This window comes from Leucoraja erinacea, chromosome 26, assembly GCF_028641065.1.
Source record: "Leucoraja erinacea ecotype New England chromosome 26, Leri_hhj_1, whole genome shotgun sequence".
In the NCBI taxonomy this organism is placed as follows: Eukaryota; Metazoa; Chordata; class Chondrichthyes; order Rajiformes; family Rajidae; genus Leucoraja; species Leucoraja erinaceus.
This window is the reverse complement of record NC_073402.1, coordinates 19,514,526-19,636,421: the sequence shown is the minus strand read 5'-3', so window position 1 is coordinate 19,636,421 and position 121,896 is coordinate 19,514,526. Positions and strand designations below refer to the sequence as shown.

Here is a 121,896-nt window from a genome sequence, read left to right as displayed (position 1 = left end):
TCGGTTGGATGCTCATGTTTCCTCTCACATGCCAAGAAGATGTGCCACAACAAGTTACCCCTCACTGTAGGCAAGAGACAAAATAACCAAAGAGTAATTAATGTGAGATCACCTGCCTTTCTCACATACAGGTGACAAGTTACTCAATATGGGCCTAGTGCCAGCTCAGGCCTTTTAGTTTAGTTTAGAGATACCCTGCAGAAACGGGCCCTGCAGCCCACCGAGTCCACACTGACATACACACACGAGGGACAATTTACAATTATATCAAGCCAATTAACCTACAAATCTTTATGTCTTTGGAGCGTGGGAGGAAACCGGAGATCCCGACGAAAACCCAGGTAGGTCAAGGGGAGAGCTCTGTACAAACTCAGTACAGACAGCACCCATAGTCAGGATAAAACCCGGGTCCCTGGCGCTGTAAGGCAGCAACGCCACCGCTGCGCCACCGTGCAGCACCTCTGCATGCAGCCCTGCATCTGCACATAACTGAGCATGGGATGTAATAAGCTACACCAGTGCAGGATTTCACACGTTTTCTCATTAACTTCCATAACAAATACCCATTGATGCCAATGATGAATTAAATATCCTCTGCTCATTACAGCATCGTTGATATCATATTCTTCAGCAACATACTTGTACTGATGGCTGATTTGTGTTGGTGATGAATGTTCTTGCACATCCTCACACATGGTTCCAGGGCAGTTAGGTATTTCTTTTCTGCACAGACAAATGATAAGGTAAGTAAACATGGTGGTTTGGATATTGCATTGTATTGCTGCCAAAGGATCGTTATGTCCTGACATGATGGCCTGTGGCTGCAATCTATTATAACATTCCTTGGCAAGTTGTTGCCATCTCTACGTTACAAGCCCCGACTTTTACAGGTTCATCCTTATTCCATAGGTGCACATCCTCCAAATGATTCCCTCTTTTAAGACTGAGCAGTCTGGATCTTTGGCTCCACCATCTGTTGCACTTTGCAACTTTTTGATCCGTGCCAACTACGCATTTAAAGATAAAAGCAGAGTGTAGGAAACTTGAAACAAGGCAACTAGGTAATTTCTGACTTAAATATCCTACTACTTCCATTTATATTTTATTACTCATTAAAACCTCACTAAAGTTTCTCTTGTATAAATGCAATGTTTCTTGATTGACTTTTATCTATATCTTCTTTTCTGTTTGGCTTGTATATCTTTTTAACCTTCCTGAAGTCAGATAACCACTTTTGGATCTACCAACAGAACCACTAACTCGCTATTTCTACCAGTGGGCTACTGATGGTCAACAATCAGAAACATTCTCATAATGCTCTGCTGCATTCGTGACCAAAGGCTTGGTCGCAACAGGTTTATGAGCGTCTCAAATAGAGTGTAGCTAGAAAGCATGTATAAAAACTTTGACATTTACATTGGTGTCGTTTGTTCCTTGGAGTTAACATCAAGGCTGCTTTATTTTTCTCATGACCAGTCCTTCGCACCAACAATTAAACATTGCTCTTCATTTTCAGCCCAGTTCCTGCCTTGAAATCTTGAGCAAAAACATCAAATCTGATCTTTTGATTCAAGTAGAAACAATTAAAAAAAAAGTCATACAGGCACTACATAAGCTCAAACACAAAATCTGCCCATTTCGACAATGTGCTAAATGTTTCTGCATTCAGCAATGATATTGTCAAATTCAGAGCAACTAATGTTCTATATGGACACACGAGACTGCAGATGCTGGAAACTTGAGCACAAAAACAAACTGCCCAAGCAGTAACATTTTATGCCACTGATTTCAATAAGTAGATCAAGTCTGATTTCCACACGATGGAAAAAAACGGCATTTCATTTCTTGCTTTAAAACAATGATGTTTTAATTTAGAATAGTATTTGAAGATGAATTACAACACTGTTAAAAATACATTTAACTTTTAATACAATTCCTCCTATACCATGATCTAACATGCACTGCCAGTGATTCCTCCTTCATTCCTGAAGCACGCAAAACACTCGTGCTAGAGCAGACTCAGTATACTCATCACAAGGATAAAGTGGATTTTTATTCCAGTTATTAATAACATGGTGAGACAGTAATAATATCAGGCAGGAAGACCTTGCATCTAGCGCACTTGTCCACAGTATTCCCTCGTACGTTTCTAACAGCCATCAATTCTGTTGGTGTCTGGGTTTTTGGCCATAGTGTCTGATAGATGCAAACAGCGCTTTTTTTCTGCACAAATAAAGGTGCTGGCACACAAGATAAATAAACATATATATTACGTGGCCGTAAAACAAAATAACGACATTTAACTATTTTGGGGGTTGCCGGAACGCCGTGCTGGTGCATGCCGTCACAAAACAAAAGTACTGGATGCACGATATACCATGTCAATCTGGTGCATAAATCAAATTCACATTACCTTTGCACTTGGTAGCACTTACACACTAACACAGGCGATTATTTACTCCTTCATCGAAAACGCGGCAGACTTGCCTTTCCCACGAGAGTGACATCTATTATTACTTTACAACAGAATCCAGTCTCATCAGACCTGTTTTGTTTGGATGACAATTTTTTGTGGATTTGGAATTGGGTATGTCCTTCATTCCACTACTTCCACCAACTGTTTACCTTCTTCCCAGTGAAATGGAATCAGGGAGATGGACCTCATTATTGGATAAGACGTGAGCTGAAGGGAGATTTGGTGATTTTCCATAATTTAGGCAACAACTCATTGCCATTTTTATATAATCATCGGCCACTGACAATTCTTCAACTGATCAAACCTTGTGTTGGGAATCTACCAGATTTAGAAATCTTAGACTGGGGAATATATATAAGTTGGTAAATCAGCGGTGCTCGATTCCAAGTATTTTTTTATAAAACCAAAATTATGTTCAGGGCACACTCTGTATACACATCAACAGCTCCACTGTGTACGTGAGGGCCACTTAAAACATTTCACCTCAGTTTGCACCTCCCCTTGCAAACAAATCTGTAATGTCTTCCTGCTTACTAAGCGTAAACTATACTTTGCACAGTGATCAGAGGTTCACTTGGTGAATCTGCAAGTGAAATAATCCATTAGGTTCATTTGCAGATCACTATAGATCATTCTGGGAATTGGAATTGTTGGTTTGTACAACAATATGCAATAACTAGAGCAGCTACAATGCACTCAAAGCGTGATTGCAAGCTCCCATATGTGGCACCTTTACATTCGCAATGTCAAACTGATGTTCAGGTTATGAGTCAATAACAGACATGTGCATTATTCTGAACCATAGTGGAGAGCCTTACGCACAATGTCCTGTCGCCTTATGAGTGTTGGCATGCCTGATTGTTGAAGTGTCCATTGCACAGAAAACACAATACAAAAGTAACAATGCAGTGACTAAAAGCTCCCCCGAAGACAGCGTGGGTAAACTATGCTGTCCATGTTAGTCAATCACCCTCTTATGGCAGGAAGATCAATTCATGATGAGATGGAGGTCAGACAAAGGGTTGGCAATCCAGCTGGAATGAAAGCTCGTTCCTTTACTTCGGATGATCAGTGCGATACAATCATGTCCCATTAGAACTGAGATGCACTGCTTGGGTCACACTGTAGTAACCGTACAATGGAGGGGTCACTCTTGGCACCTTTAATGAATTCTTCAAGGGACAATTTACCTGGAAGAAATGTGTAAAAACGTGTATTAAGGAACAATCTGTTTTGAAAAAATAACAGGCTGTTTTCATAAAAAATCAATTCATGAAAATTGAATCATTTCATTATCAGTTATCAGGCAACCGAGCCATCCTACAGCAGTCCTGAACCACTGTCCACCTCATCAGGGACCCTCGGACTATCTTTGATCGGATTGTACTGGCTTTACCTTGCACTAAACGCTATTCCCTTATCATCTTGTGAATGGCTCGATTGTAATCATATATTGTCTGACTGGTTAGCACGCAACAAAACCTTTACACTCTACCTTGGAACATGTGACAATAAATTAAAACTGAACTGAACTGGAATATTTTACTTAAGCGGGAAAAAAACAAAAATATCGTATATCAATTTTTGTCCTTAGTATCGTTAGACAATTGGGTAGCTGAGGAATTGAATAAAGAATGATATTAGGAGAACATTTATTTTGGTAAAATGGGAAAGGCATGTGGTGAAATTTACTAAGGCATGTAATTCGAGGATGAAGTCCATGTAGATTCATATATTTATGTGGTTATAGTTCGGGCATTTCCCTCCCTCTGTCCACTGACTTGTATTCACAAATAAAAGGTTCCCAGAGATCGATTCTTCAAAATGATTTAAAGTCATCTCTTGTATATCCCTTATGGGAAATATCAACAAGAATCTCCACCAATTATGAGGTATGCGCTATGCAGGATGTGCATTAAATAAACATGGGTCTTCAACAGGTGAGCAATGCAACATCAATGGCTAAAACAACTTGGTATGATTTAATGACAAACATGACATGTTGAATTGGCACATACCTAAATGTATGACAGGTATGATTTACATGGGCATTTTTTGTGTGTTTTGTGGAATTCCTTTCCGGTTTTGTGTGTAAAAAAAAACTCCCAGAGAATAATATGGATATTCTTCTGTCAAAACTTTAAGCTTTAAATATTAGAAATTAAATATTTTTCCTTTGGAAAAAAAGCAACATAAAGGAATGCAGAGCAAAGGAAATAGATCGTAATTGAACTGATATTTTATTAATACTTGAATGTTTTCTACAACGTCATGGGTTTGACTTTTTTCTGTCATGGACAGTCAACACACTAGTTAGTGGTTTGCCACAAGGTCCTTTTTGTGCTTCTTTAAGGACTATCAGATTGTCACAGAAAGGTTAACAATTTTGGTTGAAAAGCCCATAAAGAAAATTACTGTTTAAGAAGGTACTGCAGATGCTGGAAAATCGAAGGTGCACAAAAAAGCTGGAGAAACTCAGCGAGTGCAGCAGCATTTATGGGGCTGAAGAAGGGTTTCGGCCCGAAACGTTGCCCATTTCCTTCGCTGCATAGATGCTGCTGCACCCGCTGAGTTTCTCCAGCTTTTTTGTGTACCTTAAAAACTTAATGTGACTGGAGTAAAAGATGAAGTAAAAATAAATGTTGACATTATTCATAATTATTAATAATAACTAATAGTTTCATTTTTTAATAAATCCATGTTTATTTAATGAATGAATTATTAATAATAATTGATCATTATTAATAATGTTCTTCAAAACTAGAAAGAATTTTTGTGCTGAGTTTTCCTCATCTTTCAATTCCCCCACTAATCCGTGAAGAGAAGTAATAACCTTGGGTATATCGTGTCTCCTTGTAACAGAGACGTGGATAATTTTAGCTTATCAAGTCTATGATGGTTCACACAGCAAATCTATTTTTTCTCACCTCATATTCCCTTTCACCTCCCCGAGAATCTTCATCCTCCCATAGGAGCAATTTACAATGGCTATAACTTTCCAACCCGCATATAATTGGCATGTGGGTAGAAACTGAAGCACCTGGGAGGATCCCACATGGTCACAGAGAAAACCTGCAAACTCCACACAGACAGCCCCGAAGGTTGGAATTTAATATGGGGCAGTGCCCTAACGGCTGCACGGATGTACCCTTTCTGCACTCATTGGAGTCTACATTTGACATCTAATTATAAATTCATGTTATAGGAACAGACTTAGGCCATTTGGCCCATTAATGGCTATTCATTCATGGCTGATCTATCTTTCCCTCTCAACCCCATTCTCCTGCCTTCTCCCCATAACCCCTGACACCCTTACGAATCAAGAATCTGTCAATCCGCGCCTTAAAAATACCCAATGTCTTGGCCTCCACAGCCGTCTGTGGTAACGAATTCCACAGATTCAATATAAAACCAATTTGCTTTATGGTTCAAAGTATTTTATGGAGTCAAGCACCACTGTTCATTTATCGAGCTTCGGCACAGGGACATAAAGGCATAAACTGGGGCCAACGCCATGTTCTTCATGGCAGGCAGTGGGACCTCTGCTGTAAAAAGTACTGAAGGTAGAAATGATTGTGGAATATGCAAGGGAATAGTTTGGCTGTTACCATCGTTATTCGAGTCCATCTGTCGAAAGATTTTATCTGTTCTTTTCTCTGGTGTTGCTTCATCGTCAGGCATCTTCATCACAGTCGATACCATCTTGTAGATAGCCTGTCAAAATAAGAACGTCCAATAAATGGGTCAATATTCATTGTCCAGTACATAGCTGACATCTCTCCTCACTGAGCTCTCTCATATGTTTATTAATATAAGATCAATGTGATGAAGATGCTCCAGGTGCTGGAAGCCTGAACTAAAATGAAAAATCTGAAAATATTCGGGTCTGGCAGCTTTCTTGTGGAACAAAACATATCACATCAACGGCCTTTCATCAGCATGGAAAGAATAGAGGTAAGTATGTTTTATGATGCAGAGAAAGAGGGGGGGGGGGGGGGGGAAGGGAAGGAAAGATCAATTTATTGTCACATGTACCTGGGCACAGTGAAATGCATTGTTTTTTACAACCCAGTAGAATCATACAACAGTCTTCACCAAGGCAGTACACAAGAGTCACCATGTTTTCTGCGCAAAGTTACAGAAAAATAATTGAACAGTTTTATCTTATGAATCAAGCTTGGTGCCGCACGTGCCCACAACAGGCTTCCACCGGGACTCCCCTACATTCCCTACAGATGGTCAGTGATAGTGTGGAGTTGACAAAGGGATGTTGATGGAAGGAATAATAATTTTGTAAATAATTATGAGAAATGGCTCTGCAGGCAGTGTAAATGGGAGCAGCAGAATCATGATCTGAATGCCTTGAACTTGATATTGAGTCTCCATTGTCACTAATTGGCAGTTGAGTTGGCTGAGCTTCCTTGGAACTGTGTAGGAGGCCATTCGTAGAGGTGGAAGATACAGTTGATATGTAGAATTACAGTAACAAACGTTTAAATACTTGAGTTCATGCTTTGCATTCTGCGGGAGTTCTGCAGAATTCTCACCTATAGTCAAAGAGTCGTGTTCCCGATGCGCAGGTGTAAATGCAGTCAATGGTGAACACGTACAGACCCCGTACAGCCGTGATAGGCATTGCTACAAGTGTTGTGAGGTTGAAGGGAATTGAATATTGCAACAACTGCAGAGTAATTGAATGTCATGATCAACCAGAGCAATGAAATAGTCTCCATAACTGGGCATTTAAAGGTTCTAAATTGCAATTTCATAATGTGGCACTGCTATTCCCAGGCACAATGAAGAAAATTGGGTAATCCATCCTTAAATGAAGACATCATTGCTCCAAATGACTGAGAATGAATTTTAAATGTAGGACTTGTATTATATGATAATTTTTCACTCAGTGAGACTTGCTGGAGGAATATTTTACTTTCACTACTTGGCACATTGTTGTAAAAAAGAAAAAAAATCCCTTCATCTAATTTACTGCTGAGATGACATTTAAAAGAGATAAAAGAAACACACACAAAATAAAGTCCAGAAGCAACCACAAACAAAAATGCAATAAAATTTTGAAAATCCACGCACTTGGTGTTTTGGTGGCATTGAACTGACAGATTTTCCAATCTATTGGATGTCACTCCTGATAATAGCCAAGCACAGTTTTAATTCACTTTTTCAAATGTTAGACAGCGGCACCATTAATGTACCTGTGCATCCGGTGAGTTGAAAAAGAACAGGAAATATAAAGCATGATGGACCCTGCCCATGGCTGCACACACTTTTCCATGTTCCTGACCACTGGGGTACCAGACTCTGACCTCACATCTGGCTCTCAGTCTAAAACCCAGGTCTGGCTGCGGACCCAACTCACACTCAAACCCATGGCTCACATCTGTACGAATGAGTGAGTGAACTGGATGCCAAATCCCACAAGTTCTGAAATGATCCGATTGCAGATTCTCGGAGTTTTACTGGGGCAGGTGATACTTTTGAATTGGTTCGGAAAGCCGATCTAATGAGGTGCCAAATAAATCTCTTTCTGGTTACTCAACTCCATTATTTTTAGAAGGTAGACACAAAGTGTTGGAGTGACTCAGCGGGTCTGTCAGCATCTCTGGAGAAAAAGGTTGGGTCAGGACCCTTCTTCAGACACTTATTTTTAGATTGTATTTTGAAGTTCCAACCTCTCATCTGTACAACTGTTCTGGGCAAACAGTGCCAACCATGCTATTCGTAGGTTGATGTTATCATTTGGGTGGGCTGTCGTTAACATGTAACCTGTACTAACAAGGTGAAGTGGACTGTGGCTGGAACAGTAATGCAGGCAGTGACCTTATACAGGAAGCAATGAATAATGGCATGACGTGACAGAGTGGATAGCAAAGGTTTTCAGAAGCTGCGCTAGATCGCAGAGATGGTAAGGTTGAAAGCTGTCATGTATTTCCAGGGAGCCTGGAGACCTATCAGTAACAGTAAAGCTAAAGGATAAATGGGGTTAGCAGGGGTCAATGTTGAAAACTTGGCTTCTGTGTTGCAAAGTTCAATGGCAGAGAATGCAGCTCTGGAGGTTATATCCTATTTAAATGCATTTCCAGCTTCAGACATTACCCAGTTCACAGCATCACACATATGCCATCAATTTCCAGCAGAAATGCGAACATCCCATTTACACATTTCACTTCGATGTAAGCCACACATCCAAATTTCCTGACGTGCACATCGCCAGGACAAGCTCAAACACAAGGAAGGAAAATAAATTAGTGTTAGCAAAGAAATCCAGCTAAAGCCAACAGTGAACAACAAATCCCAAGGACCCGATGAGCTACAGATGTCTGAGCCTCTGCCGACAGTTGGTTCTCTGGTTGTCATCTTCCAATATTCTATGCATTCTACAGTTCTTGCATATCAGACTTTTGCAAATGTGATGTGTCACTTCGTCAAAGGAGTGCGAGATAAAACCGGGAACTCTGGAATTGTCAGCCTGACATTGGCTGTTTGGAAAAAGCTGGTGTCTAAAATAATTGAGATGACATTAAGATACTTTGAAAACAATATGATTGAGCAGACTTAGCGATTCAGAGTTATAGAGCATGGAAACAGGCCCTTCGGCATAATTCGTCCATGTTGGATGAGATGCATATCTATGCTAATCCTATTTGCTTGCATTTGGTCCTTATCCCTCTCAATCTTTCCTCTCCATGTATCTGTCCAAATGTATTTTAAGTATCGTCTATCACCTCCTTTGTTAGCTCATTCCATGCACCCACCACATTTGGAGATAGATTCTTGATTAGTACAGGTGTCAGACGTTATGGGGAGAAGGCAGGAGAATGGGGTTAGGAGGGAGAGATAGATCAGCCATGATTGAATGGCGGAGTAGACGATGGGCCGAATGGCCTAATTCTACATCACTTATGATCACCCTCCGGTCCTTGTTAACTCAACGTGTATTTATGAAATCCTGTTTGACAAATCCACTGGAATTCTTTGCAAATGTATCTAAAGACTAACCCATCGATATGATGCATTTGCATTTTCAGGAGGTTTTTTCAATTTCATCGCACATGGGAGGATGCTGAACAAATTTGGAACACATGAAATTGGGGGCAATGTACTAAAACCACTTGAGAGCCAAGGAACAGATAGAAAACAAAGGAGTCCTTCTCTGGTTGGGAGACCAGGAAGACTATTGAACCTCAGGGATCGATGCTTAAGTCTGGGTTTATTCACAATCTGTTTCAATGATTCGGCTGAGGGAATCAATTGTAACATTTCCAACTTAATAATGATACAAAACTAAGTTGGAAAGTGTGCAGTGGTGAGAAGTGGCTACAAAGAGATATAGACAAACCAATTGAATGGACAACTACAAAGCTAACAGAGTACAGCGTGGGGAAACAGTTCTGCAGAAAGAAAGAGAAACTTTGAAAGGCTTTTAAATGGTGAAAGATTGGAAAGTGTTGATCTTCAATTGAGTCTGGGTGTTTAACTGCACAGTCACTAAACACTAAAGTCGGGGGTGGGGGGGTGGTGAGTGCATGGAGGCAACACACAAAGGCAGAGGGAAGGTACCCTGACCACATGAATGGTGGATGTTAATTAACACAATTGTTGCCCTTACCCCTATGGCATCCTATGATATTCATGTCACAAGAGCAGACATGTGCAGTATAACTAGAATGGGTTATTCTTATGGAGGTACAGGCACAATATGTAAAACTCCATTTGGGTTTAAACACAACATCAAGATCAGCAGCCAAATAAATAGGACTTCTGATTAGGACAAAAATAGGGCAAAGGTCTGAAGATGGTACTCGACCCGAAACGCCATCCATTCCTTCTCTCCAGAGATGCTGCCTGTCCTACTGAGTTACTCCAGCATCTTGTGCCATACAAACCAGCACCATCTGCAGTTCCTTCCTACACAGGACAAAATTCATCCTGTATTTATCTCAACCACATAAAGATGGGAACAATTATACCGCCATAGGCAATGGTTTCCCATATGCTACCAAATGCTACAGAAATCTGGTTCAGTGAATAATCTACTTGAAATAACGGATATTTTCCCAGTTTTTCCATAATAAATAGAAATAAGGAAGTTACTGAGAATTCTCTTTACCCATGGAATTCTCACGAGGTCTCGTTAAACTGTTGTACATCAACGTTCATCACAACCGTAGCAGACTTAACTTAAAAGCCTGTGCATTGGCATTCATTCAATACACCAGTGTCTTATATTGCCTTACATTGCACCTCAGACTGATATACTTTTATCCTATTAATCCTGATCCTATTAATTTTTATTGATATTCTCTTGATCTAACTTTCCTAAATAGCATTAATTTATCTCTTCTGATTAGACATTGAACATCCATCAAGCAAGAGAAAGAGTTAAAACTTCATTTAGATGACTGTTCATTGAGCTAATGAATGGCCCTGAAACAAACGTCAACTCTATTACTCTTTCCGCAGATGCTTCCTGACCAGCTGGATGTTTCCAGCATTTTCCAGTGTTTATTTTGGATTTTCAACATCTGCATTTGTTTTTTCGATTTTCCTCAAATTTGATGAAGGGACATTATTCCATATTCTTTGACGATTGACTATGCCTAACTCCTAGGATTGTGGAGCATTAGTTTTGAAGAAGAGATATGGAAAAGTTTAGATCTTTGCTCAGGTGGGCCACTGGCAGTGGGATGGGGAGATGGTTGTGATCAGCTGAGGTGCGTGTTACCATGAAGGATGATAAGCCCTGGGTCCTGTGACGGCAGAGTCTAGCAATCTGGGGTGAGGTGGGAAATCCAACTATCAGTAGGCGTTCCCATGCCAATCTCCATAGCAACAAACATGCCTGGGAACCAACAAAAGCCATCCGTTGTGAAGGATTGCTTCTGTAAGTCTGGTCCATGTGGTCCAGGGAACGCACATGTGCAAAACAATTTCATTGAAGTCGCATCAACATGTGTGATGATCACTAACCTACTCAGCCATTCAGACTCAATGTGATAGTAATTTAGTTTAGAGATAGAGTGTGGAAACAGGACCTTCGGCCCACTGAGTCCATGCTGACCAATGAAAACCCCTACACTAGTTCTATCCTCGACACTCGGGACAATTTACAGAAGCCAATTAACCTGCACGTCTTTGGAATGTGGGTGGAAGCCGGAGTGATCGGTTGGAAAACCCACACGGTCACAGGGAGAAAGCGCAAACTCCATCCAGACAGCATCCGTAGTTGGGATTAAACTCGGGTCTCTGTCGCTGTAAGGCAGCAACTCTACCATTGGGCCACTGGGCCGCCCCTGCAATATGCGGAGTCCAGGCATTGATTTGGTGATGACTTCATTTACTGATCATGCTTTACTTAAATTACTAGGTGATACAATCACAATCACTGTGATGTGGGAGAATATTCTTTGCACAGCATTTAGTCACATTGCAGAAAATATCACCACTAACCATCAGAGGGCACTTTAGACACAGTTAACAAGTGTCATTCCTTCATTCAGCTGCTGCACAAAGTGACTTACATCATTCAGTCAGTGTCAAACTGAAACCCATGGGTCGGCCTGTCAGATTATAACTTCAGAACCAATATCACAGCAACCCCTCCCGGCAAGTGAAAGCATAGACCAAATGCATGGATTTGTTGAACAATTCACAGGAAACTGTCAATTACATCTGCAACATTCAATTAACGCACGACATAACAGTGACAGTATTTCTAAAGAAGTACTCCTAAAGAAGTCTGAAGAAGGATCTCAACCCGAAACATCACCTATTCCTTTTCTCCAGTGATGCTGCCTGACCAACGGAGTCACTCCAGCATTTTGTGTTTATCGACAGTATTTCTAAAATTCAGTTTGAAAATTCACATTAATTGAAGCAAATGCAACCTAAGTAAATGCCACGAATTCCAAAAGGGATCTCGTTCTGTAATGTAATTAAAAAAAAGCAACTGCAGATGCTGGCTTACACCAAAGATAGACACAAAATGCTGGAGTAACTCGGCACATTCGGTCAGGCAGCATCTCTGGAGAAAATGAACAGGTCATGTTTTGGGTCAGGACCCTTCTTCACACTGGTTGTAGTGGGTCGGAGGGTTGGATTTGAAGCAAGAGGACAAGAACAGGACAAATCAGGGCTAGTAACACCCTGCCTGAGGTCATCTGCCGCTGGTCCTAATTTGTCCTGATCACTTACTATTTAGGTTAAAATTAGGTGGTATTCCAATTGAGACTCGAGTCATAAGGTGCTCACTTCGAACTGGCTGATTACCAATGAAAGCAGAAATTATTTAAGCAACAGTCAAGAAGACTATAGCCCTGGCTCTTCCAACATCAACATGTTAAATTATGGTCACACAGTTAATCTTCCCAGTCTGAGAAGACATTAGCCTTAGACCTTATGGACTGGGAAATAAATCCTCCAGGATTTCTACTGCCAACCAGCAATCCCTGCCTTGAGATGCCGGCCAGTATGAGGATGAGCCACGACCTGGCTGCTTCGAGTGATTTGCCCACTAACATTCACAGTCGCTTTTCAGTGTACAACGACAGCCATTTGGAGAATGTGAATTTTCTTGTACCCAATGTCAACTGACAGTGCTGTGAAGAGAGGCTGAGAGTGGGAATGAACATAACATTTGTGTTTCTCAAGAAAATATATTCTGTGTTTTTTTTAAAAAACGTTTTGGCCTGTAACATACAGTAAGATTCAGTTATCTAGATAGTTCAATACTAAGCTCACTGGCTATTGATTCTCACACTTCCTGCAACCTACCAGGGCTCCTGGTCTTGTGTTCCCACTGATACACTTTTTTTTTGTCCTCTTTAACATACCAGAGCCCCGATTCCTGCACTTCCTTTAACACACCGAACACTGGTTCCTGCACACTGTTGAACACTCTCCTGTCCACATGCTCCCTTTAACGCACATTAGGGATTCTGAGTCACACATACCTTTCATGCATCAGTGTCCCAGTTCTAACGTTCTCTTCAAACGTTACAAGGCATTCTACGCCCAAACCTCCAGACTCAGAAACAGCTTTATTCCAAGAGCTATAGCGGCTCTGAACCGGCCCTGTTGAGTGGCCCCTCACCCCCCTGGACTGTCTCCCTCGGATGGTCTCCACAAACAGCTTATTTATTTATTTTACTTTTCTTTTTCATCGGTTGGAAGCTGCATACTAAATCTCGTTGCACTGACGTGCAATGACAATAAAATATATTATTATTATTATTAAACTCAAAAGGACCCTGTTTCCTGCCCTCCCTTGATGGTTTCTGGATTATTTTGAATATTTATTTATATCCTTGCACTGTATCTAAAAAAAAAAACTGATAGTATGTTGGAGTACTGCACAACTTTTATCCAATAGTCCAGAAAATGAAAATCTTGAAACGGCCATATTAAGGAGGCATCTGCACACCAAAGCAGCGTACAGAGGCCAAACTGGATCTGCAACAGGTACCCAAATACTGTAAGCCTAATCCTGGAGCACAGCCACAGACTGTAAACTGCTTAAGGGAAGTCACACATATGGAGGCTTTGAATGACCCAGCCTGAAGGGGTGCATTCTTTCCCCACCTGGTGGAAGACGGGGATATCCTTGGATTTACATTAAATGTAAAATTTCTGCTGGAACATCATTCTTGAACTTCCGAGACCCCTGTATTTCCAAGCTTGCGCCGCCCGGCCTTCCCCCACCCCAGCTAATGTGGGAAACGTCGCATCTGGGATCCTATTATGGACACCTTACCGGATCAAATGTGCGGTACACTCTTCAACCTTCTCCCAACATTCGCGGAGCTGGGGCGCCCTGCAACGGATTTGGAGTTCGCAGCCCGCTACGGTGCCGGGGGCTAAACGCCCCTCCGACGGAGCCCCCATCCGCAGTTGGGAACGGAGAGGTTAAGATTAAAGGAGTTTCTTCCAGAGGCAATTCGGACTGTAAATGATTCCCCGCCTTTCTACCACGCTAAAAATCTTCCATTCGGAAATCCGAAAATGTCCGAAATCCGACAAGTGTCTGGGGTGCACTACTACTCTAGTCCAGAAAATGATCTTTTCCTTCGAAGTTATTACAGAGGTTATTATCTGTAAACAGAATAAGTAATGTGCACAGTGTTATGATTGAGGTTTATAGATTTGTTTGGTGCATTTTTTGTCCTGTTTGTCTTTTTGCATTAAAATTTCCGTGAGCATTGCCACTTTCATTTCACTGCACATCTCGTATGTGTATGTGACAAATAAACTTGACTTGACTTGACTTGAACTTGGTCTTCAGTGGGTGGACCATGATTGCAAATCAAGACACAAGGAACTCCAGATGCTGGAATCTTGCTTAGAGCACAACGTGCTGGAGTAACTCAGTGGGTCAGGCACCATTTCTAGAGTACATGGATAGGTAACATTTCGGGTGGGGACCGTTCTTTAATGCAAATCCTTCATTGCTACAGCGAAAATGCGGAAAGTTTTGAAACTAAGATGGATACTGACACATAAACATTCAGCAGGGTAAGAAACAAAATGCTGGAGTAACTCAGCGGGTCAGGCAGCATCCCTGGAGAGCATGGATAGGTGACATTTTGGGTTGAGACCCTTCTTCGGACATTCAACAGGATTAAATCAGTTTTTGAAATGTTCTACAAACAAAGCAGAGAGTTAAGGGCCTGTCCCACGATGAGAGTTCACCCAAGAGCTCTCCAGAGTAAAAAAAAAAAAATCAAACTCGTGGTACCTCATCACAAGTATTTTTTTTACTCTTGGAAATGTTTTACACATGTCGAAAAAACTTCACGGGTTTCCGCGTTTCCCGAGTACCTGCCGTTAGCATTACGAGCCGCTACGAGACATCCATGAGCTCCGACGTACCCGCTACATACATTCTACATACTTACCACGAGTTTGATTTTTTTTTTTTTAAACTTAGGAGAGCTCTTGGGTGAACTTGCATCGTGGGACAGGGGCTTAAAGGTGCTGCATGTGAATGGCTGGTTCGATCCTGCAAGGCTTCGCTTGGCCAGCATCCAAACAAATCAACGATCAGCAGTGCCTTTGCACGTTCTGCCGCACTATATCGTTCGAGAAGATGGATCAGCCCAGCTGGCCTTTGCTAATGCCATTTCAAGTGGATACAAATTATCACCATCGCAGAGTTGCAAGCACTCCCAAGTCATTAGAGACAGATGAGTGCCCATTCAATCCTAGCAGGATTCCGACTGAGCCCGGAGTTTATCCATATAAATCCCAGGAGGCAGAACTGCTAATCCCAGCGTAATGTGTGCATGCAGCAAACATCATTTCTTCTCATTTTACCAAATACATTCAACCATCGCAGGATTGCCAGAAGTACCCGAGCAAAGGTTTATAAAGTCTCCTAAAGTACCTTCTGATGAATTTCATGCAATCTTCCGGGATAGACAATCTGAAGTAGTTTCATTAATTTGCACTCATGACACAGGAATATTTTGAATCAGGTTCAAAGTGATGACGGTCATACCTTAAAGGGCCTGTCCCACGAACATGCGACTGCATGCGGCAAGCGAAACCTAACGTGGTCGCTTGAGCCGTACGGCCTCGCGGTGCCGGTCCCACTTCGATCGCCGGAGCCGTATCGAGTTGTGCGGAGCTGGTCCCGACATCGCACGGGGCTCCGAACAACTGACACTGTTCAAAAATTCCGCAAGGCAACGGCCTGCCGGCCCGCAGCCGCATTGAGGCCGTACGCACCGCCTCGACGGGCGTACACACCGTCTTGATGCCATACGCACCATCTCCAATATACGCAGCGTCTTGACGGCGTACACCTAGCGCGCACTTCCCGCGGACTTAACTCAAACTTCACGTCAACTCGAATGTGATCACTCGACCTCCGCGCAGCCTCGCTTCCGGTTTGGTTGCGCTCGGCGCATGCTTTCGCAAGCTGGTGGGACCGGCCCTGTACGGGGATCACTCAACCTCCGCCCGGCCCATGCGTGGCCCCCGCTTCCGGTTTGGTCGCGCTTGCCGCATGAAGTCGCATGCTCATGGGACAGGCCCTTAAGTAGTAAGTTTCCTCAGTGTTAAGAGAAGCACCAAGAGTAAGTGTTTCGCTGGTGCATCCACAGTAATTTAACATCGGTCAGCACAGTTGTACTATCAATCATTTGACCATTTCCATTTAGAAATGAAAGATTATCCACATGCCAGCACCTTCCATGTAAGCGACGGGGAGAAATGCTGCCAAATTGAGCTTTAATCATGCACATCCATAAAATTCCTGATGATACACACACATTTCTTGCCAAGCTAATTATAAAGATCCATATGCGAGTGGCGTTTCCTTTCAAATGCACAAATGTACTTCAAATGAGCGAATGAATCAATTCAATTGCCACAAAGTTGAAAATTATAATGAAAAGATGAATACTTCCTGATATTCTGCAATGCAAGCCAGCTTCATTCCTAAAGGGTGATTATGCACTTGCCAACTAACCTAGACCTATGTCTGGCCATGACGTGCAAGTCCAACAAAGAATGAACTACAAATAACTGACAGCCAGTAATTCTCAACTCTTAGTCGGTTTGATTTGGCCCTTTCGTTTCAAGTGCTGTCCAGTTGGTGCGAGGGGAACAAACATTTTAAAATCAGCAGACTTGAGCCCCAACTTGAGCCCCAACTTAGTCCAAGGTGTCTCGTTGCGATGAGGCTCCATCTATCTCCATATGTATTCAGCAAAATCAGCAAGTCCCTTTTGTACTCTGGCCCATGTTGAATAGCGTTAATTTAGATTTGTTGTATATCTCAAATTACAACGGACATACCTTGTTCTGTGCAAATTGGTTCCTTTACCACAACAATGGCTCCATCTAGAAGAATGGCTGCCACACAGCACCAGAGAGGACGGATTGATCCTGACGTCGTGTATTGACTGTGTGGAGTTTGCATGCTCTCCCTGTAACCGCGTGGGTTTTCTCTGGGTGCTCTGGTTTTCTCCCACATCCAAAAGGTTTGAGATTTTGTAGATTCTATATATTTCTATATAGCTTCTATATATTTAAAAAATGTATTTATTTGGCCTCTGCAAATTGCCCCTACTATGTGGGGAGTGGATGAGAAAGTGGGATATAACTGGTGCGAACAGGTGACTGATGGTCAGTGTGGACTCAGTGGGTCGAACAGCCTATTTCTATGCTGTATCTCCAAAAACTAAAACGTGATAATTATCTGTAAAGATTATGAAACATCTTCAGATATAAATGGCATTGTATATCAGTTTATGATGGCTCCAACATTATCCCACACTACCTAACTCAATGCCCCTCAAGGTTGCTATTGGGACTAAAACAAATAATATATTCTACTACGTTACACAATTATTAATCCACACAGCAATGTGGCATTTAGGGATTTGGGTAAAGTGTAGCCCAAATTAACTGGCAATGAAGCAGGTATGTACAAGACAAATGCCAGTGACTTACTGTTGCAAATCCAGCAACCATTGAGCCCAAAGACATCACGAAACACAAAGATCCAAGCTCCCATCGCAAATTTCTGAAGCGATGGAAGACAGCCTGGAAATATTTCTTATCACAAATCTCTCCGGGAAAAATGTCAATCAATTTCCAGGTCACATCTTTTAAATGGAGATAAACATAAGCACATGTTGATTTATAGGAGGCTGCTGGTATTTAGTTTGAAGAAGTGAATGTGCAAATACAGCAACCGATTAGACACATCATAAATTAGTCTTAAGTGCATGGAGGTTTGATGAAGGAGGTCTTGCTGCAATTGTACAGGGAATTTGATGAAACCACATCTGGGATAATATTTGCAGTTTGGGACGTAGTACCACAGAAGGAGATACTTTCATTTGCCGATGCAACATTGCAATGCTAAGTTACACTTCAGGAATAAAGGGTCAATATGGGACTAGTTGCAGATGAAGATATTTTTGGCATCTTATAATTGTACGGACTGTTAATGCATCTCCAAGGATACAAGATTCTCTTTAAATCAGAAATAAAAGCTGCACTTACTGAAGTACAATACGTTAAAGAAATTAGATAGAGGATTCAAAGTCACAATGTTAGAAGCAGAAAAGTGCAAGGACAGAAATAAAAAATCTGAAAAAGGGACTCGACCCAAAACATCACCTATTCCTTTTCTCCATAGATGCTGCCTGACCCGCTGAGTTACTCCAGCTTTTTGTGTCTATCTTCAGAACAAAAGCAGGCTTGGTTGGAGCTTTCCCAGAGTGGAAAGACCAACATTAAACCAAGTACACCATTCTGTCTTGGAGCTCCTTATGCGGAGGTTGCAGGTAGTGGAAGGTAAGACTAAGGTAAGACCTTCCACTACCTGCAACCCCCGGCAACCACCTTCAACAAGCATCGCAACCTGCTTCGACTAAAAAATTACCGATTTTTAAAACGGCAACCTATTTTTAGTCGCGGCCGGTTTTGAATTTTTTGAAATAATCGCCGGAACATAGAAGAAGCGGAAGAAGCGGGAGACTGACAAAAACCTTCGAGAACCTCCAGGAACGGCACGGAAACCTTGTGTGGGGCGCAAAGTCTCCAGAGGTTTACATTCAGGTTTCCTAAGTGGGACAGGGGCAACTGGGGATGAACTTGAAGGATAATTTCAGATGTGATACAATGTGAGCACAATAATTTTGTCCTTCCATTAAGAGTTTGAACAGAAATTTACGTCAGTTCAATAAAAATCCAGCAAAATATAGATATTTGCAAAATATGTGACAAATCAATAAGTAATAAGTAGCAAAATTAGAGGAAATATATTAGAGAGAAATTTCCAAGTTAAACGGTTATGCAAATTCAATTACATGTAATCATTTCAAATAACTGCTCCACTGCGTACATTATTCAGCTTAAACTGAAAATGTACATTTTTCTTATTTCTTACAGCTTGCTGTAATAAAAATCACTAAAATATATTATTGAACAGTTTAATGGCTTATTCTCCAGTGAATTGAATAAGATTGATAGTCCGCTCCTTTGAGACGCAATGCACCCTTTCTCTGGCAATCAATTCCTTTCAAGCATTGCACTTGAATAAGAATTGCTTCATGTTTGACCATTTTTTAATGAAAGAAAATATGAGAGAGGAGAATATGTGGCAAGGTGCCTCTGAGGCTTGTACATAGCTCAATGCATGATAATAACAAGAATAGCAGGAAAAGACACAATGTGCAGGAATAATTCAGCGGGTCAGGCAGCATCTCTGGACAACATGGATAGGTGACGTTTCGGGTTCAGATTCAGATTCAATTTTAATCGTCATTGTCAGTGTACAGTACAGAGACAACGGGTTGTGACTCTTCTTCAGACTGATTGCGTTTGGGGAAAGGGGGAGGAAGCTAGAGTGCTTTTTCCTCACCACAATCAGTTTGAAGAAGAGACCCAGCCCGAACCATATCCTACCCATGTTCTCCAGAGATACTGCAGTTCCTGTTTATTCCTCTTAAGAATAGCAGGAGTTGTCCACTCAGCCCTTATGCCTACTCTACCTACTCTGTCTTTCAAAGTTATAGATGATCGTAGAGTTCCCTGCCACTTTCCTGCTTTTTGCCACTAACCCTTACCCTCCATCCTTTGAAAGTATATGGTTCTTTCTTAAAAATACTCAGCAACTGAGTCTTTGCAATCCTCTTGTGAATTGAATTCCAAAGATTCTGGACAATCTAGCCAGAGGAAATAACAACTCCACATATAATTTTAGGCAACATCTGTGGAGGAAATTACAAACTGATCTTTCTTTCCTTGGACTCGTTCATTGCCAGAGTGAGGCCACATGCAGACTGAAGGAACAGCACCTCTTGGGCAGCTTATGACCCAACAGTGCAAACATCAAATTCTCCAATTTCAAGGAACATCTCCCTACTGCTTCTCTCTTTCCTGTGCTTCCCCTTCACCCCAGCACACGCTGATTACGCCCACAATCTCCCACCTAAACCTGCTCCTTTGGCCTCCTTTGCACACCCATCTTCCATCCCAGAGACGCGTTTCATTTTTATCCTTTTTTTCCTCTACCTCTCATCCCCTTTTTCTTATATCCCTCCTTCTGGCTTTACATTTTATCTCCTTATTTGACAATCTTTGTCTCTTTTTCGATACAATATGATATGATAGAACTTTATTTATCCCGGGAGGAAAATTGGTCTAATTTTCACTCCATTTTTTAATTTCTGGCTTTTGTCACAAACTCCACCCATTTCAGCCAATAAAACTCTGAAGAAGCATCACCTATTCCTTCTCTCCAGGGATACTGCCCATCCCGCTGAGTTACTCCAGCTTTTTGTGTCTATCTTCAGTTTAGACCAGCATCTGCAGCTCCTTCTTATACCCCTGATCTGTATCCATTTGTCGCTTGCCAGGCTTTGAGTCCCCACCTCTCTTTTCTAGCATTCTCCCCCCTACTACAATCAGTCTGAAGGTGGGTCCAGATCACAAATGTTATCTGTCTATTCCCTCCACAGATGTTTCCTGACACACTGAGTTCCTGCAGCAAAATCTCGTGTTTCGCTCAAGAATCCAACATCTGCAGTTCCTTGTGTCTCCGCTTAGTTCAGCTCCTTGGGAATTTTCTTGCCCAATTCCCAAAGAGTAGGTCAAATCTTGCCCCCTCCCTTGTAGGGCCTCTACATATTGCCTGGGGAAACATTCCTGAACACACTTGCTAAATTCCACCCCATCCAAGCTCTTGGCACTATGGTCGTCCCAGTCTATATTGGGAAAGTTAAAATCTGCAATGACAACCCTATTAGTCCTGTAGCTGCCTGCAATCTCTTGAAACATTTGTTCCTCTAATTCCCGTTCACTATTTGGGGGCCTATCATACAATCTCAAGAAGGTGATCATCTAGGCAGGGATAGAGGCCTTTCAGCCCATCAAGTCTACACCGCCCATCAAGTGTCCATTAATACTCATCCCATATTCATCTTATTCCAGTATGTTACTACATTAGTATACCTTCTGGCTACTATCCTTTTGCAACATGTTAATGTGTTGAATATGAGGATAAAATTCATCTGCAGTGCTCACTGTGACAGGACAGGCAATGGAGACAAGTGAGTTTGAGGATTGAAGGATAATTGAATGATAAAAAAATGGCTAAGAATGAAAAATATAAATATGCAAAGGCATGTTCACAAGTTATAGGAGGAGAATTAGGCTATTCGGCCCATCGAGTCTACTCTGCCATTCAATCATGGCTGATCTATGCCTCCTCATCCCATTTGCCTGCCTTCTCCCCATAACCCCTGATACCCAATCTAATCAAGAATTTGTCTATCTCTGCCTTAAAAATATCCACTGACTTGGCCTCCACAGCTCTCTGTGGCAATGAGTTCCACAGATTGAACAGATTGAGAACGTTTTAAAAACCAGGACAGGATAATATAAATGTCCATAAACTAAAAGGATCAAGATAAAAAAAACTGGCAAGAATATATAAAGAGACAGTCAGAGCTCCGTACAAGTATAATGTGGAAGCAGTTGCTAAGGAATGCATTGATCACTCAGACAAGACAGAAAAACTGATAATAGAAAATAAGCAATGGGCAGATATTTTGAACACATATTTTGTATCCTGTTGAGACAAGATGGCACTAAAAGCATCCCAATAAAAGTAATGAAAATATAGGGACAGAGAGGAAAGAGGAACTTTGTCACACCAATGAAAGATAAACTAAGCAAAACTAGTTGGACTGCAGGTTGACAAGACTGCTAGATCATAGGGCGACCTGTGGTGCAGCAGAAGAGTTGCTGCCTTACAGTGAATGCACTGTAAATTGTCCCTAGTGGGTGTAGGATAGTGTTGATTCACGATAGCGGGGATCGCTGGTCGGTGTGGACCTGGTGAGCCAAAGGCCCTGTTTCCGCGCTGTATCTCTAAACTAAATATTAAATACATCATATGTTCTTAAAAAAGTGGCTGCCTAGGATAATGGATGCATTGGTTGCGAAGTCCACTATGTTTTAGATAAGTCCACCATATTGGAACACCGCAATTTCAAGAGGAGGGATTCAGAAAGCTGGAAACTGTATGTCAGGTGGTATAACATTTGTCACTGGAAAAAGGCTGGCATCCACTCTGATGGAAGTCGAAGCTGGTCATTAACAAAAACATAGTAGAAAGAAACAGTGAACATGGTTGTATACAAAGAAAAGTATGATGCTTTCCTGATGTTCTTTAAGGAAGTAAAAAGAGTGCCGGTAGATATACATGTATACAAAGGGACTGCAGATGCTGTTTCAGAACAAAGATAAGACACAAAGTCTGTCTGAAGCAGGGTTCTGACCCAAAGAGTTACCCATCCTTTTTCTCCTTTTTCTCCTGAGATGCTGTCTGATCCACTGAGTTACTCCAGTATTGTGTGCAATACAGTACAGCTTTCATGTACAAGATCTATGTAGCGCAATGCAGTTGAAAAAAAGACTGGATTCCTTCAGAATCTCTGAAATGCGTGGAGAAGAATAACAGAACACGGATTTATTCTTCAACTCCCCCTCCCATTCCCAATCTCACCTTTATGTCCTGGGCCTCCTCCATTGTCACAGTGAGGTCCAGCGCAAATTGGAGGAACAGCGCCTCATATTTCGCTTGGGTAGCTTACACCCCAGCGGTGTAAACATTGACTTCTCAAACTTCAAGTAGCCCTTGCTTTCCCTCCCTCTCCATCCCCCTCCCCATTCCTAGTTCTCCCACTAGTCCAACTGTCTCCGGCTACATTCTACCTCTGTCCCGCCCACTCCCCTGTCATTAGTCTGAAGAAGGGTCTCGACCCGAAACGTTGCCCAGTCCTTCTCTCCAGAGATGCTACCTGACCCGCTGAGTTACACCAGCATTTTGTGTCCACCTTCGATTTAAACCAGCATCTGCAGTTCTTTTCTACACACATTTATTATTAAACTGTTATGTCAGTCAGCTTTGAATGAAGATTGCCGGTGACATGCAACTTCTGAGAAGAAGCTTATTTACAGATTTCCTCATCGCAGTGGCCTTCAACACAGTTTGGCTGGCAGCAGCAGTGCTAGCCTTAATACCTGCAGCAGTTACTATTGCACTGATTTTTGTATTTATTATTGTATTCATAATTACTGTGTTTGTACTGTGTAAGCTTCATGTAAACATAAATAGGGTACACAGTCAGAACCTTTTCCCTGGGGTAGAAATGCCAAAAATTACAGGGCATAGCTTTAAAGCCCTGTCCCACGGTACGAGTTAATTCCAAGAGCTCTCCCGAGTTTGCCCTGATTCGATCTCGGAGATTTACGGTAATGACCAGTCGTTGGTACTCGGGGCTCTCGTGGACATTTTGTAACAAGTGCTTACTTGTCGTTAGCGAGTCTTCCCGAGTACCTGCTGTTAGCGTTACGAGCCGCGAAGAGACGTCCCCGAGCTCCGACGTACCCGCTACGTTCATTCTCCGTGCTTACCACGTGTTTGGGTTTTTTTAAACTCGGGGGAGGTCTTGGAATGAACTTGTACCGTGGGACAGGGCTATTAAGGTGAGAGGCAAAGTTTAAGGGAGATGTGCAGAGCAAGTTATTTATTATATAGTGGTCGGTGCCAGGAATGCATTGCCAGGGCTGATGCAGATATGATAGTGGCATTTTTAATATGTTTTTAGATCGGTACAGGGGTCTTGTTTTTTTTTTAAACAGTATCTCCTAGTTCCAGACATTCCATTAAGAGGAAACATGCTCTCTACATTCACCATGTCAAGAATCCTTGTAGAAATATGGAACAAAATCCCCCTTTTAAAATAACTGATTTATTTAATAATTCAATAGGAAAATCATTGCCAATTTCTAAATCATCCCTGTTTAGAAAAGGGACTTAAGAATGAGCAGCCTGGCCCTGGACTCGATTGAGCATTGTAATCCTTCCTGTTTAAAGAACATCAGCACATAATCAAAGATTCACACAATGTGGAAGGAGGCCATTCAGTAGGTATGTTGCAAAACCTACCTGAATCGTCGTTGAGAATCTGCCCCAGCCCTTGTGCGCGATTTTGCCGCTGTTTAGAGGGGGCGGGTTTAAAACGCAATTTTTACTAGGCTGTTGCAATCGAAAATGTTCAGCCTAGTAAATCATTAACGAAAAATCGCTGAAAGACCCCGTCGCAAAAGGTATTATTAGTTTTTATGGCCTTGTATAATAGTTATAGTAGTTTAAAAATCACTCTCTAAACCCGCGACCTCTCGCAGCCCCAGGGTTTTATAAAGCAAACAATTAAAGGTATGTACCTTATTTTTACATTAAAAGGGGCTTCTCAAGAACCCTGTATATAAAGTTTTCTATAGCGAGTAGTTCATTTTGGGCTCTTTATATCCCGCAGTATTTTTCTGGGCATTTGAGGGCACAAATCTACCGCAATGTGAACGTTCTAAACCAGCGCGTTCACAGGAACCCACTAGAAAGCTGATTTAAAATGGACTTTAATTTACTGCAATTGAACACTAAATTCCTTCCATTTGGCCTATAAATTAATGTAAATGAGATTTTAAAATCATGTTTTATTGTGAATTATTTATGAATATTATTTGGATACTTGGGCTATTTAAAAACGTTAATCATTTATTAAGAAATGGATAGTAGTTTAGATCTAGTAATTGAAGTTTGAAATTAGCTACACTTGGGTAACTAACTAATTATATGCTTTAATTTCAGGTCATCCAAGTTAGATTATTTTATGTTTGTTTCAGAATGGTTCAATCTATGATAACTGAAAATTTCATTCAGTTCTCTTAATTTTTAAGAAGGTTATGGGCTTTTGACTGCCCACGATCACAGCTTTTTTGTTATGTCCATAGAAAATCAATAGGGAACAAGATGCTAATTTCCGAGTATGAAAATGGCCATAACTTTTTAAATACTTGAGATATGAAAGTGAATTAGGTGTCAAATTAAACTTCTTTTTATGCTTAATCTGATGGGATAAATTGCAGACTTGATTTTTTAAATCTCAAAATTTTGTAACATTGCTACATTCAGCCCATCGTATCCATGCCAGGCTTCAGAGAAGAAGAGAAAACATGGCTCTTTTCAAATCTTTCATCAATGCCCTTGGGTATTTTGGATCAGCCAGACCAATGAATCACTTCTAGTTCCTAGCTGATTACACTCATCACTTTGGCACTTGGTAAATTTATTTTCTGTTTTCCTCGGCAGTTTACAGTTTACAAATAAACAGATTATTTCCGATCAAGAGAGATAAATGCACTGACCTGATGCCTGTGTGCTGCATTGATATTTTGGATAGATTAAAAAGAGCTTACTTTCTCCAGGCTGTGATAAATCCAATGAATCACTTGCCCTTTGTCAGTCTCCAAGGCAGACACTCATTGCTTTTCATTGCCAAATACAAACAAACCTTATTAAATGGGAAATTAAATTTAATTCACAGTATTGAATTGATATGATGACTCCCATCATCAAATATAAATATTTTGTTTAAAAATTAGATATTAAAATTGATGGGTGACTGTGATATAGAAGGTAGCTAGCTGCTGCCTCAAAACTCCAGTGAACTGGGTTCTTGCCTAACCTTTGTCAATGTGGTTTGTTCTTTCTCCCTGTGACTGTATGCCCCCTCCCCCCTCCTCCACCATTCCACCACCCCCTCATCCCCAAATGCTCTGATTTCTCTGCATCCCAAAGACGTGTTGTTTGGTGGATTGACTGGCTACTTGTAATGACCTCGAGTATGGGAGGTAGGAGACTGGGTGTAGTTGACAGGCATGAGAGAGCAAACAGGATACAAGCAACACTCCACAAGCTGGCAGAATTTGAAAGCATATAAGATTGCCCTGCATTCAGTATGTGTCAAACTGCTCAAAGCAAGTTGGTCCCTGCTCCTTCTTAGGAAAATGTGATTCCCAAAGTGTGCAAACCAAGGTCCTACAAATGGGCAAAACACAAAGTGCTGGAGGAACTCAGAGGACCAGGCAGGCATGTCTATCCCCACCACAGCTGGCGACTGACTCGCTGAGTTCCTCCAGCACTTTGTATCCTTTTCAAGATTCCAGCATCTGCAGTTCCTCGCTTCTCTTCCGTCTTACAAAATGGGAATGAGGTGGGGAACAATGAATCTCCTTTGATGGTGTTCATCGACAAGACCAAGTTATGAAATGGGAAAAGATTGACTGCTGAAGCTTACCGAATGAAATCCCATAGCCTTCCATCCCATAGCCTGCGTACAATGAGAAATGGAATCACTCTGAAAATTGAATTGGTATATTCAGTGCGCAAGAGGAAATCCAAAGCCCAACACCCACACCCTTCAGCAATGTAGCAGTGAGATTAATATTTAAACATCGTGTCAGAATCTTACTTCAATTCACAGGAGGAGGCACACCACCGACAGCGCTGCTTAATGTGGATATAGTACGTTGCAATGAGACAACCGTTTTTTAAGTCAAATTATTTTTGAGCTGTGACACATGTGGGAGTTCAGTCTTTTTCTTTTCTACTTCTCTATTATGGTAAACGTATCAATAGCCATGGAGATACTTGCTCCGTGGAGAGTGTTTATTATGAAAAACGAGAGAAGTATGAACTGAAACAAGACTATATAATCCACGGGGTATGTGTCTGCAGATAATATTTCCTGTTAAAGATGACACATGGGAGATCTGATGGTTTGAGATTATAAATATCATAAGTAAAACACTACATTTTTTTCAAAGTAGGAACTGCCAGCTTTACAACTGTCGTGGGACTTGTAACGTAACTTCAGAAATAATATCCCAAGTGAGAAAGGCTGCTTACTGTTTTTCACGTACTAGGGAGAGTTGAAATACCCACAATGACAACTTGTGTGTCAATGGCTTGGAGCAATCTAATACCACAGTACTTGATCTGATTGATTCCTCATTAGTTTTCATGTTGGCTTTGAACTTCTTTGCACTTTTCTATATTGCACCTTTATTATTTGCACTTTAATAACATACCTCAAAATGTTACTACAGTCTGGCACACTGTGAATATTTTAAATAATGTATATTGCCTATCTTATTGGTATATTGTCTGTCTGTGTTATAAATATTACTTGCACATTTGGAGTATGGGGAAACGCAATTTCAATCCAATTTATTTGAATTGACAATAAAGTTTACTTTGAACTTTGAACTTTGAAAAAGGCTGCAACGATACTTATTAAAAATACAATTTGACTTAACTGTTCTTTAATCATGAATAATATCGACTCATTCTCCTATGTGTTGGCTTGGATCACTAGGACGTGAAAGATGCATCTGAAATGGAGGGCTTGTTTATGGTCTCCTTGTTACATTGCTTAGACCAAGAGCTAATTAAGGGAAATTCTTGACAGACGTTTTGGCTCAAAGTTCTCCAAGGTAAATGTAAGGACCTTTAACTGAAATTGTTTGTTCTCAACAGTTCTTCAAACAGCTCCACATCAATATTGAAATATTCTATTCAGAGGGCTCTTTGTTGCCAGATGTCACAGTCCCTCAAGAATCTGTGGTTGTGCTGCAATTAAATGCCTCCATGTATAAACTACTGAAGACGATGGGAAAGGAAGCCTGCTATCCAAGTTTGGAGGTGGCATAAACCATTGTTGGAAGTTCAGCAATGAAGAATTCTCAATGCATGGAGAAAAACCTGTCACATTGATTGTAGTTTGGTAAGAAGAGAGATAATGCAACATTAGAGTTGCTGCCCTATAGCCCTGTCCCACGGTACGAGTTCATTCCAAGAGCTCTCCCGAGTTTGCCCCGATTCCAACTCGGAGATTTACGGTAATGGCCACTCGTCGGTACTCGGGGCTCTCGCGGACATTTTTTTAACATGGTGAAAATTCTTCACGAGGCTTCCCGTACTTACCTGCCATTAGCAAGTCTTCCCGAGTACCTGCTGTTAGCTTTACGAGCCTCTAAGTGGCGTCCCCGAGCTCCGACGTACCCGCTACGTTCATTCTCGGTGCTTACCACGAGTTTGTTTTTTTTTAAACTCGGGAGAGCTCTTTGAATGAACTCGTACCGTGAGACAGGGCTATTACAGTGCCAGAGACCCAGATTCAATCCAGACTTCGGGAGCTGTCTGTACAGAGTTTGTACGTTCTCCCAGTGACCTGTGTGGGTTTTCTCCATTATCTCCCGTTTCCTCCCACACTACAAAGACATAGAGGTTTGTAGGTCAATTGACTTGGTATAATTGTAAATTGTATCTAGTGTGTGTAGGATGGTGTGAAAGTGCGGGGATCGCTGTTCGGCGTGGATTTGGTGGGCCGAAGGGCCTGATGCTGCACTGTATCACTAGGCCTAAAACTAAAAGCATATAGCAGAACAAATGTGTGAGAAGGAACTACAGATGCTGGCTTATCCTGAAGATAGTTACAAAATGCTGGAGTAATTCAGCGGGTCAGGCAGCATCTACGGAGAAAAGGAATAGGTGACGTTTCGAGTTGAGACCGTTCGTCAGACTAAGAGTTAGGGGGGGAACCCTTAATGTTAGTCTGATGAAGAGTCTCGACCCTATTCCCTTTCTCCAGGGATGCTGCCTGAGCCGCTGCACTCTGATGAGTTTTGTACATCATATCTTAGGATAGACCTATTGAACCTGAAAGGGGTGCACGGCAAACATATCAGAATCCCAGACGAAGAGATAAATTACAAGACAATGTACAAACCAGGATTCTATTCACTGGCGCTGTACAGCACCAAAGTAGGCCCATTGACTTAATTCATCCATGCTAACCAAGATGCCCCATCTATGCTAGTTCCATTTGCCCATATTTGGCCTATGGATGATAACATTTTTCAAGAGACGAAGGAACCGACATGGATAAAGAGATATGTATTCCATGAACAAGAGATTCTTGGACTTGGAGTCACTATCTAAAACTTTAGGAGTGTAGTTAGCAGATAATCAAGCATTGGTTAGAAGACCATAGAGCTCCACAGCACAGAAACAGGATCTAGGAGTACAGGTGCATGGTTCCTTGAAGATCAAGTCGCAGGTAGACAAGATGGTCAAAAAGGCTTTTGACAAAATGGCCTTTATCAGTCAGAGTATTGAGTATAGAAGTTGGGAGGTCATGTTGCAGTTGTACAAGATGTTGGTGAGACCGCATTTAGAATATTGTGTTCAGTTGGAGTGGAGGAGGTTGAAGGGTAAGGGTGTCTTATAGAGGTGTACAAAATCATGAGAGGAATAGATGGGGTAAATGCACAGAGTCTCTTGCCCAGTGTAGGGGAATCGAGGAGCAGAGGACTTAGGTTCAAGGTGAAGGGGAAAAGATTTAATAGGAATCCGAGGGGTAACTTTTTAACACAAAGGGTGGTGGGTGCATGGAACAAGCTGCCAGAGGAGGTAGTTGAGGCTGGGACTATCCCATCGTTTAAGAAACAGTTAGACAGGTACATGGATAGGACAGGTTTGGAAGGATATGGACAAAATGCAGGCAGGTGGGACAAGTGTAGCTGGGACATGTTGGCTGGTGTGGGCAAGTTTGGCTGAACACACTGTATTACTCTACGACTCTATGACTCTATACATGTGGAACACTTCCTCAACCAGGTCAATTTGAGACCTAAAACACTGAAGAAGAGTTCAGTGTCAAGGCCAGTGGTTAAGGAATAATAATTAGGGTTTCTTTAGCTGGGAACTCCTCAACACCTCAAGAGAACTCAGCATTGTTTCTTGGGTGGCAGATGTGGATTGACACACGTTGATGAGGACAGCGCAATTAACTCGATTTAAATAAGATACATTCACATTAGTGGGTAGATAGACGTACACAGAGCATCAACATAACTTCAAAGGAAGCAAATCAATACACTCTTCATCATGCTTTTGTGATGAGCATTTATGAAATGGATAAATGAAAACAGGCTGCAAAGCACTCATGAGGACGACAATCCTACTCTGGTGGATAAAACAAAGAACTCAACCACCATAGACAAGGCCCACTTTAAATACAAGGATTACCATCTTTTAAATAGAGCAGAAAAAAAGGACTTTCTCAAGCTATGATTTGCAAACTAAGGTCAGGCTCCCATTTAAATGCTTATTTAATGAGAAGATTAAAACTTAAAAACCTACTCTCCTTCCCATCACTTAACAAAAAAATGAAACATCATGCAAAAGACCGTCTCCTAAAATATGGAGAGAAACATGTTGAGAAGAACCATCCTCAGTCTTTTTTTTTTGGATCATCTGTAAAGAGAGATCCACTTTCACCACCTCCACCCCTAAAATTAACAGCGTGGAACATGAGAAAGAGTTGTAGCCGTACCTGGACAATCTCTAGCATTTCATCGCGACTGATGTATCCATTCCCGTCCAGGTCGTACATGCTGAATGCCCACTTCAACTTCTGCTCCAGCTTGCCGCGCGAGGTGACACTCAGCGCAATAATAAATTCTCGAAAATCAATCGTTCCGTCGGCATTGGTGTCGAAGGTGCGGAACACGTGCTCTGCGAACTTGGACGCGTCGCCGTAAGGGAAGAAATTTGCGTATATTTTCTTAAATTCTTCGACAGTCAGATTTCCACTTGGACAGTCCTTCAGGAAGCCTTTGTACCACTCCTGGAGCTCGTGGTCAGTAAACTCGGTGTTCTCTCGAAGATCATGAAGGACTTCAGGACGCAGTTTACTATTTTGCTTCCCCATTTTGGCTCGGTGTGTCTCACCTGATGAAAAAGGGGAAAAGGAAACATATTTAGCACGACAGGCTTCCATTTGTCTACTTGCACCAAGAAGGCATTACCACTGAAAGCCTTGGCCTAGGCAGCACAGTGGCGCAGCTGGTAGAGCTACTGCCTCACAGCGCTGGAGACCCGGGTTCGATTCTGGCCTCGGGTACTTTCTGTTTGAAGTTTGTACATTCTCCCTGTGACAATGCAGGCTTCCTCCCACATCCCACAGGTGGGCAAGTTTGTAGGTTAAGTGGCCTCAATAAAATTGTCCCTGGTGAGAAGAGAGTGCATGAGAAAGTGGATTAACATAGAATGGACTCAGACGGTCGAATGGCCTATTTCCGTACTGTATCTCTAAACGAAACCAAAATTATGCAGGTACTTCCACAATGTATAGCATGTACTATCACAATATTTAAGAAACATTTAAACAGATACAGGGATAGAATCGATTTAGAGGGGCATGAGCCAAACGCAGGCAGGTGGGCTAGTGTAGAGGGGGCATGTTGCTCGGTGTAGGCAACTTGTGCCTTCAGATTCTATCCAGTTATCTCCCTCACCAGGCTGCAGTTTCCCCGATTTATCCCTCTTGCCCTTTCTGAAGAACGGATCAACAAAGCCTGCAATGTGTACATTTGCAGAAAGTATTTCACTGTGCCGTTGCACGTGTGGCAAATATAGCACCGTTGAAATACTCAGCAGGCCTGGCAGCATCGGTACAAGGGAAACGGTTCATATCTCAGCCTGATGACCTCTCGTCAGAACCAGTAAAGCTGGAAATCGGAACATGTTTCGTGTTGTCGAGAAAGGGGAAAGTGAAGGAAATTTGAAATTCGAAACCCTGGCCTCATTTTTCCTCTTCAAAGTGTTGCGACATTATGCACTGCCAAGGCAGCCTTCAGATGGATTACCCAGCCATTTGACTGTTTCCCAGTCCCCAGTATCAGCCAGAGAAGGGGTTGGCTGGATTCCACTATGGTGATGAATAATGAAATTCTATTGGGGAATCATATTTCTACTGCATTTATTTGGCTTTATATGTTAAAACTACAGATTGTTTGTACTTTCCCCTCCAGCACAATGCCTGCTCATGTGGTTTTAAACAGTGTTTTAATGTACAGATGATAGATGATGTTCGCAGGTTGTTTCTTCTTCTTATCGCTTTAGATACAGTTCATAGGACAAACTAATTTAATAGCATGTAGTCAGATCGGCCTTCTGGATTTATGCACACATAAATGATTTGGATGAAACCAATGGACTTGCTCCTTCTATGATTAATTCATGGATTAACAATTCATTACTGGAGCAGGAGTGGATTAATTCGTTTTTCGGTCTTTTTCCATAGTGATTAGAAGGAAGATTTGCCGGATTTCTACAGTGCATGTGATTACTTTGCATCATGTTGATAGCAATACCCTGCGTCCTACTCATATCTAACAATTACACAGATTTATCAAGGGGATTAGTCTGGGCTCCATGCCTGCATGTCAGGGAAAATGTAGATGGATGTGAAGATTAAATGTGAATTGAATAATCCTTCAGCCACAAAATGTTTTAGATACAACCGAGGTTTACTTTTCGAATTCAACCTTCCTTTTACATTCATGCAGAACTACAACACGTACAAAGAGTCGAAAATCTATAAACAATTTCAGAAACATTTTGTGAAGTTACACCGAAGATAGTCACAAAGCGCTAAAGTAACTCGGCGGGTCTGGCAGCGTCTCTGGAGGAAAGGAATAGGTGACACTTTGGGTCAGGATCCTTCTTCCATCTTCGGTGTAAGGCAGCATCTGCAGTTCCTTCCTACTTACTAGGTTACACCTAAGTTCAAAAACGTTGCCATGTTGGAGTATTTAATATTCATCCCAAATTTCAAACATTATTGCAACAAATTCTAATGTAGTTACGCATTGTTTCTTGGCATCATCAGCCCATATTTTAATTTCTTATGAAATATGAATTGAGTCAAATCCCAGTTCAATATACAAGTCATTAATATAGTGAAATGTATCCTTTCCAACAGTGAACCAGTCACCTCAAACTTTTTACATTAACATCTCATTTCAGAATCCAGGATTTGAGTACGATTAACAAAACATTAAGCAACATCATTTGGCAAATCTATCTTTGCATGAAGTAAAGCAGTTGATCTTTTCTGCAGGATTATCGTTCATGGTAAATAGCGCAAAGCTGAGGTTTATGTTACAGTTGTATAGATAGACATATGATATTTTTTGCAAATGGTGACTTGTACATTGTATTTTATGATTAGATTAAATTGCACAAAAACTATGGGGCAAATATTATGGTCTGAGGAAGATTGCAGGAAAGATTTTCTGGAATTGTTCCAGGGATGAGATATTTCCGATAGATGGCTCATATTGAGAATCTGAGATGTTCCTTCTATAACATAGAAGGTGATGTTATATTAAAGATAGACAAAAAATGCTGGAGTAACTCAGCAGGTCAGGCAGCATCTCTGGAGTAAAAGAATAGGTGACATTTCATATTGGTGCATTTGACCATGACAGGCTTGGATGGTTTAAATAGAGGGAAGCTGTTTAATTTATTCACGGACCTGTGGATCCCAATATACTGTAACATTTGGATCAATGGAGGTGAAGCGGATGCAAGGAAACATTCATTATATAGAGCACTTGTGATTTGGAACTCTGCCTCCAATTCAGTTTTGGCGACGTCGATGGGGCCTAGGCGGCTGCGAAGCCTCACGGGTCGACCCACGGTCGGCGGTCAATGAGAGCATGGGGGAAACTGCCGTGAGGGAGGGGGATAAGGGGAGAGGGGAAGAACAATGGAAGGACTCGGCATACTTTGTACTAAGCGCCGTAGGTGGCTGTTCGGTTATTTGCATACCTTGGGTACACAAGCAAAGAATTTCACTGTGCCTTGTCACATGTGACAATAAAGTATTCCATTCCAGTTTCTACCACCCCCAGTATCTGCAAAAGTGCGTTAGATTAACCTTAGGGAGAAAATTATTTTCAGGGCTGCGTGGAATGTAACTGACAGGACGGCTCCATTGGGGACTTTGCTTGTTCCCATGCCACAACAGTCTGGTGATTCTGTGCTGACAAATATCCAAATATCCATTATCTATGCCTCTTCAACCAAAGCAAAGGTTTTTGGCTGCGGCACAGATGAGACTATCAGACTCCCCAACGCAAACATATCGTGACTGCTGTTTAAATAGTACAGTTGCTGCTAATGACTCAAGGAAACTTTAGCAGAACTAAACAGAAGAATTACTGTATCATTTATTTTATTTCAGTTTAGAGATGCAGGGTGGGAACAGGCCCTTCGGCCCACCGAGCCCGCGCCGACCAGCGATCCCCGCAAACTAACACTATCCTACACACACTAGGGTCAATTTATAATTTTAACAAAATTAATTAACCTACATACCTGTGTGTCTTTGGAGTGAGAGAGGAAACCGGAGCACACAGAGAAAACCCACACAGGTCACGGGGAGGAGGCACAAACTCTGTACAGACAACACAGGTAGTAAGGATCAAACCCGGGTCTCTGGCGCTGCAAGGCAACAACTCTACTGCTGTGCCACTGTGCCCCCTTTGTCTGAGCAACACAAAGATACACTATAAACTTCAAATGTCCCAACCAGGTATCACAACCTGAATACCCTGCGGTAGTAATCATTTAAAAAAATACTGCTATCACAGTTTTAAAATCTTTTTTTACTGATTAAGTGATTATTTTGTTTTTGAGATTTAAAATCCGCCAGGATCTTATGATCGTAGAATTAACAAATCCGTTTTTCATAAAACAAAAAATACGAAAGACTTAAAAGCGACAGACACAAAGTGCTGGAGTAATGCCCCTGTGCCACTTAGGAAACCTGAACGGAAACCTCTGGAGACTTTGCGCCCCACCCAAGGTTTCCGTGCAGTTCCCAGAGGTTCCCGGAGGTTTTTGTCAGTCTCCCTAATGATCGAAAGTGGTTTCCGCTTCTTCTATGTTCCGGCGATTATTTCCAAAAAATTCAAAATCGGCCGCAACTAAAAATAGGTTGCCGTTTTAAAAATCGGTAATTTTTTAGTCCAAGCCGGTTGGGATGCTAGTTGAAGGTGACCATTAGGGAGACTGACAAAAACCTCCGGGAACCGCACGGAAACTTTGGGTGGGGTGCAAAGTCTCCAGAGGTTTCTGTTCAGGTTTCCTAAGTGGGACAGGGGCATTACTCCAGCACTTTGTGTCTATCGCTTTTAAGTCTTTCGTATTTTTTGTTTTATGAAAAATGGATTTGTTAATTCTACGATCATAAGATCGTGGCGGATTTTAAATCTCAGGGGCGTATATCTCAGCGGATCAGGCAGCATCCCTGGAGAACATGGATAGGTTTCGGGTCAGCACCCTTCTTCAGACTGCAGACCCGAAACGTCACCTATGAATGTTCTCTGGGGATGTTGCCTAACCTGTTGTGTTACTCCCTCCAACATTTTGCATATACACTGTATCTATGGTATAAACCAGCATCTGCAGTTCCTGGTTATCAAAACCTAAAATAGATTGCGTGCACACGTTATAGAAAAGGAATTCCTTGAAATAAAGTTTATTTTTCATGAGGGCTGCAGCATTATCGTGAGTTCAGTATGTTCATTGTATTCAGCCAACAGAGGTCAGGAATCAGTGAAAGTAGACGTGTGGTAAAACAATGATACCTCCAACTGCCTTAACTAAACTAATACAATATGCAAAAGTAGTAATTATGCCAAATGTGCAATGGAACACAGGCTTACATTGTTCAATAGCAATTAACATTCCAAATATATTCTAACAGCTGAAGGAAAAAAAATAATTGCACAAAGGTTTGAGAAATTATTTGGTACAATTATCAATAGTTTACAACCTCATGCAATTTTGTTTTAATTAAATCAATTAAAAAGAGATAAGCCAATCCACAATAGCACAAAGAAACGTTCAATAAAATCGTTGTCTTCTTCTTTGGGAATTAATGCTTTAAGATTTCAACGCACAGCAAATCATCTACAAAAATATGTTCAATATATTTTTGTTTAATTGCCATTGTGGGAATAGGAAAACAGGCAGAAGGCAAAATGGAAAAATAAACCAAAATGGCAGAAACAGAAAGGTCCGTTCAGAAAGGAGCAAGATTTGTGTGACACAGTGGCATAGATAATTGAGCCACTGCCTCACAGAGCCAGAGATCCCAGTTAATTAACTATACCTTAGGTGCTGTTTATGTGGAGTATGTACATTCTACCTTTAACGATGTGGGCTTCCTACTGGTGTTCCAGTTTCCTCCCACCTCCCAAAGACGTGCGGGTCAGTAGATTAATTGGCCACTGCAAATTCACAGGAGGATTAGATCATAAGACATAGGAGAAAATTGGACCATTCGGCTCATCGATTCTGCACCGCTATTCGATCACGGCTGAAATTGTCCCGAGTGTGTACACATGTGATGGCATCTTGGGGACGGATAAAATAGAGAGAGAATTAGATGAATGTAGGAATAGTGTCACTTGGTGGTTTCTGGTTGGTGTGAACTTGGTGGGCCAAGGGGGCTGTGTTCAAGCTGTATGACTTCATGACTCTCGAGGAGAGAAGGGAAGCTTATGTGGGTGGGTGTTTGGCAGAAATGGCTGAATGTAGAAACAGGGGACTTGAGTGAAACAAGACGAGGTCAGTGCAAAAGCACAAGGAGGAAGAAACTGGTGTAAGTTGGGATGTCTTCATCTTCCCTAAAGCATTTGGAATAGATTGCTTCTGAAACTATTGTAAGCAGTGAAAAAATTGCAAATGATTCATACCCACTTCACTATCCATATTCTCGTGCTCTGCAGTTACTCACCTTGGCTGGTCTGATAGCACGTTTTAAACCTACAACATTAACCACCAAGAAGAAGGGCAGCTGGTACATGCAAACCCCACCATCTAAATATTCCTTGCCAAATCACAGATTATCCAGACTTGGAAAAAGATTGCTGTCCCTTCATTGCTGCATGTTCTAAATCCTAGAGTTTCTTACCTAAGTGTATGCATTGCGAGATAATTTTAACAAAAAGGCTTGCACCTGGTCAAGATAGACACAAAGTGCTGGGGCAACTCAACGAGTCAGATCTCTGAGAGACGTCTCAGTCTGGGAGTGAGAGATGCTGCCTGACTCAGCACTTTGTGTCTATCTTTGGTATAAATCAGCATCTGCGGCTCCTTCCTACACATTGCATGTGCTCGAGTTAGCCGCAAGCCACCAGTGTCTCAAGGGTGTGGGGGCGGGAGATGGGAACTCCAGAAATTAATACTTAAACGACAGCTTCATTTCAAGTGAGCTCCTTCCTGGAGAGAAAATTAACCTTTGTATATGTCCAACTTGATAGAAGAGATGCACAACTCATTCATCCTACCTGCAACATATGCAAACTGCCTTTATTGGAACTAAATCTTTCCACTATTGTCACCATGGTTTAAATAGGATGTAAATGTTAAGATGATACGATGAATAATGTCCAGAATGTCCGGGGTTTGGCCAGCATTCAATTTAACCCTTTAAATAGAATACTGCAGATTTGTTTATTGCCCATTAGTAGAATAATCCACATATCAGTACCCAAATTAAGAAATGATTATAGATAAGTGGGTCATTAAAAGGTAAACTAATTTCTCAAGAGTCAGGAGTTGAGTGATTAATTGTCTTAAGTACCGATCACAGAGCAACAAAATTATTACTTGTGCTAGCATAATGAGTAAACGCAATACTCTGAGGCAACATAATAAACAACAAGAAGAAATCAATACATTAATAAGCACAATACTACTACAAAAAATCCTGAAGCTGTTGGTGCAACTAAAGACAGTCCATTGTTCATAGATTAGTTGGTGCTTTGGTGTTCAAGCGTCTGATGGTTGCTAGGAAGAAGATATACTTGAACCTGGAGGTCATGGTTTTCAGACTCCTATACCTTGATGGGCGGAGTGAATTGAGAGTGTGGTCAGTGTAGTGCTCCTTTGATCATACTGGCTGCCTTTATGATGCTGCGTTTCTTATTGATCTCATCAATTGTGGGGATCATGTACCCTTGATGAACTGGGCAGTGTCCACCATTTTTTGTAATCTCCTTAATTCCCGGGCATTCGAGCACTCACAAAGAATGGCTCCAGTGTAAAGCATACAAGCATTCAGTCTGGGCTCCTGTAGGAAAATTAATATTGGCACTAACTTTCAGATTCGAGGGGTTCCAGTGTTATACATTTCGGAGGCGTGTACATGTGCAAAACAGTTGGAAATCTGGCAAAGAACTTCTACAAGGCCAAATGTCAAGCTTCAAAAGGAAGAAAACACATTTTCTTTCAAATAAAATTAAATGTTATCACCTCATTATTGGATCCAATTGACCCTGCACAGCTACTCCTTGTTATGGCTAAATAAATGGTGCTCAATTTGCATATTAGCTTAGAAGTTGATTAATATAAAACTACAGAATTGTCATGATTCTTGGCAATTGATTTCTAGACCATGTAGTTACTGCAGACATATCCATCGCAGCAGGTGCTTCAACCAGAATTCTTGATGAAATTCTTTAAAGCTGCTTCACAGAGAGAGAAAAAAACATGATTGCTTGGAGGCAATGGTTGGAATTGAGTGAAGGATGCCCATAACATCAGTTACAATGGGTCACAATGCTGAATTATTTTGCAGCAGTCAGACCAGGAAAAAGCCCAAAGCATTGAACAAAAGAGGTTGTAGAAGCACCTCACGCCTCTGTTGAATAGTGCTATCACTCCTCGTACTGTGTCACGAACAAATACTCCCTGGGGTTAAATCCACTCTTGCACATTGCCAAAGTGTTGTGGTTCTTTGATCATGCTGGCTGCCTTTTTGAGTGCATTTCCTATAGATCTCATCCATGGTGGACACTTCTCTAATGAAAGGAATAGTTTCCTCACTTGCAGTAGCTTCTGTAAGCGATCCAGTGTAACCAAATGAAAATGTGTTCACATCAAATTGAGCTATAGGGAGAGGTTGAGCAGGCTAGGACTTGATTCCTTGAAGCACATGAGGATGAGTGGCAATCTTATACAGGTGTACAAATTCATGATATGAATAGATCGGGTAGACGTACAGAGTAAGGGAATCGAGAACCAGAGGACATAGGTTTAAGGTGGGGGAGGAAAGATTTAATGGGAACCTGAAGGGTAACTTTTTTAAACTCAAAGGGTGGTGGGTGTCTGGCACAAGCTGTCGGAAGAGGTAGTTGAGGCAGGTACTATCACAATATTTAAGAAACATTTAGATGGGTACGTGGATAGGACAGGTTTACAAGGATATTGGCCAAACGCAGGCAGGCGGGACCAGTGTAGATGGGGCATGTTTGGCAGTGTGGGGAAGTTGGGCTGAGGGGCCTGTTTCCACACTGTATGACTCCATGAGTTGTATTAAGGACGAGTCAGTCCATCCAGTTTTTGAAACCTTGCCGCATGTGTTCTGGACTATACTCCCTAAGTGGTGAAGATGATAAATCTCATGGTGATGCTAATGGTAGTTTCTATAAACTTCCTGGTGGTGGTCACTGTGGTGGTGAGCTGCAGGGCAAAGAGAGCTGATAAAAATAAGGATCCTAAGCAATATGGACATGGGAGAGGGGTTGGAAAGTGGGTGAGGGTGAAAGAGATAGTTTTTTTCAACACTAGAGCATCAAAGGATACAGGGAGAAGGCAGGAGAATGGGGTTGAGAGCAATGTATGGTCGAATGGGGGAGCAGACTCCAAGGGGCCGAATGGCCTGACTCTGCTCCTATGTCTTATGATCTTATGAAGATCCTACTACTTTTCATTCGAACTTGGAAACACATGCAAAGCCGGAATTACAAAAGGCTTCACTTTTTAATGTACTTAATTTACAAATTAAACAAAGCGGCTTCAGGTAATAAAAGACAAATCTTTGGAAAACAGAACAATTATTTGGAAAACAAATTGTGATTTCTTGGTGCTCACAGATTAATTAGTACTTAGCTTTAAATTGAGATTTCTTCCAAACATTTATATGCATTTAAATGTCTTGTATTTTTTCAACAGCTATGAGTTGTTCTCTCTGAATTTTATTTCAAAAGCTAAGACGATGAGAATAGAAACATTATTTTATGAAAATGTGACTGTCATTTGCATTTATAAAAAGATTTTCCAGAATTTTAACACTTCTTTCCCTGTTTTTTAATCAGTTTTCAAGTGAAGCCAATAATGGTGTCAATAATGGTGTCAATAATAGTGTCAAAAATCAACCCATTATTATAAATATTTCATGAGAATTTGTCACGGGCTGGCCAGAACATGAAGAATGGTTATGACCAGAAACACTGCCTATTAATGTCCTCCAGAGATGCTGTCTGAATCGTTGACGTACTCTAGCACTTTGAGTTTTACTCAAGATTCCAGTGTCTGCAGTTCCTTGTGTCTCCTTTTGGCCATATCAGAATTGGCAAAAATGACGAGAAATTAAGTTTTGGACCAAATGCCATGTTAACTTCACGATGATCTGAAATTCAACAAAGATCAGCTAAACCTCCAAGTTCGAATGAAAAGTAGTAGCATCTTCATGAGATCATAAGACCTAGGAGCAGAGTCAGGCCTTTTGGCCCCTTTGAGCCTGCTCCACCATTTGATCATACATTGCTCTCAACCCCATTCTCCTGCCTTCTCCCTGTATCCTTTGATGCTCTAGTGTTGAAAAAAACTATCTCTCACTCTCACCCACTTTGCAACCTCAACTTCCTACATACTCAATTCTCTGCACATCTTCTCTTTACAAAAAACAATTTACCTGTCCGAAATCTCACTTCTACCTTATGGTAGGTCTTTAGACTTTAGAGATACAGCGTGGAAACAGACCCTTCGGCCCACCGAGTCCACGCCAACCAGTGATCACCCGTACACTAGCACTATCTTACACATTAGGGCCAATTTACAGAAGCGAATTAACCTACAAACTTGTACATCCTATGTGGGAGGAAATTGGAGCACCCAAAGAAAACCCACGTGGTCACGGAGAATGTACAAACTCTGTACAGACAGCAACCATAGTCAGGATGGAACCCGGGTCCCTGGCGCCGTTAAGGCAGCAAATCTACTGCCATGCCACTATGCCGTCCAGTGTTGTTCTCCGTCTCTGGAAAGTAGTCAAAGGTGGCTCATGCCCTGACATCATAGACTTTTGTTTGCATGTCTGATTCAGATCACTCAGGATTCGGTGTTTCCTAATTGGAAAATGTAAGGGTCAGTGTCTGAAACTCTAGTTGGCTTAATGGCATTTTAACTGCAGATCCTGGCATTGAGAACCCTTTGATTTACTAGGCTGCAGAGACAACCATGTAAGATGAGCTGGTCATCCATATCAATGTGAAGCACAGTTTATTTCATATACAGATTCACAGAACTGCAAGGTATTAATTAACCAGTGTGCAGAAGGAAAATTTAATTTTAGATTTAAGGACCAGAAAATAGAAGCCATCTTAAACATGGTAAATACTGTAGCTACTTATTAAAAATACAAATTTACAAATCTAATTGTCTCATTCCAAATAGATTAGTCAACAGTCTGAATCACATTTAGTCCGTTTGCAGTTTGGATGGATTTCTTAGTGATCACCCCATTATCTGCATCGCAGAACTAACACTTCCATATTTATGTTAAAACATTTGCAGTTCAATTTTAAAATAACCGTGGCAGAATTTAAGAATTGACTAATGTGCAGCTTGTGTCCAGTTGAACCCCACATTTCACACTCTCATCGCCAACATCAACCTCGGCAAGGCCACCAGCAAAATCAAGCATCAGTCGTAACCCGGTCATTCCCTCTTCTCCCCTCTCCCACCAGGCAAGAGGCGCAGAAGTGTGAAAATACACACCTCCAGATTCAGGGACAGTTTCTTTCCAGCCGTTGTCAGGCAACTGAACCATCCTCTCACCAGCTAGATAGCGCTCCTGGTCGACTGTCTACCTCATTGAGAACCCTCGGACTATCTTTAAGTGGACTTTACCTTGCACTAAACTTTAGTGTTTTTTTCCGTACATCAAATACACTGTGGGCAGCTCGACTGTGGTCATGTATAATCTTTCTGCTGACAGGTTAGCACGCCGCAAAAAAGCTTCTCACTACCTCAGTACATTCACATTTATTAACAGTAATACTGTTAGTTATTAACAGTAAATAAACTAAACTGTTATTTAGTTTCATGGGGAAACACTGACAAATAGCAGCAAATCTGTTTTTTCGCTACAGATTACGTAAGCTATGATATCAATGTTAGAGTGGGAACATCCAAGTCCCTACAATGCATTTCAATGGCACGCTGTTGATGAAGTATGCACAGTGTAAAATCAGTAAATTGATAAATGACTCCATTTGCAAAGCTGAAAACTTGAGAAAGGTCAAGTCACAACTCTGAGAGAGGAGACAATTTCATTACATCACGCTGCTGGGCAGAATACTTACAATATTTCTCCAAATTGGAAAATAAATCAATTTGACTGAGCATTTTTAAAACCCTCCATTATGCAAAAACTCTATCATTATTTCCAATCGATTCATCACTGTAATTCCAGTTTGTGCTTACTTTAATACAAGAGCCTGATTGCATTGCATGAGAAATATAGATTGTGATTTGAATGTGTTGGTGTTGTAGAGAATGAGGCCACATGCAAACTGAAGAACACTTAATTTTCCGCTTGGGCAGCTTACAACCAAACGCTATGAATGTTCAATTCTCCAATTTGAGCTAACTGCTTAATAACCCCCCCCCCCCCCACCCACCTTTCTTCCCACAAATAACACTTATTTCCCCCCTTCTATCCTGTGCCCCATTAGACTCGCACATATTTCTCCCTCTCCCTCCACCTACATTCCTACTCTAGTTTCACAATTTGCAATTCTTCAAACCTTTTGTCTTACACATTCTGTCTTTTCATCTCAGGTCTTTAAAAAAAACCCTCACTTGTATCAACCAATATATAAACTGCCAGACCATGGCCTGCTGATGCTCTCTTCCAGCTTTCATAATCACCCCCTCTGTCCCCACCCACCCCCCCCCCCCCCCCCCCCCCCCCGCGCACTACAATTAGACTGAAGGGTCCCGACCCAAAACGTTAATTGCCTATGTTCCCCAGAGATGCTGCCTGATCTGCAGAGTGACTCCAGCATTTCGTGTCTCCTCCTGCATTAGCTAAGAGTCGGCCATTCTAAATTAATTTTCAAGAGGATGACCCCATTAACATTAGCAGGATTTAAACCTTTGCTCAAGAGATGGAAACTTAATATTTGAGCCAATTGTAGCATTCAGTCCATTAAAATTTGGAGTTCTTCAAAATGGTTATTGCCCATTGCTCTGAAATTTCTATAGCCAGGCCTCACAGCTGATAGTTATTCCAATATATATTTATCTATACAGGTGCACAACCTTTTATCCGACAGCCTTGGGACCAGACACTTTTCGCAATTTGGAATTTGTCGGTCTTCGGAATGGAAATTCTTTAGCGTAGATTTTAATGGCTGGCTCGGTGGTAGAGTGCCCGGCTCATATCCGCAAGGTCGCAAGTTTGCGCCTTGATCCCGGCAGTTCCTCGGTCGCGAGTTTGAGTCTTCAATGTAGTTTTTTCTTGCAGAATAAATGTCTGTATGAAATGCAGTGTGTTGAATGAATTCCTGAATTTGTAAATGTGACCACAGCATTGAATCACCTCCCGCACTCATGTCACCCTAGCGGGGCTACATGCCCTAAGGCGGCCTAAGGCGACATTTTCACACTCTTATATCCGTGTGCAGCAGAGGCGCCAAACGTGAGCTTTGGTGTGCAGACGACATCCTTGAAAAAATGTCCGGTTTCTGCCAGGTAGGCGATATACCCTCCCGCGCAATATACCCTCCACTTCTCTTTTATGAAGGTGATTTAGTTCCCCTTTCTTCCAGGACCGACCTGAGGTTCCGCTGTCACCTCTGCGGGCCACCCTCGGTGAACGCCCACTCAACTTTGTCTTGGGATTCCTACTCTCCCACGCAATGTACCGTCACCTTCTCTTTTATGAATGGGGATTTAGTTCCCCTTTCGTCGAGGACCGACCGGAGGTTCCGCTGTCACCTCTGCGGGCCGCCCTCGGTGAACGTCCTGTCTCCCTGTCCCTGGGATAGCAGGGGGCGATCAAACAGCACAATACCCCCCTCCCCCTCCCCCCCACGCCCAACTCCAGAGGAATCCGCTCCCCGATGGGCCGCTACGGCGACAAGTGGCAGTTCGCCCACAGCCCGAGCTGTGCGACCCCAAGAACAAGACGCACCTTGCGCACCATCAGTTTCTGCCCCTACAGGGAGCGTGTTCCTCTGGAGTTGGAGCGGGGCTGGGCTGGAGTTGCTGATCTAGGATCTCCGTGCTTGCAGTGGGCCTGGGGGTCGGTGTCCCAATGAGGGGGCACAGCTCGGGCTGTGGGCGAACTGCCACTTGTCACCGTAGCGGCCCATCGGGGAGCGGCTTCTGGTGGTCCCGATGTCTCCCGCTAGTTTGCAGTTTTCCTCTGGAGTTGGAACGGGGCTGGGCTGCTGCTGGCTGTGGGTCTCTGGGATCTCCGTGCTTGCAGTGGGCCTGGGGGTCGGTGTCCCGTTGGTCCTGACGTCTCCGGTGACTGGCATTGCCGACGTGAAGACAGTGCAAAGCCCCCACGCCGGTGCAATGGGCGGGGATCTGGAGAGGGGAGGGAAGGGGTCACACATATGGCCGGGAAGCAGAGGGGTGTAGGTGGGGTGAAACTGAAGGGAGCGACAATCTGCTGCTCCCTGCTCGCTGAGTTAAAAAGTTCCCACGCAAGACTTACGATACACTGTGTATCGTGAGTCTACCGTGGGAACTTTTTAACTCAGCGGGCAGACAGCAGCATATTGTCAATTATTAACCATCCCGCGCAATATACGCTCACCTTATCTTTTATGAATGGGGATTTAGTTCCCCTTTCTTCGAGGACCGACCGGAGGTTCCGCTGTCACCTCTGCGGGCCGCCCTCGGTGAAAGTTTTCAAGGACCTTTTTTCAAGGACTGAAAAAATGTCCGCTATTCGGAGGTTTTCGTTATTTGGATCTTCGGATAAAAGGTTGTGCACCTGTATCTACATACATACATATACATATACATACATACATGTACACACACACATACATATATCTAATATATGTGGCTAAAGATGAGTCTCTCCATTTAGAGTTCTCTGCCATAGAAGGTAGTTGAGGCCAGTTCATTGGCTATATTTAAGAGGGAGTTAGATGTGGCCCTTGTGGCTAAATGGATCAGGAGGTATGGAGAGAAGGCAGGAATGGGATACTGAGTTGGATGATCAGCCATGATCATATCGAATGGCGGTGCAGGCTCGAAGGGCCGAATGGCCTACTCCTGCACCTATTTTCTATGTTTCTATGTAGATGCATCAAGGATCTAATGTGAAGCAAGTTCACATTGGCTATGCATTTTGACAAATAGACCAAATATACATAATTCGAGACCAGTGGTTAATGCAATCTAAAAAGAGCTCAAAGGAAAAGTTATTTAAAACTGCGGGAATTGAATATTCCAATTAAAAAAATTAAAATGATCTGAGTTGACCGGACTAATCAGAAACATTTGTTTAACTGCAGCAATTAATTAACCTGAAAAATGCACCTCTGCAGAACAGACCCCAAATCAGCAGTTTTTTAGAAAGGTACAATTAGCCTGTTATCCTGGTAAAAGGCAATTCCATTAGCCTGTTATCCTGGTTCATCCCTCACGGCTGTCGAATAGATGATACCTTTCATTGTGATGGAGAATTTCAGAGCAATTAATTTATGAGTGAAACTGGTAATGCTTAATAGCTCTCCTTACCATATCAGTAGAGGAACCTTGTACAATTATTTGAGGAGGAATTCTCTAAAAAAAGACATATAGTGCTGGCATAATTCAGTGGATCTGGCAGCATTTCTGGAGAACATGGATAGGTGACAATTCAGGTTGAGACCCTTCTTCAGACTGATACAAAAGGGTAGACACAAAATGCTGGAGTAACTCAGCGGGTCAGCCAGCATCTCTGGAGAGAAGGAATGGGTGATGTTTCGGGTCGCGACCCTTCTTCAGATTCTTCTTCTTCTTGCGTATGGCGTGCACAACCTAAAGTTGTAGGACAACTTGTTCTATTTGATCTTATTTCATTGTGCACGGCAGGTTCATTGCATTCATTGAAACAGGGTGGGCCACGTGAAGGTTGCAATCTTCCACCCCTTCTTCAGACTGATGTCAGGGGGGTGGGCGGGACAGAGATAGAATGTAGTTGGAGACCGTAAGACTGGTGGGAAAACTGGGAAGTGGGAGGGGATGGAGAGAAAGGGAAAGTAAGGGCTATTTGAAGTTAGAGAAGTCAATGTTCATACTGCTGGGGTATAAGCATCCCAAGCGTAATACGAGGTGCAGTTCCTCCAATTTGCGCTGGGCCAATTTTACTCTGACAATGGAGGTAGCCCAGGGCAGAAAGGTCAGATTGGGAATGGGAGGGGGAGTTAAAGTGCTGAGCAACTGGGAGATCAGGGAGGTTTTAAGGCAAACTGAGCGGAGGTGTTCGGCGAAACGATCATCGAGCCTCCGCTCTGTCTCACCGATGTACAGGAGTTGACACATGGAACAGCGGATACAGTAGATGAGGTTGGAGGAGGTGCAAGTGAACTCTGCCTCACCTGAAAGGTATGTTGGGGTCCTTGGATGGAGACGAGGGGGGAGGTAAAGAGACAAGTGTTGCATCTCCTGCGGCTGCAGGGGAATGTACCTGGGGAGGGGTGGTTTGGGTGGGAAGGGACGAGTTGACCAGGGAGTTGCGGAGGGAACGGTTTCTGCGGAAAACAGAAAGGGGTGGAGATGCGAAGTTCCCAGTTCTCCCACCAGTCTTACTGTCTCCGACTACATTCTATCTCTCTCCCAGCCACTCCCCTGACATCAGTCTGAAGAAGAGTCTCGACTCGAAATGTCACCCATTCCTCCTCCCCAGAGATGCTGCCTGCCCCGCTGAGTTACTCCAGCATTTTGTGTCTACCTTCGATTTAAACCAGCATCTGCAGTTCTTTCCTGATACAAAAGGGTCCTGACCTGAGACATTACAGAGTGATGGAGGGGAGATGTTTCATCACAAATATCTCAGTAGGGTAGATACCAATGTCTACCAGCTGAAGACTACAGCAAAAGCAGATAAAACAATACTGTATCCATTCAGGAGTAAATGAATAAATGATGTAACTGAATGGCTGAACATAGTTGAGAGACCGAGTGGTCACTGGCCCCACCCACCACTGTGAAATATTAATATCAAAACTTCATCATCTCTACTTGTTGGTCTCCTGGGACAGTGAGATGCCCGTCAGGGAATTTTGCCGACTGGCTCGTTCGGAGTACATGCTGACGGATACACAAAAATTTGATGCAGCAAACGCCAACGCTCTGTGGGGATGAACCACATCTAGGGTCCTTCCACTGCTGAGCATTGAGGTGCAGCGTCGGGTGGGGACGAGGGAAGGGTTATCACCCCATAAGTGGCAAGGGTGTTTTGTTTAAAGATAGGTGTTAACACTACTGAGTATGTGACAGTCCGAAGAAGGGGTTCCGACCCAAAACGTCATCTGTTCCTTTTCTCCAGAGAAGCTGCCTGACCCGCTGAGTTGCTCCAGCACTTTGTGTCTATCTTGAGAATGACCCTTTAGAATATATTGACAATGAGAATATGTGAAGAGTTTTTGCACTGTTCTCGGTTTGTATATATGTTTTATTCGAGTCAGAGTGATACAGTGTGGAAACAGGCCCTTTGGCCCAACTTGCCCACATTGGCCAGCATGTCCCAGCTACACTGGTCCCACCTGCCAGCATTTGGTCCATGTTCCTCCAAATTATTCTGAATAATGTTGAATTTTGAAAAAAAAAAAAAAATTCTATCTTCGGATGCCTCAGCAACAATTGTCGCTAGAAGGTCAGAAATGATCAAAGAGCTTGATCGTTTTTGCCTGCTATCAGAAATTCCTTTATTATTTTGTGTTGTGGGAAAAGTAAATACAGAGTTATTCACTTGCAAATTCTCAGCTGTCTGCCACGGTTTGTGGACACCAAAGCCCTTTGGGCTTTTACAATTTTGTACTCTATGTTCCTTTTCTGAAATGGTTGGCATCCACTGGGAAAATAAAATCAGTGGGATTTTCTGCTGTAAGGGAAACCAGGGCCAACTCAAAAGGACAATACCAATTAACTAGACGAATCGCAGCATTCTGTTCAATAAGGCCCATTGACTCGACTTAACCAGATCATAGCATCCAAAAACTCTTCATGAACTATAAACCATGACAGTCCAGTTACAGTATTCCTGGCTGATGACTTCACAAATTGCGAGGAAAAATCAAAGCTCGCAATTTTAATCAGACAATTTCAATGCTGGATTTGGGCAGACGTTGGTACTGCGATCATTTTCAGTACCTTAAATAAAATATAGATGGCAGAATCACATTCAGGTTAGAAAGGACATTTGGCTGAAAGTGAAAGGCACCTCTGCACATGTGATCACTTACCACTGCATTTGATCATAATTCCAAGGATTCTTTTTTCAGTTGTTTACAACAATCAAAAGACATTTGTACAGGTACATGGACAAGCAAGGTTCAGAGGGATATGGGCCAAACGTGGGCAGTTGGGACGTGTAGATGGAGGAATCTTGGTTGGCATGGGCAAGTTGGGCCTGTTTCCATGCTGTATCACTCTATGATTTATCCTCTTTGGAAGCACACCACATTTGTGGAGAATTTCCTTGATAATTTAGAGATGGTTTAGAAACATAGATGGAAACAGGTCCTTCGGCCCATTGAGTCTACACCAACCATTGATCACTTATTTCCCTTAGTTCTATGTAATTCCACTTTCTCATCCACTCCCTGCACACGAGGGGCAATTTACAGAGGCCAATTAACGTACAAACCTCTACATGTTTCGGATGTGGAAGGAAACCAGAGTGCTAGAAGAAAACCCACGCAGTTACAGGAAAAACGTGCAAACTCCACACAGACAGCACCTGAGGTCAGAATCTAAGCCGGGTCTCTGGCGCCGTGAGAAAACAGTTCTACCAGTTCTGCCACTGTGCTGCCCTGAAATGTGCCTTTTACAAACTCAAACTTATTCACCACCCACCGTGACTCATCACTGCCTATGTCAATATGTCACTACTGGCTGCATGTCAATAATCTGGTTCATTCTGCTGCCTTGAAGCTTTGAGTAGGGGAGTGAATAAAAGTAAAGGGCCAAACATGTCACTCAATCAGAAAAGCATACACAGGAGATCAAAATGGAGGAAGCACAATTTAAAAAATCTCTTCAGTGACCAAGTCGCATTAATGAATTGGACACCAGACTGTGTTGAAAAAGCGAACAGTGAATCTACAAGAAATTCTCAACCAGTGTTATTATGGCAGAACCTTGTCCATGAAGGGATGAGCAGTAAAGGACTGGACCGACATATTTTTTCTTTTTAATGTTTTATTTCACATGAAGTTGCAGTATTAGAGATTTAGTTTAGAGATACAGCGTGGAGATAGGCTTTGGCCAACTGAGTCCGTGCGAACCAGCGATCCTGGCACACTAACATTGTCCTACACACTAGGGGCAATTTACGATTATACCAAGCTAATTAGCCCACAAACCTGTACTTCTTTGGGGGTGGGAGGAAACCGGAGCTCCCGGAGAAAACCCAAGCAGGTCACGGGGAGAACGTACAAACTCTGCAGAGACAGCACCCGTAGCCAGGATCGAACCCGGATCCCTGCCGCTGTAAGACAGCAACTACCACTGCGCCATCGTAGGTTAACTGGCCTCTGTAAATCTACCAATTCACGTTCGATTTTTACAAGGCAATAATTAGAAAGAGTCCTTTGATGTGTTTAGATACTGTGGGAAGGCAGAGCCACTTGTCCAGCCACGTACAGGAGCACTTGGATGGATGCGATCTATAAACAGAAAATTCCAAGGCATCATCAGACAAGAGAGAAATGTTATTAATCTTGAAAAATGGTATTAACTACAATTTTTAATCTGATTTAAAAGTTCTGATATTTTGACCATTAGAATAAAGGGATTAATTCACTGAAGGTCAAATGTATTGCAATGAGCTTCGCAAAACTAGAGACAATTTCAATGCTGATACTTTAAATTTCATGCTCTCTCATGGACGCCTGCTTTCCATATTCATGAGGCACCAAGTGGACCTCATCAGAAGGTGGCATAATTAATGAGGCCGGGAGAAAGCAGTGGCGGGGGAGTGCTGAACATTGAAAACACGACTCATCGGAGAATTAAAAGATAACACACGATCCTGATCTAAAGCCAACGGCATGGCAATTGCCAGCTTGCCACCTTCAGCGAACAATTTTGGAATTTATGAGGAATGAAATCATTCAAGAGCACCTAGGGAGGGTCGCACTATTAATAATAATCCTTAAAACAGGTGTAGTTGCATTGAACAAATCTATTCCAATTTATAGATGGGGTGACACGGTGGCACGGCAGTCGAGTTGCTGCCTTGCAGTGCCAGTGAGCCGGGTTTGATCCTGACCACAGGTGCTGTCTGTGGGGGAGTTTGTATGTTCTCCCGATAACCGTGAGGGCTTGCCCTGGATATTCCGGTTTCCTCAAACACTCTAAAGACGTACAGGTTTGTAGGTTAATTGGCTATGGTATAGATTGTAAATTATCCCTGGTGTGTAGCATAGAGCTAGTGTACGGTGATCGTTGGTCAGCGCTGACTCAGCGAGCAGAATGGCCGGTTTCCACACTGTATCGCTAAACTAAACTAATTGCTGGTGGATTTGAATAAGGAGTTAAATGGGGAGTTAAGACTTTTTCTTCGCACCTTCTCTTTGAAAAACATTTATAAATTCTTGATTCTTGGAATAAATTTAACGCTGCTAATTAAATTTTCAGTTGTTTGGATAATAGAACTCGACAGGCATCGAGACTAAAATTCTGTTGCTACATTAGAGCTGGCCAACAGACAGCATAGGTGGCATGATCAGTGTGGCAATCCATCTGACTCTAATTAGGCCATTATAATTAATGCAATCCTCAAAGGAATCCATTTTTATATTCGAGCTCATGGTTTATTAAACACATCAGAAAATTGTACTGCATGTAAATTTTTTTTAAAGTCATAAATCTGCTTACGTTTTAAATCGTACAGCAAAGATATTTTCATGGGATTTGCTATGCTACTTCCAGGTGCAGGTTTGTAGGTTAATTGGCTTCTGTACATTATAAATTGCTGGTATGTTATAATGTACACTGGTGTTAGTGCACGGGCGTGATCGCTGGTCGGCGCGGAATCAGTGGGCCAAAGGGTCGGTTTCCGTACTGTATCTCTAAAGTCTACTGTATCCGCTGTTCCAGGTTTGGACTCCTATATATCGACGAGACCAAGTGCAGGCTCGGCAATCTTTTCGCTGAACACCTCCGCTCAGTCCGCCTAAACCTACCTGATCTCCCGGTTGCTAAACACCTTAACTCCCCTTACCATTCCCACACTGACAATGATCTATTCTAACTTTTCCTTAATCACCATCCCCTTTGTCATATTTTCACACTTTCTTATCTATGTATCTCCTGCTCTCTTGACGTCAGTCTGAAGAAGGGTCTCGACCTGAAGCGTCGCCCATTCCTTCTCTCCAGAGAAGCTGTCTGTCCCACTGAGTTAAGGGCCTGTCCAACTTGGGCGTCATTTGCGCATCATATACGCAACATCATCGTGACGTGCACGTGATGCGCGCATGGCGAGCATTACGCATGCATGGTGCATGGCGACATAGGCAGCGGTACGCTGTCGCACCCAGGATTTTGGGATTCATAAAATCTTCGCACGCCACCTGCGAGACGCACAAATGACGTAGAAGTGGGACAGGCCCTTTACTCCAGCATTTGTCGATCTCTAAAGGTCCAAAGTACCCTTTGTAAGGCTTGAGCTTTGTGTGGTATTCCAGGTTGCTAAGTGGAACAAAGTGGTTGATGTGTTTAAAAATAAAAGCAATTTTTTAAGAACCTATTTACCTCTCAATCTCCATGCTCAAAATTTGCCGGTTTCAAGGCTGTATTAACAACAAAAATCCCCCATGAATGCATTAACAAATTATAGCTTGTTTATAGAGTTCACCTTCACAGGAAACATTAAACCATCGCTCTGTTCATATGTGCACCAGTTTCAAGACGAACACAGTCATTTCTGCATGGAGTGTAGCTACGGTGGATTCTTAGAGTTAAACCCAAGAATAAAACCATGCAGGGAAGCAGCAGGGAGAAGAGAAAACAGCAGAACCATTTTCCTGGAGTAATAGATTCTGCTGTCCTTAAATGAATGTATACTCACAATTTTTTATTGGTTCTGATGCGGTAAATGTCAGTGACATTATGATTGCTGGATGCAGTTCACAGTCCAACAAGCATTATTTTTCAGAGCAGAAATACAATATATCCTTCCAAAAAGAAAAGTATGGGTTGAATGCTTTTTTTCCCACAGTGCAGTTGAGTTTATATTTGAGCAACCTTGGTTGATAGTGGATATCAGAGTGGGAGAGCATTAAAGTGTCACAAGACCAAACCATTCTGATTCCTGTTGTCCAGTTATTGTTTGGGGCTGGGAGTTTGACATTAGACATGTTGGGACTTTGGGTAGAATATTGAAAGATCCGGGGCAGTGATGATGAGGATTGGGCATAAAAATATGTTTGGGGTCAGGAAGAGCCTTGGATCATTGGTGGACAGAACAGGCAAGGTTGGACAACAGGTTATTGGGGAAGACATTGTGTGCTAGAGGCTTGTGGGGTGCAGGCTAGTGTGCAGTTAAACAATAAACATGGGACTTCTCTGGCATGGGTTCTAATCCAGAGGTGCGGTATGAAGCCCACCTCATTCCAAGATTGCCATTTCTTTTGTACATGGGAGACCATGTCTTATGACAGAAAATGCTGGAGTAACTCAGCGGGTCTAGAGAACATGTGTCTCCCTTTGTTAAACCAGCATTTGCAGTTCCTTGTTGCATCCTATTTGATTGAGTTTTGTGAAGAGGTAATCAAACAGGTTGACAAGGGCAAGGCCATAGGCACTCTCTATATGGACTTATGCAAGGCCTTTGATAAGGTTGCATAGGATAGGCTGCTGTGGAAGGTTAGATCGCATGGGAACCAGGTGAAGCTAGCCAACTGTATATAGAAGATAGACGCAACATGCTGGTGCAACTCAGTGGGTCAGACAGCATCCCTGGAGTGTAGGAAGGAACCAGATGCTGGTATAAACTGAAGATAGACACAAAATGCTGGAGTAACTCACATAGAAGAATTAACTTCATGGAAGGAAGCAGAGGGTAGTACGGGGGGAGGGTGTATTTTAGACTGGAGGCCAGTGATGAGTGGTGCGTCTCAGTGATTGTCACTGGGCCCATTGCTTTTTGGTTTATATCGACAATTTGGATGAGATGTTGAAGGCATGATTATCAAGATTGTAGGTGACAGTAAAGTGGGAGATATCGGAGTTGCACACTGCCGACACCCCAAATACCCAAACTAATCCGCACATCACACTTAAAGGATATATATGCGCCATTACTGCACTTTCACACCCCTCCCCCAACAGGTTCAGCAGTTCACCACATGCAGTGGTGCAAGAAATTGTGTTTATTCTCAGCATCTTATTCCACCTGCGCATCTGTGCTAAAACTGCTGCTTCTCTTATTCATCATCGGGATGCCTTCAACATTGCATCAGAACAAATTTGAAAAGCCTGCCAGGGCCTTTGCTAGAAACAAGGAACTGCAGGTAGTGATTTACACACAAGGACAGAAAGTGCTGCAGACCAGGTCTGGCAACATCTCTGGAGAACATGGACAGGTGACGTTTCGGGATGGGACCCTTCTTCAGACAAACTGTGGTGTGGTGGTGGTGGTGATGGGGGGGGGGGGGAAGAGTAAAGACAAAGTGTGGCAGGTTATCCTTTGCTATTTGTACCAACGTGGCATGGTGGCTCAGCAGTAGAATGACTGCCTTACAGCGCCAGAGGCCTGGGTTTGATCCTGACCACAGGTGCTATCTGTACGGAGTTTATACCTTCTCCCCAGGACCTGCATGGGTTTTCTTCGAGATCTTTGGTTTTCTCCCACACTTCAACGACATCCAGGCTTGTAGGTTAATTGACTTGGTATAAATGTAAATTGTCCCTAGTGTGTGTAGGATAGTGTTAATGTGTGGGGACCCCTGGTCAATGCGGACTTGGTGGGCCGAAGGGCCCGTTTCCGTGCTGCATCTCTAAACTCAAATAACGCTAATTAGTTTAGCGTTTCCAATTTCTACTTGCAATGTCCAGTGTTGACATGCTGTTTGCCATCCATATATGATGGCACCATGACTCTCTCAAGAGCAATCATAAAATCAATGTTCAGTTTGGAGACGTCTCCCAAGGCACCAGCTTATGTGATCAACTGACCAATAACTCAAAATAGATTTTCTAAATTGTGAATGCTTTCTGACATGATTGGAGATGCCATCAACTCATTCATGTGAGGAATTCTTATTATTACTGATTTGTGAAAGGGCAGAGAAATTGGATTAAGTTCAAGTAAATTAGAAATATGCAACTGCTCAATAACTAATATTTTTATGCCTCTTGCTAGTGGCTACAAGGAAAATGACACCTTATATATGACGCAGAGAGGTGTATCAAATTAAACTATTCCAATTTATGATTACTGGGATAATCATTAAAATGCTGTTTGGGCACCTTTGAATGAGATCGAGGCCATGGCCATCACTTGCTCATCCATTGCTGGACGACTTGTTTATGGTGCTAATCCTACTCAGCAAAAGCTGCCAGAACCACCGCCACCACCAATGTCACAGCATGGATCTCTGAAAAGGAATGTACAGTTGCTCCCCGACTTAAGGGTTACATCCTACAGACCCTTGCGCAAGTCAGATGTTACGCTAGTCAGAAATGCAAGTACTACTTCGCACGTGTCACTACAAATTGCAGGGTACGGTCTTCATATCATTGTGGCTTCCGACCAGGGGTCTGGATCATAGGTGTTCCCGCTCCCTACTTACCTCCCCCTTTTTGCCCCCACTCTCCCCTGTGCCCCTCCTGTACTCACCCCTATTTTCCCCTCCCCCACCCACTCCACCAGCATTCCTTTCACTAGCTTGGCATCTCCTTAAGTAAGGCCTTTTATGGAGAGCGATTAGCCCAAGATCTCAACACCCAACACGTGCAAGGATATCAGCCACGACCTGATACGTCTGAAGAAGGGTCTTCACCCGAAACATCGTCTATTCCTTCTCTTCATAGATGCTGCCTCACCCGCTGAGTTTCTCCAACATTGTCTACCAGCCACTACCTGTCGTCACTTCTCACACTCAGTGAAAGTGAATGGGCAGGAATGGGTATCACCAATGGCTCACACACAGCGATAGGGCTGCCACCTTGCAATGCCAGAGACCCAGGTTCGATCCTGACTACGGGTGTTGTCTGTACGGAGTTTGTACGTTCTCCCTGTGACCGTGTGGGTTTTCCCCGGGTGCTCCGGTTTCCTCCCACATTCCAAAGGCGTACAGGTTTGTAGGTTAATTGACTATGGTAAAGATTGTAAATTGACCCTAGCGTGTGAAGGATAGAGTACGTGGTGATCGCTGGTCAGCGCGGGCACAGTGGGCCGAAGGGCCTGTTTCAACACTGTTTCACTAAACTAATAAACAAAAACAATTTTATCTCCCCCTCCCATGACTGAAATTCCCTGAACCATTAGTTTTTAATAATTTGCATTCTTATTTCAGGAATAACCAACCACATTTTATCTGCCATTTCAAGTTGTTAATGAACACCAAGTGCATCTTCATGCATGATAGAGGGAAATTGTTTTTGAAAGTGAAGCTTCAACAGCAATAGTGCAAACTATTTTGCTTCTGAGAAAGACTCCATCTACTTAGAAAACAGAATTGTGGTAAAGTGGCAATAAAATGTGCCCCCTATTGTCCTCTAGACTGTACCTTGTAATGAAGCACAATCTAACCCGAGCATAACAAAAATAATGAACTGAAAATACAATGGGGCAGATGTACCAAGAGCATCAGATCGATCATTTTAATAAAACTACTTTACAAGCCAGAACATTTATACCTTGATGGGTTCTTCCGTAATAAGGCAAACGAAAATGTAACAAGATTTGGTGGCCGATTGGGAAAGGGGGAGATGCAGCGAGACCTGGGTGTCATGGTAAACCAGTCACTGAAGGTAGGCATGCAGGTGCAGCAGGCAGTAAAGAAAGCAAATGGTATGTTAGTTTTCATTGCAAAAGGATTTGAGTATAGGAGCAGGGAGGTTCTACTGCAGTTGTACAGGGTTTTGGTGAGACCACACCTGGAGTATTGCATACAGTTTTGGTCTCCAAATCTGAGGAAGGACATTATTGCCATAGAGGGAATGCAGAGACGGTTCACCAGACTGATTCCTGGGATGTCAGGACTGTCTTATGAAGAAAGACTGGATAGACTTGGTTTATACTCTCTAGAATTTAGGAGATTGAGAGGGGATCTTATAGAAACCTACAAAATTCTTAAGGGGTTGGACGGGCTAGATGCAGGAAGATTGTTCCCGATGTTAGGGAAGTCCAGGACAAGGGGTCACAGCTTAAGGATAAGGGGGAAATCCTTTAAAACCGAGATGAGAAGAACCTTTTTCACACAGAGAGTGGTGAATCTCTGGAACTCTCTGCCACAGAGGGTAGTTGAGGCCAGTTCATTGGCTATATTTAAGAGGGAGTTAAATGTGGCCCTTGTGGCTAAGGGGATCAGGGGGTATGGAGAGAAGGCAGGTACGGGATACTGAGTTGGATGATCAGCCATGATCATATTGAATGGCGGTGCAGGCTCGAAGGGCCGAATGGCCTACTCCTGCACCTAATTTCTATGTTTCTATGTCTATGTATTTTGATAGAAACATACTAACTGATTTTATATTTATGTTGTTCTTCTTTTGTTAAACAAGGTATCACAACTTAATTTCAGGAATGCAGTAATTTATCCCTATATTTGCCACTACTTTGAGCACGAAACTCTCCCTGAACAGGCAACTTTTGGTCAATTAAGGAGACATTGTTTCCAGTTTCTCCGAATAGGAATAACGGGAAGGCAGAGTTTCCTAGTATTCAGGGAGAAGATTGTCGGCACCGTGTGCTGGAGTCATTCAGCAGGTCAGGCAGCATCCCTGGGGAAAAAGAATGGGTGACATTGTGGGTCGGGACCCTTCAGAAAAAATAATCCACAAGAACTATCCTGGCAGACCCATTGTTCCTGCCTGCTCCTGCCTCACTGAGCATAAAGTGTATGAAGAAGGGGTGAGACCTGAAACATCACACATCCTTTTTCTCCAGGGATGCTGCCTGACTTGCTCAGTTACTCCATCAGTTTGTGTCTATCTTTCCCCATAATGTGGGAATTGCCTCAACACAGATTTGACGACAAAAGCAGTTCAATGTCTCTCGCTTTAGAGAAAACTGACGCGAGTCAAAGATATCCCTACAACTGAAAGCTAGCTTGACAACTACCAACTTATGTTGTGGCACACACTTGTCACACTTCATTCCGAGAAAAAGAAAGATCACTAATCAAACGTTTAAACAACGATGGAAGCTTTCAACAACAGGAAACCAAAAATGAAAGATTAAAGCATTACCAGAAGAAGTCTCAGACCTTCAGCCGACAACATCCGAAGGCATCCAAAACTATAAACATGCATGAATATTACAGGAATCTTTCTTCTATTGACTTCAAAAGTATAAAAGTTGTGCAAAGCTAACCATGAACTGGCAATCTGAAAATGTTAACCCCATGGTTTCCACTTGCTTGCATCAGAATGTGCCAACGCAGGCAAATTGGTAGTGGGCCATTTGGTCAGCATGGATGAGGGGCCAAAGGCCCCGTTTCCATGCTGTTTGATCATATTTGCATACAGTTTTCTTATCCTCCACATCCTCACGTCATGAGTACCTCACACATGTCTAACAGCCCATCCCCAGAATTATGCACCCGAGTGGTTTTTGTGTGACCAAATGTTTGAGGCAAGGAAGGAAGATTAATGAAAATTTGTAAATTAATTAAGTCTGGTACTCTCAAAGGTTGTGTTGGATGTCTCAGACTAAGTGGTAGCCGAGTTGAGGCCTTGATGTACCTCACCCTGCACCTCCAAGCTGGAGCACGCAGGCTCATTCAAACTTTTGCAATCAGGTATGTGCAGGTGGGTTAGACCCAGCTCAACTTGGTCACGTCTGGATTCAAATTTTTATACCGAAGCCCAGTTTCTTCACAGCCCCACCACTGACCGGAACATTGCACAAATAATTTGGGAATTGTTGCCCATTGAAACAAGACATTTCACACGTGGTATTCTTAAAACAATACAATACAGTACTGATTATTTGTCATTTGAACCTCACATGAGGTTCAAACAAAATTTGGTTTCTGCAGTCACACAAGAAAAGAACCAAGACACACACCAACACAATTTACTCAAACATCCATCACAGTGAATCTCCTCCTCACTGTGATGGAAGGCAAAGTCTTGTCTCTCCCCTGCTCTCCAATCTTCTCCCAAAGTCAAAGTCAAAGCCCCCGGCGGGCGCTAGCAAGTCCCACGGCCATTTAAAGCCGCGCCGGGCAATGTAAGGCCCCGCTCCAGGTCATCCTCAACCCCGCAATTCGGGCGGGAGAAGTCGGCGTTGCCGGTGCCCCGCAAAGCGGTCACCCACCGGGGACCCGCGAGCTCCCGGTGTCACCATCCACCGTTGTCGGGTCGCTGCCCCGCGCCACCGCAGCTCACCACACTCCGAAGCTGGCCAGCTCCACGATGGTAGGTCCGCAGCTCCACCGGCTCCGTGACTTGAGCCCCCAGGTCGTTCCGGTTGGAAGCCGCTCCACGGTGCTAGGCCCCAACGGCAACGAAGACCCGACAGGGAAAAGGTCGGGTCCCCGTGCAGGGAAGAGATTTAAATGTTTCCCCCACCCACCCCCCACACACACAGTCAAAAACCCACTCCAATCTATACCCTCAACAGGACAATAAAATAAAAAAAGACAGACGGACTGCAGAGGCCGCTGCGACGTCGGTCGCGCCGCCCACCCTGACGTATAGCCCTCCGCTCACTATTTAAACAATTTAAATAGAATAATAATTTTAACGTTAAACACTCTATGCAAAATTTTTTTGGCCACAGTGGCGACAATTTTTGCTATCATAGGTTGACGTGGGTGCTGTCATAGGTTGTCGACATTTTTAGATTTGATTCAACTTTATTGCCATTGCACAAATACGAGTACAGGTACAACGAAATGCAGTTTAGCATCTAATCAGAGTGTAAAGTAATAAAATACTGGTTAAAACAATATATACATATACACATATACACACATATATATATATACATGTATCATAGGTGAATCCCATTAAATCTAGTCCGTGGACTCTAAAGAGTTGCCCAAGTGGGACAGGCCCTTAAGACAATGCAGGGGATTAATTTCAATTCCTCTCTGCACACCAAAGGGGGTGCAAAAGACACGGAGAAGTATTCAGCAGCCTAGATCAAACAAGCTGGCATTTAGCCCTGGACATATTATTAGCATTAAAATCATTAAACATCAAGTAGGAAGGGAAATTCCTTACCACCTATTCAGTGAGGCTGCAAACTTTATTTCATCCTACTTAATAAAGTAATTCTTCAGATAGTTTTTCTACAAACGTCTCTGGCCAAAAAGGATCAAACCTAAGAGGCAAAGCTTACAACGAGTATTAAATCTCAGATAGCATCATGGAGACATACTGCATGAAGCAGGCCCTTCAGCCCCTCTTGCCAGTGCAGACCAACCTGCCCCATCTACCTTTGTTTGGCCCATATCCCTCTAAACCCGTCCTATCCATGTACCAAATGTCTCAAAGATTATATAGTACCTGTCGCAACTACCTTCAGGGTTGGGGAAGGACGCTGAGGGACAAATACTCATCTAGTGTCACCATGTACAGGGAAGGCTGAACAGAAAACAGGTTAATGAATGAAAGAAAACTTTATTGTCACAGGTGAGAAGTCACAGTGACATCTTCACTTGCATACGTTGCCACGGTATGCAATAGTGGTCCATAAAGGATGCTTACAAAGGGGGCAAACAGGCAGCTGGTAGTTGGTTGAATAAATGCTCATGTAATGATCATTCACGGAGGAGACACTAATTATGATGACCAATGGGCTGATTAAGTACATTACAATTCTGGATTTTAGCATGAAACAAATGGGATAAACTTTGTTGATCAGATTTTTTCCCTTGAATTCAGAATTCTATGCAGCAGGACTGAGGGAAAGGCTTTACTAATTATGATGATAAATAAAGAAAACACCTAATGCAAGGAAATAATATTCTACAACTGACCCACAATAATGAAGTACCAGGGTATACATCACAGCGAGTTTAATACCTCTGTGAAACAAATGATCCTTTGGGAACGCAAGCCAAGACTGGGCACGTCGGTGTTATATTTTGTCCTAGCAGGATACACATAACTGAAAGATTGTACATCGAATGGGAGTTCTATATTTCGTTGTTGGAAACGCCTTGAAATGTTACCCGTTGAAATTCCTTACTACAATCAAAATAACAGGGATTTGGTATGTATTTATCTGAAAAGCAGACTTTAAAAATCAACTATTAAAAATATCTAAGAAATCCTAATGATAATTATTACAACAGCCTTCTCAGGTGGATATGAAAACAAAGCTATATGAAAGGTTATAATTTGGGCAATAAATACAGCCAAATGAATCTCTAATTTGAACAGACAGCACACAATTTATATTAGAGGGGTTGAATGCAATTTATGCAGAAGATAGCTATCATCTTGTTTTGTTTAACAATGCTTTGAAACTATCACTTAAGATGAAATAACTATATATATACATCAGTGTCACTTACAATGCCTCTCGGAGAGCACTTCTACATACGCCAGCTTGAAAATAATAAATACCACTACACATTTTTTATTTCAATTAGATTCATACAGAGAATTTGAAATGAGCTGCGGTAATATCCTTTACTGTGCTAAGCCCAATTCATTTCATCCACAGTCAAAACATTATTTTATTATTGAGGCATAAATCAAATAAACATCTTCATTTACACATCTAATCCACAGTTCAAACAGACTGCTCCAGCAGGAGGTGGAAATTGATTAATCTTCTAAAGGATATGAAATAGTTGATCTCTCATTCAAATGTTGTGTGGAAGAAACTGCGCTGAAATAAATAATTGGACTAGAATTGCACCCTGCAGGCTAAATGCATGGCACTATGCATAGGGCTCTTGCAAATGCATTTGTTAATGCCTTCAGTGAATGTTTATGGAATGTCTGGATCTGTGATGCTGAAAATACTCTCCAGGCCATGCAGCATCTGTGAAGACAGATTGTTTCAGGCTAAGGAGTTGTCATTGTATGTGGAGCATAGCTGTACATCTTTAATTTCATTGAATAATCACCCAAATACTGACCATGATTAAATTAATGGAACGCGTACTATATCCAGTCATCAATGAATACCATGAAACATTGCATTATTATTATTATTAGCTTGAAAAATACTTAAAACATGTGTGGGAGAATTTGCTATGTTGGATTTACAAAGTCAGGTTATCCATAATACAGTATATTGTACTCTTGAAGCCTTTTTCTTTTCACCTAGTTTGGTGCAATGAACCACTCCATGTCACACTGGAAAAGTGCCATTTACTGAAAGGTGCCAGACAAAGATTTGAATGGTGTCGGATAACTCGTGGCTGGGGAATCTTTTCAAAAAACATTGATATACAAAGATAAAGCCACTTGTTTTTATAAAAAAAGCATAAACAACATTTTCATATATGAAGTCCATTCTTCAATGTCACCTCAGCTATTTTCATTTGATTTCAGAGCAAGAGATCCTACTGACTGACAGCTCTCCAAATTTTGGCTAAATGTATTGAATCTATATAGATTTAGAATTATTCTATGATCATTTTACCCATGTGGCATGCAAGGCTTTTACACCAGAAACTGCCAATGTCCCTTAGAAATCTGAACTAAAAAATAAATAAAATGAGAGAATGCTTTCAGCACTCATGACGGCAGATAAATGCTTTACAAAGCTCTGGTATTTTATTATAGACTGTTTGTTCTGAGCATTGTTTGTTTTAGGAATCCGTGGACCAAATAATGATTTGGAGCAGGCTAAAGAACATGATGGTGGAGCGGAACAGATATTTTCACACAATGTCAGAGTGAATGCATTTCTGCCAAATTCAACAGCCCGACAGGTTTTTAAAGTGTTTTCCACAAATTTCTAGTCTGAAAACCAAACAGCCAGAGGGTTAGATATTGATCGTTGGGAAACAGCCAGAGGGCCAGGTGAATATACTGGTGGTGGAAGTGTTCTGGGAAATAATACCGTAAGGCATTGGAGCAGAATTAGACTATGCAGCCCATCAAGTCTGCTCCACTCTTCGATCATGGCTGATCTACTTTTCCCTCTCAAACTGCCTTCTTCCCATAACCTTTAATAATCAATCTCTGCTTTAAAAACACCTACTGACTTGCCCAGCACATCTGCCTGTGACAATGAATTCCACAGATTCACCACCCACTGGCTAAATAAATTCCTGCTCATTGCCATTCTGAAGGAACATCCTTTTATCCTGAGTCTGTGCCTCTGGCCCTAGATTTGTCCATTACTGGAAACATCCGCTCAACGCCCACACTAGTTTAGTTTAGTTTGTTGTCACTTGTACCGAGGTACAGTGGAAAGCTTTTGTTGCGTGCTAGTCAGTTAGCAGAAAGAAAATACATGATTACAATCGAGGCATTCACAGTGTACAGATACATAATAAATGGTGTCATGTTTAGTGCAAGATAAGGTCCAGTATTTCTCTTATTTATATTCTCTTATTATCAGGTTGTTATATTTCGCTTGGGTAGCTTACACCCCAGTGGTATGAACGTTGACTCTTCTAACTTCACATAAGCCTTGTTTGCCCTCTCACTCCATCCCTCCCCCTGTTCAGTCTGAAGAAGGGTCTCGACTCAAAACGTCTCCCATTCCTTCTCTCCAGAGATGCTGTCTCACCCACCGAGTTACTCCAGCATTTTGTGTCTACCTTTGATTTAAACCAGCATCTGCAGTTCTTTCTTACACATTTTAAATGTCCCCATGTGGTGTTCCATATGTGACTGATGCTCCTCGTGTGTTAGTCACATCTTGTAGTCTGGTCATAGTTTAGAGATACAGCGCAGAAACAGGCCCTTCAGCCCATCCCGACCGTGACCCCTCCACACACTAACACTATCCTCCACACACTAAGGACAATTTACAATTATACCACGCTAATCATCCTACAAACCTGTACATCTTTGGAGTGTGTGAGGAAACCGGAGCTCCCGGAGAAAACCTGCGCAGATCACGAGGAGAACATATAAAATATGCATAGACAGCACCTGTAGATTGAACCCAGGTCTCTGGCGCAGTAAGGCAGCAACTCTACTGCTGCGCCACCATGCTGTCATAGGAAATCATTCATTTAAAATACATATCTGCCTGCATGAAAATGCTGATTACATTTCAAAATCATCAATTGGCTGTGAAGCACTTTTGGAAGCCTGCAGGTTGTGGACAGCATATCCTTGCTGTTTGTTTTTTTTTAAAGTTACTAACGTTTTAAAAGACATGGATTAAAAAAAGTCAACTTGAAGCTGAAAAACCAAGCCGCCACAAATACTGTACATCTTAATGGTTTCAAAAATAAAGATGATTTAAGGCTATGAGACATGTAGGATGATTATATTCTGCAGAGGATTTTTTTTAAAGCCTGAAGCGAGGTAACTGGGAAAAATGTGTAGGAAGGAACTGCAGATAGACACAAAAAACTGGAGCAACTCAGCAGTTTAGGCAGCATCTCTGGAGAAAAGGAATAGCTGACATTTTGGGTCGAGACCCTTCCTCAGACTGATAGTCAGGGGAAAGGGTCTTGACCCAAAACATCAACTATCCCTTTTCACCAGAGATGCTGCCTGACCCACTGAGTTACTCCAGTTTTTTGTGTCTAACTTGGAGAACTGTCCCCTCGTGCTTTAGTATTGACACCCATGATCCCCCTACCCTTGTTCATAGACATCCAGATGCAGAAGCAGAGATATTAACATAGTCAACCTAGAGTTGAAATACTCCTAAAGTCCAACAACCACGTTGACAGGGTAGTGAAGAAGGCATCTGACATGCTTGCCTTTATCGGTCAGGACCCTGAATACAGGTGTTCAAACTTCATGTTGAACTGTACACATCATTGGCGAGACCACACTTGGAGAATTATGCACAGTTCTGATTGCCCAGCTTTAGAAAGGATGTCATTAAGGTGGAAAAAGTGCAGAAAAGATTCAGAACAATGTTAGCGGAACTAGAGGGCTTTATACATATGCAAAGGCTGCGACTTTTTCCATGGAGCGTAGGAAGCTGAGGACTGTATTGAGGTACATAAAATCATGGGGAGTGTAGATAAGGTAGGTCACTGTTTTTACCCCATGATAAGATATGAATCTAAAACCAGGGAGCATAGATTTAATGAGAGAGGGGAAAAGATTGAAACAGGTCGCGAAAGGGCAACTTATTCACACAATAGGGTGGTGGCTATATGGAACGAGCAGCCAGGATCAGCAGCAGAGGTAGGTTCAATTAAAATGGTTAAAAGGCATTTGGACAGGAAAGGTTTAGATAGATTATGGGCCAAATGTAGACAAATGGATCTAGTTCAGATAGACATTTTCATCGGAAGGGACGTCGGGCTGAAGGTCCTATTCCCGTGTTGCTTCACTCTATGACTTACCTCCAGCTTTCTCCAATTCTGGTCTTTTATGCATCTTCTGATTGACTTTACACCACTGGTTGTTGTTCCTTAGCCAAGGCTCCAAGTACTGGAATCCCCTCACTTATTCTTCTCTACTTTAATCAGTATCTCTCCATCTCCCTTAAACACCTGTTGCAATGTCCTGTGTGCCAATTTTCTCTGATTACATCCCTATGAAGGATCCACCATGTTAGAGATGATTATTGCCAATGATTACTCAGTGTCAAGTTGGATACAAATGGTCACAATAACTGCTCCATCGTGCAGCAGCCTATTATCACTTGGTATGCACACCCACAATTAACAAGCAGTATAATAGCATCTTATTAAATGGTGGGCTCTATAGACTACTCTTGCTTCCATTTCTTGAGTTTTTAAACATAGAATGTAGAATATAGAACATACAGCATTAGACCAGGCTCTCTGACCAAAAAATGGTTGTGCCGAATATGATGCCAAATTAAACTAATCCCCTCTGCCTGTATGTGATTCACACCCCGTCCATTCCCCGCATATGTGTCTCTAAACTAAATAGCCATGTGCCTATCCAAAAGCCACTTAAATGCCACTATCGTATTTGCCTCCCCCACCACCCATGGCAGCGTAAAGGGTCTGTCCCACTGACGGGACCTTTCAGCGACTGTCTTCGACCTTCAAGCTCGAGGGCACTTACCTGAAAAACCTGGAGCTGGATTGACCGTGAGCGATGAAACCGCGAGCTGGATCGACCGACCGCACATACACACACTGCAAAGGCGGGGGCCAGGGAAAGCGGGGGAGCGCTGTCTGAAATTCACACCCGCGATGAACAGAAAGGTAAAAGACGGCTCCACAGTGTACAGTAAGTCCTTTAGAGAGCGCAGAGGGGGAGGAGAAGGTGGAGGAGACACTTTTAAGAAGTCAGACAACTTATAATAAAGTTTAGCAGGCATTTAACATTACCGGTCGGTTTTCCTTGGTCCTGAAAACTCCAATGAGCCAATTAAAATGCCCGGTCAGCGAGGGAGATTGCCTGCGGCTGCCCTCGACTGCCTGTAACTACATAGCGACCCCATTCAACTGCACTACGAGTTCAATTGAACCATGCTGACCAATTTTTACTTGCGGAAAAATTTTCAACATGCTGAAAATTTTACTGCTACCTAGCTGAGGCCGCGAGTAGGCGGGAATTTCCCTTCATGCTCAAGGGGAGTTCCAGTGACCTCATAGGACCTCGTAGGACCACGTGTTGACCATGCTGTGAGTTTGAGTTGAGGGCAAACTCTTCTAAACTCGCAGATTAGGTCGCCGCAGTGCCTTAATCCAAGCTCCCACCATTCTCTGCGTAAATAAGGTAAATATACCACAGTTTAAGAATAAGGGGCAAGTCATTTAGAATGGAGATGAGGAAACACTTTTTCTCACAGAGTGTTGTGTGTCTGTGGAATTGTGTGTCTGTCGAATGGCCTACCCCAGCACCTATTTTCTATGTTTCTATGTATTTGAACTTACTTACATTCATGGGCCGAATTATACCAGTTTTCACCTGCTGTAGGATTAGATAGAACTAGAAATGCCAATGTAAAAGATGGAAGAGAATCCAAGCGACATCCATGCTTAGCGGAAGGCACTCCACAATAGGCAGCTGCCATTCAGTGCCACAGCAATTGAAGAACGTTTTACTATCTAGCTCACTGCAAGAGATGAAGGAACCACGGCAGCAGAAGGTAACAATGGGGACCGAATGGACAGGGAGGGGGCAAATCAATAAATAGCAAAGATACCATCTGCATTATCTGTCTTCAGGCAATTAAAAAAAATGACAAGGCTGATTATTAAAACAAAAATGAATATCATCTACAATCATCAACTGATGTACAGGACAGTTTATACAGCGAGATCACGCAACATTATTACAGATGTAGGTTCAATTACAGTGTTTCAAACCAACCGATTTGATTACAATGATGAGTATCCCAGAGAAGTGGAACTTGCTATCGGCTGCATTTGGAGTCAGAGTCAAATTCATTCAGCAGTTACAGGCCTTTTGTCCTTATTAGTCATAGCTGTCGAAGTGCCCATCTAAACAAGTCCCATTTGCCCGTGTTTGACCTATATACTTGATGGAGAATTCAGATGGAGCCACACATGTGAGCACTGTCAGGCTGATTTGATAAATGCCTGTCGAGTGGAACGGCATTGTTTTGGTGTGGAGCCAACATACCTTCAAACCCATTCGGCTGGCTTCAGGATTTCCCGTGTTGGCTTTGAATGAATGAATGAATGGCTTTGTTTGAACTTCAATGGATAATCCCTGAAAATCACAGCAATATCAATTTTCAGATAATGATTTTGAAGGACAAAAATATAAACGATTTTTCTGAGAACCCTGTCATTTACTCCTCCTAGCCTTCGCCTCCTCTGTCCGTCGAGCAATTGCGGCCATGCCCATTTTAAAAGAGGAGAATGTTGGCAAATTTGGCTTTAGATTACTCATGGCTAGTCATTATTTGCACACTGAAAGATAACCACCAGTGTTAATGGGAAAATAGCTCAGAAACACAGTCATAAAGTCTTTAGCTCATACAGTGAGATGCGGGCAAGAAGCCAGAACTGTAAAAACTGGTATTTGTAACAAAGCAAAAGGGGACTGGGGTCTGGTTCATGCGCTGCTGCGTCTCTTCAAAATTAAAATGACCGAGGAATACGATCAGGTTTAATGGAAAACAACGAAGCACATTCTGTAAATGGACAAGCAGATTCTCTGATAAGACTGTCATCAGCACTCAGCTGTACAATGAAACTAGAATTAAACAGGGATGTCTAAATTAAAGGAAAATTTGTGGTTGGCAGCTGCCTAATTTGACTTCACAAGATCGACAGAATGGAAGAAAATATATGGGGTCCACAAAATGACACCGACTCCCCCCTCCCCTCCACCCACCCAACATTCATTCTTAAAGCAGGTCTTCAAATGTGCTTGGCATTTGTTCTGAAAACTAGCTATTGTCTCCAATTAGATTCTTTGCCCAATTACAACTGCAACTTTAAGCTCTAAAGTGATACAATTTTAACAAAGGATGGCTGCAGGTTGATAGATAAAAAAAAGTATGTTTCTAAATGGTAAACTAAAAATTATGTTTATGGTGTGCATGGTGGCGGCACAGTGGCACAGCGGCAGAGTTACTGCCTTACAGCGTCAAAGACCTGGGTTCGATCCTGACTACGGGTGCTGTCTGTATGGAGTTTGTACCTTCTTCCTTGACCTGTATGGAAAACCGGGAGCTCCGGTTTCCTCCCACACTCCAAAGACGTACAGGTTTGGAGGTTCATTGGCTTGGTAAAATTGTAAATTGCCCCCAGTGTGTGCAGGATAGCGTTAGTGTGCAGGGATTGCTGGTCGCCATGGACTTAGTGGGCGGAAGTCCCGTCTCCACACTGTATCTCTATAACTAAAGTGGGACCATATGCACTCATATTTGTCTTGGCTCAATCAAAATCTGACTCAATGCTGGCATACTATTGTGCCCATCCCTGCTGCTCTGTAAATCATGGTCTCTCATCAACTAGCTCAGTGTGCCACAGCTAATGTTGAGCAACAACATGGCCATTGAGTTACAGCAACATGGCCTTTGTGCTTCCGCAACCCAGACAATACCCATAAACGATGTTTCAACCCAAAAATGATTTGGGCCTTTTGACTGTCATCCTGAATGGGCGCTTGAGGCAAACTGCTAACTTGGTGTACTTTCTAGACCCATGTTAAAAGTCTTGACACTATTATTAGTGATCAATAATCAAAACCATTCAGTGAACAGAGGGAATTAGGGAAAATAAGAGGAATGTTCCTTTTCAATAGTTACATTTACTTTAGTTAAAAAGCTACTTTGGTTAAAGCAAACACTAGTCCAGGGTGAAAAGTATACTATGCATGTAAAGCAAAATTAGCATTAATGTACATTTGCACACTGATGAAAGTACCTGGTGTATATTGTATTAAAACCATTGAGTGAGCCATATTATAGACATAAAATGCTGGAGTAACTCAGCGGGTCAGACAGCATCTCTGGAGAAAAGGAATAGGTGACGTTTTGGATCGAGACCCTTCCTTCTTCAGACTGAGAGTCAGGGAAAAGGGAAATGAGAGAGATATACGGTGATGGAGGGGCATATAGAACAAATGAATGAAAGATATGCAAAAAAGTAACGACGATAAAGGAAACAGGCTATTGTTTGCTGTTAGCCATATTGTTCTTCTGGAAACACACCTGCAGGTGGTGCTATGGGTCACCCATGTGACACGTTTCCTCCCAGGTGACTCGGCAGGTAATGCCTTACCTGTGAACCTGGCCAATGGAGTGGTGCAGTAATGGCCCAAAACAATTTTTCTTATTAAAATCTGGACAAAGTTCTGAAGGAAGTCTTCCTTTCAATACCTTCCCTTGATTTTTGTCCCAATGCCATTATTTCTTTTCTATCTTTTCCCCACAATGCCCCCTCCCCTCCCACTCCCCCAACACTTCTCTTGATGTTTGTACTCCCATCTCAGTTACTCAACCCTTCCTCTTCATTCTTTAAACCTCATTCTTCCCTATAATCTCCCTTCCACAAATCACCCCCCTCCTTATTACTCTCCACTCTGAAACTCCAATTCACAGTTTATTTCCCTTTCCAATCCTACTCTCCCTTCTCCCTTCACTTCTTCTAATTGCCAACCATTCCAATTTGTTTCATAGATTCACAGAGTCATACAGTGTCGAAACAGGCCCTTCAGCCCAAGTTGCCCACACCGGCCAACATGTCCCAGCTACATTAGTCCCACCTGCCTGTGTTTGCCCCATAACCCTCCAAACCCGTCTTGACCTGCAGCTGCCTGTAATCTCCTGGCATATTTCATTCTTCTAATTTCCGTAGACTATTTGGGGGTCAGTAGTACACCCCCAACAAAGGGGTTTCCTTTCCGTCCCATTCACACACTGCCCTGACCTACTCCACTCCTATTTGTTTGCCTGCACTGCCTTAATTCAACCCACCCCTATCCCCAGATTTCAACTTGGTTTCCACAATGTGCATACAACACAGTGCATGTATAATATCATGTCACTGCTTTGCCAAATGAATATGTCTGGGACAGGTTTGCCATCTGACTGTCGCTTAATGAATCATCCCATCCTCAACTTGATATCAGCATGTGTTCAAGTTTGTTGCTGCAATCATTGGATCAGACTCAAGCACTCAAACTACTGCATCTTGTAACTAATCAGCAGTAAATAATCTACCAAAACACTGGTGCAGCGTGGAACACTTAAAGTTCTCCTTTTTCAGAGAAGGTGCAGAGAATTGGTGGAAATGCGTCAGCCTCGATAACAATCAGCACGGGAGCACCTCAAAGCTGCGTGCTCAGCCCCCTGCTGTACTCACTCTATACTCATGACTGCGTACCCAGTCAAAGTGCAAACACCATCATCAAGTTCGCTGGCGACACCACTGTTGTGGGACTTATCACTGATGGGGACGAGTCAGAGTATAGAAGAGAGATCGACCGACTGACCAAATGGTGCCAGCACAATAACATGGCCCTCAACACCAGCAAAACCAAGGAACTGATTGTGGATCCTTTAGAAGGGGTAAGATGGGGACCCCCCAGTCCCATTTATATCAACGGGTCGATGGTGGAAAGTCAAGAGCTTCAAATTCCTGGGCGTGCACATCTCCGAAGATCGCTCCTGGTCCGAGAACACTGATGCAATTATCAAGAAAGCTCATCAGCGCCTCTACTTCCCAAGAAGATTACAGAGTCGGTTTGTCAAGGAGGATGCTCTCTACCTTCTACAGGTACATAGTGAGAGCATGCTGACTGGTTGCATCGTGGCTTGGTTCGGCAATTTGTGTGCCCGGGTGCGGAAAAGACTACAAAAAGTAGTAAACACTGCCCAGTCCATCATCATCGGCTCTGACCTCCCTACCATTGAGGGGATCTATCGCAGTCGCTGCCTCAAAAAGGCTGGCAGCATCATCAAGGACCCATATCATCCTGGCCACACACTCATCTCCCCACTATCTTCAGGTAGAAGGTACAGAAGCCTGAAGACTGCAACGTCCAGCTCCAGGTCCCCACAGCCATCAGGCTATTAAACTCAACTCAAATAAAACTCTGAACATTAATAGCCCATTATCTGCTTATTTGCACTATATCTGTTTATTTATTCATGTGTGTATATATATTTATATAATGGTATATGGACACACTGATCTGTCCTGTATTCATGCCTACCATATTCTGTTGTGCTGAAGCAAAGCAAGAATTTCATTATCCTATCTGGGACACATGACAATAAACTCTCCTGAATCTCAGTTCCTGTGTGTGCGATGTGCTTATGCACTGAAGCGGATAAGTGCATTGGCACCGAATGGCAGACAGAGATATCCTACCATTGAACCCGTTTGAGATAACACAAGAGACTGCAGATGCTGGAATCTAGAGTAAAAAAAAACAAACTATGGAGGGACTCAGCAGAGTCTGCAGGTCAGGCAGCATCTGTGGAGGGAAATGGACAAATGACATTCGAGGCAGCACTCTCCTTCAGATTTGACAAGGTCTTCAGTCTGAGGAAGGATCCTGGCCTGAAAGGATCTACAACTGTTGCCTGACCTACTGAGTTACTCTGGTAGATTTCTTTTGAGGATCCAGTTAGAAGTGAAATGATTCACTGCTTGGGTACAATATGAGTGGCCAAAATGAATCCAACCCAAGTAAGAAACTGAGTTTTTTGGCTACTCATCCTACCCAAGCTCAACATATAATTAATAAAAAGTAATGAAAAGAAACTGCAGATGCTGGTTTTGTACCAAAGATAGACACACAATGCTGGAGTAATTCAGCGCGTCAGGCAGCATCTTTTAACTCAGTGGGCAGACAACATTGATACTGCCCGGCCTGCTGAGATACTCCAGCATTTTACGTCTACCAACTTGTATGCAATTGGTTGAGTTAGCCAGATTCTTGCCTGAATGAGTGGAAATGTGACCCAGGAATCTCATCGACAGGTTGCTTTATGAACTTTAGACATGTTGGGGCCAATGTCCACCCTCGATATCCAGGGACATGGTGACTACAATGTGCCACAATCAGCAACTCAAACACTGATTTGATAACATTTCCCTCCCCAAGACGTCAACCTTTGATAAAGCTGTGAGTAACAGTGGCGACACACCAGGTTTCCCCAAGACTAAAACTGACCTGCTCCTGTATTATCATTTATTCAATCATTATGCCAATATATTTTATTGACACAATGAATGTGAATCAATTTGGTAGTAAAACTTTCACAGGGAATGTGATGGGTTGTAAGATGGCTCATCATCGCCTTCAAAGAACAAGCCAATTATGGGTAATGAAAGCAGTCATATCCCAAAGACAAGCATAACATTTGTATTCTACTTTCTTCAGTCTTTGCCAGAGCAAAATGCATGGACTCTGCGACAGTTTATTCTACTTAATCCTACACCCATGACATACGTATGTGAATTAGGCGAAAATATTACTCATGGATTGGTGGAATAACAGATTGTTGCAATGCATTTAGATAGAGCGCTAGGGGCTAGCAGAATCAAGGGATATGGGGAGAAGGCAGGCACGGGCTACTGATTGTAGATGATCAGCCATGATCACAATGAATGGCGGTGCTGGCTCGAAGGGCCGAATGGCCTCCTACTGCACCTATTTTTCTGTTTCTGTTCATAATATCAAGCAGTTTTCTGTTTAAATGCAGAGAAGCAAACAGGCACTAGTCCAACTGGTCCAGAACGCAGCCGCCCGACTCATCACCCACACCAAATCCTGGCATCACATCACTCCAGTCCTCAAACAACTTCACTGGCTTCCCATCTCCCACCGGATCACCTCCAAAATCCTGATCCTCACCTACAAAGCCCTCCACCATCTGGTCCCCCCATATCTCACTGACCTCCTCTCCCCCTACCAACCCTCACGGTCCTTCAGATCCACATCAGCCGGTCTCCTCTCCATCCACGTCCAACCTCCGCAGTTTTGGGGATAGAGCCTTCTCCAGGGCAGCTCCCAGGCTCTGGAACTCCCTCCCCCAACTGATCCTCAATTCCGTGTCCCTCACCATCTTCCAGTCCCGCCTCAAGACCCATCTCTTCACCTCCGCCTATCCTTAGCCCCACGTCCCCCTCCCTTTTCATCTGTGCATTAATTGCCTCATATTGTGTTTTGAATTGTATTCTGTCTTTACTTTGTGTACTAGTCATGTCTCTACTATTTATTTCCTTCCCCTTACATGTTTTTCCTCTACCAGCTAAATTTTTGTAAGGTGTCCTTGAGACTCTTGAAAGGCGCCCATAAATAAAATTTATTATTATTATTATTATTATTATTATTATAAGACAACTGGGATTTATAACACAGTTCATTATAGCTGTCACTGACTCTTCAGCAGTTAGATCAGGCTCCTGGAATACAATTTCACCATCAATGCTCACATAGTGAACAATCATAGACAAGATTTCTTCTAGCCCTTAGCAACAGAACGTCAGAATAATTTTGCACAGAATTCCAACTCATTTTCCAAGTGCTAATTAATATGAACCATCCAATCTGAACAAAGCTATGTTCGACCCATATGGCACGTAGTAATGAAATTCATGTCAACAATTTCAAATTATGAACTGAATTGTTGGGGTCACTCATTTCTTTCTAACAGCTGTCAAACATTATTATTTTATACCAAGTGTTTAACTTAACTGGCTAAACTGGTGTCCCAAGGCCTTTCGGAGAACGGATCTAGAATTTTAATCCAGTGTATTTCATTAGTGTTCACCACTTCACGTCTTTGCTACAAACTGGCAGAAATTAGTACAAGCCTTAGTCAGCCACAGGTGTCAGTTAACCCCTTGTGTTTTAAGGCTGCCACTAGGACAGCACGGTGGCGCAGTGGTTGAGTTGTTGCCATACAGCGCTTAAAGCATCGGAGACCACGGGTCCTGTCTGTTTGGTGTTTGTACATTCTCCCTGTGACCTGCGTGGGTTTTCTCAGATCTTTGGTTTCCTCCCGCACTCCAAAGACGTACAGGGATATAGGTTAATAGGCTTGGTATAAGTTATAGTGTCCCCAGTGTGTGTAGGATTGTGTTAATGTGCGGGGATCACTGGTTGGTGCGGACTAGGTGGGCCAAAGATCCTGTTTCCGCGCTGTTTCTCGAAACTAAGTTAAAACGCATTCAGCCTTAAAACACATGTAGATTAAAGAGGATGATATATATATATTGAGAGAAACTGGAAAAAAAAGGGATGCCATCTCAGGGCTACACTTGGTGTCAATATTCCACATTGTGCTCAATGAGCCATAAGAAGGGAACCAAGCAGGCCTTAGCTATGGGTCATAGGGCTACTAAGTTGTGCTCAATGAGCCATAAGACCAAAGTTATTACTTGAAGGGGGGGGGGGGGGGGGGGGGGGGGGGGAAGGAGACAAAAGGCAGGTTTAAGCAAATGGTTAGCTCGAGAGAAAAGATTCAACAGATCAATTGACATTCCAGGATGCAAATGTAGCGGATGTCTCTTTAATTCTGGAGTAGTATATACATGTGACGCTATATATTGCAGTCCAGTTACAGTTGCTGGTATATAGATAAAAAGTAACCTTCCACATTAGTTAAAATCTGTGTTCATCATAATTGAGGGTGCAGAGACTGTTGTACTAAGATGAGCAGCCAAATGAGAATCCATATTAATTGATATGGATATATTAATAGATTTAACTGTAAAATATGAATACAAATAGTATGAATTTCACATTTTAACAAAGTTGAAACTTCATTTTTGGTGAAGAAGTGAAATAACAAAAGTAACATAAACTGTGTACATTTAAATCAGCACCATATTTCCACATCCTAAACTAGTCCAGAACTTTCTGCAAATCCAGAGTGTGGAAATCAGCAGCTCAGTAACACATGCAAACCATTGATCTTTCCTATCAAGGACAAGGGCAACAGGAATTGAGGAACTCCAGCACCTGCAGTCCATTGTAAAGTAAAATAAAAATCATCCCTTTTCCTTTATTGTCCCTGCTCTGCCCCATCTTGGAACCGCCTCAACAATAACATGGGGGTAACTCAGTCAAATGGGCTTCTGTAGTTCATGTCGTAGGTTCACTGCCTTTTCTCACTAAAATACAGGCAATAAACGCCAGCAATTCCTCACAACATGAGCAACGAACGCACCTGTCTGGAGTGCTAATTTTACAAATATAACCTGTTTTATCGCAAGTCGATTTTGTGCTTTTGTGGTGCAAGCTCGGTAGGGTGAACAAAGAGGAGAGTAGGCAGCGCAGAGGCAAATTACTGCTTTAAAAATAAAACAGGAGCCCGGTTGCCATGGAGCAAAATGGAAAATGTCAACTTTTTCTTCAAATGTCCTAGCCGCTCATCTGAGGCCATATTTTTCATTTCCTGCTACTAATGCCTGCTGCAATATTTGTGGAATGCTGCAGGCCATTAAATCAGGATACAAGACTGCTCTCAACTGCACGGGTCGTGACATAATTTCTTTTGATCACCCACCAGCTTCAGATCTCAAAATGAAAAAGCTTTCAATGTCGCCAGCTCTCGTTTCATATATATTCATATATTTCATATATTCCTTGCTCTGTCTTTACAAAAGCAGCATTCTATTTTATATACGGTATATAACAAGCTCACAATAATCAGGCTCCAAGTTCGATTTCACTTCAATTTTTTTCAAGTGTAACGACGCATCCTAAATTAATTGATGAAAAATGTGTAGATTAATTTCATTCATTGAATATTTCTCTGCACAAAGTTTACACTTAGCTCACTGAGACAAATATGAAAAGCCCAGTTTGAAGGATCTTCAGTGTAATCTATGAACCCATACTCTTCAAATGATAAGATAATTTGGTGGGATTTGGCAACACATGTTGCAAATTTGCGGGTGATATAACGTAATAAGAAAATTGCAATAGCTTTCAGGTTAGAGATAGGCAGGTGGAATGGGTGGATAGCTGGCAAGGGGAATATAATGTTGAGCAAATAGAAGCATCCAGTATAAACTAGAGGACAATTCCAAAAGGGTTAACAGGAACAGAGCAGAGATATTACAAGATGCGTGTGCAGCTCCTTCAATGTGGCAGAGCATGTCGTGATAGAATGGTTAGCAGCCTACAAGATCATGGGCTTAATAAATAGGCATGGAATCAAAGAGTAAAGTAGCCATGGTGTACCAACACTGGCTTGTGGCCACAGATGGATTACTCTGTCAAGTTGTGGTCTCCATACTTTGGGAAAGATGCGAAAGCTTTGGAAAGGAAGCAGGACAGATTTACCAACATGATCCCAGGGATGACCTACTTTGGTTATGTGGATCAACAGAAAAATCTTGGCTTGCTCTCTTTGGAACAGATATTACAAGTCTAAAGCCTCAAAAAAAATTAAGAAGGGTGGAGACAGAGTAAAGGAAGAAAATGGTTCCCATTGGCAGAAGGTTCCAGAACCAGGGCACATGGAATGAAGGTGATTGCAAAAGAACCAGAAATGTGATATCAGAAAAAATGGTCTATTTTCTTTTTAGATAATGAAAGGCTAGATAATAAATGGTTCCTAACCATTTGGCATGTTTTGCTAAAGTCGTCATGAGTGCCGATTCAATCAAAATGTTTAAAAGAGAGTTGGAGACATAAGTGAGAGGAAAAAATTGGGAGGAATAAGGAAAGTGAGAGTGAATGGGATGAATTGGATCATTAGATTACATAGAATCAGTACAGATCCAACAGGCGGAATAGCCACTTCTTTGTATTAACTGTAGTCTGAACAATGAGGGGGGAGATTCTGGGCTTATTGCAACAGGGTAGCTGACAACCTGCGTCTCTGCACATGCAGAATTAAACATGGTATTATCACAAACGTCTCGACAAGCTTCAATATTTCAGCACCTTGCTGAAGGTTTCAGCTATAAAACTGCACGCTCCTGGTAAATACATCAGTGAAAGTCTCACCTTCTTCACTCACATGCAAGAGTTTGAGGATATGATACATCTTAATTACTGCCAAGTAACCTGGGTGATGCAAAAAAAAAAAAAAAAAAGCTTCATTATGGTTTGGCATCTCGTTCAGATCTTAACTGTTGTTAGAAATATTTGTCATGGACTAAAGATTAATTAAAACATTGTGGGAAGTCTGTGTGAAAACATTGCGAGTCTGAAGAAGGGTCCCCGACCTGAAACGTCACCCATCCTTTTGTACTGTATTGTATATCTTTATTGTCATTTCCTGAGTATTCGCATACCCAGAGGAAACAAAAAAACGTTGCTCAACCAGTGTCCATTCAGTGTGCATTAAAAATAAATAGAAATAAAAATACATATATCATGAACAAATTTAACACTCTACTAAACATTCAACAGGCGTTCCGATCGGCAGCGGCACAACAGTGGCTCTGCTGCAGTGTGTCCAGGTTGGTGGTTGGTGCGCGATACTTTGGCAGGGGGAAAAGTCCGTTTAGCAGTCTTATAGCCTGCAGGAAGAAGCTGAGGAGCATCCTGCTGGTTTTGCAGCTAATGCTCCTGTACCTCTTCCCAGATGGCAGGATGGAGAATATGTGATGCGATGGGTGGTAGGGGTCTTTGATGATGGAGATGGCTCTGCTGATACATCTCTTCCTGTATAAGTCCAGCAGGAAAGGGAGTGGAGCACCAATAATCCTGCTATCAATAATCAATAATTTTGCTCCAGAGATGCTGCCTGACCCGCTGAGTTACTCCAGCACTTTGTGTCTATCTTGGAATTAAAACATTTATACTTTCCACTCTGAAACAGACTTTCTTTCTCTTTCTGCATATAGGTTTACATCCAGTTAAATATTCTAATGCACTACTTGCATTAGATTGCATGTGGATCTCAGTGATGATTCTTCAATCTATTTGCTTAAGTATACACGTCACTGTCTCCCTCATGTTCACAGACCCTGCTCCTCTCTAGAATGATCCAAGAGGCCACTCATTAACTCAGGGAAAAAATGTCAGTGACTGGAACCATAATGTGTGAAGAGTATTTCTAAGGGATACATGATAAAGGCAGGAACATACATTGCAGACCACTCACATACTGTAGACCACTCACATACTGTAGAGCCGACAAGTCATAGAACATGGAAACAGTGCGTTTGCACAACTTGCCCCCACTGACTAAGATGCCCCACCTACCTGCATTTGGCCGATTTCCTTCTAACCTTTCACTATAAATTCACTTCACAATAATTTTAAATTGTGGAATAGCCACATGCATCTCCTTTTCCAGTGTTCACAACAGGCTAGAGATTGTCCATTCATCCAGTTGACTAGAGATTGTCCATTCACCTGTTGAACTCTGCTCCAGTCAGCTTTTCCACTAACTTTGCTGGGGGGTGTTTCTGTTCAATTTCTTTCTTATCCTTTACTGAACCACATTCTCCAAGCCTCACAACTCACTCTCCAGTCTGACTTTCTCAAATCAGTAACTTCCCGCAGAAGGCAGCAGAGCAAAGGTTACTCAGTCAAATTCCTGCTACCTGTGGATCTGCAGTGAAACAAGAGATCCAAATCCACCCGGGAAGATGAGGAGATAAATCAAAGCAAAGAGTGTGCATCTTTAGGAGATTCATTGGCTCCCTTTCTTTACACTTTTATTGAGGTTAGAGGAGGTGCAGGTGAACCTCTGCCTCACCTGGAAAGACAGCCCGGGTCCTTGGATGGAGTCGACGGGGGAGGTAAATCGACAAGTGTAGCATTTCTGCTGCCTGACCCGCTGAGCTCTTTGTATCCATCTTTGGTATCAGCTAGCATCTGCAGTTTTTTGCTTCTATTGCAAATGTTGTTATTACCAATGAAGAATACAACTATCAGAATGTTTTAATGTGTTCTTTAGTAAACCCATGGACTTGGAGTACTGACAATTCATACAAAAACTGCAGGCATTTACTTTGATGCAGACAACAAACAATTAACATGCACAACGCATTGTTACTGCAGTAAGCGACGTCCAGATGTCTGCAAAAAGAGCCATCATTTGGTGGAAAGACAAATCTGTAGAGTTTCAAATGGGTCAAGGAAATGGAATATGGAGAGGTGGCCAACTTCAAGCACCTCAGGTTCAGACCATCATTTGAACAGAGATTTTGCATTTTCAGAGCAGTGGGAATATTTGCAGTTCATTTGAGGACAGTGTGTAATCCGTTTGGATTGTATGAGACAGCCGGTTGAGCACCTTGCCAGAAGATATCACAAGATCCATAGATTAGATGGAATCACCAGTGCGGTACAGTGGTGCAGAGATAGAACGAGATAGAATTGCTGCTTTACAGCACCAGAGACCCGGGTTCGATCCTGACTATCGGTGTTGTCTGTACGGAGTTTCACGTTCTCCCTGTGACCTGCGTAGGTTTTCTCAAGGAGCTTCGGTTTCCTCACACACTCCAAAGTCGTACAGGTTTGTTGGGTCATTGTCTTGGTAAAATTGTAAATTGTGTGTGTCTCTGTGTGTGCGTGTGTGCACGCACGATAGTGTCAGTGTGCGGGGATCGCTGGTCAGCTCGGACACAGTGGGTCGAAGGGCCTGTTGCCACGATGCATTTCTGAACTAGATCAATAGATGAGGTGGAAGCCAAGTTCTGAACAAAGTGCAGAAATGAGGTGGTTTCAAATCTGTCAAATGATGCTGTGGTGGATGAGACTATGCAAGGCTTGCTAATGTCAGTAATTTTTTCAGATTTAGCTGGGATGTCTTAAAGGAGGAACGTATTGTAATGTGGGGGGGGGGGGGGGGGGGGGGGGGGGGGGGGGGTGGGGTTATTTGTTCTGAAGATCCCAAGTAAAGTTACACTAGGCCAAGAATTACCAACACCAGTATAGCCCAGTCAAAATTCTCTTGGACGGACTGAAATCAGTATGGCTAGTATCAGTATCAGCATTAGAACTAATCCGGAGAAGATCGTTCAAGTAATGACTCTCATTTCGGTAGGGACATCAGATAATAGAAAAGGTTCACTGTCAATGGGAGGTCAAGGTACAACAATGAGTGAGAGGAGAAGCAAGAAGAAAGGAAGAGTCAACAAGAGATCAAAGTAGAAAATTATAGGGTTGATTTTAGAGTTAATGAAGCATTGCAATAACACATTGTGGATGTAGTACATAATGAGTGTTACTAGCCTACATTTCACGTCACAAGTGACCATCAGTATAGTGCACAAGCATTATTAAGATAACAGGATGCAAGATTAGTTACGTATGAAGTTAACTTGGGAAAGTGATCTTTGGCATTATCAGTACCTGGAATGGATGCTGTGGTGAATTTAAAAGTAGCTTACACTGATGGCCATCAAAACCATGCACCAAACTAATCTGTACACAAAAGCAAATCATCAATCAATTCATAGACGCAAAGTGCTGGAATAGAATAGCGGGTCAGGCAGAATCTCTAGAGAAAAATAATAGGTGATGTTTCGGGTTAGGACCCCTCTACATCCCATTTCTCCGGAGATGCTGCCTGACCCTCTGAGTTACTTCAGGGCTCTGTGTCTATCTTTGGCATCGCAGTTCTTTGTTTCTATCAATCAAATAATGCAGGCTGGGTAGGAAAAATGACCTTGCGTTTAAAAAAAAATTAAATTATTGTATTTATATCAGACAAACTCCCTTTGGTGAGCCAAGAGATTATTGAAAACCCCTTTTCAATCCGTTGACATGATTTTAACTCATTCCTTTTTGTTTAATAGTGATTTAGTTCTTTATTCTTACCAAGCTCTGATTTTTTCCAATCAGTTAGCTTGCTAATTATTAACATTTACAACAACTCTCTTAACGGTTTTTGAATGAAATTCAACCACTCACAGTTCAGACAATAAAACACAAATCAATCATTATCATAACACTTCAGGAAATCAACTTGCTACATCAAAGATTTGGAATCGATTACAGTTCTGGACGACCAGAGGAACAAACTTCCATTTATGCAAGGGATTTGCAATAGTTGCTACTCTTCAAAAGGTAAGGAATGTTTGAAAATAAAGCCTCTAATTTGTTCAAGGTAATGTCTCAGATTAACAATGACTCCACACTGAGCTAATCCATTCTGTGATGTTGAGAAATTAATATTGACTGGCACAATGGAGGTCACCTCTACTCTTTTTCAGATTGGGACATGGGATCTCTTGAATCAACCCCGACTTGTCAGTTAATTTAATACGTTCATTGATAGACAACAGTGCAACACTCTGTAAGTACTTTACCAAAACTGTATTTGGTCTTTGCAGTGGTTCTTGTACACTCTGCCTTCGGAGTTAACAATAACATAATTCAATAGGAAACTGACAGAGACAAACAAGTGAAGACCTGGTTGATTAACCCGAGCACTGCTGTTCGGGAGGTTCCGTGCAACCTGCTCCATGGTTGGTTAGTCAACGACTAAACCATCTCCCCCACCTGGTTTGCGAGGTGAGGAGGGGGCTGTGGATCCCCAGCTGGACCAAAAACAAGACCTGTCAAAGGGCGGATGAGCTCCTAGCGAGCCAACGGCCATCCACACTTCAGTAGAAGTTGCGATCACTGTCGTACATAACATTGTAAGGCACCACGCCCGTTGATGTTTTCAACGACGATGATGATGACTGCTGTTTGCGTCCTCATACATGGAGCATTGAAGTGAACATTATTGCTCCAATAGAAAATGCAGCAAGATTTGTTTATCGACTGACAAAAAGAACCAGCTGTTATAAACATCTGCAAACTAATTTCCATAATTTAAAAAAAGGATAAATTAGCAAGCGATTCAAGAATTAGAATTCCACCAATGGTTCGTGTTATGCCCTGTTTACTTGAATACTATTTTAATCAGGCATAGTCTATCAATGTAAACTGATCAATCACACTATTTGATTGATTCAAATGTTCTAATTGTACAAGAAAATTAAAAAAAAAAGGCAAACCTTAACATTCAGACTAAATAATCAAAAAACATTTGAAATACAAAACTTAATACCAAACTTTAATTCCATCTAAACAATATGCAATGTCCATCAATAAAATGCAAAGAAAAAAATGAATTTCATATTGGAAGGGTAAGACAAAACATAACAGTTTTGTCTTTAAACTCAGTGGAGCGAGACCGAATGCCCCCCCCCCTCCAATCTTTCCACATCCCCCAAGCCTTTCCACTCGTCACTTTAATTTCATGTATTTTGTGTTTTTTTTACGACTGTTGGCAGATCATTTTCCCTCCTGGGATGAATAAAGTTCTATCATATCATATCATAAGTTCAATGCACAATGCAAAATTTTCAAATAGAAAAGTCATATATATTCTTGAGTACCGCCCATGGCAGGAGATTATTCTTCAAAGATTGCATTTCTTTCATGAATGGTGACAAAGGTGATAGAGCTGTTACATCGCAGTGTCAGAGACCCGGGTTTGATCCTAACCTCGGTTGCTGTCTATGTGGGGTTTGCACATTCACCCTGTGACCGTGTGGGCATCCTCCGGGTGCTCCGGTTTCATCCCACACCGCAAAGAGGCGCGGTGCTTGTGTGTTAAAGGGCCTCTGTAAATTGTCTGCAGTGTGCAGGGAGTGGATTTGAAAGTGGATAACAGCAAACTAGTGTGAACAGCTGATTGATGGTGAGTGTGGACTCAGTGGGCTAAAACGTTTGTTACCATGTGGAAATCTCCAAACTAAACTAAAACATGGTTCCTCTGTAATATCACTCTGAAGACCTGGGATTTGCAACAAGTTCATACATAACCATCTGAAGAAGGGGCGTGACCCAAAACATCACCTATCCATGTTCTCCATCGATGCTTCCTGACCTGCTGAGCCACTCCAGCACTTTGTGTCCTGTTATGTACATAATTATTTAGGTGTAAATGAAAATGAGTGCTTGCATGATCCTGAGCATTTCCAAGTGCACAAGAATTTCTAAGCCGAGGTGTTTTGGCTCTCAATGTACATCAAAGCAACAGACTGTGAGGTTCAGGTTTCATGGCAAAATGCGCTCATCAGAAGTGCATGAATTTTATTAGACAGATGGGAGTTTTAAAATATCCACCTTATGAGCTAACATCCAGGAACTTTGCTGTCAAAGTTGGTAAGAATTCTGACTCTGGAGACAGTTAAAAATAAAACACCTACTTTAAAAATATGTCATTGAAAGAGAGTATCCCATTTGTCTGCTATTTGTCCTTACACTGAAGATCTCTCGTATGTAATCTATTGTTACACGTCATTAAAAAGTACGATTTCCATAACTATTATTCCGTATCAATTATTTACTCTATGGCCCGAGGGTGCCCCCAGAGCAAGTGCTATTTGTATGCAAATTCTGAACTGTGTAAAACACTGGACGTTTTATTGTAAGATATTTGACAACATTAAGAGGATCCGATTAAATTAAAAGCTGGTACCAACATTGAAAAAAATCTTTTTCTTAAATCTCTTCAGTGTGTTATGGAACTATACAGCTCAGAAACAGACCCTTCAGCCCACTAAGGTCATACTATCTAGTATTCATGTACACTAATCCGATTTTATTTTCTGCTTAATTGCAGTCACTCCTCACCAAATCCTACTACTCTCACCCACACACTACCAGTAACTTTGACATCTAGCAATGAGGGAGGAACCCAGGGGGAACCTACGAGACCCACAGGGAGAACATGCGTACTCCACACACAATGCACCAGAGGTCAGGATTGAACCTGGGTTACTGGAGCTGCAAGGGGCTATGCCACAGAACTATGCAAGTCATCTTTGACCCGATCTCTAGTCAGGGAGTGCAGCAGAGACCCTGAACCCGAGGACAGAAGTAGCCAGTCCACCGGGTGAACAATTAGCCTCTATGGCCAGTGGATCGCTGGACATGGATTTGCATTGGGTCAGGATAAATATCCTCTAGAAAATATCTCCTACTCAATCAATACAGGTCACATCTGCAGAACAAAAAAAATCTGGGACACAGCTAGTTTATTTTTATCCTTGGGCCAGCTGATGGAATCTGCTCAAGATGTGTCAGCATTGACTGAGTCTAACCCTGACAAGAAGTTTAGTTTTACTGTGGTCAGAATTTAAATGTTTGCCTCAAGTTGCCATTCAGGAACCTCTCCAAATATTTAAGATTAGGAGTGAGGAGGCAATATTGGGACTGTAGAATTTAGTCCATCATGTCCACGTATACATTAGAACACTTAGTTGCATGCAAAGAGCCACATCAATATAGAATTAGGCAACGTTTCGGGTCGAAACCCTTCCTCGACCCGAAACGTTGCTCATTTCCTTCGCTCCTTAGATGCTGCCTCACCCGCTGAGTTTCTCCAGCATTTGTGTCTACCTTCGATTTTCCAGCATCTGCAGTTCCTTCTTAATCAATATAGAATTAGTTGGTCTCAAAGGCAGACTGTTTTGTACCAATCTTTGTACTAACAACCTTTACTTCATCAATCCAGTGCCGTCAGGTCACTGGGCCTTAATGTAAGAATATAAGAAACTGTATATCTCTTTAGCAAGATCCAACATTTCAGAGACTTGAAAAGTGCAAGATGGCGCTGGAACATGGCGACTCTCTCTCTCTGTGAGCTGTTCTAGAAGTGGATCTATTGTTTTCATGTATAGCACGATTTGACTGGACAGCATGCAGAACAAGCTCTTCGCTGTATCTCTGTACACGTGACAATAAGCAGCTAACTAATTAAAAGGTACAAGTGGTTGTAGAGGTGAACCAAGGTTTTTCCAATGGTAGACATTTTTAAAGTTCAGAATAGTTCTCGATGACCTACAAAGCAGAACCGTACACATATTCACAGATTGAATAACCAATGTGAAGTAACTCAATACTCCTTTTGGTAACTTTCACTCGTCCCTTGATACTACAAGGTCGCTGACCCAAGCACCGTCATTCCATCAGATCCACTGTGGCATGTTACAGTAGCGAGTGTACTTGTATACCACAGTTATCTCCATCTTGTTTCAGGTGATCCCAGCTGCAGTGACAAAGGTCAGTATCCACACGTGCGGTGGACACCTGCCTTTCTTTTGCTTTTGGCCACCTTCCCGGACCAGCAAAGTCCGGGGACCATTATTAACAGCTGCAACAGACAAAGGTGGGTCACTTATAATACCCAACATTGAATTGGCCACATGCTGCACAAGGCAGAGCCCGTCAAATTGCCGACAGCCTCACTGTAAATGGACAGGGCATGTTGCATCCAAGGCTAGAAAGTGGATTCTGGCCAAAAGTTTAAATCCACTTTCTGGCCTGGATACATCATGACTCACTTCAGTGAGCATTGAGCTGACTGTTTCTGTACTTCACACCCTTGGCGCTGGTTATGCATTTCCCCAGTCATTGGTCCTAATCCAGACTTCAGTTCATTGGCTCTGGGCCACTCCATTGCACCATTTCGGCACTGCAATCTACTCACACATACTCCTGTTTTCTTCAAGACCTGACCACATGCAGCACCAACTTATCTATGCTCCGTTTTTGATACCTCTTTTACCTACACCCATCATTGCACCAACTCCTGCGGAGCCCATGCCTTTGCTTCCTGATCCAATTTGCTTTCACCCACCAATTATATAATTTAAAAATTGGATTCTATTTACCTTTAAACTATCTCCGCAAGTTCCTTCTCACATACTTCCTTCTTCCTTAGCCTCTCAAGCAATCTGGTCCCCTACCCTTTCCTATCACCCATCAAGGGTGCTGTCTGTGTGGCGTTTGTATGTTCTCCCTGTGATCGCGTGGGTTTTCTCCAGGTGCTCAGGTTTCCTCCCACATCCCAAAGCTGTGCAGGTTTGTAGGTTAAATGGCTTCTGCAAATTGTCCCTAGTGTGAATGATAGAACTAGTATATGGATGATCGCTGGTTGGCATGGACTCGGTGGGCCAAAGGGCCTGTTTCCACACCGTACCTCTCAACTCAAAAGATTAATATCTGCATCCCTGTTCCCACTGTTCTACATTTGCCTTAACTAAAGATGAATACATTAAACAGCAAATTCCTAAATAAAAAAAATTCTCATTGAAGCAGTCAATCCTATTTTCAGTATTAATTTCATTGTGCTAGCACTTTGCTTAACTGCATTTAAAAAAATTATAATTTGATTTTAAACTTGTTCATAAAAGACATTGTTTCCAATTTACAAAATCGTTCAGATCAAAAACTTTGCTGAACCTCAGAACAAAATTCATGGGGTCAAAAGTTTAATTCTTCAAGGAATTTAATATCATACAGGATTTCAGCAGATTAAATTGAAAATCCCAAAAGCTGCTCTGAGGAGAGGCAATAGCCAATTATAAAGCATTATCATCAATCTTCCAAGAGTTGGGAGAATTGATTAAGAATTTGTTTAATTATTTAGCAGTGATTCCAGTTTTAAGCAGCATCACCAAATGTTCTAGAATTAATAATTCAACAAGCATTTGCTGCTAACATCAACTGGAATAAGAATACAGAAAGTACCTGGACATGTCAGGCTCGCAATCTACATCCAAGAAAGTTTGCTTTTGAAAATTGGGCTCACCAGAATAGAGCAATTTTGTACACATTTCTGGAAGCCTTAATTCCCATTGGGAAATTCATCACCATATTAAGCACTGGGATATTTGTTCCCTATGACTCTTTTCCAGTGCGAAACAAATTCACATCGTCGGAACAGTGAAATAATATGCAGTCTGCATCTGCATAGAGGTCAAACTCTTTACTGGTGCCACAGTTCAGAGAATTTGGAAGATCTTTATATTAACTACAAGAACAAAAAAGTTGCCACTGCAAATGTGATGATAAATTTCCCAACAGGCACTAAGCCACCCAGAAATTTAAACCTACCCTGTATAAAAACGGACTTGTTTTTATTTACTTGGAGAACAATCAAACATAGAAGATAGAACAGTCCAGCAGGGGAAATGGGCCCTTTGGCCCACAATGTTAATGACAAAGATGTACATTTACAGGACTCTAAAGATGTACAAGTCTGTAGGTTAATTGGCTATGCTTAAAATTGTAAATTGACCCTCCTAGGATAGTGCTAGTGTATGGGGATCGCTGGTCCATTAGCCGAAGGGCCGATTTCCATGCTGTATCTCCAAGCTAAACTTCTACGTTCAAACTTCTTGAAATAAAGGCTAACATACTATTTGCTTTCCTAATCACATGATGTCTCTCCTTCTGATCTTTCAGAGTTTCACTTAAAAGATTCCTTTGAACGAGCATCACCCAGTCTCCCAGCATTTAAAATTGAATCAAAATCTCAGTGTGTGTGTGGCGAGTGGGACGAGTGTGCCCCCTCCCATTGGTACGGAACATTCGCATTTTTCAGCTTGAAATTGTGCAATATGGTGCATACTGCAGCGAGTCTTATAACTTACACTTGAATGCAATATATATGCTTTAAATTGGATTGGAGCATTTTTGAAAGGGGGGGGGAGGCTGTGCGATCACTGATCACTGGCCTTGGGGGTACCCGGTGAGGGAGTGGAGCAACCGAGTGGGGAGAGGGTGTGGAAGAAGGGTAGGAACCTTTTGAACTTTGATGTATTAAAATCATGTTTTAGTGCACTGTAGAAGAATGATTTCAATGTATTTTGTATGAAGTATTTTTAAGAGGTAACTTTTTAAGGGGTAACTTTATCCACACAAAGGGTAATGCATGTATGGAACAAGCTGCCAGAGGAGGTAGTTGAGGCAGGGACCATCCCAACATTTAAGAAAAAGTTAGACTGATACATGGATAGGACAGGTTTGGAGGTATGGACCAAAAGCAGGTGGCGTAGCTGAGACATGTTGGCGGGTGTGGGCAAGTTGCGCTGAAGGGCCTGTTTACACACTGTATCACTCTATGACTACATTAGACCTCCACCATGCATGAATGCTTCAAAATCAAGTGATCGCGTTTTATTGCCATATACTCAAGCATAGAAACATAGAAAATAGGTGCAGGAATAGGCCATTCGGCCCTTCGAGCCAGCACTGCCATTCAATATGATCATGGCTATTCATCTAAAATCAGTACCTCTTTCCTGTTTTTTCCCCATATCCCTTGATGTTGTTAGTCCCAAGAACTAAATATAACTCTCTCTTGAAAACATACAGTGAATTGGCCTGCACTGCCTTCTGTGGCAGAGAATTCCACAAATTCACATCTCTCTACGTGAAGAAAGTTTGTCCTCATCTTAGTCCTAACTGCCCCCCCCCCTTTATTCTTAAACCGTGACCCATGGTTCTGAACGCCCCCAACATCGGGAACATTTTTCCTGCAGTTACAGTAAGTGAAAATCTAGCAGGCAAGCAGGATGCTTTCTCCAACCACCCCCATTTGAAGTCCACTACCTTCCACTGTTTCTACCCAGTGCTTGGTACTTACTTCCAGCAGCCATTGGTTGACCTCCAGGATGCACCGAGCCACAACCTGATCCATGCCTGTCCCCTGGGCAAATTCGACACAGACTCTCTCTCTTCCCCCCCCCCCCCTCCTCTTCTCTCTCTCCTCTCACCCCCCTCTCTCTCCCCTGTCTCCCCCTCCTTCTCTTCTCTCTCTCCCCCCTCTCTCTCTCCCCCCTCTCTCCTCTCTCCCCCCTCACTTCCCCCAACCTCGTTCTCCCCCCCCTCTACACACACTCTCCCCTTGTCTCTCCTCTCACCTCTCTTCCCCCCCTCTCCTCCTCTTCCCCATTTCTCCCCCCCTACCTCACTTCCCCTTGCCCTCTCTCCCCTCTCTTTCTCCTCTGTCTATCTCTTTTTCTTTCCCCGTTTCTCTCTTTCCCCTCTTTTACCACCCCTCCTCTCTTCCCATTCTCTCTCCCATTCTCTCCTACCCTCTCCACCCCCTCTCACTCCTCCCCCTCACTCTCCCCCTCTCTCCTCTTCTCTCTCTCTCCATTCACTCCCCCCTGTCTCTCCCATCTCACCCCCCTCTTTCTCCCCCCAGTCTCACTGTCTCCTTCCCCTCTCTCTCTACCTCCCTTTGAGAGTCTGTCCTTTCGGCACAGAGACTCTCGTGGCAGCGGCAGCGGCACAATGCTTCTGACGCCTCCGATGCCCGGGACACTTGCACTGTCCGGAGTGCTCCATGGCCAGAGCTGCAGCGAGCGACACGCCGACCCCGGCAAACACTCGTCCGTCCCGGCTCCCCGCATCTGTTCCGGCCGCTGGTTCTGCTCCCATCCCTCCCGCAGCCCCGGCTCTCCAACACCCGCGGACCATGCAGTTTATCCGAGTTTTTAAATTTGCGTTGATCACAAAATTTCTCACCACTGAGCGTGAGAAATTTCTGATGAACGTGAGGGCGTGAGAGTTTGCTCGAGGGCGTGAGTCTCACGCTCAAAGCGTGAGAGTTGGCAGCCCTGCTAAAAGTCTCATCTTGACCACTTCCTGTCTACATTGTAAATACATTTTAGAAAAAAACACTACCCTATATCGCTATGATTTTTTCGCCATCTTACTCACCATCCTCCTCTCCTCCAGCCGCCCCAAGGTTTTTTTCCGATCGGCGAAATAATAAAAAAGTTAGGAATGTTAAAAAAAAATGGTGAGATCAGCAGATAGGTCTTCTCGCCTGACAAGGCCCTCGCCCCCACACCCCCCCCCCTCTCCCCCCACACCCCTGCTCCCCCCACACATACCCCCCCCCATGGCCCTGTTTCCAATCTTTCCACCATTACGCACAAGCAACAAGACAGACACCATTGTATGCAGATACCGAGAAGTGTGTCCAGCTCTGGCTGAACAACTTGTAATCTTGTGTGTGGACTCGACAAGAAGGGATTTACTCACTGCTCCTATTTTTGTACCCATTGAAGCCACTTTATGAACCTCTCCATATTCAAACCCTGTGAACAACTTATAACTATAAGTTTGCTATTGATATTGAACCCAGTTCAATATCAATAGCAAACTTAAAAATATGACATTTTGTCCCCTCAAGCTACTGGTTGATATAGATTGAATAGCTTTGTCCTACTTAACTTCATTCTCTTTCTCTACTCTTTCAAAGGCATTGCCAGATGAGAAACAAATACCTTTTGTATGTAATTCTTCATACACAAAACCAGAACTGCCTTACAGCAAACATTCATTATTAAAGACCATAGATAAATTGGGCTTACCTGTCCAGAGGCATTCATTGATCTATGCTAGAAGAACGACAACCTTAATGTTTTCTCTTCTCTTGTAGTCTCATTTCCACCCATGATATTAGATACTGTAACTTGTGCTGCCAATGTATAAAACACCCCCAAAACGCTTATAGAAAGTTTGCCACCCAGGTTTGGCAAAAAACTAGAGTGGTAAACAGAGAAACAAAGAAAATAGGTGCAGGAGTAGGCCATTCGGCCCTTCATGCCAGCACCGCCATTCAATATGATCATGGCTGATCATCAAAAATCAGTACATGGTGAAAGAGTGGTGTTTGATAAAGCAGGTAAAATTTGGAAGAGAGTAAAGGAGCTGTCCCAGGTTACACAAAAAAGCTGGAGAAACTCAGCGGGTGCAGCAGCATCTATGGAGCGAAGGAAATAGGCAACGTTTCGGGCCGAAACCCTTGGTTTCGGCCCGAAACGTTGCCTATTTCCTTCGCTCCATAGATGCCGCTGCACCTGCTGAGTTTCTCCAGCTTTTTTGTGTAACCTTCGATTCTCCAGCATCTGCAGTTCCCTCTTAAACAAGGAGTTGTCCCACTTGGGCGACCTAATCTGCGAGTTTAGAAGAGTGTCTTCGACCTTCAAACTCGCAGCATGTTGGACACGTGGTCCTAGCAGGTCGCTGGAACTATCCTTCATGCTCGAGGGAAGTTCCCGAATACTCGTGGCCTCAGCTAGGTCGCGGAAATCTTTTCAGCATGTTGAAAATGTTTCCGCAAGTAAAATTTGGTCGGCATGGTTCTTTTGACTTGTAGTGCGTGGAGTGGGGTCGCTATTTAGTTACAGGCAGTCGAGGGCAGCCGTAGGCAATCTCCTTCGCTGACCGGGCATTTTGATTGGCTCATTGGAGTTTTCAGGACCAAGGAAAACCTATCGGTAGGCAAAATGCCCACTTTATTATACTTCTTAAAAGTGTCTCCACTCCGACTAGGCTGTTGCCACATAGTTGACGGGGTGTTGCCTGTATGATCGCGAGTCGTTCCCTCAGTCGCCCAAAGAGTCATAGCGTCTTTCTGGTCACCGCCTTTTCGGAGAGAGTCGATGACAGTGGGTTTGATGCCAATGAACGTAGCTCGATTTCTCCCGACATAGGTGCTGTCATAGTTGTCGCCAGATTAACGTAGGTCGTCTCCGGTGCTAACTTCATTTTTTGTTGTTGTTAAAGTAATGATTCTATTCCAAATTTTATGTCGAAATTTTATGTCGAAGGTTTTTTGGCAACCTGCTACGACTATGACAGTCGCAGGCAGTCGCCTAAAAATAGCCTAAATGGGACAGGCCCTAAAGGAAAGATATTTTCACTCAGTTGAGCATTTGTGGTTTGACTATTAACATTTAGTAAAACACGAAACAGAAAACGTCACACACATACGCAGTGTTTCTATTATGAGCAGAGAGTTAATCCACTGTTCACACATTCTTTAAAGAACCATATAATGCCAACTACAAACATAATGTTAGATTAGTGTGTGTTGTCAGGGTGAATTAGGCATTAAATACTACTCTTCAGTGAGGCAAATCCCAAATGTATTCTGTGGGAACAGCATGAATTTTTATTCTATAGAAACAGAACACCTCATTTTCTTGCTCGAGCCTACCTCCCATGATGAGGGGCAGCTAATTTCAGGATAAATTATAGATTTATGTCTCTATATGCACTCATCAGGGCTAAAGGAAAAAATAGTAACTCTCAGTTTTTAAATAGTGCACTGGGCCATGCATTGTCCCAATTAGCTTGCTATCAGATATTGCATTTGCAAAAGATGGAACGGGCAGTCAGTTAAACCAAAACTGAAATCTCAGTATGTTCATCAAATTAAAAGTTCATCAGAAGGGAATGAAAATTTAAAGATGTACAGTTAAGCAAAAAATAGTTTTATGCAAATCACATGTAATGTTTTATGTTAGGCCCTTCGGCTCATTGAGTCCGCATCAACCAGCGATCCCCGTACACTATCACTATCCTACACACACTTTGGACAAGTTGCATTTATACCAAGCCAATTAACCTACAAACTTGTAAGTCTTTGGAGTGTGGGACGAAACCAAAGATCTCGGAGAAAACCCACGCAGGCCACGGGGAGAACGTGCAAACTCCATACAGACAGCAGCCATAGCCAGGATTGAGCCTGGGTCTCTGGCGCTGTAAGGCAGCAACTCTACCGCTGCACCACAGTTTCTCCAAGTTTCCTCCCCTTCCTGCTGCTAATGAATCCAGTGTTCAACAGAACGGATTTAAAACCTTTACAAAAGCGCCCACTGCATAGAATATTGAAAAGTATAACCCAGGAGCAAGCTCTTCAGCCCAAAGTATCTGTGCCAAACATAATGCCAAGATATTCTGATCTTATCAATTCCATGCATATCCATGTGTCTATCTAAACCCCTCTTAAATGCCACTATGGTATCGGCCTCCTTCACTATATCTGGCAGGGTATTTGGGACACCCACCATTTCTGTGTAAGAAACATGCCTTCTTCAAAAGTACAGCAAAGTATATAATTACCATTCTTGTACAAGGTGAGGGGGAAAGATTTAATAGGAACCCGAGGGACAACCTTTTCCACCCAGAGGATGGTGGGTATATGGAACAACCTACGAGAGGAGGTGGATGAGCCAGGTACTATAACAACATTTAAAAGACATTTGGACAGGTACATGGTTAGGGAAGGTTTAGAGGGATACGTGCCAAACGCGGGCAGGTGAGACTAGAGTAGATGGGGCATCTTTGTCGCAGGGGCAAGTTGGGCCAATGGGCCTGTTTACATGCTGTATGACTTTATGATGATTTATTGGATGTAGACAGTTGAAGGTTGAACAACCAATGACTTCTATAAATTCTCTTCCTTGTTTTCAAGCATATCCATGTTCCCCATCTCCAGCCATGCTGCAGGGCCATGCATAGGATGCAAGTCTGAGATATGACTGATGTAGCTGTGCTTCTCTGGACTATCTCCCTCCAAGGCATCAATGCCTTTCTAATGCACCCTGCAATCATCTCCAAGTTATAGCGCTCCACCAATGAAAATGTTGCAACTACCCTTATTCCAGAAAAGGTTTCACCTTTCATTTCTCCTCAATGCCTTCTTCTTTAGTCAATCATTTAATTGCCTCCACCATCTCCTCATGCAGATTAGCATATTTTAGTTATTTTTGTTCAATTGTGCACCCATGAAAATTTGCTGCATTAATATGCCACACAAATAGAAGTTGTGCAAAATATCATTGTGCAAACAATGATCTCGAGCTTTCTGTATCCTCCTGCCTCATAATGTTCACAACTGTTTATGCCCGGTGGCACGCTGCTTCCTGGCAGAGGATTCCCAGCAGGCAGCACGTGGCAGATGGTCCTGCCGAGCTTTGGCCTTAGCCCGACTCACCTGCAGCAGAACTGGGAACTGGGGGGGGGGGGGGGGGGGGGGGGGGAAGCTCAGCCCCGAACACCAGGAGCCGGAAAGGAGGGTGGCAGGCGTTGTGGACAAAGGAGCCGGGAGGGAGAATTGGGGCGTCTTACCTTCCACATCCTCAAGGTCAGCCCCCAGGGGACGAGGGTCGATAGCCGGGTAAAGAGAAGGAGGATGGTTTACAGGACACCAAGATGGAGGCGGCAGCTGCAATGGGTCTTGACGGCCAGATTCAGCCGAGACTTGAAAATGGCAACAAAACAGGACCAATCGTGCTTAGACTCAGTGGGCTGTTTCTATGTTTTATGCACCTACTGTTCTTATGTATGGCAATAACCTTACTGATCTGGGTGCAAAAAAAAAGAATTTCACTACCTTGGTACACGTGACAATAAACAGTTGAACTCTTTCCTTCAATTCCTTGCATTAATTGAAGAATCCCTAGATGTGGTCCTCATCAAGCAAGTCCATGACAATCAGACGTTGGATTGAGAGCTGCTACAAAGGCAGGTTTTCCACTCCTATTCCCCTCTGGGTCGACATTAAAAACAATTGTCCAGTGGGGAAGTGCCAAGTCGGAAAATCCCAGCCATGTTTTCCTACACGGTCTACTTATCTACTGATGACAGGTTATCTTCTCCTCTGACTGGATCCTGGAGTGGGACTAAAATTATACATAACAGGAAGATGCTCAATTTAATTGCCAGAATAGAGTCAAATAATTGCACAGCGAGTGTAGAGTGATAGAAACCTTTGAGTAATGGTGATTGGGATTGTTGGCAAGTTCAGCATTTATTATCCTAATTGCACCCAAGATAGTGGCGGTGATTCACCTCCTTAAACCACTGCAGTTCTCTGGTGAAGATACTCCCATGGTGCTGGCGTATAGAAGACATGCCAGGATTTAACCCCTCGGCAGCGAAAAATCAGTAAACAATTTACTGACGTGACCCCCAAAGGGACGGGTTTCATCATTACCAGGTTACAAACCAGCCAGGGCACCCTCACGAACCAGAAATCCTCAACGGAAAAATGCCGTCTAGTGCAATAGACGAGTAATGCATCAGATCCAGTCGCACTGCCCCCATTATCAAGAAGCCTGCAGCGCATTAACCAGCCTGACGTGTGGAGAATGGCTAATTGAGCGAGGTTCTGATGAACTGCTAGCACTAATGGAACTGCAACTCAGCATGAATCATTTGCCTAAGCGCAGGAAGGAAAAGTAAACAGAAACGCAAGGCAGGCGTTAAAATGACCTTGCTTTCAGACTTGAAAGTAGAAGATCAAATGGAAAATGTAATATTTTCAGGCAATTAAAAAACTAAAATAAAATCGGGCATTCATATTACTCAAGAGGGCATTTTTTATTTTTTAAAATGTCATTATATTTTATCTACATTCTGCCAGGTGGTGTTTTAAGAAAGATTAATGCAACCAACATTTTGTCTCGCACCGTTCTATCCCAGCTGCTGCCATCTCTCGCCAGATCAGCTGGAGTGATAGACGTGCTAATAAGTCCATCATCACCCATGCATGGCCTTGTAAAGAGGGTCACACTTGCAACAGACAAAACATGTGGCTCAGGCCAGTCATTTTGAACATGGGAGCACCTGTTCAGAAAATCTAGAAAGCACTCTACGAAAATGCACTATAATTAGTAGGTAAATAGTTCGAAACAAAAATCAAGATTAATGAATCTATTGCTAAAGTCATTAAAACATGCTTCCCTTTAATCTTGGAAATAGAAGCATTTGAGCAGCCATTTGCTTGTGGAATCCTTACCCGTTCTCTGCAGATCAGATGATGGCATGGTAGCGGAGCTGGTGGAGCCACTACCTCACAGCGCCACAGATTCAGGTTTGATCCAGTCCTCAGGTGCCGTTTGTGTGGAGCCTGCATGTTCTCACTGTGACTGTGTGGGTTTCCTCCAGGCGCTCCAGTTTACTCCCACATCCCAAAGACGTGCGGGTTTGTAGGTTAATTGGTCTCCGTCAATTGCCTCTAGAGTGAGGCAAGTGTGTAGAACCAATGAGTGAACGTGTGATTGACGGTCCACGTGGACAGTGGGCTGAGGGTCTGTTTCCATGCAGTATCTCCAAACTAAAATGCAGTTCAACCTAACCCCGGTTCTCTCCCTGTGACCCTGCAATTTTTAATTCTCTTCAGTATTTGTCCAATTTGCTTCCACAAGAAATGACCAAATCTGTTTTCACTACCTTTTCTGTGACTGGATTCCATGCCATGGCAACTCAGTGTGGAGAAACGCCTTCTTTCATGTTAGTCAAACAAACCTGTAGATGCTGGTTTACAAAACAAAATCCACAAAGTGCTGGAATAACTCTGTTATAAGAACCCATACAAAGATGCTGGAATAAATCAGCATCTCTGAAGAACATGGATAGGTGATGTTTCGTGTCGGGACAACTATTCCTCCTGTCCTTGTTCTTTTGTTAAGCAACTTAAATCTGTTCAATAGAACAGTACAGCACAGAAACAGGCCGTTGGGCCCACAATGTATTTCTCCTGTGGTCCATATTATTTCTGCCAATGACATACTAGAGAAGGAGCAGGAATAGGTCGTGTGGTCCCTAGGTCTGCACCATCATTCAAAACAAAAGAGCATTGTTGGTCTAATCCTTTTCTCAGCTCCATTTTCTAGTCTGATCTCCTCCAGCATCAAATTCCCTGCAAACCAAATATTCAATCTATCAATATATCTAAAGACACTGCTTCCATCGTCCTTCTGACTGCTGAATTCTCAAGCTTCACAGCTCCCAAAGGAAAAATCCTCTTTGCCTTGTGACTTATCCGTCTTTCTGAGTCCATGTCCGCTTGTGATAAACCACCCACCCCACAGAAGAAACGTGCTTTTGCAACATCCACATTGCTGCTCAGTATTTCATGACAAACCTCTCATCCCAAGAAGGCAAGAATATCAAGTGTCACTGTACCAATTGGTACAGCGAGATTTGGGTTGCCATACAAATAGAAAGAACACACGATAGAATTTAACATGAACGTCCCCACACAGCGGAATCAAATGTGGGGAAAAGCAATAAAAGTTCAGTCCACTTCCTCCAAGTTCATCCGTGGTCCGGGCCTATTGAGCCCTCCGCAGTCGCCACAACGGCGGCCCGATGTTTCAAGCCCTCTCGCCGGCAGATGGAACTCCGGCGTCGGACGAACAATCTCAGCAACTTGGGGAGTTTCCCCGAAGTCCACAGGCCGAGCTGGGCGGAGCTCCACAGGGCAATCCTCGGCGAAGGATCCCAGAGCCCCGCGTTGTTAAAGTCAGCGCCGCCCGTGGCTGGAAGCTCCACAGACCACAGCTCCACGGTATTGAAGTCGGCAGTCCCAGCACTCCGGAACTACAACGCGGCGACCCCTGTAAGGCATCGCTCCGCGATGGTACTTCAGTGTTGCGCCGCTGCTGAAGCTGAAGCTCTGGCCGGTCTCTGGCAGGAAAGGCCACGCTAATCCAGATGGTAGGCTGCGAGGAGGGGGCGAAGATGGAAGATGTTGCTCGGAGGAAAGACGCATTCCTCGAACAGGGAGTGACTAAGAAAACAGTTTCCCCCTCCCCCCTCACCCCCACATAAAAAGAATAAAAGACCTCCAAAACAAAACTTGACAGACTAAAGATAACAAATTAAAAAAGGATGAAAGGACGAACAGCTGCAGGTGCGGCAGCCATACTCAACGGTGCCACACACCTTCCTTTTATAAGGAGAGCACATCTCCACACTGCATGTCAGGAGTGGCACAGTGGCTGCCTTACTGCGCCAGAGACCCGGTTTTGATCCTAACTGTGGTGTGTACAGAGTTTGTATGTTCTCCCCATGATTGCGTGGGTTTTCTCCGGGAGCTCCGGTTTCCTCCCACACTCCAAAGACGTACAGGTTGGTAGGTTAATAGGCATGGGAAAACTTGTAAAACTGTCCCGTGTGTGCATCGGATAATGACATTTTGCGGGGATCACTGGTCGGCGCGGACTCGACGGGCCGAAGGGCCTGTTTCCGCACTGACTCTTAAACTAAACGTGTAGTCTCACCAAAACTTTACACTTGTCAGCATCACTTCTTTACTCTTGCTCTCAGTTTGCTTTCAAGAAATGCCAACATTCTATTTGCTGCTTTAATTAATCAAGGTGTCCCCATGCTATCACTGCCCTTGTACAAGGACAGCCTGAACTTTCCGAACATCAACATCTAATTATTTCTCATTATTTCATATTTTCCTTTTCAGTTTTCCCTGTCATGGTGGGTAACAGCACGTCTTCATGTTAAACTACCTGCTCAATATTTTCTTAACCCTTGGTGCCCTTCTTACATTTCCAATGTACCTTCATGTTGCCAGAAATTCTGTTTGCATTACCTCTGACCCCATTTGGGGTGGCACAGGGGTGCAGCGGTAGAGTTGCTGCCTCACAGCGCCAGAGACCCGGGTTTGATCCTGCCTGTGGATGCTGTCTGTACGGTGTTTGTACGTTCTCCCTGCGTGGGTTTTCTCCGGGTACTCCGCTTTCCTCCCACATCCCAAAGACGTACAGGCTTGTAGTTTAATTGGCTTGGGGGAAATTGTGAAATTGTCCCTAGTGTGTAGGGTATAGCACGTGTACGGGGATGGCCGGTCGGCCTGTTTCTGCGCTGTATCTCTAAACTAAACTAAATCCAAGTCATTAGTATAGATTTCACATCCACCAGATTGTCACGACAGTCAGAGCTGTGGCCCTGGAACTCGAACATGAGGAAAGACAGCACCTGCTGAACAACGCCTCCTATTCTCCCCTCAGCTGATGAATCACACTGCACATCATTTGGAAGTGGAAAGGACATAGCCTTTATAGTGGGTGGGAGGCACCAGTGCCCATCGCTGGGAAACATTTAGCAGCACAGCACTGCCTGAGCCCAGAGGCGTAGCTGACAGATTGGTCTTTGACAGGTGGAGAGAGTGAAACTACACAAGGGATAAACCACCTTCTCAAAAAGCCACCCATCCCATCCGTCACAGACAGCTTCGGTGAGACAGGGGCCGTTGTTATCCAGAGGTGTTATGTGGTCCATTCTGCACCAGTCAAGCATAGCTGGGCACCAATGAGGTACAGCGAGCTTCTGGTGTCAGAAGAATTGTATCCTGCCAGAATCTGTAACATTATGTGGAGGAGAGAAAGGGTGAGAGTTGAAGTGCATGAAATAAACCAGATAGTCTCAATAGCCTTTCAATGCAGTGAAGGAGATGGTTTGTCTGAGATAAAAGGAAGCAAAAGTGTTACAATCAGAGAAATTAGGGAAATTCAATGGGGTTCTTTACAGGAAGTGAGAATACAAGGAAGTATAATTAAGGACCTCCATCACCTTTGACCCCACAATAGGGTAATTGTGCCCCCCCCCCACATCATCAGGTCCATTGTTAACATAGCTTCCACCATGGTGAGCATCTCCAATGTGAACTCATTACTAGAAACAGCGTTCCTCTTTCCCTCCCAGCTTTGAGGGACCATTTATCCACGGCATTCTGATTGTACCTTGTTCTTTACCGTCAATCATTCTCTGTTACCTTCCTGTGCAACACCTATTTTTCCATCAGCTCCATTCTGATCCTCCGGAGCTACCAACAATCTATCCAGGCAAGTCGACGATTTACTTGTGCTTTTAATGGGAGAAGGCAGGAGAATGGGGTTAGGAGGGAGAGATGGATCAGCCATGATTGAATGGCGGAGTAGACTTGATGGGCCGAATGGCCTAAAATCTGCTCCTATCACTTGTGATCTTACAAGTCAGTACACAGGCATCCTAGCTCACAATGCAATCTCTGGACATCAGGGAAACATTACTCAGATTGGGTGACCACGCTTTGGGAACGCCCCCATTCAGTTCACACGTGCCATTGCACGTTTCATCATCCAATGGAGCATTTTGTGTCTATTTTCAGTAGAAACCAGCATCTGCACTTCCTTCCTACACATTTAGTTGATATCCTACTTCCACTTCCATTCGTCTGGCATTACAATCTTACAGCACCCTCGTCAGGTTTAATGGCACCTGGTCTTCAGACCAAGCCACATTGCAGCCTTGGGTGGCCTACCACATGTTTATACAAACATTGATTTTCCATCTTCAGGTAACTCCTCCCACACATGCTCACCAATGTACCTCGTTTTCTTGTCCCTTTGTTCACATTACCCATACCCTACCCCCACCTGATTCCAGCTCTTCATTGCCCCATTCCCATCTAGTTTCACCTATCACTGCTCAGCCCTTATCACCACCATCCCCAACCCACTGTACTGCTTTCACTGGTAATCTTTCCTGTTCCATCTCAGTCCCGAAGCCAGATCCCAGGTCTTGACCTGAAACAGCAACTTACACATTTTGCTTCCACAGGTGCCGAATGACCCACCGAGTTTTTCCCCAGCATTCTGTTTGTCTGTTGTAGATTCCAACTTATGTAATATCTTTGGTGTACACTGCAGTCTTATGTGTAGAAACCAGAGTTCAACAACTTCAAATAATAATTTCGCTATTGCTATTTGCATCTCCACCAATGCCCTCTTTTGCTTTACTGAATCATCCCATTCCTCATTTCATCTCCTGCATTTAGCCTTTATCTTTGTTCTGTCTGCCCTCTCTCTACATCAAAAGCCTCATTTAACTCAAAATTTAATACATCTTATAAATAATCATGAATCAAAATATTAGTTCAGGCTTTCACTCCGCTTATGCATCTAACCAAGAGTTTCCAATCACCTTCATTTTGATTTCAGCTAACACAGAGGGTCAGGGTAGAATTTACCGGCAATAAGCTCAGAGATGGAGCCCGGATATCAGGGCATGATTTATGTGGCTGTGAAGCTGCTGGAAGCAAAATTTTCCTCATACTTTTACTTCATCGTACTTGTGCCTATGATAATAAACACGTCTCGATTAGCTTTAGTTACTTTCCTACAACCATCAGGACTTGAATCGACCTGCACAACCCTAATCCTACCTCAGCAATGGAACACAATGGACCACCTCTTGCGCTACCATAGACTAGTTCGCTAGTTGCTTTTTCACTAATATCTTATTTTTGTACATTTTCATTGTCTTGTATAATTTATGTGCAATGTTTGTATAATGTATGCTTTGTGTGTTGTCCAAGTGCCTACGATGTTTCTGCAAGCAAGAGTTTCTTTGTACCTACATTTCACTGTACTAACGTATTTGGCAATAAACTCGACTTGACTTGAAAGGTAAGTAACCAGCGAAAGAGAAAATGTTCATGATGAACTGGTCAAAAAGAAGAAAGTGAAAGGGTAGACTCAACCATAATGGCAAGGATGTTCACAGGCTTGTTGAGCTGAGTGTAAGGGAATATGGTGAAGGCAGAAGACAGGGTTTGTCAGAAGAAGCCACATGTTCTTGCATTCCAGGGTGATCTAGGAGATGCTGCATCACAGCAGAGCCCCAGGCTCGATCCTGACCTCGGGTGCTGACTGTGTTGAGTTTGCACGCTGTCCCTGTGCCCACGTGGGTTTCCTCCGTGTGCTCCAGTTTTCCTTCTACATCCCGAAGACGTGCGGCTTTGCAGGTTAATCGGCCCTCTGTAAATTGCCCCTAGTGCTTGGGGTGGATGTTAAAATGGAATAACGTCGAACATGTGTGAACAGGTAGTCAATGGTCAGAGTGGACTCGGTGGGTGGGAGGGCCTGCTTCTATGCAGTAATTTTCCAATCAAACAAACAAATTTGGACAAGGGGAGCAGTACTCAGCTCAGCCAGATTTGGCAGTGAATGACAAACCTGTTGTCTGCAATGTACAGCAAAATCTACATCACCTGGAGTAAAATGAGGGCAGTATCAGGATGAAAAGGATCAAGCAATGAAGAACCGATATTAATTAAGCAATATACTGACATAAATGCTGGAGAAAGATGCAGGAGGCACCTCACCGCAATGTTACTGGTAGACAGCAACACAATATCAGGAATGCAAGTTGTATGAGATCTTTAATCATGCACCCACTAACATGAGACACCATTTCTACAGAATAAACTGATTTCTCTTGTGATAAGTATTGACAATTTTCAAATGAGCTGCAACATCTTTGGAGTGAATCCCATGGGTGAAATATTTTAGTTTCCATTTGGACATGGAAAGGTGTATGCATTAAAAACAAATTAAGATGTCATTGGGCGGGAATAGATTAACAAATTACATCCACACTTTATTTGGAATATTCTCCGTGGATTAAACAGGAGGAACAGGGCAACTATTTAAAAGACAAGTTACTTCCATTAATATTTTTGAAGGATGCTGTTCCCCAAAAACATTTCAAGCCCAATTGAAGAATAATTCTGCTTCTAAAGCAGCCGATGTTGCACATGTAACAAAACCTTAATATGGCTTGCACACAGTGCTGGGCTAATCTGAGCAAACCTGTGTTATGTGAAAGTGATCCCTAAAGTTTAATCATAGAATTAGTTGTATCTTTATTATTGTCACATGTACAGAGGTACAGTGAAAAGCTTTGTTTTGCACACTATCCAATCAGTTAATATTAAACATAAATGCAAACAAGTCAAACTCAAGTACAATAGGTAAAGCAAAGAGGAAGATACAGAATATAGTTCTTGGCATTGACATGCACCAGTTTCATGGACAAAGTTTTTGTGTACCTTTGATTTTCCAGCATCTGCAGTTCCTGTTTAAACACTGCAGACATAGCAGTGTTTAAGAAGGATCTGCAGATGCTGGAAAATCAAAGGTACACAAAAATGCTGGAGAAACTCAGTGGGTGGAGCAGCATCTATGGAGCAAAGGAAATAGGCGACGTTTCGGGCCGAAATCCTATATTTCCTTCACTCCATAGATGCTGCTCCACCGACTGAGTTTCTCCAGCATTTTTGTATATCGTCTAATGTCTGCAGTTGGATAGAGGTGACATGGACATTACCTTAACCTTTGGTAGGACCACTCAGAAGCCTGATTACAGAGGGGAAGAAGCGCTCTCTCTTTCCTCACCCTCCCGAGTCTGATAGTTCACACTTTCAAGCTTATGTATCTCCAACCTGACCATGGCGGGGAGGAGCAGTAATGACTGGGGTGGGATTCTGAGGAGTAGTAATGACCGTGCTAAGTCTCCGATTATGTTGACTGCTTTTCCTAAGCATCGAGAAGTGTGGTCCTTACTTTACATTCATTCCAAACTAAAATCCACATGGCTGGCAATGTCAGCTGATTAAGGCAGACAGATGCATTTTTAATTGCCCATGAATTCACACTCTACTGGGCAATGAAACTATCATTCACACCCACGTATAAATAAGATAAATTGCCTGAGATACTAAGTAATTCCTTTAGGAGAAGGAATGGGCTAATGATTAATAAGTGTTGTGGGTCCTCTCCACAAATGAACGGGATCAATGCCAAGGAGCTTAAGCCAAGATTTTATATATGGGTTGTGGTAAGCTAGTATTCAATACAAAATTCAATGTGATGCATATGCATAACTAGAAAGTGCTGGGGTTTTTGTTTTAAACCAGTAACTCTTTGGTCTTGGATGTGTGCCGTCCACATTATCTCTCACTATTTAACTGTCACATCAGCAACTTGCAGTGATCACACTGATTTCCTTCGTACTTTGCACGGCTAAACTTATACACAAGTTGCCCGAAGTGTAGCTGGCCAATTTCCTTCATGGTACTCAATCACAATCCAAACAAATAGATCAAAATACAATAAAACTGTACAACATTTTATTAAATTATTAAGTACAAGCAGATGTGACAGTGATTGTAACCCGTGGTTATAAAACACTTGAACTGTGCTCTCATGGTTTGTTGTCATGTGAAGCCGTCAAGGATAGGAATCTTCTAATTGCTCCTGGGCATTAATTATTGTTAATATAAAATCAAATATTTATTGCAAGAGGACTAGAATACAAAAAAAGGGATGCATTGCTGAGGCTCTATAAGGCGCTGGTCAGGCCGCATTTGGAGTACTGTAAGCAATTTTGGGCACCATATCTGAGCAAGGATGCACTGGCTCTGGAGAGGATTCAGCGGAGATTTACAAGAAAGATCCCAGGAATGTGTGGGTTAATATATGATGAGTGTTTAACGGCACTGGACCTGTACTCACTGGAGTTTAGAAGGATGAGGGGTGGGGGGGGGGGGGGGGGGGGGGGGGGGGGGAAGACTTCATTGAAACTTACCGAATAGTAAAAGGCTTGGATAGAGTGGATGTAGAGCTCCTTTCGGAAGGAGACGAGGATTTTTTTTAGTCAGAGGGTGGTGAATTTGTGGAATTCTTTGCCACAGAAGGCTGTGGAGGCCAAGCCAATTGATATTTTTAAGGCAGTGATAGATAAATTCTTGATGTCAGGAGTCATGTGGAGAGGGCAGGAGAATGGGGTTAAGAGGGAGAGATAGATCAGTCATGTTTGAATGGTGGAATAGATGGGTCAAATGGCCTAATTCTGCTCCTATGACATGACCAATGATCCTGATGAGAAATATCATTTGAAAAAATTGCTGTGTGTCATGAAGTGATTTCAAGTTGCAAATGCACAATTAAACATCACACACAGCTTTTTGTTATCAAAGTAACGTTATCCTTATTAGATTTTTTAATGTTTTATTATGTATTTGTTCCTGGGATATGGACTGGGGTTTATTCTCCATCTTCCATTGCCCCAGAAGCTGAGAAGGCAGTTAAGAATTAGTGACATACACTCCTCACAGGAAAGCAGATCTCTTTCTGTAAAGGAACTGAGTGAGGCAGATGGGGTTTTGATGACCATCCAGTAGCATCAGACTTGCCTTAACCGATATCAGTCTTTTAAATGAAAGATTTATTTAACGCAAACTCTAATTCCACAGCTGCTGAAAGGGGATTTGAACTCATGCCTTTGCATCAATAGCCTGAGCATCGGAATGCTTGTCCAATAACTTAATCTCTGCACTGCCATACGAGAATAACCAAAGTACACAGCCTGAAATTTGAAACGGAATGAATTGAAAAGCTGTAATATGACCAAAGTATCTGAATCACTGTAAAGAGAATAAAACTGACAATTCTTCCCCCCCCCCCCCCCCCCCCTCCAATAGGAAAGTACACCTTCATTCTTGCATCTCCTGCCAGTATATTTGAAATTAAAAAGTCACTCTCCACCAAAAAGGAACCAAAATATTTGACATTTTAAAATGACTGCTTCATCTTACTGAAAACTTGATGAAGGTGCTCTTTAACTGGTGAGATTAATTCCTGGAGATACGCACAAAAAGCTGGAATAACTCAGTGGGTCAGACAACATCTCTGGGGAAAAGGAATAGGTAATGTTTCAGGTCAAGACCCTTCTTATTCAATAGCAGTGAAATAACCTTGATAAATTCCTTGTTTTCCGTGTTAAAGAATGCCGCATCCTATGCTATTTTCTTTTCTGTACATTAAGGTGCAGAATGGATTATTATCTTCCAGAGTGGTACAGTTAGGGTGAGTAAGGGTAATTATCAGAATGGAATCTTATCAGGGTGTAGAAGGGTTTTTAAAACTGAAAATCAGAAAGAAGCTCTAAATTTACATGTGACAGCGATAATTGAAAGCATGGCAACTGCAAATGTGATCAGAGAATCTAAAGGCAGGCTGATGTACTGCCCTTTATAACAATACGAATTGGCACACAAAACTAAATCGACTTCTAGTTCTGAATATTTAACTGAAGCTACGGGTCTACACCAATAAATCAGAGCCTGACTTGTCACTTTGCTCTTGATTTGGAGAATAAATAAACATATCTGCACTATATGTAGTCCATTGCCTGGAAATCAAAATTGTCAGTTGATTGGCTTTGCTAAACAAAGTGCATCAGAGCTGGTAAAACAGACCAGGTTTCATGTCACCCGGAATTAATTGAGGATGATGAAATGGTTGCTGCAGGAATTTGAGACCCAAACCAGGGTTAAACAGAGCCTTGCACCTCTGAGCTTTAGTGCTCATCAATGCAAGTTTGACAATGCAGGCAAAGCCTTGATGTAAAGAGGTGATGTATCCTTGCGGCAGGAGATGTGGACCAAAAGTGTTCATGACAAGATCACTTTTAGGCGGATGCAATATAAAAAGGATAATGCTGTATCCTCCAGAGACACGGATAAAAGAGGATCTCCAAAAAAAAAAGACAAGTTCTGGATGTTCTTTCACTTGGTAAACAAACAAATTTAAACCACCATTGAATGCTTTAATTCTCCCAATGTGCGCGATTACACTGAACACTCGATTCTGAATGCAAGCCACTAATTCAAGATAAAGCTGAACCACATGCAGCAACGGTTCAAGATCTCCAGCTACAGGGAAAGGCTTAACATGGTCTGATTAACAGGCTGCACTGAGATTTATTCCGGCAAATCCCCAGCGCTGCAAGTAACGGCAGAATGACAAAACAAAAATCATTCCAGAGTAATTTAATTTCGATTTACCAGAAGTTGGAGCTCGTGTGGAAAAGCAAGTTGATCCGAGGAGATAAAATCCTCTTCGTCCTGGAATTAAAACGCTTTATTTACTTACAGTTAAAACAACCAGAATGTAACACCCTGCAATGAAAGGGCTCTCTGATAATTGACCATTCACCAATGCAAGTATGATACTGGTACAATCCACGTCATTTAAAAGTATATGCAGTTCCACTTTAACTACATTCACCCACGCTATGAACAGGCAAGACAAACCAGCGCACTGTCACATAAACGTGTTTATTAAACTCTTATTCGGGGCTGCAGCAGAACAAAATAGCCAGCGCTCAAGGTCATCGCGAGAAAAATTAGCACGATTTAACACCCTGTGAATGGTGTACGCGCCAAGCGAAAAGATCGTCGCCCATCAAACGGTGTAATAGAAATTGTAATTTCAAGTGCAGAATCTTAGTGCCCGGGAAACTGAAACCATCACCTACAGCAGTAATACAGTAATCTACAGCAAATTACTTCTCAGGTTTCATTGAATCCAAGCAACACTTTACCTTGCAGCGGCGGAATGCAGTCCTCTTGTCTGTCGTTTTTATATAAAGTCTATCCCAACGTGGGGACGACGTGAAATCGACACAGTTCAGGAGCACAATGCAACAATGTAACAATTCGCTGCGAGACTGATACTGACACAGAGCGCGCCCATTCCGCGGCGGGGGAATGGATGCTTGCTTTCAGTTCAATAAAAACATTAAAGAGGTGCCACTCTGCAAGCATCAAATCGTGTTCGCATTTTAAGTGTCTTACCCACAATTAAAAGGATTGATGACGTGTTAGCCGGCGCTTGAATGCCAATTAATTAAAAGGCCGATTGGGGTTTTGGCGTTCAGCTACTTCCTCTGTCCCCTGCTTGATGTTGATGTGTCCCTGAGAATTGTATCTTCCAGCAGGATGTCCAGTCTGCATCAATGAAGCCAGGAGATGCTCTTGAACCCTGCTGTCTGAGCATGCTGATTCACACGAGATGCGGCATAGTCGAGTACAGCAGAGTTGTCTTACATGGCATTTTCAGATAAAAACATGCGGCGGCGATTTCATTCAATAAGACTTGAAACCACAGCCGGCGCTATAAATACACCACTTATACTCAAAATACTCCGCGCATAAACTTTGCTACTTACACAAAAGCGACATGTTAAGGATATGTCAAAATAATCATAGTTGGAAAGGCTATGTTTTATAATAGTTGGAAAGGCAATGGCTGTTTTATAATTTTACTCCCAGCTCTGAACAGCCTCACTGACAGTGGTAATAAAGGCCATGGGATGAAAGTGGCCTTCCCCATCAATTGTAGGTACATTGGCTGATTGGCTAGGAATTGAGTGTGGAGACTGATTCGGTAGCAAGTCCAATACGTCAGATCAGATGGTTAAAAGCAAAACCATATTTGAGTCGGGCATGTGGCTGGAAAGGCCAAAAGTATTGGCCAGACCTGATTGCCCTTGAGAAAATTGGGTTATAAAATGCTTCATTTTATGATGAAGATGCTCCCGTAATGCTCTTCAGTAGAACGTTTGAGGATTTCACAACCATTTCACATTGAGAACGTGCAGAGGAACTTGGAACTGATGGTGCTTCTGGGGTTGAAGTCTGCTTCAGTATTAGTTGAAGGGTCCATCCTACCTGAACCACTATCATGTGGAGCATGGTGTCCACCTTTCTAGTTGGTCCATTCTGGTCTCACTCATAGGACCAGTCACACACCACCAATGTGATCTACCTGAGTATAATCAACAGCCCTGGTCTCTCTCCCTCCTCCCCAACATCACAAGAATGATCTGACTGCCTTCTCACAATCATCAAAATGATTTCCAACCTCCTCCTCCCCTTCATCACTATCATCTGCCCAACATCAATGATGAATCATTTGCCCAATATCGCCACCATCTTTCTGATGCACGCTCCCCACCATCTGCCTGATGCTGCTGACCAGACCTCCAACTCCCCCTGTATAATCGTCTCTTGTGATCAGCAGCCCACCTCAGGCCCTGGCACCAAGTCCCCACACTCTCTGCAATCCTGGCTCCAGGCCTCTCATTCATAATCTCTGCAATGTGAGGAGGTTCTGGAGAAAGACCCAATGCTATGGCAGATGCTGATCTGGGCATCCGCATGGTAGAATATCAGAGGGCAATCAGCGAGTTGCTAATGGCCAAATTTCATCCACAATCCATAATTTCGAGGAATTTGATTGTGGGTCATTTGTGCGTTCTAAACTGTGAGCATGAAACAGAGAGATATGAAGAGGGAAGAAAAAAAATAAACTTATTGGAACTGAATTGCAACCAATTGGCCGTATCCAATAATCCAAGTCAGAAAAGTACCTGTGAGTCTGAAACCCATCTTTCCAATGTGTTGCACTTCACTGTATTCTTGTACACTATAGACTATGTTGGCAGTGGACAGAGTGAATGTTCCAAATGGTGGTCTTGATCCAATGGCTGCTTTGTCCTCAAAAGAATGAAACTTTATGAGATGTTGAAGTTTAGTTTTAGTTTTAATTTCAAAGATACAGTGTGTAAAAAGGCCCTTCAGTCTACTGAGCACCGATCACCCATACAGTAGTTCTATCCCACACACTAGGGACAAATTACAGAAGCCAATTAATCTACACATCTGGACATCGTTGGAGTGTGGGAGGAAACTGGAGCACCCAGAGAAAACCCACGTGGTCACAGGAGTAACTTGCAAACTCCGTACAGAGAACACCTGTAGTCAAGATCAAACCCGGGTCCCTGGCGGTTTTTGGCAGCAACTCTAGCGCTGTAACACTGTGGTGCCTCCTAGGTTGCACTATGCCAAGAATGAGATATTGTCATGAGATCATTTAATGATGGTGGAATGCCAGAGTTTCAACAGCTGAGCCACTTGCTCTAAAATGTCCACCTGGTGGAGTAGCAAAGACATGAATAAAGCTGTTGCTTTCAAACTTCTACTTGGTCACCATCAGGATGGTGATGAAGAGACCCTGGGCCACAGTGATGTACTTGAATATTAATTGTCAGTGCTTATTCTTGTTGGAGATAATAATTTCTTGGTATGAATGCAGTGCAGATTCAAAACTGTGAGCAGCAAACAGAGAGAGAGGGGGAAAAAAAACATAAAGAGATGTATTAGATCAGGATTTCAACTCATTATAGTTATGCAATAATCCAAGCTGAGAAAGTACTTTTGTGAATATGAAGTAATGATGGGATCAAACAAGATGCCATTATTCAGCTTGTGGTCGTGTGGAGAATGGTTGTTTGTGTGCTCGGCTGCTTCAGTACAACATAGCCATTTCCCCGCCATGACCCTGTGAGAAAAACTGCTCGCCAGGACAATGAAAGCTTTGTCCTGTTGGTTTGAAGCAAACAGAATCACGGTTATGACTGATCACCCCCTCACTGTTGATCAGGAAATATTACCTCGACAGGTTCGAAGAATGTGACGCTGTCAATACTTTAATGCAACGTTTGTTTTGCTGCTACTTTTTTTTTATATAGAGAAATCAACTAAGGGCTAAATCTATTTCCAGTGAGTCCCCTCAATTATGGTAATTTTTAATAATAGACAAATCTTTCAAATTTAATGTGATGAATTAAAGCCTGAAGAAGGAATAGGACCTCGACTTCCACGTCCTTTATTGCAAAAATAAGGAAAGCATGTGAATAGACTGTCTTTCGCATTTCCATTGGGGTTATTGATGTAATGCAGAAAATGCTGAAAGTGGGATCCATAACCATGTGGGAAGGACAAGAGTGCGCCTGATTCAAATGAACCCATTATTGCTGCTTGTGTGGAAGGATGGTGTACAAAGATTGAATGGCGAAGGTGGGGGTGGATGAAGGAACCGCCAACTCAATAAAACTGCTACAGATGTGCTGCTGAAAGGATTCTGACTGGTGGCATTGTGATTGGATCCAGCAATTTCAATGCATAGGAGGGCAATAGGGAGAAGAGAGTGGAGGACTGAACCACGTCCATCACAGGCACAGCCCAACCCACCATTGAAAACATCTACATCACGTACAACGGCCATTATCAAGGATTCCCACCATCCAAGCCACGCATTCTTCTTACTGCTACTGTTGGACAGGACATAGAGAAGCCTGAATTCTCACATCTCCTCACAGATATTTTAACTATAGGTTCTTGAATCAACTACGCAACCCTAATACCACATAGACTTCTTTATAATGATGTCTTATTGCATTACTTTCCTGATTTAAAAAAAATAGGTTCAAGAGATTGATCCCTGGGATGGCGGGACTGTGATATGAGGAAAGATTGAAAAGACTAGGCTTGGAGTTTAGAAGGATGAGGGGGTATCTTATAGAAACATATAAAATCATAAAAGGACTGGACAAGCTAGATGCAGGAAAAATGTTCCCAATGTTGGGCGAGTCCAGAACCAGGGGCCACAGTCTTAGAATAAAGGGGAGGTCATTTAAGACTGAGGTGAGAAAAAACTTTTTCACCCAGAGAGTTGTGAATTTATGGAATTCCCTGCCACAGAGGGCAGTGGAGGCCAAATCACTGGATGGATTTAAGAGAGAGTTAGATAGAGCTCTAGGGGCTAGTGAAGTCAAGGGATATGGGGAGAAGGCAGGCACGGGTTATTGATAGGGGATGATCAGCTATGATCACAATGAATGGCGGTGCTGGCTCAAAGGGCCACATGGCCTTCTCCTGCACCTATTTTCTATGTTTCTATGTTTTTATGTCTCATTCTCTTCACTGTTTAGTTTAATTTAAATGAGCATGGAAACACACCCTTCAGCCTACTGAGTCCATGCAGACCTTCAATCACCCATTGACACTAATTCTATATTATTCCACTTTCTCATCCACTCCCTATGCATTAGGATCAATTTTTTTTTTACAGAGGCCAATTAACGTACAAACCCACACATCTTTGGGATGAGGGAGGAAACCAGAACACCTGGAGGGAACCCACAAAGTCTCAGGAACATACAAACTTTTTCACCCAGAGAGTTGTAAATCTGTGGAATTCCCTGCCTCAGAAAGCAGTGGAGGCCAATTCTCTGGATGCTTGCAAGAGAGAGTTAGATAGGGCTCGTAAAGATAGCGGAGTCAGGGGATATGGTGAGAAGGCAGGAACTGGGTACTGGGGAATGTGGATGATCAGCCATGATCACAGTGAATGGCGGTGCAGCTCGAAGGGCCGAATGGCCTACTCCTGCACCCATTGTCTATTGTCGATTGTCACATAGATAGCACCCATGGTGAGGATCAAATCCAGTTCTCTGGCGAGGTGAGGCAGCAACTCTACCAACTGTACCACTCTGTCGTCCTACTGTCTTGGAGGATCTATGTGCAATTTATGTATGACATGGAGAATTGATCTTTTTGTGTATCATCTGAGTCTATGTACCAGTGATGCTGCTGCAAGCAAGATTTTCATTGAACCCGCTCTTCACCAAACTTGTGCATATCACCTATTCACTTTCTTCAGAGATGCTGCCTGGTCCATGAGTTACTCCAGCACTTTGTGTCCTTTTGACAATAAATTCCACTTGACTTGACGTGATATTCGATGATATCATACCTCAGAAAAGAATGAAAGCAATAAATAAATGAGATGGAAGTAGAAAATTACATGGAGCAATTGTTACAGAAGTGAAGCAGCATTGGTACTCATCTCCCATCCTCTCCACTCTGCTGAATTTACCTTATTAGGTTGTGGAAGAACGACTTTGTTTGACCAAATAATCCCAGACTACTACAACAAGTCTTTGAGCAACAGCAGAGCCACAAGTGATATAACTGACTGATGTGTTGTGGGCCAGAACAAACATCCTTTACAAATTCCACTGGCAGCTTCTGACAGTCAATACAGCTCATCCTAGCTCTGCAAGCTGTCAAAGTATCAAAAGTTTTCAATTCAGAAACTGTTTACGACCTATTAAAAGGAAATATTTAACATTTCTTAAACCCAAACATGTATAAAGTCCTAAAAACTCAGTAAATAAAATAAACCAATTAAGTGAAACTCAATAGACTCTTCAGTCTGAAGAAGGGTCTCAACCCGAAACATCAACCATTTTCTCCAGAGATGCTGCCTGTCCCGCTGAGTTACTCCAGCATTTTGTGTCTATCTTCGGTTCAAACCAGCATCTGCATTTCCTTCCTACACAAGTGAAACTCAATAATTGAAATACGTAAATGTACCTTGCCCTTATTCTTTGCTATCCTCCCTGTAGTCTGACGATCCACATTAAATAAAAAGAGGTTCAAATTCTTGCATCATATGGAACTTGGCTTGGGTAAGGACACAAAGTATTGGAGTCAGAGATGGGTCCAAGGGTCAGGCAGCATCTCTGGAGAACATGGATAGGTGACGTTTCTTCAAATCCTTCCCTTGGGTTCAATGAGTCAAGTTGATGGCATAAACACTCAGGTATCCTGTGCAAGGAGCTGCAGGGAGTCCACTAATAAAACACAGACAGAAAATCTCAAAAGCAGCTGAGCCATTTAGTTTGAGTAGGGTCTCGACCCGAAACGTTGCCTATTTCCTTCGCTCCATAGATGCTGCCTCGCCCGCTGAGTTTCTAAGCATTTTTGTCTACCTTCGATTTTCCGGCATCTGCAGTCCCTTCTTAAACTTTAGCTTGAGACGTCCGTTAAGGAATGCCAACAGTTCGTGGCTAACGGGTAACGTTTGCCGGCAAAATCCATGTCAATGTTAGAACCTGCACCTTCTGCACTTACCTGAGTGGTCACATCATCATCCCATTTAGGGAAGTAAGATTCTTTGCTGGGGCAGGATACTACCTGCAGTGCTCTCCAGCTGTCAACAAATATTTATAGGTATACACTGCCACTAATTCCTTTTATCCTTTCATTGTTGATGCCTTTTACGAGCTCATCACCTCCACTGAAACTTCTTTTTGCTCTGTCTTCCAAACATCCTTCTCCCTCCCCTGCATTCAGCCCCCCCCCCCCCTCGATTGAATGTGTATGCATTTCCCTCACCCCGTTTCACCTTTTCACTCTACATACTACATCTGTTCAATTCCGTCTTCCTTCCTTTGTACAGTTCCTCATTCACCATTGTTTCCCCACCATACGTATCTAACTTCTTGTCCTCTATGCCTCGTTTTGGTTCACCATTTTCTCTTTGGACCACTGGGATCTCTGCATCTCACAGCCACTGCTCGCTTTCTTTACAGCTGCCACACCTTCTCTCCTCTCAGCAGTCAACATTTGCCAGCCTGACTGCTCTTCTTGCCTCCTCCAGTTCTATTCTCCAACCCCTCTACTTAACCTGTCCTTCCTGCCATCAGATCCCAACTCCATTCCCTTCTCCTTACTTCCTTTGCCTGTCACTGTGCACTTCCTCCACAGTTCAGTTCAGATAGTTTATTGTCACATATACCGAGGTACAGTGAAAAGCTTTTGTTGGCTGCTATCCAGTCAGCAGAAAGACACAGTCCTTATCTCCGTTCACTCTCCTCTCCCCTTCCACCTCCCTCTATTTCCTTCTCTCAGACTTGGACTGCATCTTGCCCCTCAACCTACCATAGCTGGTTCAAACTAACCATCTTATCGCATGATGCCAAATACTTCAGCTGGCTTTGATGCCCTATATACAATCCCCTGGGGGAATATCCAAACTGTCATACCATTCGGGTTAGTTAAAAGAAACTCAGCTCATACCCTGCCATCTTTGGGTGCACATAGCTATTTCTTAGTAGCTTGTTTAAAGCACATGACTTGCTGAAGGATCAGAAACAATTACAACCAAAATAGTTATATCCCCAGTTGTAAAATGATGGATATCCTCCACTAACAACTTTATTAAATATCCGATTTGGTTTCAGCTTTGATTGATGTTGTTATTTATTATGCTTAATGCAATTTCACCACTAATCTGTCAAACTTTGGCACTTTCCTGTAAAGGGAATAGTTTGGCCCTTTCAATGCTGCAGTGCATCTGGGGCTCAGTTTCTTTACCTCCCTAATGCTCCTCGCTACATGAAAAGCATAAACAATGCCATCTGCAATTTATTGTTAACCTTGCATCCCAGTGTCTCCATTCAATAAAACCTAACCCCTTGTGGTCGCATTACTCAATCCGTGCCAGCTTTGTTCATTGTAAACTTCCGTGTTGACGCACATAATGACTAAGGGAATAAAGGACAAAGAGGAGCTATTTCCTCAGGTACAGTTTAGTTTAGTTTAGTTTAGTCTAGTATGGAGATACAGCGCGGAAACAGACCTTTCGGCCCACTGTATCCGCACCGACCAGCGATCCCTGCACATTAACACTATCCTATGCGCACTAGGAACAATTTACAATTTTACTGAAGCCAATTAACCTACAAACCTGCACGTCTTCGGAGTATGGGAGGAAACGGGAACACATGGGGAAAACCCACGTGGTCACAGGGAGAATGTAGAAACGCCGTACAGACAGTACCAGCATCTGCAGTTCCTTCTTATTTATATGAGATTGATGGATTTTTTTTAAAGCAATGTTATTAACGTTATGGAATCAAGTTGCATAACTGGAGTTAGAGTCATAGAGGCCCTTCGGCCCAACTCGCCCACACCGGCCATCAATGTCCCAGCTACAGTAGTCCCACTTGCCTGCACTTGGTCCATATTTCTCCAAACCTGTCCTATCCATGTACCTGTCTAATCGTTTCTTAAACGATGGGATAGTCCCACTGTCAATTACCCCCTCTGGCAGCTTGTTCCATACACCCACCACCCTTCGTGTGAAAAAGTTGCCGTTCGGATTCCTATTAAATTTTTTCCCCTTCATCTTGAACCAATCTCCTCTGGTCCTCGATTCCTCTACTCTGGGCAAAAGACTCTGTGCATCTACCCGATCTTTTCCTCTCATGATTTTATACACCTCTATAAGATCTCCATTCATCCTCCATGGAATAGAGACCCAGCCTACTCAACCTCTCCCTATAGCTCACACCCTCTAGTCCTGGCAACATCCTCGTAACTCTTTTCTGAACCGTTTCAAGCTCGACAATATCTTTCTTATAACATGGTGCCCAGAACTGAACACAATATTCTTAATGCGATCTCACCAACGTCTTATGCAACTGCAACATGACCTCCCAACTTCTGTTCACAATACTCCGACTGATGAAGGCCAAAGTGTCAAAAGCCTTTTTGACCACATTATCTACTTGCGACTTGACCTTCATGGAACTATGCACCTGTACTCCTAGATCCCTCTGCTCTACAACACTACCCTGAGGCCTACCATTCACTGTGTAGGTCCTGCCCTTGTTCGACATCCCAAAATGCAACACCTCACACTTCTCTGTATTAAATTCCATCAACCATTCCTCTGCCCACCTGGCCAATCGATCCAGATCTGCTGCAATCTTTCACAACCATCTTCACTGTCTACAAAACCACTCACCTTTGTATCATCAGCAAACTTGCTAATCTTGCCCTGTATGTTCTCATCCAATTCATTGATGTGTAGATGACAAACAGTAACGGGCCCAGCATCGAACCCCGAGGCACACCACTAGTCACAGCCATCCAGTCTGAGAAGCAACCTTCCACCATTAGAACGTTGCTTCCTTCCATGGAGCCAATTTGCTATCCATTCACCTGTCCCTCCTTGGATCCCATGTGATCTAACATTCCAGAGCAGCCTACCATGCGAAACCTTGTCGAACTGAAGTCCATGTACACAACTTCTACAGCTCTGCCCTCATCTGCCCTCATCAACCTTTTTGGTCAAGTCTTCAAAAAAATCAATCAGATTCGTGAGACACAATCTCTGCTATGAATAAACTGAATGATGGAACTGCCTTACATGATTGAATGGCCTCTGCTGGCTCCCAAGTTATGGTATTCCACAGTGGATCAGTTTTGCTTTTCCCAGCTTTGTTTACTTTTGCTAGCATCAGGACCACAATGAATGATTACAATTGGCGTCTGGAACCTGCTATCAAAATAATACTGAGCCTTTTGGCACTCACTGTGGCATGAACGTCACAGTTACAAACATCCAAGTATTGCCTTGTGTTTCCCTGTTATTTGCTTTTGAAAGCAGCGTTGCTCATTCTGCTCCTCAATTGAAATGATGCGAAAGGTGCAAAGGGCAGTGTATATGAAGCACATGCAAAATATGCACACCACATAAGTCATCCATTTATTCTCTGTTAGTGAGTAATATTGGGAAAGTTAATATTTATTGCCCGATAAATCAATGAATAGTAGTTGAATAAGTGCTGGAGAGCGTTCTTGAACTGGTGGAGTGTAAGTGGAGTGAAGGTACTTCCACAGTTATAATAGGTAGAGTATTATAGGGTCATAGAGTTAGACAGGTAAGGAAACAGGCCCTTCAGCCCAACTTGTCCATGTTCTTACTAGTGCCTATTTGCCTGCAATTGGCCGATAGCCTTCTAAACCTTTTTTAATCATGTACCTCTTTAAATATCTTTTAAATGTTGTAATTGCAACCATTTATAAGAGTTGTAAGATTTAGATTCAGCAAAAGTAAGGAATAACAATTGGGGTAATTTGTGACTCAGATGGGAACATGCTTGCGTTTGATTCTCATATGCCTGGTCTTCTTGATGGTGGAAGTTGAGGGTTTAGGAGTGGTCTATATGCTGTGGGGAATTGCTGTAGCTCGTACAGTAAAGCAAACGTTCGCCCGTGATGGGGAACATAGAGGTCTGTCAGTTTTACAAACTGAAAATGCTGGAAATAGTTACTCGTCAGGGAGCATCGTGGCAATATAAATAGAGTTAATGTTTCAGGCAATGAACTTTCATCATGGTTTTTTAATCTGTTTAAGTTGCTGGATGAGATGCCAGTCAGGTACATTGTTTTGTCTTGGATGGTGTTGGCATTGGGTATCCGTATTTCATCACTCTCTTAACTTGCAGATGGCAGAAAGATGGTGAGGAGACAAGTCACTCTTTACTCTTTTTGTGCCTTACTATTTAATACGCTGATTCCGTCGTTCCTGTAAACTCTTAAGCCCCTGTCCCACTTATGTGTCCTTGGCACGCTAATTACGCGACCTTGTCGTGGCGTTGAGGCACGACGGTCCTGCGAAAGTCACACGCGTCATCATGCGCCCGCACAGCCGTCTGCAGCGCGTGAAGTCATTTGAAGATGGACACAAAATATAGGAGTAACTCAGCGGGACTGGTAGCATCTCTGGAGAGAAGCAATGGATGATGTTTCGGGTCAAGACTCTTCTTCAGTCTGAAAGAAGGGTCTTGACCCTGAAAAGGTCATCCACTCCTTTTCCCCAGAGATGCTGCCGGTCCCGCTGAGTTACTGCTGCATTTTGTGTCTATCTTCAATTTTCTTGGCCCCGCTCTGGGAGTAGAAGTGGGGGCGGATCAGGATCCGCTACGGCCGTGAGCCCCAGGCCGAGTTCGGCGATCGTTTGCCTGCTTCTGCCGCTGTTGGAGGTGAGATGTTGCAGAGGCGCCAGGGTCTTGGGCCTGTCCCACTTTGGCCATCAATTAGGCGACAGGCCGGTGGCATGCAAAGATTTTGTTCGGTACAAAATCCCGGAGAGTCGCGCAATACAACTCCATACCCCTCCGCGTTTCTCAGTGGGACTGGCCCCGCGCGGCCCGTGCACCTCAACGCGATGACGAGGTCGCGTAATTTGCGTGCCAAGGACATGTAAGTGGGACAGGGCCTTTAGGGTTCTGGGACTTCAGTGATTGCAATGTCATTGAATATCAAGAGTAGATGGTTCTCTTTCTCTTGTTGAAAATGGTCATTACTTAGTACTTACATGACACAAAAGTCACCACAATGAATCCAGCCTTTGGTGCACATGAGTGCAGATTACTAAAGTGTTACGTGGAATTAGATACAGCCAAATCAGCATTGAACATCCCTGCCTCATCATGGAAATATGACCATGAATGCAGTTAGATTTATTGATAAGGCATCTAAAAATATCTGGAGCTAGGGTGAACACAGTGATGCAGTGGTAGAGTTGCTGCCTTACAGCGCCGGAGACTGTATGGAGTTTGTACGTTTTCCTTGTGACTTGGGTCTTCTCCAAGTGCTCTGGATTCCTCCCACACTGCAATGCTGTACAGGTTTGTAGGATGATTGGCTGCTGTAAATTGTAAGATTGCCCAGAGTGTACACGTTGATCACTAGTGGGCACAGACTCGGTGAGTCAAAGGGCCCGAGTCTACACTGTAAGTCGTGCACTGTCCTGAGTAACCCCTGCAAGGTTGTTCTGTACTTGAACCACAACCATTTATCATTGCTCAAGATATAAATGTTCTCCCTTATTCCCCTTTGGCATCAATCTTAAATGGGCTGCTTGATGCCACACGTGACCAAGTGTTGCCATGATAACAAGCATGCACATTCTTAACATCATGATATAGGGATCAGAGATGGACCTCTTCATGGTTAAGAATTAAGCACTTTAAGGATGAAGATGTGCACATGTATACAATGATCTATCATTCAAAAATAATGATTATAAGTGCAGTTCTTCTCCAGGTTCAACATTTTTATAATGTTCACTTATTTTATTCTGATCTTTCTGTCCCTTTTTTTACCTTGCCATTGCAAGATGTATTTGAGTGGTATTTAAGTGAAAGGCCTGGATAGAGTGGATGTAGCGAGGATGTTTCCACTAGTGGTAGAGTCCAGGACCAGAGGCCATAGCCTCAGAATAAAAGGACATATCTTTAGAAAGGGGTCAAGAGGAATTTCTTGAGTCAGAGGGTGGTGAATCTGATGAATTAATTACCACAGAAGGCTGTGGCGGCCAGGTCAATTGTTATTTTTAAGGTGGACAATGATACGTTCTTGATTAGTACAAGTGTCAGTGGTTATGGGGTGAAGGCAGAAGAATGAGGTTGAGAGGGAAAGATAGATCAGCCGTGATTAAATGGCAGAATAGACTTGGTGGGCAAATGGCCTAATTCTGTTCTGAAAGCATGAATTATTGAGTTAATGTATTCCAATTCATTCCTTTTTCCCAGTCTCTGTGCTAGCCATTATATAACTTTCAATCTAATTAATTTAGGAAACATACAATTATTTAGGCTGTTCCATCAAGTCCCACTTGCAAAAAGTCACTTCACTATTCAAGTTGAAACCTAACCATGCAAGTCTCAATAACTGCAATTTTCTGTGCTATTCATTGTTAGTAGCTGTTTGGGTTGGAATTATGCATTCAGTGAAATACTTGACTTAAGGTGATTCAATGATACCGTACTCGGGGAGTTTGCCTCATCAGTGGTTTAGTTACTGGACTAGCTGACAGAGGTCCAGACTCTTGATCCAGATATCAAGTCCGACCATGGGATTATTCCACTGTGGGATCATAGTTCATGTAAATCTGAAATTTATAAACAACTATTCTCAGTAGATAAACTATGAAACTATCATATAACCATATAACCATATAACCATATAACAATTACAGCACGGAAACAGGCCATCTCGACCCTTCTAGTCCGTGCCGAACACATAATCTCCCCTAGTCCCATATACCTGCGCTCAGACCATAACCCTCCATTCCCTTCCCATCCATATAACTATCCAATTTATTTTTAAATGATAAAAACGAACCTGCCTCCACCACCTTCACTGGAAGCTCATTCCACACAGCTACCACTCTCTGAGTAAAGAAGTTCCCCCTTATGTTACCCCTAAACTTCAGTCCCTTAATTCTCATGTCATGTCCCCTTGTTTGAATCTTCCCTACTCTCAGTGGGAAAAGCTTTTCCACGTCAACTCTGTCTATCCCTCTCATCATTTTAAAAACCTCTATCAAGTCCCCCCTTAACCTTCTGCGCTCCAAAGAATAAAGCCCTAACTTGTTCAACCTTTCTCTGTAACTATCAAATTTGTTTAAAACACAAACTGGTTCAAAAATGTCCAAGAGGGATGAAAAACACAAAAAAGGCACAAAGTGCTGGAGTAACTCAATGAATCAAGCAGTAACTCTGGAGAACAGGGATTGGTGACATTTTGGGCTGAGACCCTTCTTCAGACTCTACCACACCATGTGCAACTAATCTGGCCTGTATTTGAGTTTGTAGCTATTAACGATGATGACTCCTTCTCAGATTAAAGGTGATTTCAGGGTGAATTATAAATGGCAGCATTGCCACGTCCTATCAATTAATTAAAAAAATAAACATAACAATCTGCCCCTATTTTTAAATATTGCACTGCTGCAGAACTCGTCTGATTTCTGTCACACCACACAGATAAATAAGCATCAGTATATTAACATATTGTGCAGTATGAATAATTCACTGATGCACTTCTCCCCCCGTGTTTTCACCTTTTAAATGAATTTTCGTATCACTCATCACCAGGATATCATCTGTTCAATTCTACTAAGTGCAGAATCATTCATCCCTTAAACAATTCATTTTCCACGTTAACAGCATTTTTTAATTTCCATTTTGATGCAGTGCAGAATAAATAGTGAAAATCAAAACATAGAACCATAGGGTCATTCAGCACAGAACGAAGCCCTACATCCTTTTGTCTTCCTTTTTAGCCATCTACTGTACATTAATCCCATTTACCTTCACTAAATCCATGGATCTAATGTGGATATGGATATCCTTTAGGTATTGTAGAAACGAAGAACTGCAGATGCTGGTATATACCAAAGATTGACACACAGTGCTGGAGTAATTCAGTGGGTCACGCAGCATCTCTGGAGGAAAAGGATGTGTCTTGTTCTTTTTCTCCAGAGATGCTGCTTGACCCACTGCATTACTCCACCACTTTGTGTCTATTCTTCTATGCCATACCTATTCAAGCACTTGTCCAATCTCTCTTAAATGTAGAGATTAGAACCACCACCCCTTGAGTTCCAATGAGTTCCAGATATCAGCCACTCATTGTGCAACTAATTTATCCCTCAGATTCCCTTTAAAACTCCGTCTTCTTCTCACCTTATACCTGTGCCCTCCGTTTTTTGGATTGTGAATACTCTTATGCCTCATAAATTTTGTCAGGTCACCATTCAATCTCTTTTGCTCCACCAAGCGCAAGCCTGGCCTACTCAATCTCTTTTTGTATCTAAAGTCATCCAATTTAGGCAGATTCCTGGTGAATCTCCTCTCCAGCACAATCATACCCTTCCTACAGTGTTGCAACCATAAGTGCACACAATACCCCCACTGTGGTATGATTCTAATGTTTATACTCTCTCCCCTGATCTAAGGAGACAAGCAGGCTGTATGTCTTCCTTATCACATTATCAACCTGTGTTACCACTCTCAGGGAACTGTGAACTTGAAACCCAAGGTCCCCTCTGTTCATTGTCATTCCTCAGCACCCTACCATTTATCGTATATGTCCTCCCCCTATATAACATCCCAAAGTTAATACATTTCACACTTGATAAGATTCCATCTGTCAATGCTCCACTCAGTTTTCCATGGAGAATTTTCCTTGGTATCCACAACACCACTAGTGTTCAAGTCATCTGCATTCAAAAGAGAGTTAGAAAGAGCTCTTAGGGCTAGTGGAATCAAGGGATATGGGGAGAAAGCAGGAACGGGGTACTGATGGTGGTTGATCAACACATTAAATGGCTGTGCTAGCTTGAAGGGTCGAATGACCTACTCCTGCACCTATTGTCTATGCATCTATGTATCTGCAAAACTAGCCAGTCAAGGTGGTAGT

General features: G+C 42.8%; 1 protein-coding gene across 3 annotated transcripts; it reads right to left on the bottom strand.

Moving 5' to 3' along the window:
• Nucleotides 1-1,592: 1,592 nt before the first annotated feature.
• LOC129709753 (hippocalcin-like protein 1) lies at nt 1,593-106,961 on the bottom strand. 3 transcript variants are annotated; one of them, XM_055656310.1, is made up of 4 exons: nt 106,746-106,961; nt 30,757-31,154; nt 6,085-6,190; nt 1,593-3,666 (listed from the first exon to the last, which is right to left on the bottom strand). In XM_055656310.1, exons 2-4 carry the CDS (start codon nt 31,132-31,134, stop codon nt 3,569-3,571), a joined length of 582 nt encoding a protein of 193 aa, XP_055512285.1. In that variant the 5' UTR covers nt 31,135-31,154; nt 106,746-106,961; the 3' UTR covers nt 1,593-3,568. The 3 variants fall into 3 exon arrangements, with proteins under 3 accessions (XP_055512285.1, XP_055512286.1, XP_055512284.1); XM_055656311.1 differs by lacking the exon at nt 106,746-106,961 and adding an exon at nt 34,590-34,668; XM_055656309.1 differs by lacking the exon at nt 106,746-106,961 and adding an exon at nt 106,207-106,266 and having other exon boundaries at nt 1,594-3,666.
• Between the last annotated feature and the right edge of the window lie 14,935 nt (nt 106,962-121,896).

Bases quoted from the DNA above. Each gene is read 5' to 3' on its own strand.
- LOC129709753 (XM_055656310.1), bottom strand. From the start codon at position 31,134: ATGGGGAAGCAAAATAGTAAACTGCGTCCTGAAGTCCTTCATGATCTT. The intron at 6,191-30,756 runs GTACGGCTACAA...TTATTTTGACAG, and splicing joins AAATGCTAGAGATTGTCCAG to GCTATCTACAAGATGGTATC. The intron at 3,667-6,084 runs GTAACAGCCAAA...CATTTCTTCCAG, and splicing joins GATGGACTCGAATAACGATG to GTAAATTGTCCCTTGAAGAA.